The sequence below is a fragment of the Oryctolagus cuniculus genome, chromosome 11 (assembly GCF_964237555.1).
Source record: "Oryctolagus cuniculus chromosome 11, mOryCun1.1, whole genome shotgun sequence".
Lineage (NCBI taxonomy): Eukaryota > Metazoa > Chordata > Mammalia > Lagomorpha > Leporidae > Oryctolagus > Oryctolagus cuniculus.
The window spans coordinates 20,595,309-20,727,506 of NC_091442.1; the positions used below are offsets into that span (position 1 = coordinate 20,595,309).

The 132,198-nt window shown below is 46.5% G+C and overlaps 2 protein-coding genes across 5 annotated transcripts; one reads left to right on the forward strand and one right to left on the reverse strand.

The window, feature by feature from the left end:
- Nucleotides 1-10,231: 10,231 nt before the first annotated feature.
- On the reverse strand, nucleotides 10,232-68,222 carry RPRD1B (regulation of nuclear pre-mRNA domain containing 1B). Its single transcript, XM_002710771.5, has 7 exons — nucleotides 68,072-68,222; nucleotides 61,749-61,878; nucleotides 52,701-52,834; nucleotides 42,541-42,653; nucleotides 39,753-39,879; nucleotides 32,963-33,138; nucleotides 10,232-12,640 (listed from the first exon to the last, which is right to left on the reverse strand). The coding sequence occupies exons 1-7, from the start codon at nucleotides 68,220-68,222 to the stop codon at nucleotides 12,491-12,493; spliced, it is 981 nt and encodes a 326-aa protein (XP_002710817.1). The 3' UTR covers nucleotides 10,232-12,490.
- A 465-nt stretch (nucleotides 68,223-68,687) lies between these two features.
- TTI1 (TELO2 interacting protein 1) lies at nucleotides 68,688-119,470 on the forward strand. 4 transcript variants are annotated; one of them, XR_011379912.1, is made up of 8 exons: nucleotides 68,688-68,793; nucleotides 89,949-92,291; nucleotides 96,370-96,570; nucleotides 100,831-101,050; nucleotides 104,067-104,207; nucleotides 106,095-106,299; nucleotides 106,905-106,992; nucleotides 118,733-119,470. XR_011379912.1 is itself a non-coding variant. In XM_008256008.4 (8 exons), exons 2-8 carry the CDS (start codon nucleotides 89,987-89,989, stop codon nucleotides 119,022-119,024), a joined length of 3,381 nt encoding a protein of 1,126 aa, XP_008254230.2. In that variant the 5' UTR covers nucleotides 68,688-68,793; nucleotides 89,949-89,986; the 3' UTR covers nucleotides 119,025-119,470. The 4 variants fall into 4 exon arrangements, 3 of the variants coding, with proteins under 3 accessions (XP_008254230.2, XP_051701020.2, XP_051701019.2); XM_008256008.4 differs by having other exon boundaries at nucleotides 100,831-100,979; XM_051845060.2 differs by lacking the exon at nucleotides 68,688-68,793 and adding an exon at nucleotides 71,675-71,887 and having other exon boundaries at nucleotides 100,831-100,979.
- Nucleotides 119,471-132,198: the final 12,728 nt, after the last annotated feature.

The following is a 132,198-nucleotide window of genomic DNA, read 5'->3' on the forward strand; positions in this document are numbered from 1 at the left end:
CAATACAGGCACCTCACTTCAAAGGTAGTGAAATGTTTACTCCTCCCTGTAAACCCTGGCTACATGATTTGCAAATATTTATTGTCTCTTCACTTTCTTTATGATGTCATTGAAGAACCTGTAGTTTTTTAATTCTGATGAAGTCTGATTTATCTATTTTTTTTTGTTGTTGCACATGCTTTTGGTATTATATCTAAGAAGACTATGCCTAAATCAAGGTCATGAAGATCTACTCCTATTTTTTTCTAAGAATTTATAGGCTCTTGTTCAAAAAAGATTTATTTACTTGAGAGGCAGAGTTATAGAGAGAGGTCTTCCATCTGCTGGTTCACTCCCCAAATGGAACCAATGGCCAGAGCTGGGCCTATCTAAAGGCAGGAGTCAGGAGCTTCTTCTAGCTCTCCCACATGGGTGCAGGGGCCCAAACTGTTAGGCCATCTTCCACTGCTTTCCCAGGCACATTAGCAGGGAGCTGGATTGGAAGTGGAGCACCCAAGATTTGAACCAGTGCCCATATGGGATGCCAGTGCCAGAGGCAGAGGCTTAACCTACTATGCCACGGCACTGGCTCCTTTTATTAGCTCTTATGTTTAGGTCTACGGTCTGTTCTGAGTTAATTTTTGTGCATGATGAAAACGGGGTGAAATCCCATTCTTTTCTGTGTGGATATCCACAGTTCCAGCTCCATTTATTGAAGAGACTGTGGTTCCCCAGTGAATGGTCCTGGAACTGTGGTTGAAAATCAATTGGCCATAAATATGAGGATTAGTTTTTAGATTCTAGAGTCTATTCAGTTGCTTTTTTCTATGGCTATACTATACTGTCTTAATTACTTTACTCTGTAGTTAGTTCTGAAATTTGAAGTCTGAGTTTGTCTTTCCCAAGATTTGACAATTTCCATATAAATTATTGGATCAGCTTGTCAATTTCTGAAAAAAACAAACAAACAAACAAACAAACAAAAAAAACTCTGCTAGGTCTTGACAAGGATTGCATGGACTGTGTAGCTCACCTTCAGAAGTGCTGCCATCTTCATACCACTGTCTCCCAATCCATGGACAGGGGATATCTTTCTGTTTAGGTCTTCTTTTCTTTCAACAATGCTTCTTGTTTTCAGAATGTTTTGCACTTCTATTGTGGCATTTATTAATAGTTATTTCATTGTATTTGATGCTATTGTAAATGGAATTGTTTCTTAATTCTATTTTTGCATTCTTCATTGCTAGGGTTTAGAAATATAACTGATTTTTATATATTGATCTTGAAAACTGCAACCTTGCTGGATTTGTTCTAAAAGTTTTTTAGTGAATTACATATAAGATCATGTCATCTGCAGATATGGATAGTTTTACTTCTACTCCAATTTCCATGCTTCTATTTTGTTTTTCTAGCCTAACTTCCCTGGCTGGAGCATCCAGTACAATGTTGAATAGAAATGATAAGGGAAGACATGTCTCTCTTCTTCCTGACCTTAGGGGAGTTTTGAGTCTTTTACCATTGAGTATGATGTTAGCTGTGAGTTTTTCCTAGATACTGTTTATTAGTTTAGAGAAATTCCCTTCCATTTCTAGTCTGCTGAATGTCTCCACAAATTCCAACATGTTGTGCATTCATTTTCATTCAGTGCAAAATATATTTTGGTTCCTCTTCTGATTTCTTTGTTTATTCATATGTTATTTAGTAATCATTATTTAGTTTCCAAATATTTGGGGATTTTTGAGAAATCTCTTCAGTCTTGATAGCTAATTTAATCTGTGATAGAGAATGAACTGTCTATGGCTTGAATCCTTTTGAGTTAAGATTTATTTATTTATTTGACAGGTAGAGTTATAGACAATGAGATAGAGAGAAAGGTCTTCCTTCCATTGGTTCACTCCCCAAATGGCCACTATGGTCGGCGCTGCGCCAATCCAAAGCCAGGAGCCAGGTGCTTCTTCCTGGGCTCCCATGTGGTTGCAGGGGCCCAAGCACTTGGGCCATCCTCCACTGCCCTCCCAGGACACAGCAGAGAGCTGGACTGGAAGAGGAGCAACTAGGATCAGAACCCAGCGCCCATATGGGATGCTGGCGCCTAAGGAGGAGGATTAAGCAAGTGAGCCACGGCGCCGACCTCTAAGATTCATTTTATGGCATAGAAATATTACCTATATTGGTGAATGTTACTTGCATACTTGAGAAGAATTTGTACCTTTGCTGTTGTTGGGAAAAGTTCTCTCTAGAAACGTCACTGAGGTCAAGCTGGTTAATAGTAAATCTACTTCAGCCATAATTTTCTGTCAACTTATTTTTCCTTAGTCAGCCCAGGCTGCTGTAACAATACCATAGACTGAGTGGCTTAAATAACAAACATTTATTACTGGAATTCTTGAGGCTGGGAAGCCTAGGTCCAGGGTGCCAGCATGGTTGATTACAGTGAGGGCTAACTTCTGGCTTGTAGACAGTTGTCCTTTGTGTCCTTACATGGTGAGGAGAGAACCAAGCTCTTCATGTCTCTTATAAAGGTACTAATGCCATCTTGAGGGAGCCACCGTATGACTTAATTAATCTCTCAAAGGCCTCATCCCCAAATATCATCACATGGGGATTAGAGTTTCAACATATGAATTTGGGAGGAGGGGGCACATGCAGGCCTTTGTATTATTTCATCGGTTATTCAGGGAGGTATCAAAATCTCCACTACAATTGTATATTTGTCTATTTTACTTGCATTCCTTTTTTTTTTTTAATATTTGTTTATTTGAAAGTCAGAGTTTCAGAAAGAGAGATCTTCCATCTGCTGGTTCATTCCCCAAGTGGCCGCAATAGTCAAGGCAGAGCCAGGCCCAAGCTAGGAGTCAGGAGCTGGGTTTTCCACATGCAGAGACCCAAGCACTTAGGCCATCTTCCACTGCTTTTCCCAGGCCATTAGCAGGGAGCTCGATGGAAAGTAGGGCAGCCAGGACTTGAACTGGTACCTATGTGGGATGCTGGTACTGCAGGCAGCGAGTTTACCTGCTAAGCCACAAAGTCGGCCCCTTTATTTGTATTTCTACAATGTCTTCTTTCATATCTTTGATTATTTGTCACATTGGTAATAGCTGTCTTAGGGTTCTTGTCAGTTAATTCTATATCTGTGTCATTCAGGATCTATTGATTTATTTTTCTCCTGGATCTAGGATATGTTTTTCTACTTGTCTGCATGGTGATTTTTGCTGGATGCCAGACACAGTAAATTTACATTGTTGAGTGTTGGGCTTTGTTGTATTTAAGAAAAAGCAAACCAATGTTGGACTCTGTCCTGCCATGCAGATAAGTTATCCACAGATCAGTATGAAGCACACAAGCTGTACACTGAGAGCAGTCTATATTTGAAGGATAACTGAGCCCCACTACGACAGCCTGACCTTACTGAGGACCCTACACAAGGCTCTCTGTGTTCTAGCTAATGGAAACCTCACCTATTCCCAGACATGTCTTAGCTATGAGAATTCTGTGGCTTACTGTTTTCTGTTTGCTCTCAAGATGTCTCACTTGACACATGATCACGAACTCACCAAAGGTTCAAGAGGACCCTCTGCAGATCTCCTATGCTATGTCCCTGTGCCACTGCACTCTCACCCTCCCTCCCTCCCTCCCTCCCTCCCTCCCTCCCTCCCTCCCTCTCTCTCTCTCCTGTTCCTCTCTGTAAATTCAGCCTCCCCAGCCTTTCTGAACCCTGACTTCTGTCTCCCTCACTCAGGGATATGATGTTCCCCTGGTTCTCTCTCTCTGCGGCAGCCTGGAAGTGCTCTAAATAAGTAAGGGGAAGCCAATTACAGAAGTTCTCCTTGTTTGTCTTCTCTCATTTCAGTCCTGTGTTTCTTATTCTCCAATGCCTGAAAGCATTTTTCTTAGATATTTTGCCTGCTTTTCTAGTTGTTTACAGTAGAGGGTAATTCCCAAAGTGGTTAATCCTTCATGAGTGAAAGCCTGTAGCCAAGCTCTTTTCCTTATTGGTTTATTCTTCAAAATATCACTTAACTATCAGCTGATGACTTCATTAGAGATTGGTAGAGACTTTTAGAACTGGGGTGGGTGTTTGGAGTAACCATTAAGACACTGCTTGGATGTCTGCATCCATATCAGAGTGCCTGGTTTTCAGTCTTGGCTCCACTTCTGATTCCAACTTCCCACTAATACACATCCTGGGAGGGAGGCAGGAGGTGAGGCTCCAGTACATCCTGGGAGGCAGGAGGTGAGGCTCCAGTACTTGGGTCCCTGCCAGCCACACTAGAGACCTGTATTGAGCTCCATACTCCTGGCTTTGGCCTGGCCCAGTTCCAGCTATTGTGGGCATTCAGGGAGTGAATGAGTGGATGGAAGATCTTTGTCTGTCTCTGCCTCTCAAGTAAAATAAATACATAAATAAAAATATAAAAGAAAACTGTATTTGGAGTTAGTTCATGAATAATGAGTTTTATAATCCTACCAGGAAGCCAGGCTCTGTCCATATTTTTATGACTGTTGAGCTGAGATCTGCAAGGTTACCTGAAATGATTAACATGTGACTCATTACTTATGTTAACTTTTCATTTCACAAGTAGAAGTGTCCAAGATTTTGAGAAGAGTACCAAGACTATTCAAGGGGAAAGAACTGACTCTTCAACAAATGGCACTAATACCAGGAAGCAAAAGCAAAAATAGACAAATGGGATTATATCAAACTAAAAGGCTTCTGCACCACAAAGAAAATAAAACAATCACCTGGGTGAAGAGAAAACCTAAAGATGAGAAAAATATTTGCAAACTATTCATGCAGTTCCAGAATATAAAAGAAATCCAAACAACTCATTGGTGAGAAAAGAAATAATCTGTTTAAGAAATGGGCAAAGGATCTGAATAGAAATTTCTAAAAAGAAGACATACAAATGGGCAACAAGTATTTGAAAAAATGCTCAAGATTACTAATCACTGGGGAAATGCAATCCAAACCCACAATGAAACACCACCTCACTCCAGTTAGAATGGTGATTATCAAAATGGCAAAACAAACAATGCTGTCCAGGATGTGGAGAAAGGGGAACACTCATAAACTGTTGGTGGGAATGTAAATTAGTATTGCCATCATGAAAAACAGTATGGAGTATTCTCAAAAACACGAGAAATACTGTAAGACCCCATACTCCCACTACTTGGTATATACCTTAGGAAAGGAAATCAATATGTCAAAGAGATAACCGTACTCTCACTTTTTAAAAAGATTTTTATTTATTTGTTTATTTGTGAGGTAGAGTTATAGACAGTGACAGGGAGACAGAGAGAGAGGTCTTCCATCTGCTGGTTCACTCCCCAAATGGCTGCCAATGGCTGGAGCTGAGCAGATCTGAAGCCAGGAGCCAGGAGTTTCTTCCGGGTCTTCCATGCAGGTGCAGAGGCCCAAGCACTTAGGCCGTCTTCTACTGCTTTCTCAGGCCGTAGCAGAGAGCTGGATCAGAAGAAGAGCAGCAGGAACTAGAACCGGCATCCATATGGTATGCCGGTGGTGCAGGCAGAGGATTAATCTAGTGTGCCACAGTGCTGACCCCTGTATTCTCATTTATTGAAGCACTATTTACAATGGCCAAAATAAGGAATTAACCTAGGTGTCCACTGGCAGATAAATGGATAAAGAAAATGTGATATAGGAGTGTCTGGCTTAGCAGTTAAGATACAGCTTGGGGCTGGCGCCGTGGCTCACTAGGCTAATCCTCCGCCTTGTGGCGCCGGCACACCGGGTTCTAGTCCCGGTCGGGGCGCCGGATTCTGTCCCGGTTGCCCCTCTTCCAGGCCAACTCTCTGCTGTGGCCAGGGAGTGTGGTGGAGGATGGCCCAAGTGCTTGGGTCCTGCACCCCATGGGAGACCAGGATAAGTACCTGGCTCCTGCCATTGGATCAGCGCAGTGCACTGGCCACAGAGCGCCGGCTGCGGCGGCCATTGGAGGGTGAACCAACGGCAAAGGAAGACCTTTCTCTCTGTCTCTCTGTCCACTCTGTCCAAAAAAAAAAAGATACAGCTTGGGACACCTACATCCCACATGAATGCCAGGATTGCGTCCCAGCTGTGCTCCCAACGCCAGCTTCCTGCGAATGTGTATGCTGGGAGGCAGCAGTGACGGCTCAGGTAGCTGGGTCTCTGACACCCACATGAGAGACCCACCTTGAGTTCCTAGCTCCTGCCTTCCTGTTCTAGTCCTGGCTGTTGTGGGTATTTGGGGAGTGGACCAGCAGATGAGATCTCTGCCCCCCTCTCTGTCTCTTTTAAATAAATTGATTAACAAATAAATAAGAAAATGTGATATATGTCCATAAAAGAATACCATTCAGCCATAGAAAGAATGGAATTCTGTCTTGCAGCAATATGGATGATGCTGGAGATACTATGTTAAATGAACTAAGCCAGGCACAGGAAGATAAATACCACAGGTTCTCCCTCAATATGTGGAAGCTGAAGTTCTTAAGAAGTAGCATAGTAGTACCAGAGGCTGGGAAGGATAGAGAAAGAGGAGCACAGGGAGGCTGGCTGTTAGGTACAAACAGGCAGCTAAGTAGGAGGAATGAGTTCTGGTATTCTACCGAACAGTAGGGTGACTAGTTAACAATAATTTATTGTATATTTAAAAAATTTATTTATTTGACAGGCAGAGTTAGCAAGAGAGAGAGAGAGATCTTTGACCTGCTGGTTTACTCCCCAAATGCCAACAGCCAGGCCGAAGCCAGGAGTTAAGAACTCCATCTGGGCCTCCCACACGGTTGGGTGGCAAGGATTCCAGTGGTTGGGCCATCCTCTGCTGCTTTCCCAGGTGCATTAGTGGGGAGCTGCTTCAGAAGTGGAGCAGCCAAGACTCGAACTAGCACTCCAGGGATGGGATGCTGGTGTCGCACGCGGTGAAGCAAGCAGAGGTTTAGCCTGTTGCACCACAAAACCAGTCCCGGAGTTCACCTTCTTGAGCAAAGTCTCACTTCTTGATGGGGCCCTGAGACGACCCTGGGACATGGCCAGGTCTTCTCCAGCACCTTTCCCTGCCAAACTTTAGTGGTAGAGGCTGCATTGAGCCCAGCTCCCTCTCCCTTCCTCCCTCAACAAAACACCCACTGGCTGGCCACTTGCATCTCAGCCTTTATATATATATATATATATATATATATATATATATGTGTGTGTGTGTGTGTGTATATATATATATTTTGTCAGGCAGAGTGGACAGTGAGAGAGAGAGAGAGAGAGAGAGAGAAAGATCTTCCTTTTGCCGTTGGTTCACCCTCCAATGGCCACCGCGGCCGGTGCACCGCGCTGATCCGATGGCAGGAGCCAGGTACTTATCCTGGTCTCCCATGGGGTGCAGGGCCCAAGTACCTGGGCCATCCTCCACTGCACTCCCTGGCCACAGCAGAGAGTTGGCCTGGAAGAGGGGCAACCGGGACAGAATCCAGCGCCCCGACCGGGACTAGAACCCGGTGTGCCGGCACCACAAGGCGGAGGATTAGCCTAGTGAGCCGCGGCGCCGGCCCTAGCCTTTATATTTTTCTAGGCAGGGTCTGTCTGGTTGCCTGGATTGCCATCCTACAGGGGACACCTCTTCCCTGGCCTTGGAGTAAGGCACAGGTGGTACCCACAACTTCTCCTGCAAACACACTGATGGGCTCTTTTCAAATTCTCAGCTTTGATCCTCTTCCTTTGTCTTATAACTCCTGACCCTTTAGTCCCTCGTGTGGCTGAGGAGGTTTAACGGGGTCACAGGTTTTTGGCTGCCTCCATTTTGAACACTGCATATGGCCCAAGTATGTGATTTCTTGCACTTCTAGTACTGCCCTCCAATAAACACCTGTTTTACTCTCATTACACGTGCATGCAAATGACTGCACGCATCATGTAGTGCAGTAATAGCCATCATCATGCCTCTAACTTGTCCCAGACACGGCTCTAGGCCTTTTCAACTAACATCTCACTATAGTTATGGACAGGTATGTTCGTAACTGCTGTATCTTGTCCATAGCTAAGCGTTCATCCAGGCATCTGGCTTTGAAAACTCTACAAAGTATATTGTGCGAATACTTGGTTTATTAGTAAGATTAGCAGTGGGAGCTTTAGGTCTGGAAAGGACCTGAGGCTACTCAGCCCTCCTCACCTCCTGCAGGAGGGAGCTGTGGTACTGAAAGGCTGAGTGGCTTCCCCAAGGCCAGCACAGATGAGAGACCTGGGTTATATCACCTGTTACTGCTTACTCCTAAAATATATTATAGAAATTTTGATTCATTCTGCTAATTTTAATAGTTGCCAAACTGGTGGTAGAAATGAACGTTTAATGAAAAATAACTATCTCAGAGTCTAAAAAACTGAACAAATAAATGGTGCTTTGAACACTACATAAAGCTGTATGAATCCTAACCTATGGTACATGAGAATCTTAATTGAATCTGTAGAATTGACTTTTAAATGGAAAACCCCACAGAGGTGGTGGCAAGAAATGAGCTGAGCCAGATGAATTATTCTAGGAGAAACTAAGATGGCAACACCAGGCCAGAAAATGGCCTTTTCTTAAACACCTCAAGTAAAATGAATGCCCACTGTCTGTGCCCAGGGCATTCCTGTGTTTGCCAGCAACGGCCTTCCCGGTCTTGGCACTGTCCCGTGTCTGGATCCTTACTGACTATGACCTCCAGGGTGTCACGTAAGCATAAACAGCACAATAGTGGTGCTACCCATTAACCTAACAAAAGCCACCAGGGACCCAGGCTATGCCATCCTATGCTCTCCAACCAAGCTTTTAGAGCTGGCAGGGAGCCTACAAATAATCTTGTCCAATACCACATTTCATAGATAGGAAAACTGAGACGCAGAGAGGAAGGTTCGGGAAGGTCAGCGAGTTAATGGCTCTCATCACCAAAGTTAAGCATTTTGACAGATTCATGAACTCCGGTAGCTCTGTCTTCAGTTCAGAGGACCTCAGAGTCGTTCTGTAGCCTGGAGTGCTAATTAAACCAGAGGAATTATGGACTTACTATTTATAGGCAAGAGAGAAGAAATTAACTAGGCCACAAGGCCCAGGGACACGGATTCACACCCTACATCCAATCTTCATACTTTAAGACCGAGCCTGGGTAACACATAGCTTTGTTCCCTAATGCCAGACCTTTAAGGTGCTGTCAGTCCTAGAGGCCCACAGCTACTGGGGTTTTGTGCCTGGGAAAAGCTGGCAACCCTGCTTCTAACAAGTGCTTCCCTCACCAGGAGAAAGGCTACAATCCTTCCAAACGTTACCACTTGCTTCACAAGGACCCATTCCAAACCTTTTTTATATTGAGAGTTTATATTGAGAGTTTTAGGCTCAATAGGCTAATCCTCCACCTGCGGTGCTGGCACACCGGGTTCTAGTCCCGGTCGGGGTGCCGGATTCTGTCCCGGTTGCCCCTCTTCCAGGCCAACTCTCTGCTGTGGCCAGGGAGTGCAGTGGAGGACGGCCCAAGTGCTTGGGCCCTGCAACGCATGGGAAACCAGGAGAAGCACCTGGCTCCTGGCTTTAGATCAGCGTGATGCGCTGGCCACAGTGCACTGGCCGCGGCGGCCACTGGAGGGTGGACCAACGGCAAAGGAAGACCTTTCTCTCTGTCTCTCTCTCTCTCTCACTGTCCTCCACTCTGCCTGTCAAAAAAAAAAAAAGAGAGAGAGAGAGTTTTAACCAATAACACCCAGTCAATATGCTCTCACTGACAGCGAAAGTGAAAAGGGGAGAGGAAAGCCTTGAAAATGTTTTTAAAAGGACAGGCCACTTGGGTTTGCAATCACCTTGTGGTTTGCTTCTTTCTACTGTTCAGTGGCTTTCTCTCTACTGCCAAAATCAAAGGGCTCTCAGGAGGCCCAATGATGAGAACAAAAGCATTGAAATCAAAGTGCCACGTTGTAATCTGTCAGAAACTGGCTGTGTGGTACTGGGGAAGTCATCGAACCTCTCCCCATCACTTCCCACCGCTGTACAAGGGGAAAGCTATGGCGGCACCTCTCCTGGGTACCGTGTGGATGGGCTAATTAAAGCTAATTAAGCCCCTGTAAAGAACCAGAAAATACTATGTTAAGTGCTGAGTATTTATGTGCCATTAACAGTCACAAAACTCCTAAGGGACAAGATTCTGCGCAGACAGCACATTCTCCACTGCTGATCACTAATCACCCACTGCTCGCAGAAGCAGCACTGCGTCTTCCGTAACAGGGCAGGGAAAGAAACATCACACCACACTGTTCAACAACACATCTTTATTCAAAAATATATATCTATGAGACATTTCAGAATATACTGCTGTCACCAACGACAGCCTATTCTTCTAAATAAAGTCCTAAATTAATATACAAATTTAAGCTTTAAAAATATTCTTTAAGAAAAACAAAACAAAAAGGAAGATTGAAGACTTTCTGAGGAACATGACCTAAAGGAAAGGTCCCTTGAGGCCTACGGACGCCTTAAGAAGAAAAAACACAAAACCAACCCCCACCAGATCACCTGGGACAAAGAGAAAGGTTCGATTAAATTAAGCAAATGAAGCAAAGCACAGCTTCGGAGCGAGCGGAGCGTGTGGAAAGGAGAACTGAGATTTTAAAAACAAAAGCATTTCATTAAAACAAAACAAAACTAACTTCCTCATAGGAAGTCCACTAGTAAGAGGTGTTAAGAGGCCAACATATTCATTTACACAATTGCTACAGTTTGATTTCTTGCTTTTCTCTGTAATAATTACGCACCTACTGCTGGTCACTCAGTTGGATCAAACAGCAGCGGGCTAGCTCTGTTATGTTCTGATAGCACTGCCATCTAGCTGATCAGAGCTAGAGCGCATCCTCTATGCCCTTCTGGCTGGCTGTGACTGGCGGGATGCTGCCTCCCTGGCAAAGCAGTGTGCCTACAAAGCGTCTGCTGAGAAGCAAGCTCCGAGGTGCAGGGCGGCACACCGCATGTGTGTCTGTATGCAGGGCAGGTTGGGGCAGGGGGTAGGTGCGGAGACACAGAAGTTCAGTAAAGTCACAGACTGCCTGGTGGCCTCTGGGAGACACTTTGTAGACTCGCTAATTTAACAGTGACAGAAGGCAGGCAGTGTCAATGAGCAACACACGGTCTTTTCAAACCCGAAAAACAGCTTCACCCCTAAGAGGATGTGAACTCCCTTTTATTCTCACCTCACGGCAGGCAGGAGCGCTGCGTGCAGGGAAGCCTGGCATACTTGGAAAACTTAGGTTATAGGTTATGGTTTAACATGCAAAATTACATGTTGTTTTTGGTGATCTTGAAAACGGCAACTCAAAGTAATGGAAATCCCATTTCCCTCTGCTGAACTACTCTTGACAGCTTTTGGGTTTCAGCCTCTGGGCTGCAAGTCCTGTGACACCACTGGGGCAAACTGTTTTCTGCCCTTTCCAAAGTCAAAAGTAAGCCTGCCAAATCAGTAAGATTTACATGGAACAGGCCTCACCACGACTATAAGCGAGATGAAAATCCTAACTACATCATACAGTCATAACGTCAGCTGGCATGATAATGGAACTAAAACCCCAAATCAACATCCTGACCTCCCAGGCCCTTGTCCCAGAGCCATTCAGCAGTATCTGATGCAAGGACTCCGCCTCAGGAGCAAGCAACGAGCCCTGCGGTGGCAGGGACCGACAGAAAGACACAGCTAGTGTCCCATCTGCAGGGCAGACGCTCAAGCTGAGGCCTCACACTCAACACCACGCACACAGCGGAGGAAAAGTCAGTGTGCGCCTGCTCCCAAAAGAGAGGGTCAAGGCAACACCCACACCGAGCCAGACTCAGCAGGTCCGTGTGTGGAGCCCTTTTCCTAAGGCCCGGAGGGGACACTGCACGGTTCCTTCAGCTTCCTTCACCACTACCAGGGATCCAAGGACCCTTTTAGGAACACGCTCTACCCCACCAGGGGTGGGGCCCTGAAGAAGCACAGCCTGGGAAGGTTGTATTTGGAACCAAGCCAGTAATTTATGTTTAACCTACATTTGTGATCCCTGTTACTCTGTCTCTGAACTGTGAGATTTGGCAAAAGCCACTGTCTCCAGGGCAAGTCCCTCTGTGGAAGCCTGCATCAAACTTGAACAAGCCCAGCTCAGAGAGGAAACACTGCTTTCATGACAAAATGCTGTCACCAGGGACAAGATTCTTTTGAAAGCTTCCTGAAGTACACATAATTTTCCTAACTTCTTGGTTGTAGAGCGACCGTGTGCGCTAAGAATGGAAAACCAGCAGGGGCACAAAAACATGCAGCGGGAGGAAGAGTCTGTGTTCTTTCAAACTTGAATCTCAACCGTGTCCCACTCACCCCTGTCCAAACTTGCTCAACAGCGGCTGGAGAGGAGGGTCAGAGTCCATGGTTCTTTCTTGAGGCGGAAGGGCTGGGTGGAAGAAGGGATAGAGGTGGGGGGCCAGGTTATTTCCAACCACGACTTGCACTCTTCTTTCTGCTGGTACAGATGGGAATCTGGGGCACAACACCTGTCCTAGTCAGTTGAAAACAGGTCACCAGCAGAGGGCAGGGGGGCTAGGCCCCCTGTGACATTGGGCAGCAGAGAGAGGTCTGGCAAGCTCTGAATGTGGGACTTCAGCTCCTTGCGGACCTGGGTGACTCGCGCAAGCTTCTGTTTATATTCCTAAGGCAACAAAGAGAAGACAATGCGAAGTAAGTGTCTGCTGTGAACAGGCACGCGACCTAGTGACTCTCACCCCTTCAGGCCACGTCTCCCCTGCTCAGCACTGCCACAACGCCAGGCTTTCCAGACTCAGCAGAGGTCCAGTTTTGTAGAGCGCAGACTAGTAACGCTGAATTAAGTGGTATCCAACTTAGCACTTGAGGTTTGGAAGTAAACACTAATGACATTTAGTATTTATCTATCTATATTCTCTTTTAGTTATTTCTTAAAATTTCAAAATGCCTTACAAAATAAAATAAAATATAGATTGCTTAAGTTTCAGTTATTGTGAGGGCTTCATCTAGACATGGCTAGAAAAGCTACTACAAAGCTATACTTCCAAGGTTAAACTTCAAGGTTCACCCAGGTTTATCATTTGTATAAACAAGCACTACATGGGCTGGCACTGTGGCATAGCAGGTAAGGCTGCTGCCTGCAGTGCCAGCAACCCATATGGGTACCAGTTTGAGTCCTGATTGCTCCACTCCCAATCCAGCTCTCTGCTGTGGCCCAGGAAAGCAGTGGAAGATGGCCCAAGTCCTTGGGCCCCTGCACCTGCGTGGGAGACCCGCAGGAAGCTCCTGGCTTCAAAACGGCCCAGCTCTGGCTGTTGTGGCCATCTGGGGAGTGAACCAGTGGATGGAAGACCTCTCTCTCCCTTTGCAACTCCGCCTTTCAAACTAAATAAATAAATCTTAAAAAAAAAAAAAAAAAAAGGCACTACAGAAGCTCAAAGTACCCAGTGTGCAGGACTTCCCAATATTCCTGGGTAACTGCAGTAAATCCCTGATGAGGCCTCGACACAGTCCCTGCTCCCCTAACAGGCCACTGGCTTTATCTCCAAAAAGTCCAGCTTTCATTAAGCCACAGCTCTGAGAAGTAAGGTCTGGTACACATAATCTCAATTTTTTTTTTTTTTTATAAGTCAGAGTTACACAGAGAGAGAAGGAGAGACAGAGAGAGAGACAGAGAGAGGTCCTTCTCCGCTGGTTCACCCCCCAAATGGCCGCAATGGCTGAAGCTACGCTGATCTGAAGCCAGGAGCCAGGAGCCAGGAGCTGCCTCTGGGTCGCCCACATGGGTGCAGGGGCCCAAGGATTTGGGCCATCTTCCACTGCTATCCCAGGCCATAGCAGAGAGCTGAATCGGAAGAGGAGCAGCCAGGACTAGAACCGGTGCCCAAATGGGATGCTGGCACTGCAACCGGCAGCCTTACCTGCTATGCCACAGCGCCAGCCCCTCGGGGGTTTCTAATATTAGTCACCAGCCAAATGCCTTATTCCTAACTTCCTAACCCCCTTGGAACAGGCCACTGCCTGCCTGGGCCACTGAGTCCAGATCTGCCTCAAGCCCAGAGGGAGCTTCCTCTCCCAGTCCCAGCAACGCTTTGCCTCCCTTCCCTTTGCACCCGCCAAGTTTAGCCCACTAGGGAGATCCTTCCTTTTCACCCAGGACACTGCTCCAGAGCTTGGCCTCACACGGGCATGCACCTGAGCCCCAGGAAGGCTGCTGGTTCCCAGGGTGTCTCTGTCTCTTTCTCCATGTCCCATCTCCACATTCCTCCAGTGAATCCCTGAAAACAGGATGGGGCAGATTCTCTCTCCTCAGCTCCCAGTGACAGGTACTCTTGATAAATCTGTGCAGAAAACAACTCTGGGCTATGTGAGATCTGAGGCTCACACACTCCTCGGGGTTATCTTTTTTCCTTTAGGTATTCCTGCAAGGGTAAGCAGGTCTCTGAGGCTGGGCCCCTCCTGCAGGAATGTGACAGAGAGCACTGGGCTGAGACGCAAAGACCTAGGTTACACGCTAGTTCTGCCTCTAATTTGCTTTACGATCATGGACCTGCTTCCTCCCTTCCTTATCTGAAAGTGGGGAAACTGGACCATACTATAAGATTTTTCTTCAAGTTCTAAACTCCTTGATGCCAAATACCTTATGCATACCTGGAGAGATTAGGGATTTCAGGATAAAAGTTTAAGAACTGGTAAGAAGAGAGACAAGGCAGAGAACAGGTTGGTTCAAGCTGTAAGGACAGAAGTCCAAGCCAAGAGTCAGGGAAGGCTCTCCCTCACACTACTTCAGGCAGGCAGTCTTCTACTCAAAACAAGAGCTCTCACGCAGGCTTGCTGAAGAGAGGGGGGCAAAGGGGAAGCTCTCCATTTCTCCCTTTTCTTTCCTTCGTTGGCTTACCACAACTAAAGATAAAGATGACTTATGTAACTTATTAATAATATGCCCCCGCCCCCATTAAACTAGTAAGCTCCAGAAGACCAAGATCACATTCACCTGCTCGAGGCAGCACCCACCACATCTGCAACACCCAGGAAACAGTAGGTGTCCAGCACACTTGCCAAGTGGATTAACAACAATACATAAGAACTAACAGTAGGCACAAGTACAACACATTAAGTAATCTTCCTGAATCTACACTGGGTCAATGGTAACTTTTTTTTAATTAATATTTTTTTTAAAGATCTATTTATTTGAAAGGCAGAGTTACAGGAAGAGAGATCTTCCATCTGCTCATTCACTCCCCAGATGGCTGCAACAGCTAGGGCTGGGCCGGGACGAAGCCAAGAGCCAGGAGCTTCTGGATCTCCCACGTGGGTGTAGGGGCCCAAACACTTGGGCCATCTTCCATTGCTTTTCCCAGGCAGGGTTGCTGAATGGGAAGTGGAGCAGCTGGGAATCGAACTGGTGCCCATATGGGATGGTGGCATCACAAGTAGCACTTCACCCACTGTGCCATAACGACAGCCCATCTTCTATTCTGGAAACCGAAAAACATTTCAACTCTGAGGATCTGAAATACCAAGGTTTTCCCCTTCCTCCACATTTTTCTTCTCTGGTTGTATGTACTTCAAGGGAAATTAATAGAAAGCATGAAGACCAATAATCTATTTCTAGACACAGATTCATACAACAAACTTCCCCAGAATGCTAGGTAGAAAAATGGTAAAATCAGTATGGTAATGTTCCCCTTGCCCTGCTCCCCTCAAATTCTCTTTCCAAAGTTGACAAATGAAAGCCGACTCAACACGCAGCCACCACCCCACCGTACCCCCTCCCTGGCCCCGGCCACTACAGACAACTGTAGTTGACAGCACTACGCAGGAACAGCCAGCAAATCACTGAGTGTGCCAGCCAGGTCAAAGCCAGGGCTCTTACTCAGAGACCAGCAGACTGACTTCCCAAGCCTACAGAGGTAGGCGATCCAGGACCAAGCCTTTAATCCTACATTCACACAACCCTGGTGGGTACAGGAATCTGAGTGATCAGTACCTGACCATTTACACCAGCAGATGACACACTGTGTGCTCCTGCCCCAGGGCTTCTCCCCCACCAGCAGTTCCACCTCAACCCTCAGCTTCACACACCTGCCTCTCCTCCATGACAATCTTAAGCAAGAGAAGATAAGACAGAGTGGTGCTGTCACTTTTCCATTCCTGCTCATGCCTGACTCGGAGAGGAGAGGGGCTTTGCGGCCCCTCCATTCAGATCCAGCACCTACTGCAGTAAACCCTGCCTGACCACAGAGAGGTCGGGGAAGGAACCACGAACTAGCTAAGAGTACTCATAGCAGACCTGGATCCTCCGGAGGGGAGGCAGAGAGGGAGGCAGGCACCTGTGATAAACTGCCTGGGTTTACATGACTGCCTAGAAATGTTTAAAATATAGATAGGTAAGGTCCAAAATGCAGGTCTGAGATAATGCCTAGGATTTATGCTCCTAGAAAAGCTATGGAATCTCAATCCACACTTTCCAGACTTGCCAGAGAAAATGCATCTATAACAGCCCTCTGCTTCCTGTGGGTCCAGCTGACACTGTGAACTCAGACCATCATGGAACACTAAGACAACTCGCTGAAGGAGCAGGGCTTACACATTCTTTGCCTTTTATGGTTACAGCAGTGAGCCAAACCTGACAAGTTGCAGATGAGCTCTGGGATAAGAGGGTTAGAAATGACAGGGGCTGACATTACAATGACCTTTCTATAGGAATTTCATTTTCAAAACAAACAAAATTACAAGCATTTTCTCTAGCAGCTCATGTAAGAAATACTAATCAAAATGTAAACACTGTCAGAACCTACTTTCTTTCCTGCTAGGAAATATTTACAAAAGAAAAAGTATGTCAGCAATAACAGCACAGGCAGAGGCTTTACTTGCAAGCTTTCCAGTATGGAGAATTGTTTTCCTTTATCTTGCCCTGTTGTGCCACAGGACATATGGTACATAAAAATCACCCACTGCGTGGCCACACACAGTTAAATGCCATAAAGGATTAGTATTCATGAAGCAATTTATGAAGGGCCCTGCTTCAAAGGTGACCTGCCACACTGACTGTAAGAACTGTCCCACAGGGTGAGAGCCACACCCAAGGAGGCCAACCCGTGATAATGCTGTTGCATCTGTCCACCTCAATGATGCCAGGAGGTTCGCCCTGTACCACTAAACCCACAGCACCTACACTTAGCAATCACAACCTCTACTTAAACTACATCGATTTTCATTCACTCACTCACTCATGTTTTTGGGAAACACAATACATAAATCTTTGTGCTGAAAATAAAAATGCCCATTTCAATTTTTTTTCCAAGACCCATTCAGGAGCAAAAAACCATCACTGACCTGTACCTCTCTCCCAGCTAGCTCCACGCTTCCAGAGGATGTGCACCCGTGACACTTTTTTTTTTTTTTTTAAATTTATTTATTTATTTGAAAGGCAGTTACAGAAAGAGGAGAGACAGAGCAATCTTCCAACTGCTGGTTTACTGCCCAAATAGCTACAATGGCCAGGGCTGGGCCAGGCCAAAGCCAGGAGTTTCATCCTGGTCTCCCATTTTGGTGCGGGTGCCAAAGCATTGGGGCTATCCTCTGCTGCTTTCTCAGGCACATTAGCAGGTAACTGGACTGGAAGTGGAGCAGCCAGAACTTGAGCCGGTCAATATGGGATGCCAGCATTGCAGCTCAACCCACTGTTCTGCAATGCTGGCCCCAGCGGTGACATTTCTAAATGACATTCTGGGTTGTCACACAGCAGGACTGTTGCTGCTGAGTAAGACACTAGGAAAGATACAAGGAAAAGAAGAAACAGGGGTTCCAATCCCAATGCTTAGGGCCTCTCGGCTACATTACCAAAACCAATAATAAAGGTACACACAAAGTATTTTCCAAAAGGAAAGATGACAAAATGGCTACACTCAGAGGAATGCAACCATCCACCACAGGAGTGAGCGGGGAACAAAGGCTTCTTAAACTGGAAATCACACTGACCAAGTGTTTTCAGAGTACTGCCTTCTCCTCAGAGGAGTCGCCACTGCCCCAACTTAACAAGGGTTTGTAGAAGCCAAGAATAAAGTCGTATTTACACATAAGAAAACTTAGTAAGTCAAACAAAAACATTTCAGGCCCAGACAACTTTTCAGACCTTATTGCAATCACAAAGCTTAAAGCTGGGGCAGGTGCTGCACACAGCAAGTTAAGCCACTATTTGGGATGCCTGCATCCCACATCAGAGTGCTGGTAAGTCCTGGCTACTCTGCTTCTGACCCAGCTTCTCACTAATGCATCCTGAGAAGCAGTGGTGATGGCCCAGGACTTGGGGACTCGCCATCTACATGGGAGACCCAGATGGAATGCTTGGCTCCCACCTTTGGCCTGGCACAGCCCTGACTACTATGGGTATTTGGGGAAATGAACCAATGGATTAGAGATCTCTTTCTACCTGTCAAATGAATTAAAAACAGAACACTAAACTTATGTGCATATATGCAGTATGGTTCCTCATATATAAAACCAGGTAAAATAAAAAATAACAACATTAAGACAAACTATTCAAAATTAAAGTAACTGTCAAAAGGTAAGCTTGGGACCAGCACTGTGGTGTAGCTGGTGAAGCCACCTCTTGTGGGTCCCACCTCCCATATGGGCACCATTTTGAGTCCCAGTGGTTCCACTTCCAATCCAGCTCCCTGCTAATGCTCCTGGGAAAGCAGCAGAAGATGGTCCAAGTCCTTGGGTCCCTGCACCCATGTGGGAGACCTGGGAAGAAGCTCCTGGCTTCAGATTGTTCCAGCTCTGGCTGTTGCAGCCATCTGAGGAGTGAACCAACAGATGGAAGAGCTCTTTCTTTCTACCCCCACCCAACTCTAACTCTGCCTTTCAAATAAACTAATAAATCTTTTTTTTTTTTTAAGGTAAGCTTTATGCAAGCAACAAAAACCCCACAAACTGGCTTCCATAGTGACAGTTTTAGGGGAAAGCCAGGTTACTAATACCACGCAAACACTGCAGGCATACGCAGCCCAACTGTTCCTGCTCTGGAGCTAAATGCTGGCAGAGTCGAGCATTCCTGGAAAGCAGCTGAGAAGCGAAGTGCAGAAACGGGAAAGCTTCCACACAAAATAACTTTCAGCACTGTTCGTGTAATAGTAAGTGCAGGTAGGCCTGCCCAGGGCAAAGGCAGCCTGTAGGTCACAGCTCTGAATTTGGATATAACTCTCTCTATAGGCAACAAAAAGACTTACATTCTTTTTCATCACCAAACTAAAAAGAGAAGGAAAATACAAAATTCCCAATTTCTCCAAAAGACCATGAGTATGTCACATCCCTCCCACTGGAGAGAGATGACTGTAGCAGAACAGAAAAAAGTCTGAGTCAGAAAATTCAAGTTCAAATCCTACCCCCTCACTTGCAAGTCTGTGGTGTGACATGTGACTTCACTTCACTGGGCTCTCTATTTCATACAAGATTGGAAACTTCCTATACCGTGGTTTGGCTGTAAGGCTGAATGAGACCAGGCACCTGCTAAACTTTACAATGTGAATTAACAGATCTGTAAGGGGAAAAGGGGCAATCAGCTTCTCAGGTTCTGTTATTTTATGAGCAAAACATAATCTTGATCTATATTTTAGCAAAAGACAGGCCGAGTTGAAGAATTATGAATGGGACACAAAAATCCTTCCCACAAACCATTTGAGTATGCCCTTAAAATTTAGCACATTAGAGCTTCCTTGAGAAAATGAAAGGGCCTTTGACTAGGGGCACCCTTTTTCTTTAAGATTTACTTATTTACTTGAAAGGCAGAGTTACAGAGAGATAAAGGGAGAGACAGAGACAGAGAGGTCTTCCACCTGCTGGTTCACTCCCCAAATGGCTGTACTGGCCAGAGATGGACCAATCAGAAGCCAGGAGCTTCTTCTGGTTCTCCCACACAAGTGCAGAGGTCCAAGGACTTGGCTATCCTTTGCTGCTTTCCTAGGCACACTAGCAGGGAGCTGGATCAGAAGTGGAGTAGCTGGGACTCCAACTGGCACCTGTTTGAGATGCTGGAACTGCAGGTTTAACCTGCTACGCCACAGCACTGGCCCCTTTTTCTTTAAAGATCCACCTCGGAGACTAGAAAAACAAGTAACAGAACTTTTTAACTAGGTGCCAGCATAGTCCAAATGCATCATGCCAAGCTGGGATTTTGTCTGCAGAGGAAGCCTGGATCCCCTAGAACATCCTCCATCTGGAAAGAATCCCCAGCAAAGATGGACTTGGACTTGGACCTGGCCTGAGCTGAACTGAGCTGCACTGCTATCTGCCACCTTGAGATTAGCCAACAGGGTCAATCAAGCATCAGCACTGGATTAGGCATGCAAAAGGGACAACACAGATAGGACTTTGTGGTCTGCTCAGGGAAATAAACATAATTCTCCAACAGAATGACAGTGTGGTGCTTTGCAGGAAAAAGACAGGAAGTTAAGTTGGCATACATGGGGATAGGGGTGATTTTATAGGATAGGAGTCTGAGGGAAGACTTGCCTGAGAAAACAGTTTACTTCAGGGATAATGAGGAACAGGACTGACTAGGTAAGGATAACTGGTAGAAAGTAAAAAGGACAAGAATATTGCAGGCAGGCAGTGGGGGCGTACATATGTAAAGCTTGACACAGAGAGGCCAGCACAGACAAAATGCCAGGAACACAGTGAGAAAGGAGGCTGAGGGTGTCAGAGGGCCAAGTTTTGGGGGTGGGGGAGCAGGCAAAGACTTGGGCTGAAGGTTTAGGAGCAAAGAGAAGCCAGGTAATGCTTAAGCAGGGGAATGACATGCTCTGGGAGCTGCGCTGTGCCATCACAGGGCTGCCATGTGCAGCACAGACTGCAGACTACAAGAGCGAGTGTGGACGGGTTCTCAGTGAGGCTGCTGGGCCAAAGCAGTGCAGGTGGAGACAGAGGGTGAGAAGGGGAGATTCAAGTTTGGATGAATGGCAACGCCACTCTCCAAGGAAGGGAAAGGACAGGAAAGGTGAGAAGGAGGAAGAAGACAGTACTTCCTGGCCACGCTGTCTGAGGCGTTTGGGAAATAAGGTGTCTGGATCTCAAGTACAGGAAGGTCTGGGCTAGTGGAGGTGCCAGCACACAGGTAGTATGCTCAACAACCCACGGAGGGAAAAGATTCAGAATGAGAGAAAGGCTAAAGGAACAGCAACACATGCAGGAGAGGGATGGAGAAGAGCTGATTGAAGGACGAAGCAGACAAGTTAGAGCCAGCAGAAAGCAGCACCCGGAACCTGGAGAAAGGAAGCAGTTCACAGGTAATAAACAGTGTTAAATGCTACAGAGGGAGGGGGATTCTGGAGACAGACCAGTGGGCTGCAGATCTGTACACCTGGCAGCAGAGGCGCAGGGAAAACAGGACATGGTGCTAGCTGGAAAGGAAGAACAGTGTGGAGGGCGTGCTCCTGGCAATGCGACTGGTACATGCCAAGAAGGACATCTTCAGCCAGGAAACTGGCAACTGCTTCCATACACAAGAAAACCAATGAGCCCAAATGGCCCCGTGTGACATGGAAAGGAGGAAACTAACTTTAGATCAGTCAGCACGTTGAAACCTGCTGCCCCAGGTGAGGCTAAATTTGTTGTTTTGAAATGAAATACCACCTTAAACAGAGAAGGCTGTGAGGACCACTGGCCTCCAGGGGGTAAGTCAGACAGAGCCTGGACCAGGTACTGCAAGTCATTTTCAATGACTCATAGCTGGGGTAAGGGACTCTGTTTTCAGTGACTCATAACTGGGGTAAAGGACTCTGTATGGGAATAGGAATAATAATAAAGCATAACTCCAAGTAAGTCTATGCTCCACAGGACAGAAATGTGAGCAAAAGAAGGGGCTTGGAAAAGCACCTAATACACACACACCAGGCCAGGCATGATGAGGAACAAATGGGCTGTGTGTCTGTAATCACTGTCCAAACCAAACTACTATGCTTGAAATTCTCAGAGTAGCTAATGACTAGATTTTGTTTTGTTTTTATTTTAAAGTGTTTATTGAAATCCTTTTGACAAAACCAGGTACTTGTACAATGTAAACTCAAGAGCCCCCAAATTTCTTTGTTTTTTTTTTTTTCTGCATTTGTTGACAGCTACTCAGAAAAACACTGGAAAGACTTAAATTCCTATGATCTTCTCCACATCAGTTAGAAGACAACCTTCTATTAGCAAAATCCATTGCAATCAGAGAGAAAGGGCTCACTCTTATTTGTCAAAGTCTGAGGATGAAGTAGCTCAGGAATCATTACTTAGGTAACCCACCATCCCAACACCGCTTTTGGTTCCAGGCCTCAGAATCTCTGTGCAGGCGTTCTGCCCCGGCTGGGTTTCCGGAGTTCTCATTCACCCACCGTGGCACTGCGGACCCACTGCCATGCAACAGGAACCTGCATGAGGACTGCTGTACACAGGTGGGCTCCGGGCCTTCCCCTAGCTCTGTGCAGCCACCAGGTAGACAGCAGCCTCCTCATAGCTCCCCACTGCTGAAACCAACGCACAAAGAGCTAAGACTAGATTAAGCCTAGAGCTGACTCCACTTCTTCCTCAGGAGGATAAGGGAGCTTGCAGAGCCACAACAACAGCTGGCTGGCCTCGTCCTGGTCCCCAGAGCAGCCACACCTGTGGGTGCACATGGATTTCATTTGCAAAGCCTCCGTTTTGACTCCTGACTAACCAGAACATTTCTGTCCAAATCACAGAAAAGGCCTGCTTTTTCAAGTCCCACATTTTACATACAGAGAAGTCAAGTCAGAGAGGAAACATCCAAGATTGCAAAGCATGTTGCAATCCAATTTAACTTTTTTCAAAACCCCAGTCTTAAATGGGGGTAGTAGGTCTGCCTCACCCGTAGTAACAATAGTTGTAGAAGGGGCCGGTGCTGTGGTGCAGCGGGTTAAAGCCCTGGCATCCCATATGGGTGCCAGTTCCAGTCCCAGCTGCTCCACTTCCCTGCTAATGCACCTGGGAAAGTAGCGGAGGATGACCCAAGTGCTTAGGCCCCTGCAATCACATGGGAGATCTAGAAGAAGCTCCTGGCTTTGAACTGGCTCAGCTCTGGCCATTGTGGCCATCTGGGGAATGAATCAGAAGATGGAAGACCCCTCTCTGTCTCTACCTCTCTTTGTAACTCTTTCAAATAAATAAATCATTAAAAAAATTCATAAAGACCAAAATAGATTTTACTCAAAATAACATGTAACCTAAAGTCATACTTAAGACACTATTGCTCAAATTTCTGTAACCTGAACCCTGCTCTCTAAACTGCGCTCACTCAATCCATGTTATAAGTATCTGCTATTTTCCCACAGCTGTTTCAAATGTAAACAACATCATTTAAATGTCAGAAGAGAGCCCAATTTGTCTAATTACACTATTCAGTGTTTACCCCTTCATAAAATGAAAACTAATCCTTAACTTGGAGAGAGTTTTATATGAAAACTCAGTGAAGTCCTAGACTGCTTTTAGGATCCACGGAGAAAGAGCAAGAACTCCTGAGATCCTGCAATGTATATGATCTTCAGTGTACTTAAAGATAGACAACTGTACACACACACACACACACACAATTTCCAGAAACCTAAAGGAATAACCCAAACCCAGAAAGTTAGCCCAAACTAGGAGCTCAACAAAAGTGATCACCAAATATCCAAAATGCTTGTAAAATTTTGATTCAAGGGGCTGTGCTGTGGTACAGGAGGTTAAGCATCTGCCTGCAGTGCCTGGTATGTATCCGGCTGCTCATCTTCTGATCCAGCTCTCTGCTTATGGCCTGGGAAAGCAGTGGATGACACTCAAGGGTTTGGGCCCCTGCACCCATGTGGGAGACCCGGAAGAAGCTCCTGGCTCCTGGCTTCAGATCAGTCTAGCTCCAGCAGTTGCAGCCATTTAGGGAGTAAGCCAGCAGATGGAAGACCTCTCCGTCTCTTCTTCTGTCTGTGACTCTGCCTCTCAAATAAATAAATCTTTAAATAAATAAATAAATAAATAAACAAACAAACTTCGTTAAAAAAGGAAAATATTCATGTTAAGTTAAAAAAAGCATGATGGAAAACTATGCATTATCATCCATTTACAAGCTTTTAAATAGGAGGGAAAATATAGAAAATGCACCAAAATTTAGAAGTTTTTCTTCGATAGTGAGATTATAAACTTCTTTTGATACTTATTTGCTAAATTCCCTCTGATGTTTTGCTTTATAATGAGAGAAGAATGAATGAGCGGACTGAATATCAGTTGAGTAAGAGAATGCTCTGGCAGGCAGGGAGTGACAAGGAGCCCAGGCACTGCTCTGACTTCACATGTGTATGCATTTTACAAATGGGGACAGTCAGTGCCTGAAACTCAGTGGAGCTGCTGTAGAGAGCAGGGGTTAACCACCTACAAAGCTGGGCTAGAAATATGACAACAATGCCATGGCTGAAAGTATGGAGCTCTTGCTGGGAGTTTTGAAATCATGTCACTCTTTCTTTCTTTCTTTCGTTCTTTCTTTCTTTCTTTCGTTCTTTCTTTCTTTCTTTCTTTCTTTCTTTCTTTCTTTCTTTCTTTCTTTCTTTTTTTTTTACAGGCAGAGTTAGACAGTGGGAGAGAGAGACAGAGAGAAAAGTCTTCCTTCCATTGGTTCACCCCCCCAACCCCCAAATGGCTGCTACGGCCGGCGCGCTGCACCGATCTGAAGCCAGGAGCCAGGTGCTTCCTCCTGGTCTCCCATGCAGGTGCAGGGCCCAAGGACTTGGGCCATCCTCCACTGCCTTCCCGGGCCACAGCAGAGAGCTGGACTGGAAGAGGAGCAACCGGGACAGAATCCGGCACCCCGACCGGGACTAGAACCTGGGGTGCCGGCGCCGCAGGCGGAGGATTAGCCTAGTGAGCTGTGGTGCTGGCCAATCGTGTCACTTTTTCAACATGAAGTTTCAAATGCTGGCAAACCACACTCTGGGGTTGTAAAGGATACTATAATGAAGTATGCTATAATGTGGCAGCTTTTTCCTGGAACGCACAGAAGTATTATAAATGTCACACTACAGTAAAGCGTGCGTGAACATACCCACCTCCACACTTCCCCCACACCCTCTGACAGTAAAAGCTCAGGCTGTAAATCTGGCCTGAGCTGTAAGGGTCAGCAGCAGCTGAAATGAAGGGAAGGAATCCACGCACCACTATCTAGCCTCTAAACTCCAAATCGCTCCCCAACCCCACACATCGACTAAGCAAAGCCCTCACACACTGCAGTGAAACCTGTGGGGAAATAAAACGTTCCCACATCAAAGCGAGAAAGAAAAATGAGCAAGCCACGCCTGGCATGTGGGAAGTACAAGTACAAGTCCCCCATCATCACTTGACATGTGTAAGCAGACTGACCTGCTCCAACTGTTCTAGCAGCTCCTGGTGCCGCTGGCACTGCTGGTCCAGGGAGGAGGGAGCTGTATGCTAAGGGCAGTGAGTTAGAGGACTGTGGGTGAGGCGGCACCAGCTCGAGGCCAGGCCTCTCAGCTCCCAGGGAGCACCATGAAATGATCACTGCAATCAGGAGTCAGGAGATCTGGGTGCTGGTCCCTGCTGACCTCCTTTGTGACCCTGAATTGTCCATATAAACTCCAAGCTTAGTTTTCTAACCTAAATTAAGGATTAGATTGCCTGCTCCCATCTTGCATTCACTATAAAGGATGACAACAATGTACTGGCTGAAACACGAGGTCATCATGAGGCACAGGGAGAATCAGCCCTAAGCTGACAAAAGGGGACTCTACCTTCACCTACTGGCTGCCCCATAAATGAAACAAGCGCTTCTAGTCATCTGCGCCATGCGTGGACATGTTTGGGGGAGTTAGGAGGATGCTGCCAAAAACAACAGACGGCCACCAGTTTGCTTTAGTATCTCTCAGCTGTAGCCAAAGAATTTCTCAAGTTGTTAGAGCCACAACGCAAACAGAAACATGAAGAGCCACGAGGCAGTGCTAGATTCTGGATCACTTTCCCCTCCCAGCTGTGTTGTCCGAAGTCAAAGGCTCTACTCTTGGGTATTCATTCCAGCCAAGCGGGAGGCACTAGGCCACGGGGAAACCCACAGTCCTAAGTTCTTTGCGCCAATTTCTCCCCCTCACTTGGTTAACAGCCTGCAAAGAGGCACAGGAGAAGTACTTGGACAAGGATGGCAGAGTGGCTTCTCTCACATGTATAAGTGACCACCAGACATCATGCAGGAATACTTTCATGCGGCCATATAAATATTCCTACATAAGTTTTCATTTCTCTGAAAAAAGATTCTTGGAAATTGTTTAACTTTGGTTACTCTTCTATGTAGGATGTCATGTAGAATCAAACTTTAAAAACACAAAAACAACAACACAAACCTGACAAAGTTCCCAGATGTCTGCCTTGGATATCTGGTCTGCAGCTAAATCCCTCCCCTTGAGTTTCTTCACCAATTCAGAAGTCAGAATATGCGTTCTCTAAGGTTCTGTCCAGCTTTAGTGTCCTATCAATGACATTACCTAGATATCTAGGCTTCTGTGTGTCACTGCACTCAGCAGAGTAAAGCTATCTGTCTCGACTGTGCCCTGGTGACTTTACTGAATGCAGACACAAACGTACACACACCTCATGGGGATTAACAGTGAGTCTGTAAGGCAACATTTCTGCCATCAATCTATGGCCCCTGGTATCTGTGGTATCTAGATGGGCCTCCATGATGTCAAATGCAACAAAAAGTTACTCCATGATGCCTTTTAAAGTTCTACATCGGAAATTAAAGACTTAAATAAGTGAAAACAAATCCATGTACATGGGTTGAAAGATTTAGAGATGAAAAGACCAAAACTTCTCAAGCTTATCTTCAGATGCTATGAATTTCCTATTAAAATTTCAATGCCTATTTTGCAGAAATGAAAAAGTTGATCTTGAAATTCAAATGGAATTATAGGAGGTCCTTAGGGGAAAAAAAACTGAAAAAGGAAAACAAAGTATGAAGACTTACACATCCTGATTTTAAAACTTACCACAAAACTATAGTGTTCAGAATAGTATGGTATAGAAATAGAATAGACACATAGATTAATGCAATAGAATTGAGAGTCCAGAAATAAACCCACACATCTATGGCTATGACAAAGGTATCAGGCATTCACTTGGGGGAAAAACAGTCTCTCCAACAAATAATGCTGGGACAATTGGTTTCAACACGTGCAAAAACAATGATGTTGGGGCTGGTGTTGTGGCACAGCAGGTAAAGCCAATGCCTGCAATGCTAACATACCATGTGGGTGCTGGTTCAAATTTTGGCTGTTCTACTTCAGATCTAACTCCCTGCTAACGGCCTAGGAAAAGCTGTGGAAGATGGCCCAAGTTTTTGGGCCCCTGCCAACCCAGGTGGGAGGCCTGGATGAAGCTCCTGGCTTCGGCCTGGCCCAGCGCTGGCTGCTGTGGCTATCTGAGGAATGAACCAGTGGATGCTAAGATCCCTCTGTCTTTCCCCCTCTCTCTTTAACTCTTTCAAAATAAATAAATAAATCTTTTAAAAAATGTGATAAAGTTGTAGTATACAGGAGATACAAAGAATTCTCACAACTCAACAAAAAAAGTAAATAACTCAGTTCAAAACTGGGTTAAGGATTTGAATAGGTCTTTTTCTAGAGAAGATATATAAATGGCCAATAAACACATGCAAAGATGACCATCACAATTAGAGAAGCAAAAATCAAAAACACAATGTGATACCACTTCACGTCTACTAGATTAGGTTGGCCAGAATAAAAAGCTAACAATGAAAGTTGACAAGGATGTTTATGGATGCTATTGCCAGTTGAACACTGGTGGTCCCTCAAAAATTTAAACAGAGCTGCCACATGATCCAGCAATTTCACTATGATACACACACACCAAGAGCAATGAAACATGTATTCACACAAAACTTTGTACAAGTATTTACAGCAGCCTTATTTCTAACAGTCGAAAGGTAGAGACAAATCCATACAAAGGGCTATCACTCAGCCATGTGACAACATGGATGAACCTCAAAAACACTAGGCTAAGTAAAAAAGTTGGGTGCAATTATATAAAATTATCCATTAGGCAAGTCCACCATGGCAAAAAAGTACGTCAGTGACTGTCATTGGGCTGGGAGGTGATTGCTCAAAAAGTAATGAGTTTCACTCAGAATGATGAGAATGTCTGGACATTTCATAGATGGCGGTTGCATAATGCTGCGAATGTACTAAATGCCACTGAAAAACTTTAAAATGGGTGATTTTGAGTATCAGCTCCAAGGCAAACAAACCTGCAGCCAGGAACACCTTTGCCAGAGTTCGTCCTTGTGTGACACAGAATCTTTGTGCGCGCAGCAAGAGGCCTATGTATCACACACAGGACAGCCTCGTCACTTGTGTAGGACAGACACCACGATCTGACAGAAAAGGACTTCTGTGTCAAGGAGGGACTGTGGGTTCCTGTCCCCTTCTGTTTGTTTCTTTAACATGATCACTGGGACAGACCACACCCACAACATGATTTATTCAAACTGACCAGTCAGGAGCTCTGTCCAAGCCATTCAGACTACAGCTTGTGAGCTTCTAGCACTCACCTGGGTGATAATTACCTCTGGCAACAACAAACAAACATGCCCATTCTCTACGAAGTGACATTTGGAGACTTTTCTGGTACCATTTTGGACCAACTTTCGTCAAAACCCTCCAGTCTTTAACCTCACTCTGGGCTGCTATTTGTGCTTCATTTCACAGGCTGCCTTTTCCATTTCTGGGTTATCTCACTTTCATGATAAAAGCGTTACAAACAGATTTTTAGCAGCATTCCTTCTGGAATTTAAAGGAAAGGTGGTGGGCCAACGTCAACTGTGACAGCAGAAGCAACAATGGATGGTAGGTGCAAAAGATCATTATCTTAAAAGGAACCATAATTCCACTAAAAACAAAAATAGCACAAGGAGAAAAAGCTAAGTTTCTACCAAAGTCACCTTTCTTTTTTTTCTTTTTTAAAGATTCATTTATTTATTTGAAAGTTAGAGTTACACAGAGAGGAGAGGTAGAGAGAGAAAGAGAGAGGTCTTCCATCTGCTGGTTCACCCCCTAGATGGCCACAACGGCCAGAACTGTGCCGATCTAAAGGCAGCAGTCAGGAGCTTCCTCTGGGTCTCCCACATGGGTGCAGAGGTCCAAGGACTAGAGCCATCTTCTGCTGCTTTCCCAGGCCATAGCAGAGAACTGAATTGGAAGTGCAACGGCCGGGTCTCAAACCGGCGCCCATATGGGATGCCGGCACTGCAGGCGGTGGCTGTACCCGCTTTACCACAGTGCCGGCCCTTGCAACACATTTCTTTACCAACACATTCATTACAACTTAAAATTAAATAAGATTTGTTAAACCACTTGCTATGTAACCTGGGGGGGGAAACTAAATTTTCCTCATAGAAAAAGGTTACAGCCGGCGCCGCAGCTCACTAGGCTAATCCTCTGCCTTGCAGCGCTGGCACACCAGGTTCTAGTCCCGGTTGCCCCTCTTCCAGGCCAACTCTCTGCTGTGGCCCGGGAAGGCAGTGGAGGATGGCCCAAGTGCTTGGGCCCTGCACCCCATGGGAGACCAGGAGAAGCACCTGGCTCCTGCCTTTGGATCAGCGCGGTGCGCCGGCCACAGCGCGGCAGCCATTGGAGGGTGAACCAACAGCAAAGGAAGACCTTTCTCTCTGTCTCTCTCTCACTGTCCACTCTGCCTGTCAAAAAAATAAAAAGGTTACAGTAAGTGATGAATTTTAGTTACGGAATAAATATTTACTGAGGAACAAATACATAGTCAAGGTACTGTGAGAGCAGCCAAGAGCACGTGGTCTGGCAGGCTCTAGACGTCCTGCAGAGGGCATCTTCAGCACCTGCCCGTGCTTCTGATAATCCTCTACTTCAACTGAGACACAATGAATTAGAACATGCCCCTTCCTCATAACATTGCTCACATTCTATTTGAACTCCCTGTTCACTGCTGCTTCTCCCCAAGGACCGTACAGGCTCCCTGGGGAGCACAGCACACGGTGCCCCTCCTGCTGCATTGCTTTGTTGACCCACGAAGGAGCAGCTCTGCAAAGAGTATACAGCTGACCCCAGTTCTCCACTGGTAGTCTCTGGTCTTCTAATACCCTCTGCCTTTTATTCTTTATACACTGTCTGGACCATTTGGCTGCTTCCCATTTATAAACATATTTCTCTTCTTCAATTGCTTTTTCCTTAAAAAAAAAAAGTCTTTATTGCTTAACAGGAAGTTTGGATATTCCTTTAGCCACATTAAGAATTGCCAAATGCCTCTACATCTACATGATATAGTCAATCGGTTTGATTTTATGCTTACCTATGCTGTTTAATACCAAAATTTTAATTCCTTTCGTGAGCCCTAACTCCCCTGACCTAACATCCTAGCCCAAGAATCATCACAAACCTCCATCTCAAAGTTTAGGAGCCACCAAGAACTCTAAAACTAACATGGTACCCAGCAAACATAAAATTCTCAAAGAAGAGAAAAAAGATGTCTTCAGGCTGGTGTTGTGGTGCAGTGGGGTTAAGCTGCTAACTGAGACGCTGCATCCCATATGACCACTAGTTTGAGCCCTGGCTGCTTCCCTTCTGATCCAGTTCCTTAATGTGCCTGGGAAAATAGCAGAAGGTGGCTCAAGCGCTTAGGCCCAAAATCCATGTAGGAAACCCAGGTGGAGTTCCAGGCTCCTAGCTTCAGCCTGGCCTAGCCTCAACCATTAAGGCCATTTGGGGTGTGAACCAGCAGATAGAAAATTCTGTCTCCCCTTCTCTCTTTTAAGGAAATAAAAATAAATCTTGGAAAAAAAGGAGAAAAGATATCCGATACATAAAGATATAAAGCTAGAAAACAAACAATCCTAAGTGTCAACAAATTAGAGATCTGAGAATCAAGAGATGCCCAAGCAAACATGCACGTTTCCAAAGAGTTCTAACAATTTCACGCACTTCTACCCTGAAGGCAATGAAAGGATTAAAAGGGATTTCACTGCATTCTGACTTGGCAATTTTAAAACAAGGACTGGCTGTGTTACAAAAATGACCGCTAAACAGGCAGTTTTACCTTATGCCTAACCAGCGAGAGACTTAAAAGATTTGGAGGGATTCACATATTAACATCCTTTCATTGGCACATGCTTCCCAAGCTTTACCACCACCAGCCCAGTCCTACTGTAAGAGGAAATCTGAGCTTCTGGAGAACAGACTATTTACAAAGAAAGAACCGTCTCTCAACATCTTATGTTGTATCTACTTTGTTTAAATGAACCAAATTTTGCTGTTTTTACAACAAATGGTTCTGTTCAAGCAGCTGAGAGACGTGGCTTCGGACAGGAACCTTTGGTTCAGACTCTGTACGTTCCAGATTGGGGTTCCCTGCCATCCCTCTGAATGAACTGAGTACAGGAATGAAAACTGTAAAGCCAAACAGATCCAAATCTCAGACCCATTTCTCTGCTTTGATGACCTCTCGTGGCAACCACCACATCACGGGCTGTACTGAAACCAGAGTGGTTTCCACAAAACAGAGAGGGGAATGCAACTGTGGGGAAGGAAAATAAAGCGGAGTTAACCTAGCTCTACCAACCCAATCTTCTCAAATACTCCATTCTCCATGGTAGTGAGCCATGTTCCACCCAACAACAGCTGCTCAGGATAATCGATGTCTGACAGATCAGAGAAAGCCCTTAATGTGTCGCCAAGGGGCAGCTCAACAGATGGCATGGTGACTTACAACCAGAATCATTAATTACACTCTCTTATTAGTCCCGGGGCACAGTGCTGAAAACGCTTCCTCGGTGAAAGACGAGCATTTCAGATAAATGACCGTCTGGTACTGCCTGCGAAAATCCCTTCAGGATTTCTGGCCAGTGCTGATTTCTAAATGCAAGCCATTCTACTTTTACAGTCGTTTCCCATCTTCCACGTTCAAGCTGGCTTGAAATCCAAAGTTCCCACTGCAACCTATCACAGCTCCCGCAAGCACGGCAGGTCCGGATATGGTTAAGAGTGCTATCACTCACTTCCCTCTCAAGTCCACTGACCGTGCGGAAAGGAAATAGAGCAATCTCAGCATGTGGCTAGCTCAGAGTTCTCTCCCACTGTGCCAAAGAGATTCCGACTGTAGGGGCCAGAGGGCCTCCCCTCCTTCCATCTACTCAGCGTGGGATCTAAGAGGTGGCTCTTGTACATAACGTGACTCATTCTCTAGCTCAGAACCATCTCCTCCACAAAACTACTGGTTATAATCCCATGTCTCTTTTCAAAAGAGAGGAGCACACACTCAGAAAAGGAAGCCTAGGAGCTCAGGGTTGGGGCCTGCATGAACTCCCAAATCTCCACTCTGCGGCTCTAATATCCCAAGGGACTAAGCACTGGGGTCACCATGTACTTAACTAAGATGCCAAACAAGTGCAAAGCAAGGAAATGTTTCTGAACCCCCTCCCCATGGACATTCGGACCAATGTCCTCAATGCAGGGCAGACAGGAGACGGGCTGGGATGCAGATGACTCACTCACTGGCCTTTGCATGGATACAGTCAGAAATAAACCTCAACACGACTCAAAGAAATTTTTAAGTATTTCAAAAATATCATCAAACATTATTGGTTTTGCTGTCTCCTGTTCCTTTGGTGCCTCAGTTTAGTTTTTGTTTCATTTTGTTTTGTTACCATGAAGTCAAACTAGAGCAATACTGATTCTAAATGCTGTAGAATTTGCTGCTTGTTTCCTACAATCCCATTTATTCTTTCCTGGACATATAAAAACACTCCAATTTTTAAATAGGCTGAAATCTTTAAAATTATCTGACGGATGTCCTCATCTCGTGAATTTTTAAAAGATAAAAATGCTGTTAATTAAGGCATAGTAAGTCTCTTAATGTGGCCAACAAAGAAGGGGAACTCGGGCAGTCTAGGACTGCTTTCCAATGTACTCACTTCTAGCTTTTTCTCCTTTTCTGACAAAACATCCTTCTGATTCTGGGTGTACTCCACCAGCATCCGAGCCAGCTGGCGTCTGTCTTCCAGTTCTGCTGCCAGACGCCCATTATATTCTGCTAGTAACAGACATGCTTCATCTACTGTTTTTGAAAGACGTTCAGCTGCCTCTTTGTCTAAGTATAAATGAGACCAAAAAACAGAGACAATAAACAACTCACATAGGCATGATTGCAAACATTTCGGGGCAGGGAGGGATTGACAGTTTCTCTCCCAATGTATGGAGTCCGCAAAGAAGCCAGAACCTGTGGACAAACAATGAGTTGGCTGATCAAGAAACCCAAAGGCATTTACTGTCAACAAAACAGGACGTTTATGAATTACCTGCAATGAGGCAACTGCCCAGGGAGGGGAGTCTGGCAGAGGCTCTTTAATGCCCATTCTTGCAAAAGCTCCACAAACACCCGGAAAGAGAATTTACAGTCATCCGTAAAAGAATTTTTCTTTGCCTCTGAGAAGTTTGTGCTTTCGTTTATACTGTTAAGTATTCTTTTTATATGATTTTTAAATAAAAATGCAAGCACTCAATTTTTGGGCGTAGAAACTAAGACACAAAGCAACTACATGACAGGTTCAGTGGGTGGTCAGGGGAAGAGCTTACACTCAAAGTCAGGTATCTGAAATGGAGCTAGAATCTACCTCATCCTATGAGCGCCTCCTTGAATTAAGTAAAACTCAGCATCTGTTAAGGACAGGGACTTTCAAATGCTCTTAAATATGACCTGCAAGCTAAGATACACATCATGTAAAAACAAAAGAAACAAAAATTTCACAACACAATACTTATCATTACTATATTGTAAAGTATCCAGTCTTCTATTTTTTTTTTCTTTTAAGTTGGTCATTACCTACCAGCCAATTTCATGTATAACAGACTGCAACTCATGCTTTGGGGAAGAAAACTGTTGTGACGTATAAGAAAGGTACTCTTGGAAAGTAGTGTGAACAAAGGCTCAACCTCAAGAAATGAGAAGAAACAAAACAATGATTTGGGGGTGAACATTTGGTAAAGTAGTTAAGACGCCACTTGTGACACGAGCAGCCCCTATCAGAGTGCCTAGGTTTGGTCCCAGCTCTGTTCCAATTCCAGGTTCCTGCTAATGCACACCCGGAAGGCAGCGGCTAACGGCTCAAGTAGTTTAGTCTGTGCTGCCCATGTAGGAGAATTGAGTTGAGCTTCTGGTTCCTGGCCTGGCTGTGGGCATTTAGAGAGTGAACCAGTGGATGTAAGATCTCTGTCTTCTGCCATTCAAATAAATACAAATAAAAAAATTTAAAGAAGTAAAAGTAATTTGTATTTATAAAGAACTGGCATAACTAATTCTGTGTGGGTGGTGGTGAGATCAGAAGTGAAATCTGGCCAGCGCCGCGGCTCACTAGGCTAATCCTCTGCCTTGCGGCACCGGCACACCAGGTTCTAGTCCCGGTCGGGGCACCGGATTCTGTCCCGGTTGCCCCTCTTCCAGGCCAGCTCTCTGCTGTGACCCAGGAAGGCAGTAGAGATGGCCCAAGTGCTTGGGCCCTGCACCCCATGGGAGACCAGGAGAAGCACCTGGCTCCTGCCTTCGGATCAGCGTGGTGCACCGGCCGCAGCGCACCAGCCGCGGCAGCCATTGGAGGGTGAACCAACGGCAAAGGAAGACCTTTCTCTCTGTCTCTCTCTCTCTCTCCCTGTAAAAAAAAAAAAAAAAAAAAAAAAACAAAACTGAAATCTAACTTTAAGAAAGCCTTTTGAAACAGTAATTGGTGCTTTGAAACCAAGAACACCAGAGACCGCAGCAGCTCTGGGGAGTCACACCAGGCACCACACACAGTGAGGCACATCCACTGCTTCTCTGAACACAGGCTGGCACAGGCAAGCGCGCGTGGCACTCTTCATAACGGGGATTTCAGAATCCCCAAGAAAGCACCTCTGACAAACAGCTGTCTGGCTTTTAGATTTCTTCTTAATGTGAATACTGGGAGACAAATGAGTCTGAAGCCGAAGAGCAGGCCCACTCACCCTCTTCAGGACAGGGCATGAGGGAAAGCAAGGGTACCGCCGTGGAGGGCAGCCAGGACTGCAGGCCCACACTTCCACACTGGTGGCACGCTCTGTGAACAAGCAGCTGGGAACGCCTTGGTTTTAGCTTTGTCCATGTTTGACTAGGTTTTTTTTTTTTAAGTTAATTCATTAAGATGTTTTTGCTTTGTAGCAAAAAAAAAGTCAAAGAAAACAAATTTTTAAGATTAAAAAAAATTCTCACCCTCAAGTACTTGTACACGGAAAAAAATTCATTTACATTAATAATTGCTACCTAGAGAAATAAGTCATAATAGTTTAGTGAGTTATCCAAAACAATGCAGGAGCAAGAGGCTGGCTCCAGGGGACTTACCTGTGGCCTTCCTCAGGTGCTCTGCTCTCTGATGTAGATTAGCGGCTGCAGGCCTCCAGTGGCCAGCCCTCCACCTGGCATGGGCACCCTGCTCCCCGTTGCTTACTCAAAGACCCAGTTTCTGCAGCAGCCCTTGTTTCCCTGTGCCTCACCAACCTTGTCTCCCTCCTGAAACACTACCAGCAGCATACACACAAGCACTCTCCAGCTACTGCTCCATTTCCCTGCTCCCTTTCACAGCAAAATTTGAAGAGATGTCTCTATTTACAGTAGTCACAACCCTTCAGCAAATCCATCCCAGACGTTTATACTCACCAATCCTCTACCCAAAGCCTTCCACTTAACAAATATTTTAGCTCCTACAGCAGGCCTGGGCTGTCAGAGATGGCAGGAAACAAGCTTTCTGTCCTCTGCTTTATATCCTTGGGCAGGAAGAGAGACAACATACAACACTACACTGATTCATCAGCTGAAAACATGAACTCTACATAGAAACAAGGTACAGGAGAAAGAATGGGGCAGGGGGGAATCACAATTTCCAATGAGGTGGTCAGGGTGGGCTACATGGAGGTAGAATATACACAAGGGACTGAAGGAGGCAAGAGAACAGGTCATGTGACAATGTTCCAGGAAGAAGGAAGTACAAAGGCCCTGATGTGGGAGAGCAGTGCCTGGCCAAGAGCCCGTAGGACTCCAGTAGTGAGCGAGGGAAAGGAGTGAAAGTCTGCCTACAGGGGCCGGCATTGTGGTGCAGCAGGTTAATGCCCTGGCCTGAAGCACCAGCATCCCATATGGGCACTGGTTCAATACCTGGCTGCTCCACTTCTGATCCAGCTCTCTGCTATGGCCTGGGAAAGCAGTAGAAGATGGCCTAAGTCCTTGGGCCCCTGCACCCACATGGGAGACCCAGAAGAAGCTCCTGGCTTCGGATCGGCGCAGCTCCGGCCATTGCAGGCAATTGAGGAGTGAACCAGCAGATGGAAGACCTCTCTCTTTCAAATAAATAAATAAATCTTACAAAAAAAAAAAAAAAAAAAAAAAAGTCTGCCTACAAGGCAATGGGGTGAGACGTGGAAGGCGGGGAAAGATCTGGTAATGGGGGAAGAAACTGGGGTATTCTGAGCAAAGGGAGACATAGTGAGACTTCCGCTTCACAGGATCACAGGATCACTCAGGTTATCATGTTACTTTGAGAAGGCTAGGTACAGCAACAGAAGTGGTGGTGAGCTATCCAATGCTGTCTTTGGTCCTGACTACTAGGAGAGAAGAGGCCATTTACAAGATCTCTAAGACCCTGAGGGAAATGAGTTTTGGAGGGAAGATCAGAGTCCTGCTCAGGTCAGGTTCAGTACTACTAAACAGGAGGCTGGATGTGTGGGCCTCAAGTTCAAGAAGCTCAACATTAAGGATGTAAGTTAGGGAATCGAATCATCAGCATAAAAATTGTTAATGTAAAGTTACAAAACTGGATGAAACCAACTGTCAGTAAAAAAAGCTATAGAAGAAGGTTAAGAGGTCAATGTGAAGAGGCCAGAGAGAAGTGAAACTATCAAAAAGCCTAAAAAGTCAAATGGCGAGAGGGGAAGGGGGAGAGAACGAGAAGGAACAGGAGGGAGAATGTGCGGCCTTGGTTTTGCCTACTGCTGTTATAACAAATCACCAAGGTCAGTGGCTAAAACCCTCACCCATTTATCACTGTACTACTATCACGGCCCCTCCCTCCACCCCAAGCACATCTCTCCCACCCCTGCTTCTGTAGTAAGATCTCCTCCTCGGTCTTTCCCACTGACCCTCCTCTTACAAGGACCCTGTGATTACACTGGGCTCACTTGGGTAATCCAGGAGCCCCTCCTCATCGCCAGATCTTTAACTTAACCCATCTGAGGAGTTCCTCCTGCCACAGACAGGTAACACATTCACAGGTGCTGGGGACTGGGACAGACATTTGGAAGAGAGGCATTGTTCTGTCTACCAAATGAGGAAGGAAGTATTTTCAGGAAGAGGAAATAATTAAAGGGTCAAAACCTCCTGAGGTTAAGTTGAAGGCAGAGAATTTCTGAACTTAACAAGGAAGTCACAGGCAATTCTGATAAGAGCAGTTTGTTTCCCGGAATCGAGAGAATGGGAGGAGGTGAAGAGGAGACAACATAGCAATCCACTCAGGATGTTACACTAAACACAATCAAGAAATCAGACAGTAGCTATAGGAAGCCAGGGGATCAAGAAAAAATGTTTCCCACGTGAGAAAATGGGAAAGGTGTTTTTTATGATTCATAGAGACAAAATGATGTCTCCAGTAGCTGGGGCTCTGTCGCCCACAAAGGAGACAAGGATTGAGTTTCTGGCTTAGGCCTGATCCAGCCTGGCTGCTGCTGGCATTTGGGGAATGAAGCAGATGAGAGCTCTCTTCTACTAAAATGTTAAAATGTATGAATAAAAATTAAGAAGAAAAAAACCACTAATTTTTACTAAGCAGAAAGAGACATAAAGAAAATAGCATAGTCATCAGAAAAACACGAGGACAATTCAACTAAGATACGCAACTTACTTTTACCAATCACACTCGGCGGCAGGGTGCAAAGAAGGAACAGATGGAAAACAAGATTTAAGAATGGTGGCTGCATGGGCTGGGAAAGGGGAAATGAAGTCACTGTTCAATGGGTACAGAGTTTCAGTTTTACAAGATGAAAGGAATTCTAGAAATTGGCTGCACAGCACCGTAAAAGCCCTTACTACTACTGAAATGCACATTCTGATGTCATGTGTGTTTTACCCTTGTATGTTATACATGTTTTACCACAATTAATAATCACAATAAGTATTTTAAAAAGCTACCCAAGACCCTTAAAGGTTTATATATTTTATTTTCAATTTTTGCATTTTTGATTCTGATATTAAGAAAAATGAGGTTTGGGGTAGTGATTTAAAACTCCAGCTCCCATATCAGAGTGCCTGGGTTCAATATCTGGGTCTGGCTCCTGACTCCAGCTTCCTGATGGTGTAGACCCGGGGAGACAAGGGTGATGGCTCAAATAACTGAGTTCTTGCCACCCACATGGGAGACTTGGGTTGGGTTCCTGGCTTCAGCTACTAGCCTGGCACAGGGCCAATGCAGGCATGTGGGGAGTGAGCCAGTGGATGGAGATTTCTCTCTGTCTCTGCCCATTTCTTGGCCTCTCAAGTGATTAAAAAAAAAAAAAAAAAAAAAAAAAAAAAAGACTCAAAAAATCATTTAAAGAAAATGAGGGCTGTGGCAGAAGGCCTGCGGGCCCCACCAGAAGGCCGTGCTCCCCAATGGAGCAGCCGGGCCTCACGGGCTCTCCATGCACTATTCCCTCTGCCTCGCGGCATGAGCTGCTCTTCCGCAGCCCCACGGACCACTTCCCAAGTTTGCAGTCTCTCTCAGAAAAGGCTTCCCCGTGACCCAGCTCCTCAATCATTCTCCCCCTCCAAACGCTGCTTCACTTCTTTCTTGGCACTTAACCCAGGAGGGGAAAGGTGGGGACACACGAGCACCTACCACACAGGGGGCCTCAGTGCATGAAAGAGACTTCTCCAGTCAGTCACCTCGACCTCCTTCTCGTGGCTATGGAAGACGGCTGAGAAGCAGCCAAGTCGGGACTGGAGAAGGTGGCGGCCTTTAGAAGAGTGCAAGATGAAAGGGCTGAGCTTGCACGTGGGAAGAACACGGGCACTGCATCAGAGGGTGGAACCCCAAGATCCACTTCTTGTGTGACCACGGGCAAGACACCCACTTCTCACCAGGCGTGGTTTCCTCCCATACACTCAGTGGACCTCAAAGATCATCACGCAGACACCTGGCACACAGTGTCCTGTAAAGGCTAGCACACGCTTCATTCCTTCCTTCCATTTCCTACACGGAAAGCAGGAATAATGTCAACCACCCTGTTTAATTGGGGGCGATCATCATTAGGGTAAAAATGACAACACACACCTGAAATTCTGACACTGACTCATGGTCAGGGCTGACAGTGTATGGCATACAAATTACTTGGCCTGAATCATCAATCATTTTCTCTTAATGCTAGAGGGTTATAAGTGCCCCTCCTACACACAATTTACACTGTTTTCAACAGACCTTAGTTTAGAAGGCCAGAGGCTGGACATGCTGGCATTTCTGCAGTAATTTTCCGAATCACCACACAAGTCTGACTATTCCAAGCGCTCCTTTGTTCAGCATGTGAGCTACATTTGCAGATCTGAAGATGGCAGAGCCCCAGGACCACATGTAGTCTACACCTGAAGACCTAAGCACGTCTAGCATTTGATGCTTTATGAAAGGGCTACAGATACGCCCACCTTGCTTCATCTTCCACCCAAACCCCTCTTCTCACCTGTTATTTTTTCCAAAAGAGAAACATCCTGTACTTCCTGGGGAAGAGAAGCAATTTTCTGTCGGACAGTAGCATCCCCTGATGCAGCATTTTCCAGGTCCTGCAAAGCTTTGATGAGCTCCTCTGTCTGTGAAGTGAGAACACCAACAACACTATCCATTAAGACATATGGAGTTTAAATAAAATTAGGAGTTAAAGGAGGTGGAGACAAACTCTAAAAACACCCATTCTAGACTCTCTTTTTTTTTTTAAAATAAATTGTTCCCAGGGCTCACACTGTGGTATGCTGGCTAAAGCCGTTGCCTACAATGCCAGCATTCCATATGGGCACTGGTTGGTATCCTGGCTGTTCCACTTCCAACCAAGCTATCTGTTAATGACCTGGGAAAAGCAACAGAAGATGGCCCAAGTGTTTCAGCCCCTGTCACCCACGTGGGAGACCCAGAAGAAGCTCCTGGCTGCTGGCTTCAGCCTGGCTCAGTGCTGGCCGTTGCAGTCATCTTGGGGAATGAACCGGTGGATAGAAGAACTCTGTTTCTCCCTCTCTCTCTCTCTCTCTGTAACTCTCAAAAAAAAAAAAAAAAAAAGTTAAAAGAAATCGTTCTTAGTCCCAGAGTTAATATGGGAGTGATACAGATTCTAAAAGAATATACAAAATTAATTTTTCCAAGTCCATGGCAGGACACTAATAAAATTCTACGTAACTCTTTTTTTCAAAAATGTATAAATGACATGTTTTTGGCAACTTAAAAAAATGGAGGCATGGCTGGCATAGCGTTAATGGGTTAAGCCACCACTTGCAATGCCGGCATCCATATGTATGCTGGTTTAAATCTTGGCTGTTCCATTTCTGATCCAGCTAAAGGCCTAGGGAAGCAAAGGAAGAAGGCACAAGTATTTGGGCTCCTGCCATGTAGGTGAGACCCAGATGAAGCTCCTTGCTCCTGGCATCTGGCTTAGCCTTGGCAATTGTGGCCATTTTGGGAGTGAAGCAGTGGATTGAAAATCTTTCTCTCCCTCTCTCTATGCAAACTCTTGCCTTTCACATAAATAAAATAAATCTTAAAAAAGAAAGAAGGAAGGATGCAAGAGAGGGAGGGAGGAAACGGAGTCAAGGCCAGTGTGTGGTACTGCTGGTTAAGCTTCGGCCTGCAATGCCAGTGTGCTGGACGAAGCTCCTGGCTCCCGGCTGTGTGGCCATCTGGAGAATGGACTAGGGGATGGAAGATCTCTCTCTTAACTCTAACTTTCATATAAATAAATAAACATTTGAAAAAAATGAAAGAAGGAATATGGAGTCTGGTTTATCTTGCTTACTTTCAAATGAGGCACTACTTCCAGCACAGAATAATCTCTAGTATAGAACAAAGGTATGTGTGTGCGTATATTTATATTTGACATCTGTGTGTTATCTCATTTCTCTTGGGTTTGCTTTACAAGATGAAAATCACGCCCATAATAAAATGTGTCATTAATTACAAACACAAAAGAGGAAGAAATAAGAAAAGCAAACCAGAATACATATCCTGTGTATATCAAAAGGGAATGTTAAATTACCAGAAAACACACCCTGTTGACAGGGGTCTGCCAATCCACAGTGACCTGGGAGTAGCTAACTCTGCAGGTGGCAGTTAGATTACGCCAAAGGCGGATAAGCCAGGCATGCTCTTTACTGTTTTTGCATTCAAATGTAAGGGACCTAACACGGCTGTCATGTAACACCAGTCTAATTCATCATACCAACAAAACACAAATCTGAACACTTCCTATTTACATAAGCTTCAAATACTCCTATGAGTAACAAAGTAAGGTTTTTTAGGTTAAAGGGGCAGTGTGATCCACAGAGGAGGGCACAGGCAACGAGGTAGAACAGGTCTGGATTCAAATGAAGACAATGGCCTTGTTACTGCTCCTCTGGTCTCCTTTTCTTTAAATGTGAATAGATGAACTAAATCAAGCATAGAGTTCATGATTAATTTATACAAAGAGGGGCTGGCGCTGTGGCGTAGTGGGTAATGCCACTGCCTGCAGTGCCAGCATCCCATATGGGCATCAGTACATGTCCCAGCTGCTCCACTTCTGATCTAGCTCTCTGCTATGGCCTGGGAAAGCAGTGGAGGACAGCCCAGTCCTTGGGCCCCTGCACCCACTTGGGAGACCTGGAAGAAACTCCTGGCGCCTGGCTTCGGATCGGTGCAGCGCCAGCTGTTGCGGCCAAATGGGGAGTGAACTGGCGGATGGAAGACCTCTCTCTCTTTGCATCTCCTCTCTCTGTATAACTCTCTTTCAAATAAATGAAATAAACCTTTAAAAAAATTTATACAAAGGGCCAAATTATACAAACACCTGGTTAAAGACTAATTTCATATTTTAGTATTTAAATAAATAGTTTAGCAAATTTGCTACCAGTATAGAGACTGTCTTTGGATATTAATGAGTTGTTTAATGATAAAACCACTATGCTACTGGAGATAAGCCATGGCAGAAGGCTTGTGAATGTCTTTGTAACATTACCTCTTCACAAAAATCATCTTTTAAGAATATTTTTAATTTCTAGGAGTGAAAAAGCCAAGTCCAACTACTTAATAAAATAAACCCACTGCAAGTTCGGGGCATGAAAAGATACAGTGAAGTCTGCTGGCTGGCACCCTTCACTGGGTGGGATCTTGCATCTGGGACTGAGAAGTACCCTTTGGACATTCCATAATATTGGTTACTGGCGCCACCTTGTGACTGTAATTTTCAGCTAGAGGTTGAAGCTTCTGTCTTCCCTGGAGGTCAAACATACCAGGAGGGGTCCTGCAGAAGGATCCTGGGGAGAGTAACTTCCTGGATAGTCATCATCCTCCTCCTCCTGTATCTGCTGAAAAGTTCGCTTCAGAGATTTCTTCTCTTCTGTTGCTAAGGGAAAGAAAAAAATGAGATGAGTCACATACCCCTGCCTTGGTGAGAGCTGACCACTAAGCACACAGTGGGCCACGTGTAAAATCAAGGCAAAAGTGGTGTAACTTTTCAGAAATGATTTAATAGTAACCTTCATGCCAGTTATTTTAAATGGTTGTAGTTCCCCACATTACTGAAAAGTCAAAAGGTCCTGACCTGTCACCTCAAATTGAATTTCCAGAAAAATACTATTAAAAACAAACATCTGGGGCCAGTGTTGTGGCCCAGTGGGTGAACGCCCTGGCTTGAAGCGCTGGCATCCCATATGGGCGCCGGTTCTAGACCCGGTTGCTCCTCTTCTGATCCAGCTCTCTGCTGTGGCCTGCGAAAGCAGTAGATGGCCCAAGACCTTGGATCCCTGCACCTGCGTGGGAGACCTGAAGGAAGCTCCTGGCTCCTGGCTCCTGATCTGCGCAGCTCTGGCCATTACGGACAACTGGAGAGTGAACCATCAGATGGAAGACCTCTCTCTCTCTCTCTCTCTCTGCCTCTCCTCTCTCTGTGTAACTCTGACTTTCAAATAAATAAATAAATAATCTTTAAAAAAAATCTAAAAGTCAAACTCAGAAAACAGTAACATCAAAAACCTCATAACCAAAAAAACTTCAATTTTTTTAAAGGTTAACAGAAGTAAAATGATAAGACAATCCAGCAGACAATGTTAACAAAACAAGTCAATGTGTAAGAAGGTTTACAGAGAAACTACTGTGTATAAACAAGGCTGTTAATGCTTTCCAAGAATCATTTCAGAAAACAGTAGAAAGTCATCAATAAAACTGTCAAAAATTCTAAACACAAACATCCTTTAGACCATCCCTTTAGAAACAAAGCAAACCCAGCTTTACCTTAAGATCAAAAAATAACCGTAATTGAGACATCCGATTGATACTGAGAGAAAGTACTTTAGCTACCATTTTAAAATGAACCACTTTTGAGGCTGTCAGGTTACATTTTTTAAAAATCTGTAATGGATGTTTTAACACTGTTATGATAGATATGTTAATTCCAAAATTGTTCCTGTTGGAAAATACAAAATAAATGCCAAGCAAATGTGGGAAATAAATCTAAATACTAAACTCAGGTTTAGAAAGGAAGGAAATATTGGACCTCTAACATGTGCAAGGTGTTGCAATATTGCTTCTCTACATTAAATCTTTCCAGTAACTCTAACATGTAGTATCTCCATTTTACAGGTGAGAAATGAGGGTCTAGGGAGATTAAATAACTCATCCAAAGGGTAACTCCAAAACCCATGCTTATTCCACTGTACTCAAATTACTTAAGGCCACAAAAGTGCCCCCTCATCTGTCAAAAAGGGGGACACTAGGGACCTAAGAACTTAGCAATACTTTCTGCTTAAACATGTTCCTCTGGAACCACGCTAGTAGCTTGTATTCTCTACCTTCCACATTAACTCACCAATCCACACTTCACATTTTCTTTAAAAAAATTTTTTTTTTATTTTGTTTATTTGAAAGAGTTACAGAAGAGGTATAGCCAGAGAGAGAGGTCTTCCATCTGCTGGTTCACTCCCCAAATGATTCCAACAGCCAGAGCTGAGCTGATCAGAGCCTGGAGCTTCTTCTGGGTCTCCCACATGGGCGCAGGGGCCCAAGGACTTGGGCCATCTTCCACTGCTTTTCCAGGCCACAGCAGAGAGCTGGATTGGAAATGGAGCAGCTGCCGACGCCCATATGAGATGCTGGAGCTGCAGGCTGGGGCTTTAACCACTGTGCCAGGCCCCACATTTTCTTAATGTTTTGTTGGTTCTAAGAATGGAAGGGGAAGGGAGGGAAGGGAAGAAAAAGGAAAGGGAAAGGAAGAGTAGCTCCTGTAATATAGGCAGTGTTTCCATGGTCCTGTCATACAGGGATCTGCTACAACAGCATGCATCTATGACACCAGTTGGCCAACAACGTTGTTTTAAATTTCAGTTACCTTGCCCTATCAACTCTGAGTATTTGCATGGAGTCAAATTGCATTGCCCCCAGTCATGGTCAGTGAGCAATCAACTCGAGTCTTTTAAGCCTGTCAGTGACTGCTCACTGCACGTCCATTGCTCAGTTCATACAAACTGAATGCTGCATCCTGGTTTACCAGCAATCAAATCCATATGACATTTTATAAAAATAAATAATCAAAGTAGGAAATTGCTAAAAAGGCGAAAGGCCAGGAAAGAAAGAAAACCTAAATAAAGCTATTGCTAGAAGTGAAAGGTAACGTCACATAAATGGAGTCAGAGAAAGAAGACATGGCTGTGGGATGCTGCGCTGCCACTGCCAGAGACACTCTAGGTTCATGGCCGAGAACTGCTGCTGAAGGTGAACTCATCAACACAAACGAAAGAAGTGATGACGACAATGTCCTGGAGGAAGCAATGCTCATCACGAGCTTCACACTTAAGGAATAGAGAGATTTTACAGCATTGAGAGCACAAAAGACAAAATGTTGGAAGCTGATCCAAACTTGGGAAGAAGTGTGACAATTTGCAAAGGCAGAAAAAAAGATACTTGCAGAGGCCAGCATTGTGGAGCAGCAAGTTAGGCCTCCTCCTGGAAGGCTGGCATCTATATGGGCACCAGCAACTCGAGTCCCAGTTGCTTGACTTCCAATCTAGCTCCCTACTTAAACTCCTGGGAAAGCAGCAGAGGATGGCCCAAGTCCTTGGGCCCTGCACGCACGTCCTGGCCTTTGCAGCCATCTGGGGAATGAACCAGCAGATGGAAGACCTCTCTCTCTGCCTTTGTTTCTTTGTGACTCTGCCGTTCACACAAATAAATAAATCTTCAAAAGCAAAAAAGTTCCCAGCTCCTTGGTATCCCGGGAGTGAACCAGTAGATGAGAGGCAGGGAGCACCCTCTCTTTGTGCTTTTCAAAGAAAATGAATGAGTGAAAAAAAAAATATTCAGTATCATAAATGAATGAAGGCAAGACTTGTTCAAGCTACTCTTGAGAAACACAGATTTTTAAGGTTTTCAATTTTATAAGTAATTGTAAGCTAAACTATTGGTTTTTCTGTCTTTTAACACTGAACAAAAATTCTTAAAAGTCACAGTACAATTTTCTCCATTGATGATTAAGATCACTTTGCGTGCTTTCAGCTTATATAGCCACTTTTATAGTCCTGCACTACAATGCAAAGCAAGAATTGCATTATTTTCAAAGACTTCTTTATTTATTCGAAAGGCAGAGTTAGAGAGAGTGGAAGAGACAGACCAGGTCTCTCAAGTGGGTGTAGGGGCCCAAGGACTTGGGCCATCCTCTGCTGCTTTCCCATATCTATTTGCAGGGAGCTGTATAGGAAGTGGAGCAGCTGGGACTTAAACTGGTGCCAATATGGGATGCCAGTGCCTGTGACACCAGCCCCAAGAACTCTATCTTCGTAAATGGAAAATCTATTAGAATATAATTTCACATGAACTACCTAACAGTACTCCATACACAGCAGCTGCCTTGTTAATCTGTATTGTGTGGCCTGACCCACAAAGACATTTATCCTCAACAGCATTTAAGTGGTAAAAAGAATAGTTATTAGAATGTGAGTATAAGAGGCCCGCGCTGTGGTGCAGTGGGATAAGCTACTGCCTGCAGTGCCAGTGACACATATGGACACTCTACTTCCGATCCAGCTCCCTGCTAATAGCCTGGGAAGACAGTGGAAGATGGCCCAAGTCCTTGGACCACTGTACCCACATGGGAGACCCAGAGGAAGCTCTTGGCTTCAGCCTGGCCCAGCCCTGGCCACTGTAGCCATTTGGGGATTGAACCAGCAGATGGAAGATCTCGGTCTCTTCTATGTTAACTCTGCCTTTGGGGGGAAAAAAAAACAGAATTTGAGTATAAGATCAAAAATATAATTTACGTGCCTTTACTTGCTTTCAAATACCTAAAAGAATCAATAATTGTTAAATATACTAAAGAAGGTAGAAAAAAATAACTTGAAATCCTTCGGTCTTCAAACTATCAGACAGAACTACTTACATAAAGAAACAAAACTCACTGTTTTGAAGCTGGAAGACCTTAGCTGGACCTGTATCTTTGCTTCTCCCAGCTCACATTCAGAAAAAGCACCAAGGCCCACAGGTTTCATTTGTCCAAAGCCAGGGAGCTTAGACTCGGTCTGTGTCCCACAAGCCAACGTGTCCCGTCTCCTAGTGAGAGGTCTTGGTACTGCTTCGTGCTGCCACTCAGAGCATTACAAGACTCAAGACAAATGGATTAAAAAAAAAAGACTGTTTCAGGGCCATTTCTGTCCTTTGCTACCCTGATGGAAGTGGGTGTAATGGGACCATTATCACCCTACTTTCCCATTTTACTCCTAAGTTAACCTGCAGGACCTATTTGTGCTGCAAACTGAAATTTCCATTTCTGAAAAAGAATTTATTCATCATTTCCCCTACAGGGCTACAACTGCCTAAACTTCCTAATTCCACTTTGAAAAACTCCTACTGGCACCATCTTCCAAGTACAAAGATTTGGAGACCACCAGCATCTGTCCCTTTCTCATCCAGGACCTCCTATCAGCAATCTGCCCTTTATGATGCCTTGTTGAGACTGCTGTCCTAACTGGTCTCCCCACCTCTAGCTACTTCTATCCCAATTTAGACCATACTCTATTAAACTAATCTTCCTACACGAGTTTTCATTCCATCCTTCTCTCTTCAAAACCCTGGGATGGCCTCTGCTGATCCTCACTTCCCCTCAGCTGAGAGCCGGCTAGTCATCCAGCCGTGTTATCCGGAGCACCCCAACTCCCACACACTGGGCCTCGCCTTCAAAGCGCCCATTCCTGCTACCTGTGTGGCTGTTGGCAAGCCTGCCTCTGCTGGAGACATTAAGTATTTTGTTCCTCTATGTCCCTACAGTGCCTAGGAAAGAGTGGATAGGCTGGAGAGTGCACCTCTTGGAAGCAGCACAGTAACAGAGCTTGGAAAGCCCAGGACGAGGCCAGAAATGACCACCATTGCTACAAAGTTAGCAGTTGATGCCCAGTAGTCTTAATCTAGTCAGACAGCCATTAAAAATAAGCTAGGAAGTCAGTGCCGTTTCTACATGTAAATCTAAGATAAGCTCGGCTGGGGTGCTTACTGACACTGATTTCACACACGCAACCACCTTCTTACAGACTGGGCAAACACCACAGGTGGTCAATATCCTCTGTCCTCATATTGTGCACCTTCTGTTTTATCCTCCAATGTGTCCTTGCGTCTCCAGGGAGCCCTCGCTAACCTTCAAGTTACCCTGGCTACCTGAGGGTTTAGGAAATGCCTCTGACAGACGTGAGTACGGCAGAATTTCAGCCGTTATTGGCAGATTGCGAAACTAATCTTAAGGTAAAAAGCTGGCCTGAAGGCTCCCAAATCACATTACAAAATGCAGCCTTCTGCCTGCAAAGCTTGCTTCTCTAAAGGATATCCCTGCAATTTTCTAGAATAAAAAAAAAAATCCTCAGATTTTATTTCTATAAAGAAAAAAGAATCAAGAAATATTACTTGTAAAAGCTCCCTCATTTTTTTCCCTTCTCTGTAAAGTAAAGGAAAAAACTTTAAAACCACATTAAATTTTACTTGTGGGGGAAAAAAGAGCCTGTGACAAATAAGGGGCAAACACCTGAGGCACAACCTCCGAGATCTCTCCCCTTATCACCTCAGTGAACAGAGGGCCAAGTCCAGCCCTCATCCAGGGAGGCTGGGCCTACGGCTCACGGTCTCAATGATCACATCTTCCAGCCTTACACAAAGTCCCAGTTCCCAAGCAAAAACTCAGAATATTAGATATCAGGACTGGGAGTGCAAATAAAAATCCTATCATTGCCCCACCGATATCATATTTCCTGCACCATCTCAAGAAATCCTTACCAAATCTAATTAACAGAATGTTGTACAGAGGCCCAGAGAGATCAGAAGCCACGCCTAAGATCACATAGCTTTAGAAATGACAGAGGTGGATCTCAAAACTCTGAAAAGACTGAGTACTGGAATGATACAAAGGTCTGGGAAAACTGGGTAGCCTGCACAGGAATTCACTCCGTAATACATCTACTGAAGCCACGTACTTCCAGGACAAAGTACAATGTGAGGAACACTGGCTTTAATGCCATACAGATGAGTTTGAGTTCACTACTTACCAATATATTCCCTTAGACAAAATCACTATACCCTTTCAACTTTAATTTCCTCATTTGCAATAAGAAACAACACCGGACTCACAGAGTAGGTGTAAGGATCTAAAATAAATTAATATGATAAGCAACCAGTAGACAGGCTGGTATAACACAGGTGCTCAATAAGTGCTAGTTCTTTGTATCTACCTTTTCTAAATCCTTCTGCAACTGCAGTGATTCACAATGACTCAAGCAAACAATAAAGTTATATTCAGTCAAGCAACACCTTGAGTGTTCCCAGGAACAGACAGGCAACTTTTAGAACACATCTGGGTCTTGCACCTGGGAACAAAGGTATACAAACTCAAGAAATCTCAAGCTCTGAAACAGAATTCCTAAGCTCATGCATTCTCCAAAGGTGAAAGAACTGTCAAAGTTCCAGAAGAAATTTTAATTTCAAAGGTAAACTCTATGAAGTTGACTAAAGACAAAGAATTACCCATGAATCTGGGGGCTGAGCTGGGATTAACAGACACATGTAACCTCTTTATGTGTGATTTCAACCTTTACAGACTAAATAGTAATTACCTTTAGATTTTCTTTATAGTTTAGATTAGCTATAGATTATATAATTATCTTTAAATCAGCATTATTCTCCGCACAGAGAATGCTGCCTCGGTTACTGTCACTGTCTGTCTAGACTCTCAAAAACTGGGAAAAGTTCTCTTCAATACTACTATCACCAGGCCGGCGCCGCGGCTCACTAGGCTAATCATCTGCCTTGCGGCACCGGCACAGTGGGTTCTAGTCCCGTTCGGGGCGTTGGATTCCGTCCCGGTTCCCCTCTTCCAGGCCAGCTCTCTGCTGTGGCCCGGGAAGGCAGTGGAGGATGGTCCAAGTGCTTGGGCCCTGCACCCCATGGGAGACCAGGAGAAGTACCTGGCTCCTGCCATCGGATCAGTGTGGTGCGCCGGCCACAGCACGCCGGCCGCAGCGGCCATTGGAGGGTGAACCAACGGCAAAGGAAGACCTTTCTCACTGTCTCTCTCTCTCACTGTCCACTCTGCCTGTCCAAAAAAAAAAAAAAAAAAAAAAAAAAAAAAAAAAAAAAAAACTACTAGCACCACAAACTCCCCAACCTGTCCGTCTGCTCTCTGAGGGCAGAACTACTTCTTCCTCTCTTGCTCTTTCCTACAGCATCTCACATAGCTGTTGATTCAAAGCATGTGTCCAGCAAACACCCAACCTGAAATTCAACATTAGCTTCAAGAATCCATTTTTGGTGCTGGCATCGTAGGGTAGTAGGTTAAGCCTCCGCCTGTGCCACCAGCATCCCATATGGATGCCAATTCAAGTCCCAACCACTCCACTTCCAATCCAGCTCCCTGCTAGTGAGGAGCCTGCGAAAGCAGAGGAAGACAGCCCAAGTGCTTGGGCCCCTGCACCCTTGTGAGAGTCCTGGAGAGGCTCCAGGCTCCTGGCTTCAGCCTGGCCCAGCCCTGGCTATTGTGGCCATTTGGGGAGCGCATCAGTAGATAGAAGTCTCTCAACTCTGCTGTTCATATAAATTTTTTTTTAAAAAAGAAAAAAGATTCCATTTTCAGTGTTCTTCTACTTCATCAAAGGTATTTTTAAAAATCAACACTGTTGGCCGGCGCCGCGGCTCACTAGGCTAATCCTCCGCCTAGCGGCGCCGGCACACCGGGTTCTAGTCCCGGTCGGGGCGCCGGATTCTGTCCCGGTTGCCCCTCTTCCAGGCCAGCCCTCTGCTGTGGCCAGGGAGTGCAGTGGAGGATGGCCCAGGTGCTTGGGCCCTGCACCCCATGGGAGACCAGGAAAAGCACCTGGCTCCTGGCTCCTGCCATCGGATCAGTGTGGTGCGCCGGCCGCAGCGCGCCGGCCGCGGCGGCCATTGGAGGGTGAACCAACGGCAAAGGAAGACCTTTCTCTCTGTCTCTCTCTCTCACTGTCCACTCTGCCTGTCAAAAAAAAAAAAAAAAAAAATCAACACTGTTGGGGGTCAGTGCTGTGGCACAGTGGGTACAACTGATGCCTGTGGTGCCAGCATCCTATATGGATGCCAGTTTGAGTCCTGGCTGCTCCTCTTCTGAGCCAGCTCCCTGCTAATGTGCCTGGGAAGGCAGTGGAGGATAACCCAAGTGCTTGGGCTCCTATACCCACAAGGGAGACCTGGAGGAAGCTCCTGACTCCTGGTTTCATTGCAGCCATTTGGGGAACGAACCAGCAGAGAGAGGACCCTCTCTCTCTCTCTCAATTTTCAAATAAGTTAACAAGCCTTTAAAAAAAAAAAAGGAAGAAAGAAAAGAATGCTGGTTAATTTCCCGAAGTTGTACAGAATACCTCCAAAGGATACTACCTGAATCCAAAGAAACATAACCCAAAAATTATTATTTTCTAATAACTCCATGTAAAATGACTTGTAGTCGAAAAGCATTTATGTCATTCTTAGAAAGCCTGACCTTTAAGGTCCCAGAGGAGTTACCCTAACATAAAATGCATATAATCTGGGGCTACTATTGTGATGCAGCAAGTGAAGCCACTGCCTGCAATGCCACCTGCTCCACTTCAGATCCTTCTCCCTACTAATGCACCTGGGAAACAGTGGATGATGATCCAAGTGCTCGGGTCCCTGCCACCCACATGGGAGACTTGGATGGAGTTCCAGGCTCCTGGCCTTGGCCTGGCCCAGCCCCAGCTGTTGTAGCCATTTGGGGAATGAACCAGCAGATGGAAGCTCTCTCTCTCTCTAACTCTGTCTTTCAAATAAACAAAATATGTATTTCTTTTTTAAACGTATTTATTTTTAGAGCTGGAAGAGATCATAAGGGTATACAATAAAGTGTTGCTAAATGTTATTATCACATATGCTAATCACAGCTGGGCTCTGTACATAGTACCAGAGAACAGGGAGGGAATGGCTACATATACCCAGACAAGCAAGGGGAGATGTCAGTACTAGAGTATTCCTGGATGATGAGCTCACAACATGGTAAAAGGGGCAGGCCATCTCAGGCAGATGCTAACAGCAGTTGCAAAATAAGGGGTGCCATCAGAACACTCAGGGGCTATCCAAGGGATATACAGAACACGAAGGAAGTACACGGCCAAAGGATATAAAGTACATGAAGGAGTGGCAGGGAAGAAACAGTGGGCTAGTGCAGGTTAGAAAGGGTTCTTAACACTGTACTTCATCTTTCAGACAATGAGAATCTATACAGTCCAAGCAGACTGAGCTTAGAAATACTTTATGCCAACTAGAACTAAACTGCAACTAGCCAAATATCAAATAACAATATAACATTTGATCTTACTCTTTGAAGGAAAAAGTCATCTAAGTTCTTATGAAAGACTTGGCAAAATCCACAGGCATGCTATGTTCACACCTTGTAAGCATATCTTGGGTTCAGTGAAGACCAAAATCAATTTTTGATAGCAAACTGACAATTATTAAAAGTATATTCCATGTCTATAATCAGTGAAACCAAGCTCTAAAAGGCCTAAGAGACTTATTCAAGTTCCTACAGTGGGTAATGGCAGGGCGAGGACAAAATCCTGTAAAATCTTAACCAGGGCACTTCTAGGTAACTCCTCAACTCTAACCAATTTTGCTGTTCCTTTCCCATGTGCAAGCAGAGTCTCTGAAGGACAGAAGAAAGGCAAGGAGAACACAGAGCCCAAGGTAGGGTGTGAGGATGAGCAGCATGAGTGCTAGAACCGGGCTGACACGCCCCGAGCACTATATAAATTCTCACCATCATTCATGATCATCTCTGAAGAATCATAAAATCGCTGGCGGTTCCCAGCAACCCCCACTGCAGCTTTTCATATCTGATTCGAAAGTAGGCAAAGACCAAGAGCTGTAAACGTGGTGATGTCTCTACCTTTCGGGGGAGGGCTCTTGGAGTCCTCCATAGACAGCTTCAGCTGCTGTATGAACTCGCCGCCATACACACTTCTTTCTTGCCAGATGTTCAGCAATCTTTCTAAAGGTTTTTTACAGCCTTCATCTGCCTCTCTGCCCAGAAAAGATGAAAAGATATATATAAGCTTAAGATTTTTTGTTTTTAATTAGGACAGATCTACATTTGAAAAAAAAAAAAAAAAAAAAGAACAAAAAACCAACAACTGACTAAATAATTTACATATTTAAAACAGAAGGAAGAGAAAGGCACAGGTTGTGTTACCTGGATACCCAAAACTTGACCAGAAACTACAGGAGTGGGGACAACAGAGGATCACATTATGGAAGTAATCTTTCTCGCATTTGAAAGATAGAAAAATGGAGCAAAAAGCCAATGGCTGAGTTTTACAGACAGAATTCCAAAAACTGATCACATCAATTGTGATAGCTTACTTTTAAAGAAGGAATTAATTAAAATGTAGTGCCAGATATTCCAGTGGAAATTAAAGTTGACCAAAACATTTAAGAATAATAATTTTTAAAAAAGATTTTTAAAAAATCCAAATGTTTAAACTACAAAATTTACTACAATTCATTAGTGTTGACATATCAACATCTTTACAAGTATAAATATAATTGAACACACATAAATGCCAAGACTGTTTTCAACTTCATAATTCAACTTTACTTATATCAATTCAGGGCTAAGTCTGTATTCCATGTTCAAAGGTATCTAACCAATAATCTTAGGACACACTGAGAACAATGCAACCTCTGTGATTTATATCTGAAATTTATATAATCAATTTGTTTTCTGACATGACACTGTCAAAACAAAGTATGAGGACTGTAACTAGCACGCTGTGAACCAGCTGCCTACCATAATGTGTCAGAGAGCAAGTAAGAGTGGGAGAAGACTTTCTGAATGGAACATGAATGTGCTCGCCACCCATTCTGTTACTGTGGATTGTTTTGTTTTGTAAAGCTGGTTAGATGTCAATGATCTTCTATGCAGTGACCATAATCAAAAAGAGATACTTCATCATCTTTGTATCTTATGTCAAAAATCATTAGGAGGAACTTCAAGAAGACACCATACCAAACTCAACTGAGATGGAATTCTTCCCACCCGACACTGCAAAACTCATGTTAACACTCCATGCAGATAATGTTCGGCCTGCTCTGGTACTCCTTAGCAATCAGTAGTTGGGAAATTTTACTGAATTGGAATCAAAGGACTAAAATGTCTAGAAATGACTTGCATCTCACCTCCTCCTCTGTTATGCACTGGTCCAAGCCACTGCTATCTCTTGACTGAATCACTATTATCAGTCTTCCTGCTTCTACTCCTGTCCTTAAGTTTTAAAAACATAATTTCCAGCTGTTGTGTTAAAGCGGATCATGTCACTCCTATGCAAAACTCCCAATGTTTCTTTCCATTCTCCCTCAGAATAAATGTGAACATCTTTCTAAAGCCCTCAGAGTCTTTCTCAACCATACCCAGTATTTCTTCGGTCTCAATTACTATCCACTCTTTCCCTCCCTCCTTCCTACTACAACAGCTACCCTGGTCTTGATTCAGGCCTTTGCATCTAAGAGTTTGCCCTGCCAGGACCCACGTTTCCCACAGGGTCACGGAGCTCAGCCCCTCTGCTCCTTCAGGTGTTAAGTTTAGTCACCCACCTCCTTTTCAGTGAGTGGTTCCCTCATCTCCACATTGGAAATCACACCCACTGCCCATACTAAATTTTTCTCCATATACCTTATCCTTTAGCTTCTTTGTTGTCTAACTTCCGGTTTCAACATAATTTCCACTAGGGAAGGGATTTACCTGTCATCTCCTAGAACAAGCACAGTATTTGTCAACTTTTGATTAAAAAAAAAAAAAATTCATGTATGTTTCAGCAGCCCACACAGTTACTTAACTTTCAACAATCACCTAATGCATCAAGGTCATTCAAGTCAGAAATCAACTAAGCACTTACCAGCTCTATCAATGAAAGCTTACTGTGTTTGGAATACAAAGAAAAAGGCCTAGGCCCTGACTTCTCACGCTTGATCCAGTAGCTCCTCAGACCTCTGCAGCCTCACTTCCTTTCCATACCTGCCCTGGGGCTTCACACTCTAGTAACACTCAACCATGGGTACTTTCTACTCAGAAACTGTTCCTTTTTGTACAAGTGCCTTTGGTTATGTTATCTCCTCTCCTTTGAAGGAACTCCAAAAACACAACAAGGCAGAGAGAGGACAAGCTATAATCCAGGTAGCTGAAGTATATGTCTGTGTGCAAAGAACAGAAGAATCTAGAAGGATAGAATGAAATTAAATTACAGAGGGCCCTGAATGTCATTTTAAGCATGTGGCCCACAGGCAACAGGAAGTCTCGATGCAATCAAATGTGTGGTTTAGAGAAACAGTAATTATAACTAAATCACAACTAATCAGAACTTAATTAACTAATTAACTGGTTGGTACTTTTAACATAAAATATGTTTTCTGCAGATTCTCTCTGTTCACTTAAAAGGAAGAGACACCAATCCTGAGAACAAATTTTTATCAAGAATTTAGTTGCTGGGGCCAGAGCTGTGGCGTAGCAGGTAAAGCCGCTGCCTCCAGAGCCGGCAACCCATATGGGCACCTGTTCAAGTCCTGGCTGTTCCACTTTCCATCCAGCTCTCTGCTATGACCTGGGAAAGCAGTAGAAGATGGCCCAAGTGTTTGGGCCTCTGTACCCAGAAGAAGCTTCTGGCTTTGGATTGGCTCAGCTCTGGCCCTTGCAGCCAGCGGATGGAAGACCCCCCCCCCCCCCAACCTCCACCTCTCTGTAACTCTGTCTTTCAAATAAATAAATCTTAAAAAAAAAAAAAAAAAAAAAAAAAAAAAAAAAAAAAAGAATTTAGTTGCCAGGGAGGGGAGAGGCACAGTACCCACTCAACTTCCACCTTTCCTGGGGACTCAAAGATTAGGTTTTGAGCAGTTTGTGCCACATTGCTATATAGTGGAAACTGATACTCAATCCACATTTTCAAAGGTTTTCATTGTGAAAGCTAACGCCAAAAAGGAGTTGTAGTTTCATTAGTGAATGCAATTCACCAGGGAGATCGTTTCTTTTAGTACTAGAGTTAAGTCAGTGTTTTGCTTCAACTTTTTACTGATGAGATTTGGAAGTAAATAACTCCACTGAACTGAAAGTCACTAGTACCTGGAATCAGAGATGACTAAAGCAAGAATGTTTTATAACAGAGGAGCTATCTTTTCAAGTTGTATTAACCCCACCCTAAAATGACACATCTTTAAGTGAAAAATCACTAAAAAATCTTTGCCATCAATTACCTATGTCCAACACACTTAGTATGTATCTTAATTCTGATTTTTCATACAATCAATCACTGCTCACTTTTCTAATACAGCTAGCATCACTGACCTTAAGAAGCGAAAAATGTGTATTATATACCCAAAAACATAACTGCTGCTGAAGTGCTGGCTGGATGCCCTGGGCCTTGCCAAGCCAGCCCTGTGAGGCCTTTTCCTCCTCTGCAGGTCTTTGGAACAACCACTCTGATTTGTGTGTTTCCATCTTATCCCACCCACAGCAGGCTGGCTAGGGGCAGGAGTTTTTTCTAACTATTTCCAGCACTTTCAGTAGCAGCTCACGTGAAGCTGAAGCAGAAATGCTCCATTGCAACTATTCAGAAGAGTCCACAGAAAGCCAAGGACCCTTAGAGGGCTCACTGACAAGGCCAGTCCTTGGCTGACACTGGAGAACTCGGGAGTTCATGAGTGGATCCTGCCATTTCCTAATGATCAGGCAGTTTACTCTAGCTAAACTATGTGAGCAAGGCTCAAAATGAACACCTGCTTTGTTTCTGGGAGCCTGGAATTTTGGCAGAGGATGCTTACGTGACCAACCCCAACTAAAAAACTCTGGGCCCTGGGCAATGAGATTCCCTGGTAGATGATACCTCACGCATGTTGTCATCTGATGCTGTGCGACTCCACTAGGAGAAGACCCTTGGAAGCTCAAACCCGAGTCCTCCAGCCTTCACTGCGTGCAACTTTTCCTTCTGCTGACTTCATAGTCTTTGACTGTAATAAATCACGACTGTGAATTCTAGGAACTCAAGCAACCTGGGAGTGGTCTTGTACACTCACAATACAAGAATAAACACCTTGCATTTGGGGATAACGTCCACATTTATATCTCCAGAGACCCATTCTCTACTAAGCTTCAGACTATTTTATCCCTCTGCCTATCTGACATCACCCCCTGGAGTATCTCCTGGCCATTTCACATAGAACATGGCCACAACAGAATGCTTGGTTTCCTGCACCAAATCTTTTCCCTATCTTCAATAGATGGCACCAGCAGCCATCCAGTTATTTCAAAAACCTCGATTTTTTTTTTTTTTTGGACAGGTAGAGTTACAGACAGAGAGAGAGCGAGACAGAGAGAAAGGTCTTCCTTCCATTGGTTCACTGCCCAAATGGCCACTATGGCCGGCACTGCGCCAATCCGAAGACAGGAGCTAGGTGCTTCTTCCTGGTCTCCCATGTGGGTGCAGGGGCCCAAGCACTTGGGCCATCCTCCACTGCCCTCCCGGGCCACAGAAGAAAGCTAGACTGGAAGAGGGGCAGCAGGGACTAGAACCGGCACCCATATGGGATGTCAGCGCTGCAGGTGGAAGATTAACCAAGTGAGCTACAGCGCTGGCCTAGAAGCCATCTTTGATTTCTGCCTTTCCTCATTACCAGCCTCTACCCAACTCCCACAGATCTTATCAGTTTTACATGGAGGTGGGGGAGGGCGGCAAACAGACAGGAAATTTATCTACAACTTTAAGCTTTCAATAAATGCAAATTCCTACTATCTTCTTACAGCTTCTGCATCCCAGCCCCTATGACAGCTTGCCTGGACTTCAGCAATCCCCTCCAAACTCAAGTCCTTATCTTTTCCTGCCCTTTACGATCCATTCTCCACACCAAGGCATTTATAAAGATAGATCAATTCATTTTACTTTTTAAAATAAATGTTGTTTATTATTTTAATTTTGTTTGAAAGGAAGAGAGAGAGAGATCTATCCACTGGTTCACTCCTCAAATGCCCACAACTGCAGGAGCAGGCTGTCGCCAGGAGCCAGAACCTTAGTCTGGGAGTTGCAGGTGGATGGCCACCACCTGCTGCCTCCCAGGGTACACATTCACAAGCTGTAAATGGAAGCAGAGTCAGGATGCAAAACCAAGCACTCCAACATGAGATGCAAATATCTCAAGTGGCATCTCAACCACTGTGCCAAATGCCTACCAAGCGATCTTTGTAAAATATATGTTGGGATATATTATTCCTTTGCTTAAAAGTCTTCAAAGGGGCCGGCGCCGCAGCTTAATAGGCTAATCCTCCACCTGCGGCGCCGGCACACCGGGTTCTAGTCCCGGTCGGGGCGCCAGATTCTGTCCCGGTTGCCCCTCTTCCAGGCCAGCTCTCTGCTGTGGCCAGGGAGTGCAGTGGAGGATGGCCCAAGTACTTGGGCCCTGCACCCTATGGGAGACCAGGATAAGTACCTGGCTCCTGCCATCGGATCAGCGTGGTGCGCCGGCCGCGGCAGCCATTGGAGGGTGAACCAACGGTAAAGGAAGACCTTTCTCACTGTCTCTCTCTCTCACTGTCCACTCTGCCTGTCAAAAAAAAAAAAAAAAGTCTTCAAAGGATCCATTAGAATAAAATTCTAACTCTCCCCAAGGCTGACATGGTATACACAACTGGTGCCTGTCTACTTTCCCTTTTGCTAACATGTTCTTCTAGTCATACTGGCCTTTCTTCCATTTCTCTTACGAGGCCAAGATTACATCTACCACTGGTACTTCTGAATAGCTGCTCTATTCTACGTGACTACCTCAAATATCATTTATCATTTGTGTAGAGACCTTCCTGAGCTATACTGGCTGGATGAGGATCCATTCTCAAACATCATTCTGGGGCTGCTGCTGTGGCAGAGTGGGTAAAGCCGCCAACTGCAGTGCTGGCATCCCATATGGGCACCGGTTTGTATCCTGGCTGCTCCACTTCCAATCCAGTTCTCTGCCATGGCCAGGAAAAGAAGATGGCCCAAGTCCTTGGGCCCCTGTACCTGCACTGGAGACCTGGAAGAAGCTCCTGGCTCCTGGCTTCGGATCGGCACAGCTCTGGCCCATTGTGGCCAACTGGGGAGTGAACCAGCCGATGGAAGACCTCTCTGCCTTTCCTTCTCTCTCTATGTAACTCTGACTTTCAAATAAATAAATCTTTAAAAAAAAATTCCTTTTATTATGTGCATGCCACTGATTTCCTGAAGCATCATGTTCAGTGAGCTGTCCTTGCCTCCCTTATTCACCGCTGTTCCCCTAGAGCCTGGATCAGTACTTGACCCAGGCCCTTGATACACAGAGGGCACTCAAATATTTATGATGGAAAAAGGACATGCCATTGCCCCCGAACTAAGAAAAAAAAAAAAAAGACAAGGCAGCACTGTGAGGAAAACAAAGCTTGCAATCTGGATGGTTAAACTGGTATTAGAATCAAATGTACACTATGAACATGGCAGGTTTCTCTGCCTTGTTTGGGGGAAGGGTAAGAAGCCAGGGGGTTATACTCCTAATCAATATGGTCATTAATAACGGAGCAACTATCCTTGTTCATCAAATGGCCATAGAAAACATGTACAAAGAGCATGCAACAGGCCATTCCTACTTGATAAGGTACGTCAGGATTGAAGTAGCTGCTGGACTTTCTATTCTAATAAAAGGATCAGGAGGGGCCCACGTTGTGGCATAGCCAGCATCCCATATGGGCGTCAACTGAAGGCCCGGCTGCTGCACTCCCAATCCAGCTCCCTGTTAAAGCACCGGGGAAAGCAATGAAAGATGGCCCCAAGTCCTTGGGCCCCTGCACCCACGTGGGAGACCCAGAAGCTACTGGCTCTTGGCTCCAGATCAGTCCAGCTCCAGCCGTTGTGGCCATTTGGGGAGTGAACCAGCTAATGGAAGATCTCACTCTTTCTCTCTGCAACTCTGTGTTTCAAATAAATAAGTAAATAAATCTTAAAAAAAATAAAAGATTATATAAATGGTATTTCCTAAAACTATACAGCCCAGCAGCTCTGTGCCACACACTACTAGGTGCCTGGGATAGCAAACAACAAAACAGAATGGTCCCTCCCTTCAAGGAGCTTGTAATTTAGTACACAATGATCAAGCCAACAAAGTAGATGAGAAACTGAACTGTGCACTTTCCAACATACTGTCATATTACAATAGCTTCACAATAACTAATGAGATAGATGAAATCCCCTTTTATCAATTTGGAAACTTTGTCCCAAGAAGTTAACACATGTGGGATGAGCAGTTAAGACACCTGTGTCCTACATCAGAGTACTTGGATCTGATTCCAGCTCCAGCTCCTGACTCCAGCCTTCTGCAGGCTCTGGGAGGCAGCAGTGATAGCTCAAGTAATCAGGTTCCCAGCTTCTGCCTGGCCTAGCATTGTGGCCATCTGGGGCGTGAACCAGCACACGGGAGCTTTCTCTCTAATGCCCAACAAGCTGTGAAGTACATCTTATCAAAACAAGAAAATCTCTAACCATAATTCCAGATATCTACTCTAGCAGTATATTCTAACTTCACTCATAATTATTTTTTCAAGTTAATAACACATTCTACTATTCAGTGTTCAAGTTCATCCAAAGAACAACCAGCTATGTAGTTGACAAACACATCTTTTCTCATCTCTAGAAAGCTAGATAGCATTCCTGAGTTTCTCATTTTATTCATTTAGATGTTTCTTTTTTTTTTTTTTTTTTTTTGACAGGCAGAGTGGACAGTGAGAGAGAGAGAGCGACAGAGAGAAAGATCTTCCTTTGCCGTTGGTTCACCCTCCAATGGCCGCCGCGGCTGGTGCGCTACGGCCGGCGCACCGCGCTGATCCGATGGCAGGAGCCAGGTACTTCTCCTGGTCTCCCATGGGGTGCAGGGCCCAAGCACCTGGGCCATCCTCCACTGCACTCCCTGGCCACAGCAGAGAGCTGGCCTGGAAGAGGGGCAACCGGGACAGAATCTGGCACCCTGACCGGGACTAGAACCCGGTGTGCCGGTGCCGCAAGGCGGAGGATTAGCCTAGTGAGCCGTGGCGCCGGCATCATTTAGATGTTTCAAATAATTCAAGGAGTACCGGCTTAATTTCACATTTAAGGTCTTTCATTTACACTTCAGACCCTGGAACAAGTTTTTTGTTTAACCCACTTGAGTCCTATTCTCCATTCCCTGCTTCCTTTCGCAAGTAGGTTTATTTTTTAACCTGTTTTCTTATAAACATCATAGTCTACTGAAAAAAAAAGTTTTTCTTTGCTCCTCCATGGCACCTCAGCTGTGTCCACACAAGTTTTTGTTTTCAGGTGCATAAAAACGATTTATAAACCTTTTAATCTGATGCCTGCTTGGATGATGTATGATATCAGCTACATGCATGTTCTATGCTCAGTTCTCTCTGCCCCAAAACACAACAGCAGCAGACTTAGCGCAATTCAACAAGCAAACACCTAACTCTCCACACTATACTTACTACTCCTGCAGTTACAGTAATGACTGCACTTTCAATAAACTCGACATCTGAAGAGTGAGCACGGTATAAGCGACTGATTTCTTGCTGCTGAGGTTTATTATGCACTACTCTCAGACTACTTAGCTTTTTTTTTAATCATAAGCAAATGAGACAACTCAGCCAAACCAAGGAAAACACTATACTCAAGAAATAAATTCAATAAATGAATTCCTTTGGGAGAAAAGATATGCTTCAAGTATTAGGCTGAATTTCTTTAATGTATCAAAATGTTGACATTTCTGAGACAGTTCTTAAGTGAAGAGCAAAACACAAAGTCATATCTTGGCCTCCACAGAGCTAGAAGTAGGAGCTGTCAATTTACAAAGGCTATCACAGAAAAAGAAAATATAAAAGGTGAACAAGGCAATGCATTCTAAAACCAGACAGACAGAAACATACCTGGCAACGTGAGAAAATGCATCCACAAGGACAGATTCAAACTCTCTAGTGAATTCAGGTCCTTTCCTTTTACTGTTTTGAATGACATCATTCGCTAAGTACAGAAAAGTGAGCTTCCTATTTGATTTGGCTGAAAAAGAGAAAAGAGAATTTAATTTATACCAAAGAAATTCTCAATTCACAATTCTTTTGCTCTAGGCTTCTCCTAAAGAACTTAAGGCAGTCTATGTGAGGTCACATAAGTATGTTTAAAAAAAAAAAAACTAGAAAACTTAAGGAATTCCTAGAGATCTGACATAATAGGTCTAGAATACAATTTTAGAAAAGAAAAAAAATTGATCATTTTCATTTCTTTGTTAATCTAACACCAAGTTTTTCATTTACTTCAGCGCACGGATGAACATGTCTAAGTCATTCCTAACTGTCAAATGCTCCAGAATGCAAGACTAAGTGAGGCTTCAGTTTTGAAACAAATTCTTGAATTTATGCTCCTTAGCTGAGGCTCTCTCTTTGGCATTCCAGTAAGTACAGCCAATGACATCAATCTTACAATTCAAGACGCTCTAGATGCATCCACAGATAGTTATCTCAAATACAAATATATATTAATGCTACATTATTATTGGAAATTTACATACATCTGAAATCTGGATATGCAAATTTACAGCTCCCACAAAAACTGTAATTTTTCTCTCTTACATATACAAAATGAAGTATATCCTATTACTCTATATGGCATCATATATTAAACCATAAAAACCTCATGTAACATGCCTGAGTTACAATTGCTTGGGGGAACATTACTGAATTTCCTGGCTTCTATGCACATAACTTCTCAACTATAAAATTACATCACTACCACTTTTGGTCCCAGTTTTCTTTGAAGAGAAATAAATAAGAACATAATTAGATATTTCAAAATATTAGGTTCTCACCAATACTAAAGTATCTGAAAAACTCAAGCAAGCGCTCTGTCAACGTCCACACACTTGAATAACTAGTCCTTGCTCTGTCTGTCTCAGGAGCTCTTCTTTGTTTCTTTGGACATGTACACAGCATGTGTTAGTTCTGACACAGCAGGTAAAGGAGCTGACATTTTAAAATGTAGCTACAGAGAACAATCCAAGTTGAAAACAAGATTTTTAAAGCATATTATAGTTTAAAGTGATGTTTTAAAATGCTCATAAAATTAAATATGGGTATCCTGAGTTGTATTAACCTTATGGTAACAACCTAGTTTAGATGGCCAACTGGTGAGAATACTGAAAACCTGGAGCTATCTTTAACTGTTGTAATCACAATGCAAAAGAGAACCAAAGTGCAAACAGTATCCTATCATTGCAGGGAAAGTATGATTATTGCAAGAGCTTGTTTTCCTAATACAAACCTTTTTATAGGAAGTTCCAGTAAGGAAAACTACCATGTCTACAATGCCATCAAGTTTAGCAAATTCAAAAATAAAACAGAACATCAATATGACTAAGTGAAGCTTTTCAAATACTACATATTTTATGTCTATACTGGAAATGTCAACTTGGACATTTAACACCTGACCCATCTTCAGTATTAAAAGTAAGATATTTCATAGGCTCAAGAGTCAAGGATTTTGGGGCCAGCGCTGTGGCGCAGCGGGTTAACGCCCTGGCCTGAACTGCCGGCATCCCATATGCGCGCCGGTTCGAGACGCGGCTGCTCCACTTTCAATCCAGCTCTCTGCTATGGCCTGGGAAAGCAGAAGATGGCCCAAGTCCTGGGGCCCCTGCACCCGTGTGGGAGACCCAGAAGAAGCTCCAGAAGAAGCTCCTGGCTCCTGGCTTCGGACTGGCTCAGCTCCGGCCATTGCGGCCATTGGGGAGTGAACCATTGGATAGAAGGACCCCCTCCCCCCCGTAACTCTGCCTTTCAAATAAACAAATAAATCTTAAAAAAAAAGAGTCAAGGCTTCCACTATCCACAACACCACTTAATTTAATCATCCCTGAACTTAACAATGGAGATTTATTTAGGATAAAACTATACTCCTCTACATGCAGCATCCTGAACAGTTAACACAAGCACTGTATGTGTAAAGGAAATATGACAAAACCCTAGAACACTTGAACAGTCAACAATACACAACAATACAACTGAGCCACAATTCACAGTTCAGATGTCTTTCCAATACAACAAAACTGATCCTTTTACCCTATACCTATGTCCAGTCCAAAATGGCTGAACTAGTTGTTAAGAAAGTGGAAACAACTGGCTAATCAAAACTTTTCATTTGTTTGTCTGGCTTTGATATCTAGAGAACATCTTAAAGTAATCTGGAGGTAAAAAAGGTCTATTTACTTATATAAGAAACAAAACTCCAGTAAAAAAATACTCATCTGAGAGCGCTGCACCCCAACTAGTGCATAAAGAGAGAAGATCTACTTAACACAGCCTAAAGGGCTAAGTGAGGAACTATTCCTAAGGAGCACGAGTTTGGCCTAATAGTTAAGATGCCTGAATCCCATATCAAAGTGTCTGAGTTCAATTCCTGGTTCCGGCTCCTGACTCCAGCTTCTTGCCAGTGCAGACTCTGGGAGGTAGTGGGGAGAGTTCGAGTAATTAGGTTCCTGTCACCCATGTGGGAGACCTGGAATGCTGTTCCCAACTCCTGGCTCTAACTTGGCACAGCCCCAGCTGTTGAGAACACTTGGAGAGTGAACCAGTAGATGGGAACTCTGCCTCTGTCTCTATTTTGCTCTCAAATAAATACTTAAAAATTTTTTTAATTCCTCTTAGAAAATAGAAAGAAAAAAGCATATCAAGAAGAAATAAGGGGGCCAGTGCTGTGGCATAGAGGGTAGGGCTGCCGCCTACAGTGCCAGCATCCCATATGGGCACTGGTTCGAGTCCTGGCTGTTCCACTTCCCATTCAGCTCTCTGCTACAGCCTGAGAAAGCAGGAGAAGATAGCCCAAGTCTTTGGGCCCCTGCACCTGTGTTGGAGACCCGGAGGAAGTTCCTGGCTTCGGATTGGCACGGTTCCAGCCATTGTGGTCAACTGGGGAGTGAACCAGCAGATGGAAGACCCCCCCCCCCCACCCTGCTTCCTCTCCTCTTTAAAAAAAAAAAAGAAGAACTAGGTTAGGGCATGGTGGTACAGCAGGTTAGGCCACCACTTGGGAAGCCCACATCCCAGAGTGCCTGGGATCCAGTCCACCTCTGCTCCTGATTCAGCTTCCCGCTAATGTACACGCTGAGGGGCAGCAGATGATGGCTCAAAAACCTGAGTCCCGGGGCCAGTGTTGTGGCACACTGACATCCCAAATGGGCACTGGTTCAAGTCCCAGCTGTTCCATCTGCAATCCAGTTTCCTGCTAATGTGCCTAGCAAAGCAGTAGAAAGTAGCCCAGGTGCGTAGGTCCCTGCCGCCCACTCCTGGCTTTGGTCTGGCCCAACCCCAACCACTGTGGGTGTTTGGAGAGTGAACCGGCAGATGGAAATTATCTATGCCTGCCTTTCAAATAAAAAAGTAAATCTTTAAAAAAATTAAAAGCTCTAGTCCCTGCCGCCCATGGCTCCTGGAAATGCCCAGCCTTGGCTGTTGTGGACATTTGGCAACGGAACCAATGAATGGACGTGCTCTCTGTAGCGCATACGCCCTCTCCAAATAAACTGTTTCTTGAAAAGAGATACGACATAAACAAGACAAAGTTTAGAAATAAAAGGAAGATCAAATGTATCAAAAAATAGAAGTAGTATTTTAATCCAAAAAAAGTAATTGTTTGTAAATCTTGTAAAGATTTTCAAGACAATTCAAGAGACAGTATGTGAACGTCAAACATCGTTGTGGGGAAAATGACTTGACCACAGACAGCAACATTCACACTTAAGGACGCAAGGTGGGTTAGAACCCAAGGGACCAGTGGATTTGAACATGTGGGCACAAATTCTTTTCCTACTTTAGTGTGGGTTGCATTTTCAGCTCATGAAGGAAGCCTGGCCATCAGACAGCTGCATCCTGATGTCTGCTAGCTCTGCACGGTCTCCATACAGTGTCAGTAACAACCACATATGGCTACTGAACACCTGAATTTTGGCTACCAAAACTTGGGGCTGAGTTCTCAACTCGGTTTATTTAAAGCTTAGTTCCTTAGTCACACTTTCTAAAAATTTATTTATTTATTTATTTATTAGAATGGCATAGTGACAGACACACACATACACACACTCTTCCATTCACTGGTTCATCCCCCAAATGACAACAGCCAGGGCTGGGCCAGCCTGAAGCCAGGAACTCCACCCAGGTCTCCTATGTGAGTTGTAGGGGCGCAAGTACTTGGGCCATCACTCACTGCCTTGACAGGCACATTAGCAGGAAGCTGGATCAGAAGCAGAGTAGCTGGGATTCAAACTTGCACTCCAATATGGGATGCTGGTGTCGCAAGTGACAGCTTAACCCACCACACCACACATTGACTCCCTAGTCACACATTTTAATGTTCAACAGCCATGTGACAACCAGGTACCTTGCTAGACAGGGCAGATATAAAACACTGCTACAGTCACAGAAAATTGTATTGGTCAGTGCTGTTTGGATCCTTTACTCAAAATGGTATCAGGGACCACAATTTAACACTTAAGCTGTTCTTTAACTGTGTGACAGGCAGGCACCTTGCTAAATGATGCAGCATTACAGAGAAACAAGAAAGTTTAATTTCTGCCCCAAACACAATCTGACGGAAAAGACACAACCAAGTGATGGGGTGGAGGCGATGACTGATTCTACTAAATGGAAGAACCAGATGACTGCCTCCTTAGTAAGGGCACCCAGGCACTGGGGACTTGAAAAGTACAAGTTTTGGCATCAGACCATCCTGAGCTCACGTCCAGGTATACGCCGCCTCTGAACAAGGCACTGACTCTCCCAGTATCTTAACCTTCTACCCTATAAAATGGGGATAATAATGCCAGCCTATCTACAACACAGAGCTCTAGCCTGTGTGACGAGAGATAAAGGAGTTTCATAACTTCTTAAACCCATGCATCTTCTAAATTGTCATTTTTTCAGTAAGTCAAATAAGTACAGTGAGGAATCAATTAGTTTTCACAAAAGTAATATCAAGGAGATCCTACCCAGCAGGACTCAGGATGGAGGTGGTTCCCCCTCTTTCCATATCTCAGATGTTACAAATAGTCTTCGGATGGCACAGTGGGGTGCACGAAGGAGGCTCTGGGAGCTCCAGGCTCTCTGCACCAGCTGCCCAAGAGGCTGAGAGGACCCCCCACACACACTGCAGCCCACATTTGGAGGTGCCGCTGGAGCACTGAGACTGTCTCCTGAAAAAGCCCAGGAGTTTGGCGTCTGCCAGCCTGCTAAGAGTCTGAGCCGTCTCCGTTCAAAGACCTTGAAAATATCACTTAGCTACTTCAGTGTCCTCATCTATAAAAGAGGGTGGCAGAGAACACAGTCACTTCCTGTGCCACGGACGGCTACTGCACACAGGGGTCCAGCACAGCTCCGAGCGGCCTCTCTTCTGTTCTAGAACTCCCCAGGACACCGCACGTGGGAGCCCATTCCTGACAGGCAGAGGAATTCTGTTATCACCACCTCTGCCTTCCAGACAGGTGAAGCCGCTGGGGTCAGCAGGTGCCAGTCCCATGCTGTCGCATGTCCAACTCAGTGCCTGGCAAGAGGCAGCTCAACTCCGTGCACGTGCCAGGCCCTGGATCCCAGGGCAGCTGCACAGGCAGCGTAGCCGAGGAGGAACGGCCCCTCGACTTCTCTAAGAGGGAGGCTACCCAGTTCACAGGCCGCTCAGCCCGAGAATACAGACAAAGGCCTCAGTTCAGTGCCTGGCATGGAGCAAAGGCTTTGTGAAGTGGCAGCTGCCCTTGTCTCCCTCATGGGAAACAAGGAAACTCACCCGGCATCAGGCAGGGTTGGATCTAGGCAGCCTGACTGCACAGCTCTCCAGCTTCTAGTCCCGATGCCCAGCACAGGCCGGGCCTGGCCGCCAACAGACCAGAGCCAGTTCCCTTCATCCTCCGCCGAGCGTTGCAGCCGAGATACCGACGGGCATTAAGTGTCAGGAGGAAAACTGCAAATCTTTGCACCTAAGCTCTGCTCCACGAAACCTCAGCTAGGAACCTTAAACCTTCCCAGGCCCTGCTGCATTCTTCCAGAAACCGGGACAATACTGTCCCTGGTCTCAGAAGGGCGATCAGAGAGAGGCCCAGGCCTGGAAAAGCAAGGGCCGATGAGGAAGCTAAAGGGGCCGGAGCGGGGGCAGGTGGATGGAGAGACAGGACGACCCTCGCGAGGGCCGAGGGGGCGGGGAAGGGGGCGCCTACCTTTGCGGAGCTCGCGGTGCCACACGGAGACGATGGGTCCCGCGTGCTTGCGGTGGTGGATGAGCCACAGGGACAAGGTCTGCACGCTCTGCTGAGAGTTGCTCAGCTCCGAGAGCTTCTTCTCCAGCGCCGACTCGGAGAAGGAGGACATGGTGGCGGCGGAGGCCCGGCAGCGAGCGGCCTGGGCCGCCCAGTGCGGCGAGAAGAGCGACGGCACGCGGCGCGGGCCTCAGCTGCCAGACTGCGGGCCGCTTTACCGGCTGACACCCGGCCCGGAGTGCCGAGGCGGGAGCGGGAGTGGGGGTGGGGGTGGGGGCGGGGGTGGGATGGGTCTCCGCAGTAACAGCCGCCCGCGCCGCCGCCACAAGATGGCCACCCGACCTCTCACCCCGCCGCGCGAGCGGGGTCAAAGGGCAAGGGCTGGAGAGGCTGGGGCACCGACCGGCGTCGGAGCTGCAGAAAAACGTTCCTTAGGAGATCGCTGCCTCTCGGAACTTCGCACAGAGAACTTCAAAGCAGACGGGCCAAGACAGGCAGCGCAGTTCCTCGGCCCCCGGAAGGCGCTTTGACCGCCAGAGCCCACACGCCTGCGCAGTGAGTCTCACCGGAACCTTTTCTCCCTCTCCGCAGAACCTTTCTGGCGCGGTACGGCGCGCTAGTTAGCGCGTCACTTCCGGCGGGGCGGAGGAGGCGGGAGAGTCAGGGAAAGGCTGGAAGACGAGGTAAGGGAAGAGTGGCGGGAACGAGAGGGAGCTCAGAGGTAGAGAGCCTTTTGAGAGGCTTCCAGCGAGGACACTAAGGCTGCAATACCGTGGTCAGGGTTGGGAGGGGTGGTTCCTCTCTCACCTGGCAGGCCCCGGGCCGCACTTTTCCTCCGTACGTGCCTTGCTCTTTTTGGTTCTTCTAAGCCTTCCACGTTCCCTTTTCACGTCTCCACGCTTTAGGTCTCGATCGGTTTCTCACCTGTTGAGCGCCCACTCAGCCTTAGGACCAGGTTTTAGCGTCCATTTCTGACGTTGAGTGTGACAGCGCCGCCGCATGAAACACGTTTGTGCTCTTGGCTCTTAATTGAGCCTTCATTCAGGAACTCTGACCCTTACACTTGTTTAGGAAATCTTACATTCCCAGTGGACCAGACAGCAGAGAAGTTTTGTCTGTGTGGCTACCACGAAGGTGGTGGGAGGGATTAGCTTTTCGAGAATGTTGGTCCCAGTGGAGGGCAGACCCCGGTTAGGAGACACGCTCCTAGCTGACGCCGGCTTTTGCTCCTGTTTAGTTCTTTGCTTAGATGCACTTGCCCCTCCTCCACGCTAGTCACCATCCTCGTGGCTGCCATAGTGAGCCCTTGGAAGCAGGAAACATGTACAGTTGCTTTATGCTTAACTTTGTTTTTACATGGTAACTCTTCATGCACACAGCAAGGCTAGGTGGTGGGTAGTATATTAGCCCCATTTAACACGTGGGGAAACTGAAGCTCTGTTAAGTGATCCATGCGAGATAACATAGCCAAGAGTGGGAGGAAGAGCCTGCACCTTAGCTATACTTCTGAAGCCAGCCGCTGATTGAATTAATTCATAAACGAGAATTGAAGGAACTAAAACCAGTCAGTATCTAGTCCTAATGACAACCGGGCTTTTCAGTCTTTCTGTATTGAGTGACAGTGTCATAAAGAAAGCACTTTCATAGTGAGCTCAGCACATTACATGCATTTTAAAATCATGATATCATTCCTATGGAGTAAAAATTATTACCACTGATCGACAGATGAGAACACTTAAAACATGGGAAAAGAACCTGTCCAGGATTACGTCATAGCTAGGAAATGGCAGAACAGGAGTCAAATCAAGATTATCTAATGTCTAATCCTAAATTCTTGGCTCCCGGGCCAGTGGTTCATTCATTCATGCAGCAAATCTTTTTGGAGCACTTAAATTTGAAGCACTACTCTAGGCAAATAAACAAAATCCATGTCCTGGAAAGCTTACCTTCTACTGGGGAAGATAAAAAGCCAAACATGTAGGTACAGCACAAGCCAGAAAGTGGTAAGTGCCTTGAATAAAAATCAGGGTAGATCAGAGTGATGAGACATGTGCTTCCTTGAGTGGATAGGAATCTGATATATATGCCAGTCCGAAGGCCCCGCTCATTAGGTGACATTTGGTCAGGGCCCTGGAAGAAGGAAGAGAACGGGCGGTGTGGTGTGGTTCCAGGCGGAGGGAATAGCAGGTCCAGGCCGCTGTTGGGGTGACGAGCAGCAGCAGGACAGCAGGCTGGAGTGATAAGAGGGGGAAAGGGAGGCTGGAAGTGAGCTGGGAAGAGGCAAGACTTGCTAGGGAGTAGAGGCTTGGTTGCTTGTCGTTGTTACTAAACTCTACGTTGTAACAGCTGTCACAGAGCACTTACAGTTGTATTTGGTGTGTGAGTGACCTAACTTGGGGACCTGTCGGCCAGGGAAGAACTGGGGGTGTTGCTGTGGCTGAAGAGGGTCCACTGGGCAGCTCGAAGCAGAGGAGGAGCCTCCTGTGGTCAGGGTGCAGGGCAGGGAGGAAGAGCAGAAGAAGGTAGGAGGCAGAAAGAGGAAGATCCCGCCTCTTGGTCTTGTTAAACCTTTGTCAGTTTTATGGACCATGTCAAAGAACCACGTGTTTCATCGGTTTTCTCTGTTTTTTGTTTTGTTAGTTTCTGCTCTGATCTTTATTCTTTCCTACCTTCTGCTTGTTTTGGATCCATTTTGCTCTTTTTCTAGGCTCTTGAGGTGGGAGTTTAAATTTTGGATTTGAGAACTGTCTCTTTTTTATGTAACTTGGTACTATAAATTTAGGACAGCAGGGCTGTAGCTGAATCCACAGATTTTTGATTTGTTGTATTTTCATTCATTTCCATATATTTGTTCCATGGATTATTTAGAAATGTATTATTTAGTTTCCAGGCATTTGAAGATTCTCCCGTTATCTCTCTGTTAATATTCGATTGTGATTGGGAACCATAGCCTGTATTCTTTCATTTCTTTGAGATTGTGGAGTTTGTTGTATGGTCCAGGTTCCAGTCTGTCTTGGCATATGTTCTCTGGGCACTTGGAGAGAATATGTGTTCTGCTCTTGTGCAGTGGAGTGTTCTGTAAGTGTCACAGATCCAGTTGGTTGGTGCTGGTGTTGGATTCTGTATCTGTGCTGGTGTTCTGTCTAGAGCTGTCGCTGGTGGTGCTGGTGTTGGATTCTGTATCTGTGCTGGTGTTCTGTCTAGTTCTATTGCTGTTGAGAGGGGGCTGTTGAAATCACCATGTGTACCTGTGGTTTTGGCCTTTGCTATTTCACACATTTTGCAGCTGTTATTTTATGCATGTGCATTTAGGATTGCTATGTCTTAGCAGATTTATCCTTAACTTTACATGCTGTTCCTTTCTGTCTCTAGTAATTTTCTTTTCTCTGAAGACTACTGTATCTGTATCTGTTAAGCACCTTTGCTGTCTACATAATATCTTTTTACTTTCAGCCTGCCTATGTTGTTTGTGTGAAGTGAGTTTCTTATACACAGTATACAGTTAGATTGTGTTTAAATTCACTCTGACAATCTGCCATTTATTTAATTAATTATATTTGAAAGGCAGAGAGAGAGATCATCCCTTCTGTGGATCACTCTGCAAAATCCAGACCTTCCACATGGATGCGGGGACCTACGCGTGCTGCCTTCCAAGATATGCGTTAGCAGGAAGCTGGATCGAAAGCAGAGCCAGGACTCAAACCCAGGAACACCCACAGGAGACAGGGCATCCCTACTAGCGTCATAACAGCTGCACCAAACACCTGCTATATATTGGTATATTTAGATCTTTTACATTTAATATGGTTATTACTTAAATTAAAGCTTAAGTCTGCCTTTTGTTCTCTTTTTATTTCTGTTTTCTTCTTTTACCCTTCCTATAGATTATTTAACTATTTTTAGAAGTACATCTGATTTAATATAGTATTGTTAGCGTACCTCTTTATGTACATATGAGTGTATGTAGACTTTTTACTGGTTCCTTTAGGTTATACATTATGTGTATATATAGCTTAGCTGTAGCAGTGCTATGACATATAGAAAGCTTGCTCCCCTTAATAGCTCTTTACCCTGCTTCATTTGTAATGTAATTGTCTTTAAAATGTCTTTTACACGCATTTGGAACACACCAGAGAGTGTGGTAATCTGTCCTTGAAACGCCCAGCACACTGAGAAGACTCGAGGCTCAGACGGATCTGCTGGGCTCACATCTCTCTGCTTGCCGCGTCCTTCCTTCCTCCCCAGCGTTCTGGGCTTCCTCTTTACAACAATTTCCTTTCCACTCAGAGAACTTCTGTCAGCTCTTCCTTCACAGTAAGATGCTGGTGACAAAATCTCTTCGTTTGCCTTCACCTGACCATGTCCACTTCTACTTCAAACTCAGTGAACATTTTTTGCTGGGTCGAGGATTCTGCGTTGATAGTTCTTTTTCTTTCCAGCACTTGACAATTATTATACAACTTCTTCTGACCTATGTGGTTTCTGATGAGAAATCTGTCATGTGAATTGTTTTTCATCTATAGGCAAGATAGCATTTTTCTCTGATTGCTTAAAGGATTTTTTTGTGGGTTTTAGAAATTTAATTATAATGTGTCTGAGTATAAATTTCTTTGGGTTTATAGTATTTGGGGTTTGCCCTGATTTTTGAATATATGGAATTATGTATCTTGCCAGATTTGGCACTTTTCAGCCATTGTGTTTTTGGGTGATTTTTAAAGGATTTTTAGAGCTTTTGTTTTAGTTCCCCAGGTCTCTGAGTCACTGTTAAATTTTTTTTTTTTTTTTTTAAAGAAAGTCAGAGTTACATGGAGAGAGAGAGAGAGAGAGAGGTCTTCCATCCGCTGGTTTACTCCCCAGATGGCCGCAACGGCTGGAGCTGTGCCTATCCTAAGCCAGGAGCTTCTTCGGGGCCTCCTACGTGGGTGCAGGGGCCCAAGGACTTGGGCCATCTTCTACTGCTTTCCCAGGCCATAGCAGAGAGCTGGATCAGAAGTGGAGCAGCCAGGACTAGAACCGGCGCCCATATGGGATGCCGGTGCTTCAGGCCAGGGTGTTAACCCATTGTGCCACAGCACCAGCCCCACTGTTAACTTTTTTGTTTGTTTGTTTTCTCTCTTGTTCAGACTGAGTAATTTCTATTGGTCTGTCTTCCAACTCACAGATACTCTGTCCCTCCATTCCATGGGCTGTTGAGCCCATCCACTGAGCTTTTTCTTTTCTTTGCATTTTTCAGTTCTACAATTTTCATTTGTTTTTTCTTTGTATCTTCTGTTACTTTCCTGAGGTTTTCTGTCCTTTGATTTGTTGGAAGCATTTTCATAATTTCTCATTGAAATGTTGCAATTGGTGGTGCCTTAATGTATTTATCAGATGACTCTAACATCTCTGTCATCTTAGCATTGACAAGTGTTGAGTCAATGTCTTTTGACATTCAGTTTGAGTTATTCCTGGTTTTTTGGTGTGCTGAGTGGTTGTTTTGTTTTTTACCGAAACTTGGACATTTTGTTCAGTTCTGAGACTCTGACTTGTATTTGGGTCTTCTATTTTGTCTGGCTTTCTCTAATACCACTCCTCCTCACATAGAAGGGAGGCCCCTATCTCATTACTGCAAGTGGAGTAACCGAAGAGGGAGAGGGTTCCCCATTACTCTGGCTGGAGGTGGGTGTTCCAGCTCCCTGCTTGGCCTCCAGACACTGCAGTGTGGGCAGACATGTTACTACTGCACAGCAGTGAAAGTCCTAACTTTTCATGAGGCCTCATCTGACACCACCCCACTGGGAAAGGAGAGGGGCTGCCTTCCATTTGTCAAGTGGGAGTGGAAGGTTTGGTTCTCCACGTGGGGTCAGGTGGGAAGGAGCCTCATCCTCAGGACTGGTGGAATGGAATTCCCTCACTGCCCCTGCCTCTGTGTGTTGCGGTGGATTCATTCTGAGAGGAGGAGCACAGTGGGGGCAAGAGGTTCTGAGTCACCACACAGACCCTGGGAGTCAGGTGAAAGCAGGCCAGAGGCGAGCAGCCCTCAGACTCATTTATTTCAGTTGCTACAGCAGCTTATATAGCTGAGGCAGCCAATCTGGTCAAGGGGTGGTTTATGCCCTAGCCAATCATAGCCTGCTGCCAGGCAGGCTCTGTTGCCAGGTGGATTCCCAGGTGGTTTGCCAGCAGCCATCTTGGCATGGCCTTATTCCACCACATCTGTGGGTGCCTTGTTACAGCCTCTTGAAAGTGGAAGTTGAGGCTCCCGGCTTAGCCTTTGCCGAAATGGCTGGGGCCACACTATTTTCTCTAGTGTTTGGCTGGAGCAGAGCAGTTATTGTCCAAAAGTTTATTTTCTTGCAAAGTTGTCCTTTCCTGGTCCTTTGGCTAGAAAGAGCAGGTTTTTCTATTTTTGTTGGGGCTTTTTGTGTATGCAGCTGTTGATGCTTCCAGGTTGCCAGCTTCTTCAGCTCTATGCCTGGGATGTATTAGACAGAAAGAAATCCCAGGGAACTCCTTGGGTCATAAGGTCCCCAGCCAGTCTGCTTGCTTCGCTCTGCCTTTCAGAGTCTTCTTATGTTTGCTTTATAAGTGACATCTAGAAGGTTAGTTATACTTAACAGGAGGAATGTGGAGTACGTCTACTCCATTTCTGCAGCAACAGAGGTTTTGTGTGTGTGTGTGTGTTTGTGTGTATTTCAAAAAGTTTGTGGGAAAATTCAATCAAAAGATAAGTTTATTGGGGCAGGATTGTGGTACAATGGGTTAAACCACTGCTTAGGATATCTGCATCCCTACGGGAAGTCCTGGAATTGAGTCCTGCCTCTGCTTCCTATCCAGCCTCCTGCCAATGTGCCTGGGAGACAATGGAGGATGGCTAAAGTACTTGGCTTCCTGCACCCACATAGGAGACCAGATGGAGTTCCAGGGTCCTAGTTTTAGGGAATGAACGAGCAGATGGAAGCTCTCTTTTTATCTCTGTCTCTCTGCCTTTCAATAAATAAATAAATAAATTTCTTTAAAAAAAGGGACTATTTTGGTGCAAAAAGTTTTTTAAATCCATGCATAGGTTTTTTTATAGTGTGCATTTTCTGTGAACTTTCTGAAGATCCCTATATACACATACTTAAATTTTTTGCACCAAAATGAACTTATTTTTAAATTTCATTTTCCACAAACTTTTTGAAATATCCTCATATACATGCATGTCAGTCACCCAAAGGATTTATCCCACTTTCTGGTCCTAAGGTGTAAATGTAAAGGGGAGGCCAGAGGGACACTTAGCATATATATTCTTTTTCTGTTTTTTTTTTTTTTTGTTTTTGTTTTTTTTGTTTTTTTTTTTTTTGACAGGCAGAGTGGACCGTGAGAGAGAGAGACAGAGAGAAAGGTCTTCCTTTTGCCGTTGGTTCACCCTCCAATGGCCGCCGCGGCCAGCACACTGCGGCCAGCACACTGTGCTGATCCAATGGCAGGAGCCAGGTGCTTATCCTGGTCTCCCATGGGGTGCAGGGCCCAAGCACTTGGGCCATCCTCCACTGCACTCCCTGGCCACAGCAGAGAGCTGGCCTGGAAGAGGGGCAACCGGGACAGAATCCGGTGCCCCGACCGGGACTAGAACCCGATGTGCCGGCGCCGCAAGGCAGAGGATTAGCCTAGTGAGCCGCGGCGCCGGCCACATATATATTCTGATGTGTGCTCTTTTTCCAAGTTAAGAACCTTGTTTCCAGAGTGTGTTGCTTCCCAGAGAGCTTCTTATCTAGTGGAGAGGACAGACACAAAGTATTGATGTAATACATGGCGCAGTTTAACAAATATTCTGCTGAAGTTGACTAAACAGAGCACCCGTGAGCCGAGAGTGGTTTCTGACCTCCACATTCTGTTCTGTGCACTCAGTGTGCTGCAGTCCACTCTTCTCGCAGAGCTAGCCCTTGTGGGGGTTCACTTTTGTTTTCCAGCGCTCTTTAAGAGCTTACATAGTGTGATGTATGTCGTGCAGTACATTTATTGTAAGGAAACATTTCCAGGTAAAGGGCAGGATGAGTGGAAAGCAACAAAACTTGAGAGTTGGCTGGAGGTTTAATGTTTATCCAGCTTCTTTCTCTTATTAATTAAACAATGAGTGAGTAGGAACTGCCTGGCAGACACTGTACCAGATCAAACGATAAGTAAAGCTATAACACGAGAAGAGTAAACCTTTTTGTTGGGGGAACAAACATATAAACCGATCATTTTAACCCAGAACAATAGTCCTCCAGCAGGACTAGCACTGCTGCTGGATGGATTTTTTCAACAAGGATCTCTTGCGTCACGTACCTCTTGTTCTTTGGAGAGTGAGTATATGTAGAACTTATATAGTACAGGATTCCAAAATCTAGCTAGTCATCAGACTGACCTTGGGGACCTTGTTTTTTAACTTTTTAAAAATATATATTTTATTTATTTATTTGAAAGCCAGAGTGACAGAGAAAGAGGTCTTCCCTCTGCTTGTTCACTCCCCAAATAACTTCAATGGCTGGTCCTGGGCCAGGCAGAAGCCTGGACCCTGAAATTCCATCTGATTCTCCCATGTGGATGCCAGGGCCCATGCACTTAGGCTATCTTCTGCTGCTTTCTCAGGCACATTAGCAGAGTGCTAAATTAGAAGTGCAGTAGCCAGGACTCCAACTGGTGCTCATATGGGATGCTGGCATCACAGGTGGGGCTTAACCCAGTGCACCACAACACCAGTCCTCTTAGGAACTTTTTAAATCTTCATTTCCTACCACACTCGCCCCTCATCCCCCACCCGCCACACACACATGTAGATTCTGATTCAGTAGATCTGATGTAGAGTCCAGGAATCTATATTGAAATTGTTCCTCCTTGATTCTGATGAGCCTCCAGGTTGGAAGACCCGGTAGAGGGGAAATAGCACCTACAGCCTTTGGAGTCAGACGGGCTTGAGATGAATCCAACAAGTGTCATCTGCTTGCTGTACGGAGATCACTTAGCCTCTCTGACCCTTGGGCTTCTACACTTGTGGATGAGGAATTTACGTACATAAAATATCACAATGCTTGGCATGTGTTGATTTTTCAGCAGTGAAACAAAAAAAAAAATTGATTCTCTTCTTCCTGTTCTACAACATATATTGGCAACTCTAAGGTTTGAACTTCTGTCTCTGGTATCTAAACACAGCCTTCCTGTCTATAGGCTACTTAACTTGAAGTTGGAAATTTTGGAGATCATCTTTTCCATCAAGTTCATTTTATGTTGGATGAAGCTAAAACACATGTAAATCACACAGCCCGGTCTGTAAGAAGCAGAAGCAGAACACAGCTTGTAAGATTCCTGTTCTCCTGTTTCTTCTCTTCCTTGCCAGGAAACAGCCTGAAAGTAGGCTAGGGTAAACCAAAGTGTCCAACGGTGATTTCCCCCGGAAGCAAATCTAACAAGATCCTTCTATGATGGATGAGATCGATTACTTGTATGAATAACTCTCCCTAAGAGAAGAAGAGGAGTAGACTCCAGTTAAGACATAGATGGTATCAAAGCTCTACCTAGGAGAGAACCAGGTCTCAGATCATGGCCAGTAATTCAACAAGCATTTGTGGAATCTCTGCTCTGTACTAGAAGGACCAATCAGAAATCATTACCTTTGGGAATGTGCATTTAGCTGAGTAGTTGAGGCTCCCATGTCCCACACTGGAGTGCCTGGGTTTGATTCCAGCTTCCTGCTGAGGCAGACCTTGGTAAAAAGCACTGATGGCTCAAGTGATTGGGTTCTTGCCACCCATGTGGGTGACTGCATTATGGTTCCAGCTCCTGGCTTCGGTCCCAGCTATCATGAGTGTTTAGGAAGTGAACTAGTGGGCAGGAACTGTCTGATACTCTCTCTCCCTGTCTGTCTCTGTCTGTCTCTCTCTCTCTCTCTCTCTCTCTCTCTTTGGGTTAATGTGTGTGTTTCTGTCTCCGCCTGTGAAGTAAATAAGTATTTTTTAAAAAATCACTGTCTCTTAGAGCCTATTTTCTAGCGAGGCAGAGAGATAATAAGCAAAGAGTTAGGTAATCTGGTTTGAGGAATGGTTCTAAGCTCTATGAAGGAAGATTTAAGAGACAGGAAAAAGACAGGGAATTCCAGGATGTGGAGGAGTGATCAGAGGCCTCAAGAGTGGTGTGGGTTTTTTTAAAGATTTATTTATTTATTTATTTATTTATTGACAGGTAGAGTTATAGACAGTGAGAGAGAGAGAAAGAAAGGTCTTCTTTCCATTGGTTCACTCCCCAAATGGCCACTACAGTCGGCACTGCGCTGATCCGAAGCCAGGAGCCAGGTGCTTCCTGCTGGTTTCCCATGGAAGTGCAGGGGCCCAAGCACTTGGGCCATCCTCCACTGCCTTCCCGGGCCACAGCAGAGAGCTGGACTGGAAGAGGAGCAACTGGGACTAGAACCCGGTGCTCATATGGGATGCCAGTGCCACAGGTGGAGGATTAGCCAAGTGAGCCATGGCACCGGCCCCAAGAGTGATGTTTGAGAAGTCTTGAAAGAGACAATGGAATGAGCCATGTGGATATTTGGGGGAACAGCAGGTGCAAAGGCCCCGAGCAAGTGATCTCACTGGGCTAGCACCTGCTGAGGCCTGGTTTAGCTGCCACAATGGCATGTCTGTCTTGTCTGCATTTATGAGGTCCTCTGACTTCTTCCTGCTAGTGTTTGTATATGACTAGGTGTTTACCTTGAGCAGCCTTCCCACACAGCCCCAGGCGGGGTAGTCTCCTCACCCCAACACAGGTTCCTCTCCCTAAGTGAATGCTTCCCTCTTGGCGTTTATTTTGTTTCCTAATTCCTTTTGTACTTCTTTTTTTCCTCACCTTTTCACTCCTTCATTATATATTCAGTAAGTACCTTGTGATCCTCCATCTTATCCTTTAAGTGACTGGGAAGTAGAAAACTTCACCCTGTACAGACTGCTCCATTTGTCTTTACCCACCGTGACAAGGCTGGAAGAGGTAAGGGCAAGAGGAAGAAACCAGGGAGTTCGGCTCTCTTCTCTCCCCTCTCCAGTGGCAACCTTCCATGACCACAGTGAGGGTACAGTAAATGAGGATTTAGATGGCCATTGGTAGTCAAGAATTGTTTATTCATGCTTATTAACCCCTATCTAAACTCGCCCACAGCATCAGCTCATTCTGAGTGCCTCACTCTAGTGTCATTTTGTGGGTTAAAATGCCATCATCACTTCTGATTATATCAACATCAAACTCTGCAACAGCACACTTTAAATAATCAGGATTACACTTTATAGAAATAGAATCTAGGATTCCTAAGGCTTTAGATCTTTAAACAATTCCTTCTGTAATTGACATGTTGTCATAAAACTATGATTTCATGGCCTTCCCATAAAGCTATATGATTGCCTTTTATAGGCATATCAGAGTAGTGATGTGTTATACTGTCTTTACAGAAAACTGGTTTATATACTTCTGAGCCTATAACCCATTCCTTAGAAGATCTCTGGTTGTGGTAAATTTTTATCTATATAGTATTCCATTGAGAAACTATACCACAATTTATTTATCCATTCCACTATGGAGGGGCATTTGGATAGTTTCCACTTTGGGATGAATGCATCTTTTAATATACGTATGTATGCATTTCTTTTGGATATGTATCAAAGAGTGGAACTGCTGGATTGTACAGCATATGTATGCTCACCTTTAGAATAACAGATTTGCCAGTGTTCCAAAATAACTCTCACCCCCATCAGCACTGAATAAGAGTTCTAGTTGCTTCATGTCCTTGCCAACACCTAGTATTTTCCTTTTTTTTTTTTTTTTCCAATTTAGCCTTTCTGGTGGATGTGTAATAGTATTTCATTGTGGTTTAAAGTTGCATTTTCCTGACTAATATTGAATATCCCTTCAGGTGTTTAATAGCCATTTGGATAACCATTGTTGTGATATGTCAATTCAGGTTCTTTTCCATGTTTCTGTTGGTTTGTCTTGTCTTTCTTTAATGGTTTGTTAAAAAAAAAAAAAAAAAGTTTTCTATATTCTGGATATAAGTGTTTGTCAGGTGTATATCAAGGGTCTCCCCTCACTTTATGGATTGCCTTTTCACTCTTTTAGTAATGTCTTTTGATGAACAGAAGGTCTTAATTTTAAATGTAGTCCGATGTATCTATTTTTTTCTTTGATGTATCCTATTTTTGCAACCTGTTTAGGAAATTTGTACCTACTCCAAAATCACAGTGATGTTACTTCTTTCTTTGGAAAGCTCTGTCACTTTACATCTCACATTTAAATCTGGTGTGAGATGGGATAAAGGTACATACAGCCATGTGTTGCTTAACACGGGATACATTCTGAGCAATGTGTCTGAGGCAGTTTGATCGTTGTACAGACATCGTAGAGTGTACTTATGCAAACAGTGACGACTATGTCACTAAGCAATTTGTTGTTGAAAAACATCCTTGTGTGGCACATGACTACGTGTGAATGTGTTTGTTTATTTTTGAAAGTAGCCAAGTGACATGTGCCTTTGATTGGATTAACTACCCCTTCCCCCACTTCACTTCACTTTCACATTTGTTAAGAGTGTGTGTGTATATCTGGACTTTATGTGTAAGGTTATTTCTGAATTTTATTCTGTTCCATTGCTGTTTGTCTTTTTTTAAAATGCTAATTACACATTAACTTTAATTATTGTACCTTTACAGTACATCTTGAAATCTGATAGTCTGAGTTCTGTAACTTCATTCCTCTTGTTCAAGATAATCTTTGCTATTCTAGTTCCTTTGCATCCCCATACCAATTTTAGAAACATCTTGTTATTTTCTACAAAAGCTGCCAGGATTTTGGTTAGGATCGTGCTGCCTCTACAAATGTTTCTCATCCAGGGATGATTTTTGTCTTCTTTAGGACACTTGGCAGTGTCTGTGGATATTTTTAATTGTTGCACCTGAGTGAGTGCTGATGGCATCCAGGGAATAGACGGATGACCAAGGATGCTGCTAATTATGCAGTTCACAGGACAGCCCTCTACCAGCAAATAATTATCCAGCCCAAAATGTTAATGGGGCCACTCTTGAGAAACTCTGAATTAATATAATCACTGTTTTAGTGGGACTTGTATGCCGTCTTACTATTTGTTTTCTAATTTAGCTCATTAGTTTTGCTTTTTTTTCTCTCTCACTTATGCCTTATTTTGAGTAATCAAAAATATTATACCATTTTTACTATTAACTTGTTAAATAGATATTCTTTTATAGTTATTTTAGAGCTTACCCTGTAGACTTCATTATGCATTCAACATCTTGACATGTTATAGCTAATACAAATTATTTTACCACTTCCTGATACTGTAAAACTTTTAGAATAGTTATCTCTTCCCCACAACCTTTTGTGTATTACTGTTGTCTTGCATTTTAGTTTTAAATGTACTTAAACTATGGAAAACATAATAGTAACTATTTTTTACAGCTAGTATTATTTTTTAATGTATTTTTATTTATTTGAAAGAGTCACAGAGAGAGGTGAAGACACAGAGAGATCTTCCATCCGCTAGTTCACTTGCCAAATGGCTACAGTGGCCCAAGCTGAGCAGATCTGAAGCAAGGAGCTAGGAGCTTCTTCCAGGTTTCTCACATGGCTGCAGGGACCCCAACACTTGGGCCATCCTCCATTGCTTTCCCAGGTGCATTAGCAGGGAGCTGGATCTGAAGTTGAGCAGCCGGGACTAGAACTGGCACCTATGTAGGATGCCATTGCTGCAGGCTGGGGCTTTAACCCACTGTGTGAAGAATACTAGCCTCTAGCTAGTATTCTTTAATACTCACCTATTCCGTTTTCTTCATTCTCTCCTACATTCCCATGCTTCTGTCTAGGTTCATTTTCTCACTTTGTTTTATTACTTTAGTGCAGCCCTGATGGCAATGTATTCCTTAAGTTTGTCTAAAAATATCTTTATTTTACCTTCACTTTTTTTTTTAAAAGGAGGGAGGGTGAGGAAGAGACAGATCCATCCACCGGTTCACTCCCCAAACGGCTTCAGTGGCTGGGGCTGGACCAGGCCTAAGCCAGCAGCCAGGAGCTTCATCTAGGTTTCCCACATGGATGCAGGGGCCCAAGGACTTGGGCCATATCCCACTGCTTTCCTAAGCACATTAGCAGGAAGCTGAATTGGAAGTGGAGGAACTGGGACTTGAGTCAGCGCCCATATGGAATGCTGGCACGACAGGCAGAGGCTTAACCTTCTACACTACGGCACCGGCCCCTTATCTTCACTTCTGAAAGATGTTTTCATTGGGTATAAAATTAAAAATTGGTAGTTATTTTCTTTCAGTGCTTTATTTTGTAAAAGATTTATTTGTTTATTTGAAATGCAAAGCTACAGAGAGACAGAGGGTGAGACAAAGATCCGGTTCACTTGCCAAATGGTCACAACAGCCAGGTCTGCGCCACGTCAAAGCTAGGAGCCAGGAACTCCATGTAGGTCTCTCGTGGATGGCGGGAGCCCAATACTCGGACTTTTTTCTGTTGTCTTTCTATGAAAATTAACAGGAAAATGGATCAGAAGTGGTGTAGCCAGGACTTGAACCAACACTACAGTATGGGTGCTCGCATTGTAGGCAGCAGCTTAACCCACAGTGCCACAGTGCTGATCCACTCTTCACTTTAAAGATGTTTTGTTGACTTCTGGGTTTTGTCATTTCTGTTGAGAAGCCAGCTGTTGGTCTTGTTGCTGCACTGCTTTTATGTTTGGTTTGCCACAGTTTGACTGTGATGCATCTGTTGTGCTTCTCTTTGTATTGGTCAACTTGGGATTTGCTGAGTTTCTTGACTCTGTAGGTTGATCTTTTCATTTGGTTTGGATATTTTAATACTGCTTCTTAAAATGCTATTGTTTTCTGAGATTCGTTCACCTGTAAAACCTTTCAGTGGATTCCACATGTCTTTTATGTTAATCTTTCTTTTTCGTTTGTCTCCTTAAGTTTGGATTTATTTATTCATTTGTTGATTTGAAAGGCAGAGTATAGAGAGAGGAAGAGATGGAGAGAGCTCTTCTATTTGCTAGTTCACTCCCCCAAATGCCCACAGTAGCCAGGGGTAGGCCTAGCTGAAGCTGGAAGCCAGGAATTCCATCTGGTCCATGTGGGTGACAAGAACCCAAGTACTGGGCCCAGCATCCACTGCCTCCTAAGACACATTAGCAAGAAGCTGGATCAGACCATAGAGTAGCCAGAACACAAACCAGGCACTCCGATATGTGATGTGGGCAACCCAAGCTGCAGCCCAACCAACTGCACTACAATGCCTGCCCTTGAATATTTTTTTTTAAGATTTATTTTAATTATTTGAAAGGCAGAGCTACAGAGAGAGGTATTCCATGTGCTAGTTCACTCCACAAATGGCTGCAACGTCTGGAGCTGGGCCATTCTGAAGCCAGGAGCTAGGAGCTTCCTCCAGGTCTCCCACATGGGTGCAGGACCCCAAGGACTTGGGCCGTCCTCCACTATCTTCCCAGGCCGCAGCAGAGAGCTGGATTGGAAGAGGAGCAGCTGGAACTCCAGTCAGCACCCACATGGGATGACAGCACTGTAGCCTGGGGCTTTAAACCACTGAGCCACAGTGCTGACCCCACCCCTGAATATTGTTTTTTTAAAGATTTATTCATTTTATTTGAAAGTCAGAGCTACACACAGAGAAAAGGAGAGGCAGAGAGAGAGAGAGAGAGAGAGGTCTTCCATCCATTGGTTCACTCCCCAACTGGCTACAACGGCCAGAGCTGTGCCGATCCGAAGCCACGAGCCAGGAACCTCCTCTGGGTCTCCCACGTGGGTACAGTGTCCCAAGAGCTTGGGCCATCTTCTGCTTTCCCAGGCCACAGCAGAGAGCTGGGTCAGAAGTGGAGCAGCCAGGACTTGAACCAGTGCCCATATGGGATGCCAGCACTGCAGGTGGCAGCTTTACCCGCTACACTACAGCACTGCCCTCCCCTGAATGTTTTTAATTGACCCATTCAGCTTAATTCTTTAGCCTGTTGCTTCACATAACTTGAAAATTTGCCAAGTATTTAAGGACCCTCAAATCTAGTTTTGTTACTCTAGCTTGGATGAGCACCAAAATATCACTGGCTTCTATGTCCCCAGCAGTAGCTTTCTTCCAGAAGTCATACATTTGAGGCCCCTCAGAACTTCAGTTTTGTCTCTCCAGCTCCATGTCATCATTTAAAGCATTGTGGTTGCTCTTTCCCCAGTGACAGCCATTCGCTGGTCCTGACCCATGCCCAGGGTCACCTGATCACCAAAAAAAAAAGCTATTGGTTGTTGACCCAGCCTAACCATTCTCCCCTCACTAAGCTATTAGTATATCTAATCCTTGTTGCTTCCACAAGTGTTAGATCCTTAAGAAATCATTGGGGAAGGGAGTGGCTGGCATTGTGGCATAGCAGGTAAAGTCACAGCCTACAGTGTCAGCATCCCATATGGGCACTGGTTTGTGTCCCAGCTGTTCCATTTCCAATCTAGTTCCCTACTAGTGGCCTGGGAAAGGCAGCAGAGGGTGGCCCAAGTGCTCAGGCCCCCGCACCCATGTGGGAGACCTGGATGAAGTTCCTGGCATCACTCCAAGCCCTGGCCATTGCGGCTGTCTGGGGAGTGAACTAGGATGGAAGATCTCTCTCTATCTCTCCATCTCTGTGTAACTCTTTCAAATGAACAAGTAAATCTTTCTTTAGAAAAAAAAAAGATTATTTTTGTGATGTACCTGGCTTTTTCTGCCACACGCTCCTCATCCTGCTTGGAAACAGAGTCTGTACAATTGTCATCGAGTGCTGGCCAAGATGCCATGCGCCCAAAGAGCCTCAGTCTAAAGTAGGTAAGACAGACAGATAAGACAAATCCTATAGCGTGCTCAGTACTGCCGTAGAGATGTGTGCAGTGGTAGGAGAAAGAATACAAATGTGACATCGCACCACCTGTTTAGAGAATTTCAAATTTTGTCATTTTACATGGTTTCACTTTAAAGTTCAATGGGCAAAATAATAGAGATGAAGTTGCCAAGCTAGGCAGGGGTCTTGTGATGAAGGACCTTGTATACCATGTTAAAAGGGAGTTTATATTTTAGGCAGGCTATGGAGAGCATATGAAGAACTTAAAGTATGGAGGAGAGTGATCAGATTTTTGTTTTGGAAAAATTATTTAAGGGTCAGCTTGAATTGGTAGATTTAAAGGCCAGCACAGGAGCCACGAGGCCAGTGGAAACTGTTGCTGTCTTCCTCCGCCTCCCCTCCATTAAATGCATGACTGTCATCAACAGTGTGTTTGAAAGATGTCAGGCCGGCGCCGCGGCTCAATAGGCTAATCCTCCACCTAGCGGCGCCAGCACACCAGGTTCTAGTCCCGGTTGGGATGCTGGATTCTGTCCTGGTTGCTCCTCTTCCAGGCCAGCTCTCTGCTGTGGCCTGGGAAGGCAGTGGAGGATGGCCCAAGTGCTTGGGCCCTGCACCCCATGGGAGACCAGGAGAAGCACCTGGCTCCTGCCTTCGGATCAGCGCAGTGCGCCGGCCGCAGCGCGCCAGCCGTGGCGGCCATTGGAGGGTGAACCAATGGCAATGGAAGACCTTTCTCTCTGTCTCTCTCTCTCATTGTCCACTCTGCCTGTCAAAAAAAAAATAAATAAATAAATAAAATAAAGAAAGAAAGATGTGAAAGGACTAGACCGAAGTGTAAGTAATGGTGGGAGGCAGAGGAAGATGAGGAAGAGCAGAAATTCCAGGCTTTCAAGTTCAGGGCCATAAATCACAAAGGGACTACAGAAGACAGAGCAGATGAGTTCAGCTTTGGACACACAGGGTGTTCCCATTCATTAGCTCTGTCACATTTTTTTGCCAAATATTCTGAGAATGTTGTTGGGAACCACCACCCAGGGGATCCCAAGTTACCTTTTTGAAACTGCTAAGGTGAATAGATTGGCGCCAGGCCACTGCCCTTACCCCAGCTTTAGCAAGAGACTGTGATAACAAACTCCCACTTAGACATTTTATGTGAAGATGATTTTCCAAGCCAAAGGAAAAAAGTCACTCACCAATGTTTCCCTTTTCTTTGACCCTCTTGTCTTAGGTCTCTGTTCTGAGCTGTTTTGAGCAGAGTCCTTCCCCAGGTGTCTCCCCTGTCGGATATGTGGATGATACCCTCTCTGAATCCTCGCACACTGTTCTGCCGTGACCAGGGAGCATCCTTGCCGGATGTAAGGCTTGGGGGCCGTGATATTTGTTCACAGTCAGATGTTACTGCACTGTCGCCTTGCTTCCACTGTTGCAAACGAGAAGTTGAAAGCCAGTCTCTTTTTCTAAATTATCTGTATTTCTTCCTGGAAGCTTGTATGATTCCCCGCTTTGTGTGCAGAGTGAGGCATTTTACCAGTGTAACTACGTGGGATCCAGGCTTTCCCGTCTCCAGACACAGCTTTGTGCAGCTAAGGGAAATGTTTCAGTTATTTGTTTGCTTTAGCTCTTCCATCTGTTCCTTCTTTGCCTTCCAAATTCCCTGGTTATTTACATGTTGTTTCTCTCAGATCCATCCTCCAAGTCTCTCAGTTTCCATCTCTTTCTGTTTCTGCCCTGCATTTTAAGATAGCTCTGTTTGATCTTCCAGGCCACTAATTGGGTCTTAGCAACTAATAGTCCTTTTTCTTATTATTTCACCAATTGAACTTTTTTGGTGTTGAAAATGATGTTTTTAATTCTGAAGAATATCTTTCTGCTTTGTTGAAGGTTTATTTTAAAGGCAGAGTCACACAAAGAAAGGGAGAGACAGAGCTCTTCCGTCTGCTGGTTCACTCCCCACATGGCTGTAATGGCCAGGGCTGAGCCAGACGAAAGCCAGGAGCCTGGAACTCCATCCCTGTCTCCATGTGGGTGGCAGGACTTGGTCCATCTTCTGTTCCTTTGCCAGGTGCATTAGCAGGGAGCTGGATCAAAAGTGGAACAACCAGGACTTGAACAGATGTTTATATGGGGGACTGGCAACACTGGCCCCTAAGAAATCATTTCTCTTGTAATTTAACTTCCTTTTTATAACTGTTATTTTAATTCTTATCTGCCTCTTTGAGTTGTTCTGTTAAATGTAACCCAGGAGTGCAGAAAAGCTTCCCCCACCTCTTACTTCTTGGTTCTAGTAAACGGTTTTCTTCCTTCCTTACTCATTAATCCAACCACTTTACCTCTGACAACAGCCCGGATCATCAGTGTGTGAGCCCAAGCCAATGAGGTGTCATTAGTGCCCTCTGAACTTTGTGCTGTCACTGCCTGGCATTTTCCTAGACTGAGATAGCAAAGAGTCTAGCTGGTTCCCTTCCTTGGCTACATGGGGCCACAGAGATAGGAAATATCTTCTAGAAATTTCTCAGAAATCAGCAGTGTTTTTCCTTCCAGGGGTCCCTAGATCTCCTTGAGTCAGAATTTCTCTGGAGTATCAGGGTCCTGATTGTGCCCTGGAGCCTTCTCAACCCAACAGGAAAACCTGGCACCAGCTGGACTGAACAGGTCTTGCCCATACTACCAGGCACTATTTGCCTGCCAGTCCTATAGCCAATGGGTTCAGGAGCGTTCATTGCATTGTAGGTAGAGAGAACAACAGAGATTTTATTATTTTTTTTTTACCATTTTTAAGATTTTTTAAGATCCAACTGAGAGATGGATCAGAACAGGAGCAACCGGGACCAGAACCGGCACCCAACAGAGACTTTCTTATCATCGTCTTTCAGAAGCTCCCAGGGGCCAGTGCTGTGGTGTAGTGGGTGAAACCACCACTTGCAGTGCTGGCATCTCATATGGGCGCCGGTTCGAGTCCTGGCTGCTCCACTTCTGATCCAGCTCTCTGCTATGGCCTGGGAAAGCAGTAGAAGATGGCCGAAGTCCTTGGGCCCCTGCTCCCATGTGGGAGACCCGGAGGAGGCTTCTGGCTCCTGGCTTAGGATAGGCACAGCTCCAGCCGTTGCGGCCATCTGAGGAGTGAACCAGCAGATAGAAGACCTCTCTCTCTCTGCCTCTCTGTAACTCTGGCTTTTAGATAAATCAATAAATCTTTAAATAAAAAAAGAAGAAGCTCCCAGTAAATAGAAAAAAAAAAAAGAGAGAAAAACCATCAGACCGGATGATCTCTGAGCCTCCTTCCAATACCAGCGTTTATACGCGTGCGCTTCTGTGGTCTCCAGCTTCAGCTCAATCCTCAGCACCCTTGGCCACACTGTTACGTCTTCCCAGCATGCTTTGCTTCCCCAAAGGGAATATTTGAGACTTTATTTCCCTCCTCAAGGCCCAGGTTTATCCCCCGTCTTGTTTACTGTCAGCCAATGACTTTGAATTTCTCCTCACAGAGAAAAGACTCAGGCTTTGAGTTGCTCACCTTCCTCGCTTCCGTATATCCTGTCTCCTTTGCCTCCCTCCCTGCCTGCCATCCATCTTTCCATGTTGCCAGACTCTGTCTTTTCCCATGACTTCTGTTACTGTGTGTGCTCCTGGTTTTCCCAACTCTGGGCACCCCCTTTCATTTTGCGTTGCTTTCAGTCTCAGTTCTGATACAGGGAATTTTCTGATACAGGGAATTTTTTTTTTCAGTGCATAAAGTTGATCATATCACCCCATTTAAAACATCTCAATGACAAGAACAGGCAAAACGAATGTGTAGTGACAAAAGTCAGAACATTGGTCACCTTTGGGTGGGGGAAATAGCAATTAATTGCAAAGGGCACAGGGGAGCATTGTGGTAAAGTAGGTTAGGCCTCCGCCTGCGGCGCCAGCATCCCAGTTCGTGGGCACCAGTTCGTGTCCCAGCTGCTCCTTTTTTTTTTTTAATAGTATGGATTTGCTGATCACCAATTTTTTAAAAAAGATTTATTTATTTATTGTTAGAGTTACACAGAGAGAGAGGTCTTCCATCTGCTGGTTCACTCTCCAGTTGACAGCAATGGCTGGAGCTGCGCCGATCGGAAGCCAGGAGCCAGAAGCTTCTTCTGGCCTTCCTCATGGGTGCAGAGGCCCAGGCACTTGGGCCATCTTCTACTGTTTTCCCAGGCCATGGCAGAGAGCTGGATCATAAGTGGAGCAGCCGGGACTCATGGAATGCCAGCACTGCAGACGGCTGCTTTACCCACTACAACACAGTGCTGGCCCTTGCTCCTCTTTTGATTCAACTCTCCGCTATTGGCTTGGGAAAGCAGCAGAGGACGGTCCAAATCCTTGGGCCCCTGTACCCATGTGGGAGACCCGGAGGAGGTTCCTGGCTCCTGGCTTTGCATTGGCCCAGCTCTGGCCATTGCAACCATGTTACAGAGAGAGAGAGAGAATCTTCCATCTGCTGTTTCACTCCCAAAAAGGCCACAACGGCCAGGGCTGGACCAGGCCAAAGCCAGGAGCTTCCTCTGGGTCTCTCACATAGTTGCAGGGGCCCAAGAGGTTGGGGAGTCCTCTGCTGCTTTCCAAGACACACCAGCAAGGAGCTGGATCGAAGAGGAGCAGCCAGGACTAGAACCGGCATCCTAGTGGGATGCCAGCATCGTTGTTTGCAGCTTCACCTGCTGCAGCACAGCACTGGGCCCAAAGCATAACTGTTCCACACGTCCTTGGGACCATTAGCAGAAGCCCATCCTGGTCCGGAAGAGACTGCATTGTGGCCAGCCATTCACGCCCCTCCCTCCCTCCCCCACCTCCGGGGCTTCCTAGGCCTGAGAACCATCTCTTGAGTTTCACTGCTGCCCTAGTGCCTGGCGCAGCGGCTGGCACACAGGCCCCAGGAAGTGTGTGCTGAATGAATGCATGCATGCTTGCTGTGTTTGCTTTGAGCTTGATGCTCTTTACTGAAAAATCTCCTTCCTCCAGCCTGTAGGATGTTTCCTCGGTGAGAGGAGAGCTATTGCATGATGGCAGTTTTCGATACCCCCGAGGAGGCCTTTGGCGCCTTGCGTCCGGTCTGTGTTCAGCTCACAAAGGCCCAGACGGTGGAGAATGTGGAACACCTGCAGACCCGGTTACAGCGCGTGAGCGACTCTGCCCTTCAGGAGCTTCAGCAGTACGTGCTCTTCCCGCTGCGATTCACTCTCAAGACTCCCGGTCCCAAGAGAGAGCGCCTGATCCAGAGCGTGGTGGAATGCCTCACGTTCATCCTGTCTTCCACGTGTGTCAGAGAGCAAGAGCTTCTGCAGGAACTTTTTTCAGAACTCTCTGCTTGTCTGTATTCGCCCAGCTCCCAGAAACCCGCAGCTGTGTCAGAAGAGCTGAAGTTGGCTGTGATCCAGGGACTCAGCACGTTAATGCACTCGGCTTATGGGGACATCATTCTGACTTTTTATGAGCCCTCCATTCTGCCTCGTTTAGGATTTGCTGTATCTTTACTGTTAGGCCTAGCAGAACAGGAGAAATCTAAGCAAGTTAAAATTGCTGCCTTAAACTGTTTGCAGGTTCTGCTCTTTCAGTGTGAGTGTCAAGACCATCCAAGGTCCTTGGATGAGCTTGAGCAAAAGCAGCTGGGGGATTTGTTTGCTTCTTTTTTACCTGGAATCTCAACTGCAATGACAAGGGTTATCACGGGAGACTTTAAACAAGGTCACAGCATCGTCGTGTCTTCTCTGAAGATCTTTTATAAGACAGTGGGCTTCATTATGGCCGATGAGCAGCTCAGAGCAATCCCAAAGGTCCAAGCAAAACCTGCAGTGGAGCACAGAGTTGCAGAGCTGATGGTTCACAGGGAAGCAGATTGGGTAAAAAGTACTGGTGAGAAATTGACTATCCTTATTAAAAAGATAATCGAGTGTGTTTCAGCTCACCCACACTGGAAGGTGAGACTGGAACTGGCAGAACTGGTGGAGGCCCTTCTTTTGAAGTGCAGTCAGTCCCTGGTTGAATCTGCTGGTCCCCTTCTGAAGGCATTAGTGGGCCTAGCAAATGATGAGAGCCCTGAGGTCCAAGCCCAGTGCAATAAAGTTCTGAGATGTTTCGCAGAACGGAAGGTAGTGATGGGCAACAGAGCCTTTGCTGACATCTTGTCAGAAAGCCTGCATTCCCTGGCCACGTCTCTTCCACGCCTAATGAACTCCCAGGATGATCAGGGCAAATTCTCTACTCTTTCCTTGTTCCTCGGTTACCTGAAACTCTTAGGCCCAAAAGTAAACTTTGTCCTCAATTCTGGGGCCCATCTTCAGCGCCTTTCCAAAGCACTCATCCAAGTTCTAGAACTAGATGTGACTGACATCAAAATCGTGGAAGAGCGCCGCTGGCACCCTGATGATCTGAGTGCCTCTCCAAAGACCTCAGCCACCCGGCCTTGGAACCAAATCCAGAGGAGGTATTTCCGCTTCTTCACCGATGAGAGGGTTTTCCTGCTCTTGCGGCAGGTTTGTCAGCTTCTTGGTTATTATGGGAACCTTTATTTGCTTGTGGATCACTTTATGGAACTGTACCACGAGTCTGTGGTTTACCGAAAGCAAGCTGCCATGGTCCTTAATGAACTGGTTGCCGGGGCTGCTGGGCTGGAGGGGGAGGACCTTCATGAGGAACGTGTTGAAACAAGCAAAGAGGAACTGAGAGAGATTGTGACATCTGTACTTGAAGAATACACGAGCCAAGAAAACTGGTATTTGGTTACCTGTATTGAAGCTGAGGAAATGGAAGAGGAGCGAATGCTGAAGGAGTCAGGCCTCCAGGCCATCACATCGGGTGCACACGCTTGCCAGGTTCCATCTTTTCCAGCCTTCTCAAAGCCAAGTCCCACTATTTGCTCCATGAACAGCAACATCTGGCAGATCTGCATCCAGTTGGAAGGGATTGGCCAGTTTGCACGTGCACTGGGGAAAGACTTCCGCTTGCTCTTGATGTCAGCCCTTTATCCAGTCCTGGAGAAGGCTGGAGACCAAACCCTGCTCATCAGTCAGGCGGCCACCAGCACCATGGTGGAAATTGGCCAGGCTTGTGGCTACGATTCCCTGCGGCACCTAATCAATCAAAATTCAGACTATCTGGTGAACGGAATCTCTTTGAATCTGCGTCACCTGGCTCTGCACCCTCACACCACAAAGGTCTTGGAAGTCATGCTGCGGAACTCAGATGCTAGCCTGCTGCCTTTAGTGGCAGATGTGGTTCAAGACATCTTGTCCACCCTGGACCAATTTTATGATAAGAGAGCCGCTTCCTTTGTCAGTGTTCTGCACGCCCTGCTGGCAGCATTAGGTACATGGAGAGCTTTTTTTAATGCTGATCTGGGGGCCAGGACTCAGTATCCTGGTTTGCCCAGCCTTATTTGTTTCATTATTTATGGTCATGCCATGGAGGACATTTGAATAGTTGTCACTCCAGTCTCACATGTTATAATAGGATTCCATTGTTTATTTTTTATACTTGCAGTAATCTCTACAATTTTTTGGGCTCCTGCTTTGTGCCAGGGATGTAAACCCTGCAGACTAATTATAAGTTATTATTTGTAGGAACCAACTAATTATTGTTATTTGTAAGAACTAAGTCTAGGAGAGCTCCTACTTAGCCAAGGTCACACAATTGATTAGGAATAAAGTCAGGATTTATGAGCTTTATTACTTCCAACATATTAAACTACTTCTCATGATGCCAATGGAGTATAGGAATAACATGGGTTGCTAAGTCCACACATAGGCCAGAACAGTACTGCCTGATAGAACTTTCTGTGACAGTGGTAATATTCTATATCTTTTGTGCCCCGTCTAGATATAGCCACCAGCCACATCAGGCTAATACAACTAAGGAGCTGGATTATTAATTTTATTTAATGTTAATAGCCCCATGTGGCTGCTGACTATATTACTAGACAGAACATAGCTAGATATTGCCCTTTAACTTTTTGATTATGTGAGTTGGCTTGAGTTTCTCTTTTTCCCTGCAAGAGGGAATGCTGTCTACCATTAGAATGGCAAAATTTTGGACTACAAAAAAAAGAATTCCTCAACTGAACAATCAATCTTTGGGTGAAAATGTAATGAGCACTATACCTGTCCCTTTTATGCAAAAGTATCTCAGTATTTATGTCAGCACTGCTGATAACTTCTGAGGCAGGTGGGAAGCTCAGCTAAAAAAGCCAAGGCTGTGTAAGAAACGTTGTCATGGAATGTGACTGGGGCCAGGACTGTCCACTGCCTCATAATGACACCATTTCCAATGTTTAGTCATTCATTCATGAACATTCATATACAGCATAGATGTCCTTTTATTCGTTCAATAATAAAGAGTATCTGCCATATATCAGACACTGCTGAGTAATGAGGATATAGCAGTGAACAGAACGAATACATTCTTGGAGCTTTCTTCTGTAAGAGAGATGATAAACAAGTAAGCAAATCATTAAACAAGCTCATTGCAGGTTGTGATAAGCACTGTGAAAGAAATAAACACCTCGATGCAAGGGAGTACCAGGAACAGGCTACTTTAGGTGGAGTGGCAAGGGAGGGCCTCTCTGAGGAGGTGACAGTGGAGCTGAGCTGAAGGTGAGAGAGGCCCATCGGTATATATGGGCTCTCACATTGTTTTTATGATTTGTGAGAATATTCAGGCAAAAGGAACAGCAGGTGCAAAGGCCAAGAGGGAAGAAGACACTTGGGGTCTTTGGAGAGTAAAAAAAGAGGTCACTGGGGAAAGAGCGAGAGGTTGGGGACAGATCTTGCTGCATCTAACAGGCCAAGGCAAGGCATTTACATTTCATTTTGCAACCCCTGGGAAACCTGCACAGTGAGCTGGTCACTGGTGGGGGGGGGGGGGGGGGTGTCAGCCATGAACAAGACCTACCTGGGCCTGCCTTCATGAAGCCCCTCCAAAGACTGGCAGGCTGCTAATATTCCATTGCAAAGCAGGACTGACTTCATAGGCCAAATACAGCCCAGCTGTACTGTTGTGGGGGAAGTGTACTACATTACAATTTGAGATTTTAAAAAATATGAACACCTTTTTTTTAAAGGATGGAGATGGAGGATGAGATGGAGGAGGAGGGTCTCCATTGGTAAAGGAAAATGAGAATGTTTAAGGTGGACTCTGGAACAACCTAAGGAAAGAAACAAAACTGGAGAGAGAGCTTTTCTGAAAGCTTGGAAATTACCCAGAATACAGTTGCTTGTTGAATAGTAAAACTACTGAGGTGGAGTTGTCACTCAGAAATCAAAGGAGCACTTTTTGCTGGCACTACTGTCTGTCATCAAGTTAGAAATGGAAATGTGGTCTCGGAAAACTTCTAAAAGGTCTTAAAAGACCCTACTATGTGTTTTTAGGAAAAACACAGTGTTTCACATACGCTGACAAAAATTATTGGATGCCACAGTGAGGATGAGACTATCGGTTAAATAATACTTAGCACCAACTACCGACTGGCAGGTTATTCATCACAAGCAACAAATAGAGTAGCTTTGAAAATAAGAAACTATTCGTGTCACAAACTTGGAGGTTGTGTGCCATGTCTGTGCATACGGGGCTACTGCATTCTTTGGACGGCTGCGTAGTATTGCTTTGTGTGGCTGCACCATAGTTCATTTAGCCAGTCCACAGACGTTTAACCAGCTGGTAGTAGTTTCCAGTCTTTGCCAGCCCAAAAAATGCTGCAGTGAAAATCTTGGTAGGTCATTTTGAACGTGCCTCCGTGTATCAATAGGATACATTTCTGAACGAAATGCTGCTTTAAAGGGTATTACCTTTAAATTTTTGATAGAGAGTATCAAATTGCTCTCCTAAGAGGTTGTACCAATTTAAACTCCATCAGTAGTGTAAAGAGTGCCAGTTGTGCCACTCCCTCACCCACACTGTGAATTACCAAGCTTTTGATCTTTGCTAATCCAATAGGAGAAAAATAGCACCTTATTATAGTTTTAATTTGCATTAAGAGTGAGGTTGAGCTTCTTTTCATATGTTTAAAAGCCATTTGTGAGCAAAGACATTTTAATGTCTGGCACTAGCCTTGAATCTAGAAATAATCTTTGCAGTGTGTCTAGTCTTAGCAGTGTAAATGCCAGGTCCAGGCTTTAACTCTTAGAGAACCAGTCCCTTAGAGTACACTAAGTACAGATTTACATCAGAGAACAGGGCATTGAAGAAATCATTGAGCCTGCGTCTGGGAACCTCTAGATACAAGATCGAAGGCATTTGCTCCCTGCTACTCCCAGTTGCCTGGTCGTCATCTCCTATCTGCTGTTGCTCTGGCTCTGCACAGCTGCTCCTGGATGAAAAGGAGACCAGCAGGTGCTAAAGGTTATCAGTCTCTGTCCCTGCTGTCTGCAAAAGCAGCACACTGGGCCAGAGCAGTGATTTGCAGCCTGTAGATTTTTGTTCGTGTTTCATTCCTTAGGGGGCTTTTATGAAATGAAGACTTTGTGGGGACCCTGACATACAGAAGGTAGCTGAAGTTATTGAGTCACTCCTGTTGAGGAGCAGAACCCCGAAGCCACCCTCTCTTCACTGGTGGCTCGTGGCGTCCTCCCCGTTGTGATCCCTGACACATTTCTGTAGAGCCCCAAGGCTCCTTAAGGCATCCTTTAAAAACCACTGGATTCAGTGACGGTTAAGGTTCATTCTGTGGTCGCATTTCAGAAATGTTGGCACATCACCAAAGAAGGGAAAGCTCTGGAGAGAAGATGGCCAGCGTCCTGAAGAGATACAGCTGTCAGAGATACAATTGATACTCTTTTCTCCAGGTTCTGTAGAGTCTGTCTCCTATTAATTCTAAGTATGTCCTGGTGCTCAGAATTTTGTCACTTTTACATGTTCTCCAGCCCTGTGTATTTTTCATTTCTGCATGTATTTTGGGTCCCTACCCTCTAGAGTGAGTACATTGGATTTCCAGTGGTGATCAATGGAACACAGATTCTCAGAGATTCAGACACTAAATACTACACACAAACCAAATAGATAATTCCGAACTGTGATGAGTTGATGTGAAGGGAAAGAACTTGGTGCTACGTAAGACATCACAGAGGTGACCTGAATTAGGGCTTTCCAGGGCAGGTTCTATTTGTGCTGAGACATGAAAAGTGACTTGGAATCAGCCAAACATAAAGTAGGGGAGAGTATTCCAGACAGTGAGAACAACATATGCAAAAGTTCCAATGCAGAAGAAACTTGGCGCATTGGAGGAACAGAAAGATGGTCATTCAGTGGGCAACTAGAAGTGGTAAGAAGGTAAGACTGGAAGAGCATGTAGAGACCACTGCATCCTGCCGACTGTGGCAAAGAGCTTGTTCTTGTAAAATGCTAATGTGTGTCGTCAATGACCGAGGTGATCATTCTAACACTTCATTTACAGCCCAGTGGTTCCCAGACACAGGTAGTCCTGGGCAATCACAAGAGCGAAGGTCAGGAGCGGAGGAAAGAGGTCATTTGCACACAGCACCAGCTGTTGTTGAGAGTAGCACCACAGCAGAAGACATTGAACGGTTTTTGCTGGACTACCTCAAAGAGAAGGATGTGGCAGATGGAAATGTCTCGGATCTTGATAATGACGAAGGTAACAAATGTCTATTCTGTCTTAACTAGTTTTTTTCTTTTTGAAACAGATCATTGTGAAAATGATGAAATATTACAGGAGGTTTGGAAATAAGTTACTCATAACTTCACCAGAGGAATAAGCCATTCCCAATTTTTTTGCTATCTCTTCCCTTTTTTTTTTTTTTATTAAAGACCTATTTTTACATGGTTGCAGTCATAGTTTAAATGCATTGTAACCTTTCTGTGGTGTTATAAGAACTCTCCATGTTTCTGTAGAGTTTGCATAACTAATGTTTTAATAACTGCTGCTACTAAGTATCTGTTCCCCTGGGGGATGGGGAGGTTGAGTCTGGCTTTCACTTCATGCACAGTGCTGCAATGGATGATTCGAGCATGTGACCTTTTTCTTTTCATGTATTTCTTTAAGATTCTCAGAAGTGGGATTTCTGGGTCAAGGATATGAACATTATTTAATGCTCACCAAATTGCCTTCCAAAAACGTTGTATCCGTTTATATCTTCCCATCAGTGGCACAGGATAAATACTGGTCTCACCACAGTCTTGCCACATTGGATAGTACCAGTTCTGTTTCTTACTAAAGTAACAGGTGAACAATGCTTTTTATTTTACCTTGCATTTCTTTGATTACCAACAAGATCAAACATTTTTCTATATGCTTTGCCCAACAGTTTTTTTTTTCTTATGCCCATTGTCTGTTCATATGCTATTTATTTATAGGTGGGAGATTTCAGTGTTTTTCTTACCAGTTTATATGATAAAGGAAAGAGAGTTCAGGCTAGCTGCAGCTCTGGCCTCTTCTTTTATTCACAAGCTCAATCTGGAGCTTCAAGTCATGGAAGGATTAATAAATTATTAGAATCTCCTCTGCAAATATAAAATGCCAAGTCATAATGAGCTTGGTGGTCTCAGGACCATCCTAAATCGAACTGAGTCCCAAATTAGTTTATTAGGTTGGAATCGAGCAGATTTCTTTTTTTGCTTTTGTGGTTTTTTTTTTTTCCTTTGGTGGAGTTGGGGGAGTGATTTCTACTCCGAGACTATTGAACTCAAGCCAATCCTTCCAGAATAACAGGAAAAAGCTCAATGAGACTAGCTACAACAAATCCTTCTAAATAGTGGAGAAGCATCCCATAACCCATAGCCCAAATAATAATTTATGCAGCGTTGAGTCATGACTCTCCCCAAAGACAGATTTTTCCGATCAGAACTTTTGGGCTTTTTCTTCTCAGAATTGTGTCTTGAGCCAGCACAATCCTTTAAAGGAACTGCACCCGTGCCCAAACCTGGAAACCCTAAAGGGGAGGCATCTTGATCCCTCATAATCTGGATTTGCTATTCTCACTTAAAATTTGAGCATTGTCTGGGAATCCATTCTTTCACGATTAGGATCTTCTCTTCTAGTTGATGCTCACTAGGAGCAGACCAAATGAATCAAACCCTTCTGCTAACAACAGAACAATCCACATCCCTCAAATCACATTGTGCAGTGGGTGCATTTCCAGCAATAGATCCTGTTCTGGGAAGAAAAGCACGGCCCCTATCGCTCTTACAGTTCTCATTCATCAAGTGCACACCGTGTCCTTGGCATCATAAACAATGTTGGGCTTGATGTTGGTTTGACGGGAGTTTTCTGTTTTAACCACACGGAAGCGCCTTGTGTACCTGAAGCTCCATTCTCCAAGAAACCCTAGCACTCTGTGGATGCATTTTCATTTATCTTTTCAGCCTCTGCTGTACGATCCTGTTTTTCCAGCAGAGGAACTGAATGGGGGAAAGGTGAGGGAGCAGTGCTCTGCCAGCGGAAACGAGTGCAGCGGCCAGTGGAGGTTGCAGGGCAGAGCAGGGCTGTGAGTAGATAGGGAAGGTTTGGCAGGGCAGGGATTTTGGTCTGAGTTCCCTGCAACTCTCAGGTCTTGGTGTTTTAATCTACAGATTGATACCTATTTCATGTAGCACAGCACTCTGAACAGTGAGAGAATGGTAATAGCCAGTGGCATTCATCTCATTTAACCTCCTCAACAGGCACATGAGCTTTATATGCTTTATCCCTTCGCTCCAGATGGCATGATACAGAATGAGAGAAGTTGCTGGTAGGTTGCAGAGACAAGACTTGAACTGACCAAACCCCATGCTGTATGTATTCCACCAAGCTGCACTGGTACTACCTTCCTTATAGAGAGAAGTGAGCCATGATGCTGGGCGTGCAAAGATCTCACAGGCTAGTGGAGAAGATTGGCTTGTGCCCCCTGTAGTCAAAGGGTGAGTCAAAAGGAAAGAGAGTAGAGGGTAGAGCAAGGTCCAGCCCAGATTCCAAACAAAAACCCTGCTCTCATATTTTTTTTAAGTTTAAAAAAAATTTTATTTTATTTATTTGACATGCAGAGACAAAGACACAGATGGAAAAATCTCCCATCCACTGGTTCACTCCCCAGATACCCACAACAGCCAGGTCACTGAGCCGGGCTGAAGCTAGAAGCCAGGAACTCCATCCCTGTCTCCCATGTGGATGGCAGGGACTCAGGTCACTGCTGCCTCCCAGGGTACACATTAGAAGGAAGCTGGAATCCAGAGCAGGGCTGGAACTGAAACCCAAGCCCTGTGATATGGAATGCAGGCATCCCAAGCAGTGTCTTAACCACTATGCTAAACATTAGTACTGTGTTTTTATGGTAAGTAATTGTTCGTGGAAATTTGGAAAAGACCAAAGGTATAGAGGAAAAAATTACTGTTAATATTTTGTTGCACAAAGATTTATGTAATAGTGCTCATCCTGTGATTGCAATTTTGCATATGGTTTTTCTCCTTTTAACATGATAGTATTCCATGCATATTCTTTGTCATCAAAACTGTTGCTAAACACAAATTTGGGGACCTCCTAATGTGCCATTGCAGGGGTGCACTGTGAGTCATGTAACCATTCCCCGGTGACTAGACATGGAGAGTGTGTTAGTTCATCTGCGCTGCTGTAGCGAATACCTGAGACTGGGGAATTTCTGAAGAACAGTAATATACTTCCACAGTTCTGAGGCTGAGAAGCCCAGGATCATGGCACTGGCATGTCAATTATCTGGTAAGGCTGCTCTCTGCCTCCAGATGGTGCTCTGTGGCTGTGCCCTCCTGAGAGAAGGACCATGTGACCTCACGTGGCAGAAGGCAGAAGGGCAAGTGAGGGAAGTGCTGCATGGAACCTCTTCTGGGACCTCTTAACCCTATTCATGAGGGAGGAGCCCTCTTAAAGGCCCCAGCCCTTGAGAAGGGCTTGTGGCACATCCCGTATCCTAGTGTCTGGGTCAAGTCTCGGCTCCTCTACTTCTGACCCAGCTTCCTGCTAACACAGACCCCAGGAGGCAGCAGGTGAGGATTCAAGTACTTGGGTCCCTGCCATCCATGTAGGAGACCGGAATAGAGGTCTAAGTTCCTGACTTTGGGTTGGCCCAACCTTGGCTATTGCAGCCAATTGAGGGAGGGAACCAGTGGATGAAAGAGCTCTCTCCATCTCTATCTCTGGTCTCTCTTGCCTTTTAAATAAAAAATGAAAAATGTTTTAAAACTTAAAAGATCCAAGTTCTTAAAATTTACTTGATTGGCAGAGTTACAGTAAGAAAGTGAGAGAAAGAGACAGAGATCCTCCATCTGCTAGTTAACTCCCCAAATGGCCACAACGGCCAGGGCTGGGCCAGGCCAAAACCAGGAGCCAGGTACTCCATCTGGATCTCAGATGGATAGCAGGGGCCCAAGCACTTACAACATCTTCCACTGCTTTCCCAGGCACATTAGCAGGGAGCTGGATCAGAAGTGGAGCCGCCAGGACTCAAACCAATGCCCATATAGGATGATGGCATCAAGGTGGTAGCTTAACCTGCTGCACCACAGTGCCAGCCCTAGATCCCAGCTCTTAATACCATCACATGGACCATGAAGTTTCAACCCCTGAATTACGGAGGAGACACATTCAGATCATAACAGAGGATCTTTCCCAGTGTTTAGTTGTTACAATTAACACTGTTGTGACAGCATTGATTTGTACAACTTGGCTCAAATTTCAGCTGCTTCCTTAAAATCCATTCCTGAACATTTTGGTTACATGACTCACAGTGCACCCATGCAATGGCACACTAGGAGGTCCCCAAATTTGTGTTTAGCAACAGTTTTGATGACAAAAAAAAAAAAGTCGTGCTCCTGAGTCTGAAGCAGGGGGTCAGGCTGGACGGGGACATCTGCCATAAAACACGATCCCTCAACTGTGCTCTTTTTACAGAGGACCAGTCAGCCCCTCCCAAAGTGGATGAGAATGACAGCCGTCCAGATGTGGAGCCACCCCTGCCAGTGCAGATCCAAATAGCCACAGATGTGATGGAGCGCTGCATACATTTGTTGTCAGATAAAAACCTGAAAATCCGCTTGAAGGTCAGTGGGTGGCCCCTTCTCTGCATTCCCAGAGCAGCAGGACTGAGGTGGAGGAAGCAGTGAGTCTGCGGGTGAGCGAGTAGCTTTGCTTATCTCCTGGGCCCTGCGTGTTGGCCAAGAGAAGGCATCGTGAGGAATTCATCTGTGCGGTGGCAGTTTTACATCTGTCAGCTCAGATGCATGAAAAACCAGAGTTTGGGGGATTCATCGAATCTTCAAGGGACAGAAAGTTATGTGCTTTGGAAAGGATATCATTCTCTAAGCTGACTTAATGCGGGGTGTGGGTTCGTTAAAGAGGTCATTCTTCCAAGCCTGGTTCTAGCCCTTATCTGTTTCTATTTTCTGTTTTCATTCTAGGACAAACCCCAATACTTTTGGTAATATTCCATCCTCATTTGCTGGCAGTTTCCCAAGCAAACACCCCTGTCCTCAAGGACTTAAACCAAACCCTAGTGACTCAGTAAACAGGACAGAGGGGTGGGTGGGAGTTGGAGTCAGATATTGTCCCCGAAGGAAAATAACGTTCCTCCCTACTCCCAAGCAGGAGTGTGACACCCACCTTCCTTATGAATTACTGTTCTCCACGGGAGCTTGTTACCTGGGCTCAGAAACCTCAATGAACCTCAGATCTCAGGGTCTGTGTTTTGTGGAATTTATTTGGTCTTCCCTAGACATCTCTTAGCATTCCTCTGTTCCATTCATTCAGCAAACACTTTTTGAGCGCCTGTTACATGCAAGGCTGTAATATGGGTGCCTGGCTGACACATTGAGCAAACTGTTGTACCCTTCATGTCCTTCTCTTGCATGGGAGTTTTGTAGCAGCTGAATACACACAGTTATTGAGAGCATTAGTGTTGTAGCCAGACCTCCATACCTAAATTCAGACCCTGGCTTTGCCACCCCCCCACACCGACCTTGAGTAAATTCGTTCGCCTTTTTGAACCTTCATGTCTTCATCTGTAAAATGAAGATGGTGTCTATTCCGTGTCTGTTCTCTATTGCTTCTAGAGATTGCAGTTAGCCTGAGGTCCGACATACGCACTCCTCCACTCACTCATCTGGTGCCGGCTGAAAACTCGCCGTGTCAGGCAGCAGGTGTATAGGAAGGGAGGCAGCTGCATCCCTGTCTTTATGGGACTTCCTGTCTGTTGTGGCAGAGAGGCCCTAATACCCAAACTTACACACACAAGTCGAGGAAATGCTAGTAAGGTGATAAGCCAGGTCCATGGCCGGAAATAGTAGTTCAGCCACACAGCAAGTATGTACAGGGAGCCTGCCCCGTACCAGACCCTGCTGAATAAGACAGAGCCTACATCCTGGTGTAGACAGGGTCAGGGAAGGCTCTCTGAGAGGAGCATTTCTAAAGGTTGAGAAGGAGCCAGCCATGCGAAGGGGCAAAAACCCGAAGGGGAACAATCCAGGCACAGGGGGAGAAAATGTGTCTGAAACCTGATGTCATTTGTTCAGTTAGTGACAGGACTCAAATCCAAAGCCAGTCAGTGATGCCAAAGGCATTTCCACTGTACTGCTCTGTACCCCCTGGTACTAGTGAGCTTTTTCTTAGTTCCCTGCTGACTAATCACCACCCCTCAAGGGCAGACCCTCTTCTGTTTTTTGTATCTGTTCCATAGGAGGCATCCAGTAAGGGGTCAGTGCTTAATGTTAGCAGATCCCATTCTGTCTTTCTGACTCAAACATGTGCCTCGCCTGTGGCTTGAGGGCTGGCCCTTCTCCGTGGACAGGCAGCCTGCCTTGGTCATTGTACTGACCACTGCCTACGACCCTGACATGGGCCATCTGTTTTCAGTGAGCCTTGGAATATAAGAGATCAGGAAGCATATTCTCAAGGGAGGTGAAAAATCAGTTTACGTCCATGCCAGCCCAAACCTCCTTTTGACATTGGCCTGTACCTCGCCTGCCTGGCCTCTCTGGAGGCAGCAGCAGAACTGGAATCTCACCCAGCCCCGTGCCTTGCTCCGTCTGTCCAGAGGCATCTGCATCTCCTCAGCAGTTCCACCCGAGCCCAAGGGTGCTTCCCCTCCCCAGCTCCAGTTCATTTTTTTTTTTTTTTTTTTTTTTTTTTTTTTTTTTTTTTGACAGGCAGAGTGGACAGGGAGAGAGAGAGACACAGAGAAAGGTCTTCCTTTTGCCGTTGGTTCCAAAGCCAGGAGCCAGGTACTTATCCTGGTCTCCCATGGGGTACAGGGCCCAAGGGCCATCCTCCACTGCACTCCCGGGCCACAGCAGAGAGCTGGCCTGGAAGAGGGGCAACTGGGACAGAATCCGGCTCCCCGACCGGGACTAGAACCCGGTGTGCCAGCGCTGCAGGTGGAGGATTAGCCTAGTGAGCCGCGGTGCCGGGCCAGCTCCAGTTCTTCAGCAGCTCCAGCCATTTCCGCTCCAGGATGGAGCTGAGATCCTCCTGCCCCATCACATGGCCACCTGGCTTTGTTCCTCTCCCGTGGACCTAGGTCTCCCAAAGGACCTCCTCACTCAGCCCTCCCTGTTCAGATCCTTTCTCTACTCAGCAACCAGGATGACCTTTGCAAGGCATGAACTCCCGGATGGCTCCCCACTGCACTTAGTGTAGAGTGAGAAATTACTAACTCGACCTCTTCCTAGTCCAGGCCGCATCTCACCCCTCGCCTGCCCTGCTTCCGTTCCCTGCGTCCCTCCAGCTCCGTCCCAGCCTGGGCCTTCCTCGCTGCAGTCTCCTGTTGCAGGAACACTTTCCCTCTGTACTGAGCTAACTCTGATCCTCCTTACGCCGCTTTTTGGAAGCTGCTTGCTCAGAGAAGCCTTCCCAGCGTAGTGTCTGTGCATTTCAGCCTTGCCTTTCCTCTCGTCACAACCGGTGGTCCTCTCTTTATTTGGTTGTTGTCTGCTCAGGGTCTCTTCTGTTGGACCATAAAGCCTGTGAAGGCAAGGAAAGGTGTGTCTAGCTAGGGCTTTTCATGTAGTCAGCACTCGGTCAATGGCTAGTCCATGAATGCTGTTCTAAGTTTGATTCTTTTAAAACGCTGACTTGATCCCAGGTATCTGGTGGCAAGCTTCTACCCTCTGCTGCAATCCTGTCTTTGCTCTCAGGTCCTGGATGTTCTGGATTTGTGTGTGCTCGTTCTGCAGCCCCACAAGAACCAGCTCCTTCCCTTAGCTCATCGAACGTGGCCCTCACTCGTGCACCGGCTCACAAACGATGACCCGCTGGCAGTGCTCAGAGCCTTCAAGGTACCGCTCCGATGCCCCACTCGTTGGCACAGAGCTCACCGGGGTCTTTTGGACCAGCTCTCTTCATTTGATTGCAACATCATACACCTGGAAGAAAATACAGAAAAACAAGGGAAGGACAAAGAAGAAAATAAAACTCAGTTTCCTTTTGAATGTTTAGCAGGACAAACTAATAGATGAAAAGGGCCACCAGTATTGATTAGCACCTCCATGTGCCAGGCAGTGAGCGTGGCGCTCGCCCGCATGTGATCTGTCACACTCGCAACCCCCTGGCAAGGCGGCTGTCAGGCTCACTCCTCGGAGAGGAGACGAGCTCCAGGAAGGTAGAGGCTCCTCAGGATCACGCTGCTAGGAAGTGACAGGACCCGGACCTGTGAGCTCACGCCCAGGTTCCTGGCAAGAGGCAAGGTGAAGGGTGTAGGTTCTAGTAGGGGACACCTTCTGCCCAGCCAGGCAACTTTGGGCAAAGCCTGTGACCCCTGATCTTCAAGTGGGGTTAGTAACACCTATCTCAGGTTTCTCAGTGTGGTCGGAGAGGAAATGGAACACTTGGGTGAAATGCTCTGGAAAGCTAAAAACCCTGTATGGAAATGCAGGTTATTCCCCCTGACTTAGTTCAGCTTTTGGTGGCGTACATATTTTAACTTACTTATTTATATCCTTTCTTGTTGCAAAAAGCACTTACAGCTACCTACAGAGCTACATTCACCATGGCAAGCTAACATAAATTAGAAGCAGGTGAACAAGAGGAGACAAAGAAAAAAGATATGTAGAGACAAAATGAGGCCAGGAGTACAGCCAGTGTGCTCAGCAGAAGTAGATTCGTTTTCTGTGAGATTGTTCAGCATAAACCGGACCAAAATGCCAGCCTACTTTGAAACGTATAAAATTGTTAATATTTTTTTCCCAAAGCTAGATGCAGGAGCTGACTGAGTGTGTGATAGTGTGTGTGTGGGGGGGGGGGGATAGGTTGGTGGAGGTGGAGAGAGTGGGAGAGATGGCTTATTGAGATGTGCTGTTTTCCTTTATGAAAATTAGTAAGTTATCTGAAATGACAACAAGCATCAAAAAATAGACAGATGTGTGCAGTGCACTGAGGCTCAGTGACACCTGGGGTTCATGAAGCCTTCACAGTGAGCTAAGGAACCTGCTCCAAGTGCCGTGTGCTCTGCAGAGTCGGCAGACACTCTGCTGGCTGTGGTTGCCTTCCGATTTTTAAAGAAATTCCTATTATCCCGTATACTCAGTCTTGTGCAGTGGGGCAAGACGTTTCAATATGTTCTGCTAGAGAAAGTTTAAAATGAGACATGCAAAGAAACCGCCTGTTGTGGAAGACAGAACGAGGATGATATACATAAGAGATTGTGCACTTGAACAGAAGGAACGCAGAGTCGATCCCAGCCAGGGGGCGCAGCCTCGGCTCAGCCCTGGGACTGTGGTCCCGTCCTCCCTGCACACGGCAGGGAAGGCCCTTGTCTCGTATGTGCTTTGCTAGTTAGAGTTAAATGCACAAGTCTCTTCTCAGGGGATTTCAGAAAGTTTCAAGAGATGATCTATATGAATTGCTTTAAGCGATTATTCCTTTTTTTTTTTTTAGCAAAAAAATGGGAGGAAAATCAAGGTATTAATCATATTACTCATCCAGCCCAAGATTCCTCTGAATTATTCTCCATGTAATCTGTATTTATGGATAGAAGCAGCCATGCCTTGGGAGCAGAGACCTCCAAATTCATAACTGTCAGAATCACAAACCATGGGCAAGAAATTAACAGCAGTAATTCTATTTTTTTTTCATGCAGAGACCTAGATGAAATTGAATTAGCAAGCATTCTTTAACCTTCCTACCTTGGCATTGTTCAGTCACCAGACTGGGGGCTCTTTCTGCAGGTTTTGCGTACCCTGGGAGGCAGCTGTGGCGATTTTCTGCGGAGCCGGTTCTGCAAAGATGTCCTGCCAAAGCTGGCTGGCTCCTTAGTCACCCAGGCTCCCGTCAGTGCCAGGGCTGGACCAGTTTACTCACATACTCTGGCCTTCAAGTTGCAGCTGGCTGTCTTGCAGGGCCTGGGCCCCCTCTGTGAGAGACTGGACCTGGGTAGGTACTGGCTACTCTCACCTGAACACACATGCTGCACTCTGCCCACTGTTGCCATTGTACACTTTGCTTAGAAGGGACCCCCCCCCCCATTGTGGACATCTCCTTCAGTCTTGTTCTGTCCTCATTTGTCCATATATCTTTTTTTTTTTAAAGATTTATTTATTTGACAGGCAGAGTTACAGACAGAGAGAGAGGTCTTCCATCCCCAAATGGCCACAATGGCTAGAGCTGGACAAATCCAATGCCAGGAGCGTCTTCCGGGTCTCCCACGTGGGTGCAGGGGCCCAAAGATTTGGGTCATCTTCCACTGCCCTCCCAGGCCATAGCAGCTGGATCAGAAGTGAAGCACCCAGAACTCGAACCGGCACCTATATGGGATGACAGTGGCTTTACCCGCTATGCCACAGCACTGGCCCCATGTCCATTTATCTTTTTTTTTTCTTTTTCCATTTATCTTGATGTGTTCTTTGACTTGGGGGTTGGGGAAGAAAGAGACTAGGGCATCTAGTGTGGCTGTTCCAGTTTCCCCAGGTAGCAGTCATTTGCCGCTTGTCCCAGATGAAGTCTGAGGGCCAATGATTCTTTTGTTTTTCTCTCTGCAGGTGAGGGTGACCTGAATAAAGTGGCTGATGCCTGCTTGATTTACCTCAGCGCCAAACAGCCCATGAAATTACAAGAGGCTGCCAGGAGGTACGTCTGCTTGATCACCCGCGTCTCTTTACGTTTGTTCTAAATTATAGATGATTTGCTAATGGCGAGCAGAGTGGAGGCATCCCCACCCGCACACGCTCCCTCCTTTCCAGGTTAAGATGATTTCCTTAACTGTGCCAACTCTGGAGATGGTATTTTTACTCGATGCAATTCTCTTCTGCAAGTAACCTTTCCCTCGGCTTCAATGTCAGCAGTAGTTTCAAGGGAACAAAAAGCGGAAAGATGCTGGAGGGGACATAGTACCCTCCTGGTTGGAGGGCCACCCTCAACACTGGGCGTGGCCACGGGATGACCCTGGCATCTCTCCGTGCCTCCCCTCCCACAACAGCTAAGCAGAAGCACTGGTTGCTGATTACCTTGACTCCGGGAGCCCTCACGAATTGTATGCAGAATTGAATTTGCGTGCTAGTGGGCTCACATGTGCCTTTTTCTAGACAGAGTCCGTGCCATTCATCCAATTCTGATAGGAGTCTGTGACCCAAAGAACATTAAGAACCACTGGACTAATGGCTTGAAGGGCCTCTTTTCATTCTGAAATTGTGTGATTCTAATTTCTAAGAGCTCTTTACCATGCTTGTTAGAGAATAGCTGTTCTACCTCGAACAGAAGAAGCTGCCTCTGGTTCCCTGAGCACTGCGGGATTCCTCTCCCAGCCGAAACCCTGAGCGCTGCAGCCTTCTGCTGACCAGAGGCCCAGAAGGCACCCTGGCTCCCTTTGCCAGTTCTCCTTCCAGCTGGGAGCAGCCTGCTCCCTGAACTGCCGCCCCCTAGACATCTGCTGCGGGGGCAAAAGCCAGGCTGTCTGGCCTGACACTTTGCACAGCCCTGGGCCCTGTGGCCCCTCATCCAGCCCCACCCCAGTTCCCAGCCCCTGAGCAGAGAATCCCTCCTCCTTCACAGGCTTGTGGCTGATCCTCCTCGGTGGGGTGGGAGTTAGGCTGCAGCTCATTCCCTGGGGGCTAACGGGCTGCTCTGCCTCACTAGGAAGTGAGGAGCACCGGCTTGCTCTTGCAGCTTGTGCTCCTCGGAGTGATGGAACCATCTTTTAGAATTGATTTATTGTCCTTTGCAATTTTTTGCTCTTGATTTCCCCAGTTCCTGTTTTCTTTCTGTCCCTTTTCCATCACATCCCCTAGGCCCCGAATCAGTCAAGGTTTCTGGAGCACAGGGGTGCAATCCCGTGCGTTTCCTAGGCATTCTCATTCCTTAAAGAACACCTGAGGGTAACACATTTATCTGCAACTCTTTTGGGTGCTTGTTACAACCAAGAATTACAGAGATCTGCTATTCACATCGCCTATCCCGTTCTGCTTTTCCTATACCCACTACATCCCATCCCTCAAGTTTAGAACCATCAAACAAGCTAATATTCGCAATTCATTATCTTTTCATTTCCAATTCTCTTTTTTGCCTCTGAAAGCAATTAAACCCAGAATTAAACCCCGAATTGGACATTGCTGCATCTCGAGTTGGTATTCAGGGAGGAGGCAAATGCCGTCAGACCACTCGCCTGCAGCCGGCTTTGTTTGCTCCACCGCACTCTGTTCTGGGTTGAGTCAGATGACCTCCCTCTGACGGCTGTGAGGAGGAGGAAGTGCAAGGCTGATTGCTTCGCACATACATCATCTGCAAACTTATTTTGAAGTCAGGAAAAAAAAATCAGTGTTGTCCTTGATCAAGAGTTGGTTTGGCATCTTGATTCAGAAATTAATAAGCTCTTTAAATGGGAGGAGAAGCCTGAGACAATAGGAAACCTGGTCTCTCTGTGAGACTCATTACTGTGGAGGTGGGGGGGGCGGGGCATGAGTGTTGATTGAAAGTCAGAGCTACTGGTGCTGACAGCCAGGTCCCCTGCATGAGGTGAAGGCCCCACCCCAGCATCCGTCTGGTTGTTGGTCCTCAATTATCCTCATTCCTTTATATTCTACATCCATTACCAAAAGTCAAGCCTGTCTGCCTAACTTGAAAATCTCTTAAAACAATGTACTTCTCCTCTCCATCATCTCTCACCTGAACAACCACAGATGCCTCCTCACGGGTCACCTGCATCCAGTACCCCCTCCTAAGTGTCCCCCACAGCACTCAGGGTGGCACATGTTCTCTCTCTCCTCCCCTCCGTGCCCCTCCTGTTCTTTGCAAGCACCTAAGGGGAGCCCCTAGAGCCAGAGATCTCAGAAAGCCAAGACAGTCTTAGTATTCGGAAGGACCAGGGACAGTCAGAGATGGCCTAGCACCCTTCAGAGGTTGTGAGTCTCCCACCCTGCAACTCTGTGGGCCAGAGGGCTGGGCAGGGGCTGCTCCGAGCTCCCTGTCTTTACCCCCGCCGCATTCTGAAAGGAGGTTCTGGGAGCAGCCAGCAGGTGGGGGTTCCAACCTCAGAGGACCCACCTTCAGCATGGTTGGGTGGAGGCACCCTGGGCAGTGGCACAGAATCTCTCTTTCTGGGTATACAGTTAGGTTTTTTCCGTCCTCCTGTTTGCATTTCCTGGCTCCAAAGAATGGCCAAGCCGGTGCTTGCTTTTTTAATTTGCTATATTAAATATAGCTTTTGTGGCAGGCTTTTACTTCTAGGCTGTAAACTCTGGAGATGGAAATTGATCAGGGGTGGTGGATGTAACAGAGGCTGTAAATGCTCAGAACAGAGATGCCATTCCAGTTTAATGCCTTTATCTAGTGAATGTGCCTTGTAAGGAGGGGGCATAAATCTTAGAACTTGGGGGAGGGGTGGGCTGGGGGCAGGATTGTAACCTTGCTGTGTGATGCCACCAGGTGTCACTATTAACTGACTGTGCAAAAACCAGCTCCCCCAAAGTCCATGTCACTAAATAACTTCAGTGGATAACAAATGAAGGCATAGTATTAGGGGTATGGGAGTGGGTTGTCACACCAGGAGCTGTCCCCGAGGGCAGGCATTGGATTACCAATCAGAGGTCATCAGCCACACCCCTCCCTCAGACCCACATTGCATTGGCAGACTTAACTGATTTAGATTCCAAAGTGGCCCCAGAAGCCTCCAAAATATCTCCCAGCATGCAGTGGGCCTCCACGGCTGGGTGCCTGAGATGAAAGCACACCCCTCCATTCCTGTGTCCCCTTCAAGCCGGTTATACTTAACCTGGTTCCACTCAGCTCCGCTGAAAGCGCACTCTGTGGGCCAGTCTCCCGGGAACCTGTGAGACTTCTTCCCTGCTTTGTAGTGAGGTTTCATGTCCTCCAGTAGCCTTCCATGTGGGCTAAAAATAGGAAACTCAACTAGATGATAGCTGTTTTAAAAAGACGAAGGCCGTGCCTGCCAAGTCTCCACGCTAGAGGACAGAAGCTTGGGGCTGCTTGGTCTCCATCTCTAACCCAACCTCCCATCCCCACCCCTTCCCAGCAACCAGAAGACCAGGCAGGGATGCCAAGTGCCAGCAGGTGTGACTAGCTGGCATGCCTTTTGGTCAAGCAAGTGCTGCATGCCATAGTCGCTGTGGTCCTTTGTCTCAGCAGAGGAGTGGGGTTGCCCTTCCAGCTTCCTCTGCCTTGCCACTGGGTGTGGACCTGGGTCAAATGTGGCAGTCTTGGAGCTGGACAAACCTGGGTCCAGGTCTCCCAGATGTAACCTTAGTCTCCTTGTGTTTCATTTCCTTCCTCCCACGTAGCTGGGGGTGGCCATGATACCTTTCTTTCCAGGTCTTTGTGCAGGTGAATTGCACTCCTGTGTTCAGGAAATCCACTCAGTGTTTGTTCCTTCTACAGACTGCATGAGGGGCTGTGGTGTGGCAGGCACTGTTCCAGGTATTAAAGATAAAGGCAGGCTATACCCTCCTGGTGCTTATGTTCCAAAGGGCTGTTTGGGTACACACCTATGAGGGACATACAGAGATTTACAAATACAGTGGATTTATACACATCCATACACCCACTCGTGGGCACAGCTGGGGCTGGGCCAGGCCAAAGCCAGGAGCCGGGAGCCAAGAGCTTCATCTGGGTCTTCTATGTGGATGCAGGGGCCCAAGGACTTGGGCCATCTTCCGCTGCCTTCCCAGGTGTGTTAGCAGGGAGCTGGATCCGAAGTGGAGCAGCCAGGACTCGAGCCAGCGTCTGTATGGGATGCCAGTGCTGCAGGTAGCAGCTTAGTCCACTATGCCACAGCACTGGTCCTGCCTTTCAGCTTGCAAGCCTGCTTCATCTCTGTTGATGTCTGAGCAAGGGTTTTCAGCTCAGAAGGAACTTTTCATGTTAATTGTCCACCTCCCCCAGCTCTGCAGAGGTAAGAAGTCTGGACCAGGATGGAAAGGTCCATTAACTGACTGACTCCCCTGCTCTCCTCCTAGCAGCAGGGCCCCAGCCCTCACAGAGCCGGCCACGCCTTTAAACCCTGTACAAGCACAGACTGGCACAGGCTGGCTCGTTTCATCCCCGCCAGGGGCCCAGCGCCGCTCTTTGCCCACATGTGGGCCTACTCTGTTTGAATGGATCAGGAGCCACAGAGGTGATCCGGTAGTTCAGCTGAGCTTGAAATTAGTCGCTCGCCCCCTCCAGCGGTGTGGGCAGTTTGTCTGAGCGTGGGCTGCACAGCTGTTTCCCCTGAGTGCCCCCGCCATGGAAATGAGGGCACGACTAATATTTTTCCTTTTGACACTTGATTAATAGATGACAAATGCAGACCCAAGTAGTTAGCTTTCCTCTTATCCATCTTTTGACAGGCATTGCTGCCTTTCTTTTCAGGGCCCATTGTTCTAAAAATATACTCCGATCTGAGGCCATTCTGGCTGCATAGAGGCATGATTTCGTGGTGTCGACGATAAGAGACATCTGTCATGCAGATTACAAACAAAGTGGGTTGCTGGGTTTCAGATAGGAAGGCAAGGACCTCTGTGCTACTTAAATTAGATGCTGCCAGCCCTTTCCCTGCTTCCTTGGCATGGTCATGTGACCGACAATCTGCCAGGGTCCACCACTCCACCGCCCAGTGAGAGAGCATGGGGTATGCGTGCAGGTGCATGCTGTGCTGGGTTGAACACAGGATGCTCTTGATGGCAGACCAAGCCTGGTGGCCACAGTAGCCACACAGATCATGTCTCAGTGATCAGAATCCCTGGCATATCACAGGGCAGCCATTTCATCTCTGCAGGGTTTGTCATCTGTCTTGATCACCAGAGACCAGAGGGAGTGTGGTGACCTCAGTAGAGAGTAAAATAGCAGGGGAAACGACCTCGATGTCTTATTGTACTCATAAGTATTTCTCTAAAAGGTTTTTATTGGGCCTCTTATTATGAGCCGAATATTGTGTTGAGAGTTGAAGATTTCAAAGCTGAATCCCAGGTCAGAATTGGCGTCTCGTGGCCTCTTAATAGCAGTGTAACCTTGGGCAAATTGATTGACTTCTCAGAGTCTCAGTGTCCTCATCTGTGATTGAAATAGGCATAGCTGTTATTTTGCACTTAATAAAATTATTGCCAGGATTCAATAAAGTCATGTGTATTAACTGTGGGCACAGAATACCACCAGAGAGTAAAAAAGTCAATCAGTCATAGTTGTTAATCATTAATTAAACTTCCCCCTTATTCCAGAAATGACTGGGAACATCTTATAAATTAAGTGTAGACAACAAGGAAAAAAGAAAAGTAATTGGAGAAATTGTTTTAAAAAGGAAAAAGCGAGGTGGAGCAGAGCTGAGTCTGGGCTGTGAGGCGCAGGGTTGGAGCTCTGCACCCTTGCGCAGGATGAACTTGGGAAGTGGCTCTGAGCTTCCTAACGGGGCAAAGAGGGTAACGCGACCTCTGCAGCTTCCGGTGCAGAGCGGAACAAGAGTGTAGAAAAACAAAAAAGAAAAGGCAAGGCTTCTCAGAAAGCAACATGCTTTCCTTGTTCCGGAACCGTAAGAAAGTGTTTCCAGGGCCATCTTGGAACCTCGGGTGCTGTGGTGACTGCTGGCCTCCACATCCTTGCCAGGGATACAGAAGAAAGAATGCTTCCTAGAGCTGCTTCTCAAGGCATCCATCAGTGGAGGCTGCTGGCTTCCTGCCGAGGCACAGGTTACAGCAAAACGACTCACAGTCCAGAGTGGAGGGGCAAAATAGGTAGGCTGGCCAAGGTAGAGCGGCGGAGACACTGCGTGTGGCCCGAGAGTGCAGCAGCCAGGGCCAACACCCACGTCAGCCACCACAGAAGGGTGCTTTGGGATCTGTGCCCAGCAGTACTGTCATAGGTTGGAGGCCTGGGGCCAGCAGTGGGGAGCTGGCCAGATGGAAGTGGCTGCTTTTAAGCCCCACCCAGTGGGGATTTAAGCCCTTCTAGAGTCTGGCTTATTTTTGAATTGTCTGTAGCAGATTGGGCCTCTCAGTGCCGTATCTTTTAAATATGCGCAAAGCAATGGAGTCATTCCACTGCATTTATGATACTTTGTCTTGTGGTACTTTAGGGGCACGATTAGCATCGGCCGCTTCTCCTGGTGGTTAGGCTTTTAAATCCTGTCCTCATTGCCTTTAAGTAGTTTTAATATGGGCCTCTGTGAGTAAGGGTGTCGGAATAAGATCGATAGATGAATGGTTTTGAACAGGTAAGCGTAGTTAAGTCTAACGAGTATGTATAGCTGCAAAGGTAATTGGTAGTATTTATTTGGAGAGTAAATCGTTGCTTCAAGTCATAATCCTCCATTTCCAACATTTAGAAACAAAAAAACGACCTCCGTGCAGGAGAAGATAGCTAAATTGAATAGCAAGAAAGGACAGGCTTGAAATACTGGTTAACCAATGAACCGAGACCCATTAGAGTAAATTACTAAGTATAGAAACATAGCCGCACTGCTGGCTGCCTAGGACACGTCGACACCCTGCGCGTCCATTTGTTTCAAAGGCAACACACAGCCTCATTTGCAGGATGGGCATGCACAGGGTAATGGGAGAGAGCATGGAGGCTGTTCTGCCAGAGAGGGAACATCGGTGAGTCCACGGTGGCTTTGTGGGGATGGCTGCTCTCCAACAAGTGAGTTTATGTCCTGATCACATTCAGGCACGCCCACGTAGAGACAGCCCCTAGCGTGTTCCTAAGGATACAGCCTGGATGACTTCTTTAGAAGCCCAAATAAACAAACACCACAAAGCCACAACTCCTTTACCACTGGCATCTACCCTGACAGCTCCAGAAAGAGACAGGAAGCCAGTGACTGACAGAGAAGGAGTAGCCTGTTACCCAGGGGAGCCTGCAGCCCTGCCTCGAACACACGGTTTGTTTAGCTCTGCTGGGCTTTGATTGGCTGGTGGTTTTCTAGAGCACCCTTTGAGTAGATGTTGTCTAGACAGAGATGGGAGGACAAACTCTGTGATCCCGGCTTCTGCAGCAAAGATTTCTCTTTGGTTTTGCCGTATTTAGGGGGCCCTGGGGCCGTGTCGCCTCTTCAGGAATCCTCTCCCCTGCCCACCCTGCATATGACTTACAGGATGGCCCTTGCCACACGGCATCCTGAGCTTCCGGGGTTCGCCTTGTGTTCCCCACCAGACAGGGAGTCCTGAAGTCAGCGCCTTTGTCCGCCGCTCTCTGCATCCCAGACACCTCAGCTAGTGCCTGGGCTGGACCAGGTGCTAGTAAATGTTTGATGAAGACGCAGGTGTTTGGTGTTTGATAAGACCCAAGCCCCTTGGAGTGGGTTCCAGTAGCACACTTCTTCCCTCCCCCACAGCTCGCTCCCTGGCAGCACCCCACATTGGTCATGGAGGAGGGAGCTGCTCCTGTCGGTTTGGCATGTGGAATTTATTACGCATTTACTGATAGCCGTCAATTGTAGATAGGGCTGAAGTGCAGGGAAATGGCTGCCTGCATGAAGTGAAATTCAATAAAACTGCATTTTAAGTGAAAAATCAGTATAAACACCAGGCTTCTTTGCCATGGAAACAGAGGTTGCTTAGAAACTGCCTAACGGCGAGTTCTAAATTTTTTAAAGTCAAGTTATCATTTAAGCTACACGGCCCTACAGGTTATTGAGAGATAATCACTCGCCTCAGGACACTGGGCGGCAGAGGCACAGCCGTGCTCTGGGGACCAGATAATCTCTTGATAACTATGCTCCCCTGAGCCGCTGATTTGTGCCTGGGGGAAGGAGAAAGAGATTTTTGTTCAGGAGTTAAAGAGTGTACATATATTTTTTAAACAATGTTTCTCTTTAGGCCATCTGGCCTGCTCAGCAGCATCTCTGCCTGCCTCCTTGCGCACCTGGAGCATTTTCCAGGCAGCTACCTGGACTGCTTCAAAGCAGAGGTGCTGCCTTTGTCTTCTGGTCTGCCAGGGCTTCGGCTTTCAGCTTTGCTCTCCTCACTCTCCGTGGGTCCCTCTTCCCAGCTCAGGTGGGCAAGAATGGGCCCCAGGACAGAACGGTCCCAGAGCCTGGAACAAAGCCAGGCCGCTGGGCGCTCACCCCAGACCTCCTGGGCCTCAGGCTCAGCTCCCAGGACCTGAAAGCCAGCGAGGGTCCAGGTTCGGAATTTGTCAGTGTTTAGAGTTCAGCAGGCCGCGAGCCTCTCACCGAGCAGAGCACGGCTCCGCCTGCCAGCCATCTGGCTGCATGGCACGGTCTGTGCTTTCCATCTCGGGCATGTGGAGGGCAAAGTAGACCACACTCATTTCTTCCTGAAAATAATGAGCGGAATTAGAACCCCATTGGCTAAGAATTGGGACCCCCACCAAGTCTGCATGGAGGAAATTATGAGTGAGACAAAAGACAAATGTTTTGCCCTTTTCAGAGTGTCGGAATTATCCATGGTGTGGCAGTGCTGCCGGGGTTGGCGGTGATAATTACTCCTTAGACACACACAGTCTCTCTCTGGAAAGAGCAGTGTTTTCATCATACACTTCAAAGTGTTTTCCTGCACCTCGTCTCCTGAGAGTCTCTGGACAAACCTGAGAGCGGGGTGGGCCGGGCTGTGATCGTCTTCCTCTGCAGGAAAAGGAAACGGGTTCGTGAGATGGACTCGTTTGCTTCAAGCCCTGGAGGTGGCGGGAGAAGAAACTTGCATTACTGCCCGCCATTCTGGGACGCCTACCCCTGTAAGAGCAAAGACATGAGACCCCGGGTCATTCTTCCAAGAGTTTGGCTCTTGCTTAATAAAAGAAGGCAAACTTTGGCCACGTTTTTCCTTTGCGTCCCTGTTAGCTTTTTATTTGAAGATCTCTCAGGGCAGAGACTGGCTGCTTTCCTTTTCTTTTCCTGCCATTTAATGCACATTTAAAATGGCTCAGAAAATGAACATTGCAACGTTTTCATGTCGTGTAAGTCAGAGCAGAGCTGTGGCTGAACTGGGCTGTGGCACCACTTTGCTGGGTGTTGCCCAGATAAAAATATTCCTTGATGCAGGGAGAGCGCCGTGCTATAGCTTGAGAAATTGTTCCAGTTCTTTAAGGGGAAAAAAATCAAATGAAACCATTTGCATTCTAACAGTCTTTGGCACCAGGGAAAGCTGTCAGCTGTGTCACGTGTAAATAGAAATCTGCTTCCTGGTTTTGGTGTGTTTTTTATCATCTCCCTTGCCACTCTAATTATCAAAGATATTTTTGTTTTTAAACAAAAATTGTCTCCCACACAGCCCCATCTCCTTTCTGCAGTGAAGTGGAAATGATGAATTAGAATATTCTAATCACTTCGCCAGCAACCACCGTGGAGGCTATAAACGCAAGATTATACAAAACAAGGGAAACTTAAAATTGTTTAGGCACAGAACAGACCAGGAAATTTTTCAAGGTGCCGCTCCTTGCCCCCGCCTGCCTCCCTTACCTCCTTGGCTTCTGCCTGTTAAACCCAAGGAAGAGAGCAAAGCCAGCTTTGTGGAGGTCAGACCCAAATCTCCTGAAGGCGCAGACTTTTCGGATTAGTGAAATTAAAAGCCAAGATTTTGTCTATTTAGCAAGCATCTAAATTCCTGTTTGATGCTCAGAAGTGTAGGAGAGGCTCCCAGGAATACTCGGCAAGAATGAAATGTGATCCCTCAAATAGACAATGTATGCAGCCCTCCCCCGGCGTCCCTGGGGGTTGCATGCAGGAACCCCCAAGGATACCAAAAGCTGCGAGTGCTCAGGTTTTTCTTACAGGGCGTAGTGTTTGTGTGTAACCGAGACACATCCTCCCATATGGTCACATCTCCTCTAGATGACTTAGAACACCTCATAAAGTATGTAAATAGTTGCCGTGCCGTATTGCGTAGGGAACAATGACAAGAAAGCAACGTCTGCACACATTCAGTACAGACACAGGTTTTTATTCCCAAGTATCTTTGATGGCAGAACCTGCAGGCACAGGGACCACCTGCATCCTGTTAGTTGGTAGACAGGGGTGTCATGTGCTGGATGCACTGTGGGGTTTGACTGGGGTTTGAAACCTCAGCAAAACCTTGAGTGAGGTACCATCTCCATTTTTAGAAATGCAAAACCTGAGACCCAGACAAGTTGAATAATTTCCTGCAGCCACACGGCTAACGATGCAGTGATTACATGGATTCTATTAGTAATGGTCTTTCTTCCCTCCTTGAGGGTGAGCCGCTGATTGCCCCTTCAGATCCTTTTCTGGGATGTAGGTATTCCGGGGGGGTGGGGTGTCACCCCAAGCCATCGGGGTGCTGCTTAAGAAGTCGTTAAGTCCTGGTCAGTGTTCAGGGGCCCAGGATACACAGTGAGCAGAACAGACGTGCCTTCCAGGAGCTTACACTTCAAGGAGGGGAGAAGGTCCAACAGACAGGCGGATGGTGCGTGCTGGGGAGGCTGTCCTGGAGGGGAAGAATAAAGGGTGACGTGGCCCGCTGGCCCAAGCTGGTGATGATGCCTGGGCTGAGGACAGGCTGGCCGGGAGGGAGCCAGCCAGCAGAGGAAGGCCTCAGCCTCCAGGGATTCAAAGGCCAGCCGGAACTGCCGTCCTGGGCAGTTCACACCTGCACTGGCCAGTTTGAAGTTGATTTTTCAGGAGCAGGGCTTAAACAAACAGGCAAGGGTTGTAACCCCAGAGTTCAGGCCAAGACAAAGAGCCGCAGCTTTGGTGGGAGTGGTGTCCAATGGCCCCAGGCCCTCGAGCTCTGTCTGTGTTGTGTAGGGACATCAATGCTGTGTCTTTGCCAAAGTGTCCAGGGCAGGGCTCAGCTGGTCCTGCCCAGAAAAAGGGAGCCCTTTGCCAGCCTCTAGTGTGTTGTGTGGATCTGACTCCAGTGGGGAGACAGTGCTCCCAGGAGAACCACAAGCGTGCATCCAGACCACCAAAAACCTTCGGCTCTCACTGCACGGTGCAGCAGCTGCTGGCAGGCCTGAAGACTAGAGAGCTAGGAGGCTGGCCAAGGAGTCTGAGCAGGGCAGGGAGCCCCACTCTGGGCTGCTCCTGTCCCAAGGGCTTCCCTCTGCCACCCCCCATACACCCCACTGAGCCGGGCCCGTAAAGGTGGGTGGGCAACATCTTTTTCTTCTATTTGAAAACTCCTGCGTTACACTCCAAACTCAACCCACTTCTTTGCCAAGAGCTTGTTTCATGTCAATATTGCTCAGACTAATTACTGATTTACTCCATGTCAATGGATATGAAACTGTTTACCTTCTTCCTGTTGGGCGCTGGGACCATCCTGACAGTCCTGTCTTATGGACTGAAGTGTGTTTCTACTGCTGTTTGAAGGGACTTGATCTCATTGTCAGGTTCTTCCGGAATAGCTCTGATGGGGACCTGCAGCACACCCCCGCCACCACTCATTGTTTCCTTCCTTTCTCTCCACAGCGTCTTCCTCCACTTGATGAAGGTAGACCCGGACTCCACCTGGTTCCTCCTCAATGAGCTCTACTGCCCCGTGCCGTTCACGCCTCCCCACTGCAGCCTCCACCCCGTGCAGCTGTGGGGGGCCACCGGGCAGCCGAACGTCTACACGGCCAACGTGCTCCACCTGCTGCAGGAGCTGCCGGGCCCCCTCCTCCCCCGCTACTGCGGCTGGGCCGGCCCCGCCCTGGCTGAAGGCAGTGGCAGCTGCAGGGAAGGCTGCAAAGGTGGAGTAGACAACCGGTCGATGTTATAAATTGATCGATCACACAAGTGCTTAGAAATTGGATTGAAAGAAAGTAGCTGACTGTTATTTATATTTCATACCTAGTGTTTTCAAGTGACATTGTCTGGGGGCTCTAAGGGTTTAACTCCTTCACCTGCCATCTGCACGGCCCTCACTGCCTCCGAGCCCACCCACGCACACGTGCACACACGCACACGCACAGCCACACCCCTGAGTGCTGGAGGATGTGGGAGGCAGAGTTCTGATCTGTGCCCCAGCATTGTCCTCCGAGACCCTGAGGTGGGTCAGACGTGGAAGAAGCCTGAGAACACAGCCCTCCATCACACACACACACACAGATCAACCCCTCGGTCCACGCCACTCCTCTCCTCAAATAATGAGATGGAGCGAGTTTGTTGTACCTAACCTGTTCTTTGGGAGAAAATGGAGTAAAGGCACTTCTTGGATGAAAAGTATGATCAAGAGCTCACTTTAAAGTTTCTTATTTAAATTGGATGGTGTTTTCTTAAATGAGTTTCTGTTCTTGAATAGGTAATAGAGAGGCGCAGTGTGAAATCCAGGCAGTACAAACAGGACACAGTGGCAAGTGCGTCTGCTGCCCCATTTCCTTCCGAGGGCAACCGCTCACCGCCGCTTCTGACACCTGCTTAGCAGAGCCGTGCCTGTACCTCCCACTGTGGGTCCTGGAGTGAAGCAGCCCCGTCCCCATCACCAGCCTCACTGCTCACAGCCCGTGTGCCCCGCCGCCCCACACACCTGGGTGCTTCTGAAGCAAATCCCAGATGTTATGTACAATTTTTTTTTAAGATGTAGTTATATATTTGAAAAGCAGAGTTACAAAGAGGCAGAGCTTCCATCCACTGATTCACTTCCCAAATAGCCACAATGGCTGAGACTTGGCCAGGCCAAAGCCAGGAGCCTAGAATTCCATCCGGGTCTTCCACTGCTTTCTCAGGTGCATTAGCAGGGAGCTGGATCAAGAGCAGAGCAGCTGGGACTCCAACCAGCACCCCTGTGGGATGCTGGTGTCATGGGTGGTAGCTTAACCTGCTGTGCCACAATGCTGTTCACCAAGTTTGCTTTTTTTTTTTTTTAATGTACAACCACAATACCATTATCATACCTAAAAGAATTAGCAGTGATCCTTTAAATACTGTCAAATATTTAGACAGTGCCTAAATTTCCCGCGTGTGTTTGATTCAGCATCCGAGTAAGTGACGTGCCTTGCACAGGTGGCCATATGTCCTTTAGTGAATCTCTTAACGGTCTTGGACTTCCCCTGCACCTGTCTTGCCTCTTCCTTGGGAGTCTTGGGAGGAGACAAGGTCATTTATTCCACCTGCAGCCCTGGGCAGGTCATGGCAGGAGCTCTTCCTGTTGCTGATACTTGCTGTGGCTGGGAAGCAGGTTTGATGTGGGGGTTGTGTTCGGGCAGTGCTCCTCTGTAGCTGCCTGTACTCACTGTCACGAGGGTCAGCGGCCATTGGTGGTCCTGCCCAGCCGCACCCCGTCAGGTGGCTGCGAGGTCGTGCTGTTCCAGCTCCGCCGTGCACCTGCTTCAGTCCCAGTACCTGTGCCACGCACCATACAGTTTGTATGGCAAAGGCAGGGGTCCTTGAGTCTAGCTGAGGAATTCAGCCCAGATTATGTGAGTTGAGGTATGTAGGCATGCACACACCGTGCTGAGGGGTCCTACGAATAACGCTGCATGGTGACGACGGCTAGATAATGCTTCCACGACACAGTAATCCCCGGCTCTGCGACGTCCCCGGCCCTGGGGACATCCTGGAGTAAGGACCCCAGCCAGCAGGTCCAGAGAGGCCCATTGCTTTCCTTTTCAGTCTGCCCATGCAGAGCAGTGGGATGCCCAGGCCTGCCTGGCTCCACCAGTGACCCTCCCGTGGGCCTCAGCTTTCCAGCCTGGGCAGGGCTCAGGCCCCTCCCGAGGACCCACTCCCTACAGCATCCTCTGCTCCTCCCCCTGTCACCTCCAGGGAGGCACTGCATCATCTCGTCAGCTGGGCCTGCTTAGCTGACCTCTCAGAATTCCATGTTCAATTCCAGAAACTTCATGGATGACCCCGCAGGAACCTCAAGTTCAGAACCCCCGGAAGACCAAGACAATCATTTAGCTCTCTTCCAGTTTTAAAATTCCAGGGTGATTTCCTATGGGAACGGGGCGGGAAATGCCTTCTCGTTGAGGGGATTGTAGAAAGATGCACAGCATAGTTCCGAATCCCGCTGCGAGGCACAGAGCGGCTAGTTCTGTCTCTAGGTCCCGACAGGTGAGGAAGCTGGTCAGAGATGGCGTGACCTGGTGAGCGTTACTTCGCTTCTCCCAGGGAGGTGGAAGCAGCCTGTGCAGGGCGTGGAGATGCTGTATGAGAGGCGGGGCCGGGCCCTAGGAAAGCGCCGGGAGATGCTCTGATGGCAGGATGGGCCCCAGTGTCCCAAAAACCTACCTCTTCCTCGAAAGAGTTACATTATCCTGAGTTGCTTTCAGATTTCTTGCAGGCAAATTGTTGTGCTTGATGAAAAACAAAAACAAAAAACCCCAAGTAGAGTGCCTCACTAGCTGTCACTGTATTCGGGCAACTTTAATTTTGAACCTGTCCGGCTGACTCAGCCTGGTCCTTGTTAACTCAGGCTTTGCAGAGGGCTCCGTTCCCTGCTGAAACTCGCTACCACGATGCCGGTTTTCCCCCTGCTGCAGGGCGCACTGGCGCTTCGAGCGCTGCAGTTAGGGGTACGGAGAGGACCAGGAGTTCAGGCGGAGACGTTTGAGCTGGGATCTGCAGGCAGTAATAGGTGGTCTCGGAGATCTAGGAAAGTCAGCGCTGGGTCCAGGGCTTCCTGTGAAGGTGGCTGGAGAAAGGTGGGCTCTGGGCCCTAGGGGACACTGCGTTGTGGAAAGAACACGGAGAGCTGGAATGCATCAAACTGAGCTTGGTTTCTCTCTTTTTTGTTTTTAAGATTTTTTTATTTATTTGAATGACCGAGAGGAGTGAGACGGAGGTATCTTCCATCTATTAGTTCACTCCCTCCAAGCCTGCAACAGTCAGGGACAGGCCAGGCTGGAGTCGGGAGCCTGGAACTCTGTCTGGGTCTCCCACATGGACGGCAGGGTCCAAACTACTTGAGTCATCACCTGCTGCCTCCCAAGGTGCGCATTGGCAGGAAGCTGGAATCAGAAGCAGAGCCAGGCCAGGGACGCGGACATCCAAGTGGCAGCTTAATCACTACCCAAAGCCCGCCCCAGAAGGAGCTGTCTCAGTGGCACCCGGAACCCAAAAGGCCCTGCAGGCCCGAGTCCACAGCCCCCCTCCTTTTGACCGTGCGTTCCCCGTGCCCCGACAGCCCCTCTGTAAACTGTCAGCGAGGCCTCCATGGCTGAGGCTTCCATTTTCCAGCGGAACAAACAGCTGCAGCTGAAGTCTCAGGATTGGCCCTGGGCCCAGCGCCAAGCTGAGCACTGTCCGACTCCCACACGGGTCGCAAACTCTCGGAAGGGCGGGTCGTGAATCCGTTAGGATTTGCAGGCCATGGGCTGGGGCACCTTCTGGAGTTTCTCTTCCGTTGTTTTTACAAGCTTTTAAAAAAGTGTCAAAATCATTTTTCACTCAAAGACTTCACAGTCATTCCTCCCTCCCTCTCTCCCTCCCTCCTTTACCCCGGCAGGCTCAGTTTGCCAAGCCCTGATGCAGGGCGTTGTCCTGGGCAGACCTGGAGGCAAGGGGCCAACCAGCACGTGGAGGGGGCTGGGGGTGTGTGATGTCCCCCAGGAAGAAGCTGTATCAGGCTACAAGGGAGGGAGACGCCAGCACAGGGAGGGTTCCGAAGCCGCAGGCACTCACCACCCGCACCCGCGGCCCGGCCCATCTGGGAGGGTGTGGGTTAGGTTAGGGGGGTGGGGTGCTGAGGCCGTGTTTATGGAGAGCCTTGATTGCGGTGTGCAGATCTAAAAGTGGCCTTGGAAGGCCCTGAGCAGGTGAGTCATGCATTGAAAGCAGCATTTGGGGCCCATTCATCCTAGAGGAGACACCGGGAGAGAGACTGGCAACAAGATTGTGCTTCTGAAAGTCCCAGGATGAGCAAAATGGGCCTCTTCCATCAGCCCCACACTGTTTGACGTGCCGTGGTTCACGGGCAAGCCGAGGCACATAAATATGTGCTTTAAAATTTAAAAGTAGGAAGTGAGGTGAATGGAACCTCTGATGAGGCGGCCTCCGGCTCTCTCCGGAGAGTCCAGGAGTGATTTTCCCCAACTCCCGCGGTGACGGACAGCGCAGGGTCCCGCTCCCTTTGTGCGGCTTGCCCCAGTCCTCTGCAGCAGGCTTGATTGGAAGCCAACTGCCCACACCGCCTCTCCTGCAGAGCAAGGAACGGAGTCCAAATCTCGGAAAACCGTTCTGAGTGATGGGGGACTCTGTCGCAGCGTCGATGGCAGCACTGATGGCTTTATAAATGGCTTTCTTCCCTCCGCACCCCAGCCCCACCCCCACTGAAGTTTGGAGGAGCGGCTTTTCAAATTACGCTTGAAAGCAGCCTGATTTCCCACAGGAATCATCGCCCAGATTAGGAACTGCTCTACCTTTTCCGGCAGTTTTACTGGGAGCACAGAGCCTGACTGCAAAGGACAGAGCGGGAGTGGGGACGCCTCCCCAGGCAGCTTCGTCCCAGCACCATGGGCTGTCGGCTTTCGCAGAGGAAAGGGTTAAAAAGCACTGGCTGCCACCGCCGCCCCCTTCTGTAATTTGCCATTCTTTCTGCACAACAGCTCCTGGGTCTCAACCTGCTCTCTCAGTCAGTACCCTCACGTCCTCAGCTGCCTCCCACACAGGCGGGCTCAGAAGTAAGGAAAACGCCTCTCAGAATCTCTGGGGCCCGTTTCCAAGGGAAAAGGTGGCCGGGGGTGGGGGTGGGGGTGGGTGGTGGGGAGAGGGAGAGTCAGAAGTTTCTTCTTGAAATAAAACAAGCTGCATTCCCTGTGGCGCAGGTGTGCACCCGAGGCCGCCAGGGGCTCCCGCTCCAATCTTTCTCTTCATAGGCACCACACCTGACCTGCTCACACATTCCTCCATGGACGCTGGCCCAGTTCTCTGGAGAAGGCCAGAGAGGACAGAAATGGGAGTCCATTCGCGCACACCTTGCACAGGTGCCCCTGGGTGCTCCCTCCCCTCCCCAGGCTTCAGGTTCCCTGTTTGCTACATGGAGTTTTTGAGCCCATCCATCTCCAAGCATCATTCCTCCTCCTGAGACATCTGTGCATTGATACTACAGTATCAGCAAGGATGTGGGGAAAGGGGCAAGGAGACAGCGACAAGCCCCTCGTAGGCAACTGGGCAGTGTCATCCAGGGTAAATGCACGCACCAGGGCTGGCGGGGGGTGCAGCAGGGTAAGCTGCCACTTTCGGTGCTGGTATCCATTATCAGAGGGCCGGTTGGAATCCGGGCTGCTCCACTTCTGATCCAGCTCCCTGCTAATGGTCCTGGGAAAGCAACAAAAGACGGCCCAAGCACTTGGGTCCCTGTTACCCACATGGGAGATCTGGAAAGAAGCTTCTAACTTCTGGCTTCAGCTTGGGCCAGCCCTGGCAGTTGCAGCCATCTGAGGACTGAACCGTTGGATGGAAGATTTCTCTCTCTCTTTCTCTCACTAATAAAAATCTTTTTAAAGTCAATAAGTGTACAAAGCTTGACCAACGGCTCTGCCTCTGCATGCTTATTACTCAACACAGGCACACAATGGTGTACACACACACACACAGGCAGGCACTGCAACAGTGTTCCTGATTCACAAAACTCATGGATACCAAATGCCCAAAATGTGCCAGGCATTATGCTCAATGATCTCATTAATGTTTCAAAGACTGGAAGCAAAATACTGGAAGTAACCTCATTACCAGACTTACCCATCCATCCAGAAGAGACTGAACACCCACCCACATCCCTCTCAATATGGAAACCCCATGTAGGTCAAAGGTCATGACCTTTGAGATGTTGTTGCTCTTTACTATTTCCTAAAAGTAAATGCAGAATAAAGGAAGGAGAGAGATGGGGTTGGTGAGGGGAGGGAGAAAAGGAGGGAGATTTTGGTTAAATGAATTATGGTACCTCCATGTTAACAGAACACTCTGCAACATTTTATTTTTCTCATGAAATATCTATGTATTTAATTTTAGTATTTGAGACAGACAACTCTTGTATCCACTGACTCACTACCCCAATACCCATAAAAGCCAGAGTTGGGCCAGGTCAAAGCCAGGAGCTAGGAACTCCATCCAGGTCTCCCACCTCAGTTGGGGGAGCCCAAATACTTGAGCCATCACCTGCTGCCCCCCAGGGTGCATATCCACAGGAAGATGGGATCTGAAGCAGAGCCAGGTCTGAATCCAGGCACTTTGATACGAGGTGGGTGTCCCAGTGATGTCCCTATTGCTGCACCAAATACCCAACCCTGTGTAGCATTTTAAAAGAATAAGCAGCAGTAGCTATCAGAGTTTTAAATGCACATAGCCTTTGACTCAGCAATTCTGCTTTGAGGCAGTTACTTGCCTGTGTGCAAAGACGATGAATAAAGTATTCATTGATGCATTGTTTGCATTAATAAAAGATCAGAATCAACCTAAACGTCCATCCAGAGAGGACTGGTTAAATAAGTGCCTCACAAACATGTGTAGTATCCTATGCAGCCTTGCTGAAGAATGAGGTTCTTCTCTGCCTATAACTCCAAGATCTGTTATTGAAGAAAAAGACCCACAGAAGAATGCTACTCTATGGGGGAGGGGATTGTGTCCTCTAAAGAGGACATCCAGGTGGCAGGAGGATCAGTGAGGCATCTTGACAAAGTACTCTCTGGATTCCTCACATGTTTTAACCATACATGCACACGCATTACTTATTCACTGATGCCAAAAAAAATTATGTTGTCATTAGGATAGAAGACATGTGTCAGTCTCCAGTTCTATGGAAAACTCACACACTTGGCATTAGAGACCCCGGGGGGGTTTCGCCATTTGCGCCTAGGGGGTTTTCCTAATGGTAGGCTGAATGCAGGGCCCTCACTAATGCTGGCACTGAGTGTCACCCTCAGCCCCTGTTGCCCGAGCAGCCCTGCTTGGGGCATGCAGCCTTTTCATTGAGGAAGGGTCACCTTCAGCACCTTGGACAGGGCCGAGGCTTGCCACTCCCTTCGTAGTCAAGATAACATCGCCAGTGACAGAGCAGTCAGAATATGGACATGCTGTTACTAACATTGCATGGTCAGTTACATCAGGGTTTGTGGGACAGGATCCCAAACCTGCTCGTTGGAAACTTAAGTAGCCGTTTTGGGGTTGGCGCTGTGGCGTAGTAGGTTAAGCTTCTGCCTTCAGTGCTGGCATCCCATATAGGTGACGGTTCAAGACCTGGCTACTGCACTTCCGATCCAGCTCTCTGCTATGGCCTGGGAAAGCAGCAGGAGTCCTTGGGACCCTGCACCCGCGTGGAAGACCTGGAAGAAGCTCCTGGCTCTTGGCCTCGGATCAGCACAGCTCCGGCCATTGCGGCCACTTGGGGAGTGAACCAACAGATGGAAGAGCGCTCTCTCTCTCTCTCTCTCTCTCTCTCTCTGCCTCTCATTTCTCTGTGTAACTCTGACTTTCAAATAAATAAATAAAAATTTTTTTAAAAAAAAGAGCATGGGCTCTGGAGACAGATGGCATAGGTTCAAATCTTGCCCCCACTGTGACGTCATTGTTCTGACCCTGAAGATAATGGGAATAAAACAATGACTCCCTGAGAGCATGCTGAGGACTAGATTGACCAAGTGCTAGACTTGGGGGTGCTTGTAGGTCCCAGGGAAGGGCTGTCTAGGAGTCAACAGCCACGATAAAGATGAGGATCTTCAGAGGTATAAATGGCAACACAAGGGCCAGCATTGTGGCATAGCAGGTTAAGTCGTCACTTGCAACACTGGTAACCCAATCAGAGTGCCAGATCAAACCCCAGCTGCTCTGCTTTTGATCCAGCTTCCTGCTAACGCATCTGGGAAAGCAGTGGAATATGGTCCAAGTGCCTGGGCCCCCACACCACATGAGAGACTCAGAAGAAGCTCCTGGCTCCTGGCTTCAGATTGGCCTAACTCTGGCCATTAATGGCCATTTGGGGAGTGAAACAGCAGATGGAAGATCTTTCTCTCTGTCTCTTCCTCTCTCTGTCTGTAACTCTGCCTCTCAGATAAATAAATAAATCTTAAAAAAAAAATACAGTTTGTGGGCACCTGCTAGACTGACTTCTATGCAGTGTGCACAGCGGGGAGGTGGGTGCAGTCCTTGAGTTGACATCCCAGTGTGGGAGGCCAGACTTCCCTGGAAAGGTTTTCATCCACTAATGGAGTTAATGAGTGCAGAACTTCCGGTTTTATACAAACAAGCGATTAGCATTGAGGATAGACCTGAAAATGGATCCTAATGAATTGCTAATTAGCCTCCTGCTCTGCCTGGGATCTTTAGCTGTTCAATTCCCTCTCTGGCTACTGGGGACCTTAGGCCATCACACTGGCACTCATTCTTTCATTCACTTGCTCATTCAGCTTACATTTCATGAGCATCTACTGTGTCATTGTGAGCAAGACACGCAAGATCACTTCCCCAGTCTGACGGGGAAGACAGCATTCATCAGCTCACCTCACAAATGTATAATGACACTGCAAGGACGGGGGTTGGGACAGGGCACACAGGAGGACTTGATTTGTCCTGGGATGGGGCGTCCTGGAGGAAGGCACAGCTCAGCCAAGATCTGAAGAATATGTCACATTTAGCTACATGAAAGGGGAAAGGAACCAGCAGAAGAGTGGTCAGACATCCAGAACAGTAGGCAAAGGTCCTGTGGTGGGAGGAAGCAGGATGCATCTGAGGAAAAAGGAAGAGGCCAGTGTGAGAGGTGTGCCATGGTGGGATGTGTGTGTGTGTGCGTGTGTGTGTGATGAGGGGTGTGACTGTGTGTGTGTGTGTGTGTGAGATGAGGGGTATGACTGTGTGTGTATTTGTGATGAGGGGTATGACTCTGTGTGTGTGTGTGTGTATGTGAGATGAGGGGTATGCCTGTGTGTGATGAGATGTGACGGTGTGTGTGTATGTGTATGATGAGGGGTATGACTGTGTGTATGATGAAAGGTGTGACCATGTGTATGTGATGAGGGGTATGACTCTGTGTGTGTGTGTGTGTGTGTGATGAGGGGTATGACTGTGTGTGTGTGTGTGTGTGTGTGTGAGATGAGGGGTATGACTGTGTGTGTGTGTGTGTGTATGATGAGGGGTATGACTGTGTGTGTATGCGTGTGCACACGGGTATGTGTGTGTGATGAGAGATGTGACTGTGTGTGTGTGTGTGTGTGTGTGATGAGGGGTATGACTGTGTGTGTGTGTGTGTGTGTGTGTGATGAGGGGTATGACTGTGTGTGTGTGTGTGTGTGTGTATGATGAGGGGTATGACTGTGTGTGTGATGAGGGGTGTGACTGTGTGTGTGTGTGTGTGAGATGAGGGGTATGACTGTGTGTGTGTGTGAGATGAGGGGTATGCCTGTGTGTGATGAGAGGTGTGACTGTGTGTGTATGCATGTGCATACGGGTATGTGTGTGTGATGAGATGTGACGGTGTGTGTGTGTATGTGTATGACTGTGTGTATGATGAAAGGTGTGACCATGTGTGTGTGGTGAGGGGTATGACTGTGTGTGTGTGTGTGTTTGTGATGTGTGTGTGTTTGTGATGAGGGGTATGACTGTGTGTGTATGCATGTGCACACGGGTATGTGTGTGTGATGAGAGATGTGACTGAGTGTGTGTGTGTGATGAGGGGTATGACTCTGTGTGTGTGTGTGCGCGCGTGTGTGTGTGTGTGTGTGTGTGTGTGTGTGTGTGATGAGCTGGAAGTTGAAGATGTTCGTCCTCCTCCTCGAGGAGGCCGACAGCACTGAACGCCTTGCCCACACCCCTCAGGTCTTACCCCTCAGTGTGCTCCACCCAAGTCCCAGCTGCTCCATGTTTGACTTCTTGGCCCGATACAGGTGAGAAAGACCTTCTGTCTCCACACCTGGCAGCCAGAAGTCCTGGCGAATTGAGCAGCACTTGGGAGCAGCCCTCAGCCGATGACAGATGAAAGTTGATATCTAAAAAGCCCAGCTCCCCACGCCCCTGGGCAGGGTAACTTTGAGGTGTGCATTCCACGCTGGCTCCAGAGCTCCCAGTGGGACTGAGCCCCGCGTGCACACACACGGTGGTGTAAATTGCCGGACCACACACCTTTCCCTGGATCACTTCCCCACCCCCTCCTGGTGCCTCCCAGCGTCTCTTCCCCCATCACACCTCTGCCCGGCATCGGCTTCTGGAGGAGGCCCTATTGAGACCTCCTGGAACAGATGCGTTATTTCGGGCTCCCTCCATGTGCTGGCTACCCTCGCCTGTGTGCGTGCCTCTCTCAGAGCCATCAGCTGCGATGTGGGGGTCTGCCTGGTGCGGAGTGAATCACCCATCACTTCCCTCTCTCTTAGTGCTCTGCCTCTGTCAACACAACCTTCGATGGTTTTCCTCTGCAGGCACTGCAGTCCAACAGAAAGTTCTCTGAGGATGGGAATGTGTTAGGTTTGTGCTATCGGCATAGTAACCACCACCATGTGTTCTACTGGGCATCGGAAAAAGGCTGGTGTAACTGGTGAACTCCATGTTTTGTTTTATTTTAGCGATTTACATTTAAATAGATGCATGTGGCAACCGACTATGTATCGGACACGAGGCTCTAGGACATATTCTTCACCCTGTAAGCAGATACACTTCCTGGAGACCAAATGTAAGAGGTTGTAGGAAGGGAAGCCAAGTGGACCCAGCACTCTGCACCCAAGCCAATACTAGGACCCACTAGATCTCCCTTAGGTGGCCCAGGAATCAGTCACATCATCACCACCCCCTTCTTTGAATGCACCATCCTCCAGCTGCCCCCATCAGACAACCAGGAGGGAGGAGTCAGGGTAGCTGGCCTGAGAGTCTAAAAACAGGCACGGGAGGCGCTGACTGAGACACCTCTGGTCCCCAGCACCCTGACTTTCTTTCATGTATGGACTGAGAGGATTCTTCCTGAAGCTGAGGCACAGATGTGTTCTGAATTACATAGCATATTGCTCCAAGTGCCTGGGCAGCTCAGGACTACATCTGGCTGAGACTGGGACCTCCACGATGTCTTCCAGTACCTATCCTCCCCTCTTCAAAGCAGAAGAACCCCGGGACTTATCTAGGTGTCTAGCTGGGCAGAATCGAGGCAGCATCTCCCAGTTCCCCTGGCGGCTCAAGATGGCCATGTCACTACATCCTGGCTTTCGTAGATGAGCGGAAGCGGTAATGCTACAGCAGGGTGAGTCCTGAACCAGAGGCCGTGCATTCTTCCTTCCTCTTTTCCCACTTCTTACTGAACTGCAGACCCGATGAGAGGCGTGAAGAGACACAAGGCTGAGAGCTGGTACACAGTGTGGCAATGAGGTAGAAGGCCAACTAGTTCAGAAGCAAAGCATCTGTGAACACTGGGGAAGGAGAGAGCAGGGGCCCCAAAGAGTCCGTTGATTAAGTAAGGTGCAGAGGTCCAAACTTTGGCCCAGCCTTTATAAACTGTTAGTGCCTGCCAGAAACAAATCTTTTATTCATTGATTCATTTATCGAGTGGGTGCCGGGCCTTGGGGAGACAGCAGGAGACCGGCCACATGCAGCCCTCATTACCACCGCTGGCATTTTATCTGCAAGTGTTTTTACTGTCCTCTCCAGTGGACATGGCATCGAGCGGAGGCTTTAAAAATAACCTCAGCTCCTCAGCCGAAGCTCTCATACATTGCAGATGGGGATGCAAAATGGGACAGCTGCTTTGAAAAACAGTCTGGAAGTTTCTTAGAAAGTTAAATGTTCACTTACCGTGCTGCCCAGCAACCACACAGCAGAAATGCAAACGTGTCACACAGATACTCGTAGCAGGCATATACATAACAGTCCCAGCCCAGGAACAATTCAAATGTCCTACTAATGGTAGAAGGAATAAGCAAAGTGCAATACAGTGTGCATTAAAATTCTACTCAAAAAGGAAGGTACTGTGGATAGACCCAACAACACGGATGAATCAAAATCTCTACGCTGATGGAAAATGCCAGACACAGAGCGCACACCTCAGGCTTCCATTCAAAGGGGTTGCAAACTGGTGGACAGAAAGAGATCGGTTGCTTCCTGGGGTTGGGGCGGAGGAGGGACCTGAGTGCACAGAGAACAGAAGTTTGGGGGAGTGAAGAAAACACTCCTTTCTCAACTGGAATGGAGGTGACATGACTGTGATAACCAAGATTCAGTGAAGCACACTCTTCACTTGGCAATTTTACTGTGTATAAATTTTTAAATTTTTATTTATTCAAAAGAGTTACAGAAGGCAGAGGCAGAGAGAGAGAGAGGTCTTCCATCCACTGGTTCACTCCCCAACTGGCTGCAACGACCAGAGCTGCACTGATCTGAAGTCAGGAGCCAGGAGCTTCTTCCAGGTCCCCTATGCGGGTGCAGGGACCCAGAGACTTGGATCATCTTCTGTTGCTTCCCCAGGCCATAGCAGAGAGCTGCATCAGAAGCGGAGCAGCCAGGACTTGAACTGGTGCCCATATGGGATGCTGGCACTGCAGGCTGGGGCTTTAACCTGCTGCACCACAGTGCCAGCGCTACTGTATATAAATTATACTTTAATAAAATTGATGTAACAAATCATTGTGTTGGGAAGGCAATTGGCCTTGTGGGTAAGAAGCCTGCATGGGTTCCGGGCCTGGCTCTGCTCCTGATTCCGGTTTCTTGCCGGCGCACGCCCTGGGGGGCAGCAGATGGTGGCTCAAGTGATCGGGCTCCTTCCACCACAGAGGAGCCCTTCACTGAGTCCCTTACCCGGCTTCAGCCCCAGCAGGAGCTGTTGCAGGAGGCTCGAGAGTGCATCAGTGGATGGCAGCTCTCTGTCTCACAAATAGACGAATATTTTAAAAAATAATGTCCTTGAGTTAATGGAGAACAATGATCCCAGTGTATGCACTGTAATAGATACTTCCAGGGCCAGTGCTGTGGCACAGGAGGTTATAGCCCTAGTCTGAAGTGCCGGCATCCTACATGGGCGCCAGTTCGAGTCCTGGCTGCTCCACTTCCCA

Coding starts and splice junctions, on each gene's coding strand:
- TTI1 (XM_008256008.4), top strand. CDS start 89,987: ATGATGGCAGTTTTCGATACCCCCGAGGAGGCCTTTGGCGCCTTGCGT. Junction 96,571..100,830: donor GGATCTTGATAATGACGAAG/GTAACAAATGTC, acceptor CTCTTTTTACAG/AGGACCAGTCAGCCCCTCCC. Junction 100,980..104,066: donor ACCTGAAAATCCGCTTGAAG/GTCAGTGGGTGG, acceptor CTTTGCTCTCAG/GTCCTGGATGTTCTGGATTT.
- RPRD1B (XM_002710771.5), bottom strand. CDS start 68,222: ATGTCCTCCTTCTCCGAGTCGGCGCTGGAGAAGAAGCTCTCGGAGCTG. Junction 52,835..61,748: donor GCATTTTCTCACGTTGCCAG/GTATGTTTCTGT, acceptor TTTTCTGGGCAG/AGAGGCAGATGAAGGCTGTA. Junction 42,654..52,700: donor CAAGAGCCCTCCCCCGAAAG/GTAGAGACATCA, acceptor TCTTTCCCTTAG/CAACAGAAGAGAAGAAATCT.